We start from the raw sequence: 144,179 nt of genomic DNA, 5'->3' as shown, positions 1-144,179 counted from the left end.
GTCTCTTTTCAAGATGGTGAATTAAACCGTACGTGCGTGCATAAAGTGCTCGGAGTTTTATTTCAAAATCAATCAACAATGTGAACCAGTAATCTTTTATCTACCAAAATCAATCAAGACTACTCAAGTAAAAATTAAATCTATATCAATTTACAAAAAAAACACAATTCTTTATGGCATATTATTAAACTATTTAAAGTGACTTTAAGTTCAAAAGTATGTTTGAATGAATTTGTAAGATTTTTTAAATTAATGTTTTGTTGTACATTTTTATACCCAATACTAATAATAATAATTATTTTTATTGAAAAAAAATATAAAACAAATAAATCAATTCTAAATGAAACAAATTTCTTTTCCTAAATCTTTATAATATATTGCATTTTTATACAAAAAAATAATACTTTCGATGTATGGAATTCCTAAGTTATAGCAATCAATTGATATTAATTGATGCGTTCATGATGTACGCATTTGGTTGTTAGAGATCTCTGTCCATTAAAATATTAACTGTTTCAATGTTGTTGTTTTTAGCAGTTTAGAAATTGCGATTACAGAATAAAATATTACTTAGTTTATAGGTATAGCGAGACGAGCCGTGATAGCCCAGTGGATACGACCTATGCCTTCGATTCGGAGGGCGTAGGTTCGAATCCGGTCCGAGGCATTCACGTCCAACTTTTCAGGTATGTGCATTTTAAAAAAAACAGACAGACATTAAAATGTGCCCGACTGAGATTATAAGGGTTCCGTTTTTGTACTACGTACGTTCGGAATCCTAAAAATATCACGTGTCTCAAACTGTAAAAGAAACATCGTGAGGAAACCTGCATACCTGAGAATTTTGTTGACTCTCTACGTGTGTGAAGTCCAGTGTGGTGGCCTAGCCGCTCTCAGTTCTAAAAGGAGACACGCGCTCAACAGTGAGCCGAATAATACAACTCTTCAGATCTAATTTCTAATGTTTATTCTAATTTGGTAATCTAATTACTAAATCTTTGTAATTAAGTTTTCGCGTTTATGAAGTACTTGAGGTATGGTTCCATTTTGATTACTTTCTGCAATCCTTGGCTTCTCATTTGTCCTTGGTTTCTTTTTCGATACTGTAACAGAATAAAAATTTTTTTTATTTTATCTTAACTGTTGCTCTGTAAATGGGTAGAGTGGCGGATTATGGTTTAACTTTCCATATTGTATTATGGTTTACCTTTCCATATTCTAAAATAAAACTCATGCTTAGTTGTAAGCCGATGTGGCGTTGAGTGGGTCGGTGGAAGTTTTAACGTTACTTAAACTAGTCGGGCATACTCCGACCGTGAGTTTTAGCCGTGTTTCATAATCCATTGAAATGTTTATTGTCTCTGTTGATTATTTTTTTTGAAAATTTCATTTGGCCACTGAAACATCTAACAAAGTGATATTAAAAATGTAATACTAACCACATTCGAATAACTTTTTGAAAAGTATAGCAAACGGTGCATCTACAAATGCAGTTAGAAAGAAAGCCACGAACATTGATAACCATAGGAATCCAAATGCGTCAAACATCTGAAAGAAAAAACACGTTGTGATACTATTTACCTACTAGTACCTACTTATTGTAATCTAAGTAACGTCAACAATAAACAAACTCACAGCAGATCCAACTGTAAAGAACACTGGCTGCAATGAAGTAGAATAAACAGTCATCATTAAAGTCATGTGTATCAAATACAATGCATAGGAAATGCGAGCTGGAATTTTCCAAATGTTCAGTGACAGAAACCAATTTATAGGACCTGTAAAGTAATATTATATTCGAATATATTGAAGAAGCTACATAATAGATATGAAATATTTAAAAACACACATAAAACAAAACAAAATACCAATTTAGAATACAAAAAAGAAAACAAAGCTTGTAGTAGTAAAACAGTATCCCAAACTGTTAAATGCGTACCTCCGTATCCATTAACGCAGACAAAAATAATCCAGCCAAGTGACAAAGCCCACAGAGGACGTAAGAAAGAATGAAACAAACTCTTTAATGTTTTATTTTGAAAATCAAGTAGATCGCCTTTAAATTTGCAGTACATGATCAACATAAACAAGGAAATAATAAATAATGTGATAAATCTATGTAAAATCTAAAAAAAAACAGAAGTTGTTAGACCAGCAAAACATTTATATCATACCATACAGGAAATTTCTGAGTCATCAAGAAGTTGATAAACAATTTAGAGCATAAATTGTTCATCGACTACTGCATAAAAATATATTTAAGTTTACCGTATGTATTCGTGCTTTCCTTTTTCTCCACAAATGCAGCAAATAGCCATAAACTAATCCCACAAAAAATGGTGGAGCACGAGTCAAAATGTTAACATAGTAATAAACAAAGTAGTTCGAGGTTTCTTTCAAAGGTTCACTTGTAAATATATAAGTTGTCGAAGCGGCTAGAGATGCGCACAAAGCCACTATGAGAGCTGACCACGCTAAAGTTTTTGATCTTCCGAGAACCCAAAATAAGACTATTGGTGATAATATATGAAGTTGAACATCAATAGCTAAATACCACGTTACACCGACGCACTGAAAAACAAAACAATTTTGGTTAGTATTTATTTCACATTGACCATAATATTTTTAAATTCACGAATATATTATTGAAAGTCTCACAACTTGCTCTGGGTTGATGAAATTTTGCAAATGAAGTAAAGTAGTCCACCAGAATTGTCTGCATTTATGTGTACTGTCAACCATAAATCGATGCCATAATGGACCATCTGCTACACGATTCGCTAAAGATGCTTCGTAAAGTACTACAACTGCTAGTACTGGAAACATGCGTAGGAGGCGGTTAAGATAAAAGAATGGAAGATTTTTTACTAATTCTCCTGAAAGATAAATAAGACAATTTAGTAATTAATTTAAAATAGGAAGGATCTTATTAATTTATTGAAAATACATACATACTTCCCGTAAGCTTTTTTGCTGTTATATAAACTAGAAGTAAACCGCTTATGAAGAAAAACGTATCCACTGTTAGAGATGCTGTCGTAATCCAAATTGATTCATATGATTGTGACCACTGAAAAAAATACAAACGTTATTACGTACGTAGTTAATTCATGATATTTTAACGAACAATTTTTGCGTATCTCGATAGTTAGTATGATTGTTTGGATATAATTTTGTATTAAGAAAAGAATTTGCTTTTAAGTGCCCTAAATGGGTACCACATTAAAAACGATTTTAAACTTAGAGAAACATTTTAGCCGCTATTAGTTAAAGAAGTTCTTGTATTTTGATACCGGACATTCTGTTACATGGCATTTTTATAATAAAACGGAATACAAACCTTCACAGCATAAATTGGATTGGCTGGTATGTGACCAATGACATAGAATACATGACCAACTACCACCCACAAAATAGCTAAAGCACGAATACCATCCAAACAACTTATATTATCAGAATTTGGATTCATATCTAGAAGACGACGGCAATTTGTCAAAGCGGAAAAAGAAATTAAGATCTCATTTACTCTTTTAGGATCTGAAATGAAAATGGTGTTTTACAACTTATAAAATAATTAATAATTCAACCTAATAATTAAAATAACATTTACCTTTTTTACAAATTACATTATGATATACTTCATAAGATGTACTAAGTAATGTCAAAAGACCGAGTAATGAAAATATTATTCTGAAATACATAAATTCTTGTAAGTGGATTATAAAATAATTGAAATCAGTAATTTATCGTTAAATATAAATATCTTGGAATGCTTCTTACATAGTGAAATCACTATCAGTGATAATATAAATAAACATTCATAAATCTTAATGACAATAAACAGCATAATGGTTAATCATCAATGTTTACAGTTCAAAATAATCATTTTTATCAGTTAATAATAAAAATGATTAAAGTGAAATGAATCACTTATTTAAAAAAATAAGTGTATTACAATTTAATAATAGATTAGTTATGTTTAAATATATTTTGTAATACGTTTCAGATTTCCTCATATGATGACTTATTCTAAAAAAAAAAATTCACTTTATGATTTTGATATAATATGATTAGAATAACAACGGTTAAGGTTAAGAAAATTAAAATAGTTTTTAGACTTAACTCACATAGCTATGTAGTCTACAGGAGCCCATGGTTTGTCATTTGGAAGTCGACAGTAAACATCTTCATACTTAAAACCTATTGCAGTCAGATTAAATAAAAAACCAGATATTGTTTCTTCAGTTGTACATACTTTAGGTACACATAGTGCTAAATTAAATTGTATATTAGATAAAAGGCTGCTTTGGTTATTGCTAAAACAAAATAAATTATATATGGATTGTAGACATTCCAACTAAAATAACATCTGCTTACACACAAAATTCGGCTTCACCTTAAGTCTTGCACAGGTAGTTGGCTCATATAAAATTTAATATCTCTCATATATTACTTTATATATAGCATATGGAATAAGGGTTCAAAATATATCGCTATTGATTAATATAAGTTTTATATTAAATAATGTAATTTAAATTTTTTTCAAATGTTATAAACGATGTCGTCTATTTTGTGACGTCACGATGTTACTTTGTCACTAGAAGAGTAAACGTCAAACGAATTCAACTTTATTATTTGTTTCTCTCAGTCTTGCGATGCAGACTAGTGTTTACGGGCTTACGTGACATCCAAAAAATATAGACCATCATGGTTGATAGCGTTTTGGCTCGTATTGTCAAAAAATATTTAAAAATTTGAATTTTTTATGCATTCAGGTCTCAAAAAATATGATATTTTTTTTTCAACCTAGTAGAACGCTAATGAACAATCTGAGACCCATAAATAAAGTGTCAACAATTTATATTGGCATAGCGTCAAAGTCAAGTTTCTTTTTACACTTTTAAACGAAATACAGTATTTCTACTCTTATCTACGACACACAGGATTAATGTAAGTGTAGTCTTACAAAAAAATAAGATTCTTCGTTAAGCTTACGTTTTATTAAAACCTTATCAGTAATTCTTTTTCGAAGTATTTGCAAGAAAATAACAAAATATTAAAATTAACTTGGTATTGGTATTATTAGAATATAAAAATTCAACAAGTAATTGAAATACTTGTTGATTTTTTATATTGTCGATCTCCTCCGCTTTGTGCATTTCTTACCGTCAAAAACTATTATTGTAAACTTCTGTGTACAAATATAATATTAATATTTTACCTTGAATCTGAGAATTCATTACCAAACGCAGCTCTTGAGTTTTTGAAATTTTTACTATTTGCCGCGAGATTTTCAATTGTTTCTGCATGCAAAAATAATGTCCCTGGATCAAAATTGTATTTAAACTTTTCAAATGAAGCATCTATTTTAAAATTTTGGTTTACTGGCACTTTTATCATACAATATTTTCCTTCAATTGACATTTCTTTCACGGATTCATGTATATCAAGACATTGATAATAATTTCCTAAATCAACTAAGTTGCCTAATAATATTCCTCTGGGTACTCTCATTCCAGCATCAAGAACTACAAAATAAAAATTAACTTTAGAATTTTTTTATACTTCTGAATTTGAAAATTTAAAAAAATATTGGATTTATTTACTTTTTAACTTTTTAACCGACTTCCAAAAAGGAGGAGGTTCTACGTTCGGCTGTATATATGTTTTTTTTTCTATATTACATTGATTTATGTTTTAAAGACTCCTTATGTTTTATTAAAAGAATATATTATTATTTTAAATTAATGAATAACCTATACGTCCTTTCTTTTCTGTTGTAACTGTAATTTAACGTTCAATATATTTTTTTTGTACTGCTTTTAAAAAAATTAAGTAAATTTGTTACTTCATTAACAATGGTTTTAATTTGAAGTTAGTAAATTAAACTTTCTTACTTATTATTATAATATTTTTTTTTTTGTATAAAATATAAACTTACATCGAGACATTAGTAATGAATCATTCCGTCGAATATATCCCAATTGTTTGTTACATTCCTGATGATCCAGTACTCTTTCATACAAATCGGTATCCAATGGAAACTTGATCTTATCGTCTAAATATAACTTTGCCCACGTTTTAGAATAATTAAATATTAGGAATAGTAACAAAGTCTTCATTTTAAAAATTAATTGAACGAGTAACTTATTGAACTGTTAGTGGTCAATTAATATTTTTAGTTCTATCAAAACGTAGATAAGAATAATGGCACAATTTGTTGAGATTATCTAGTTGATCAAAATAATACTATTTTGTTGTATGGTTACTAATAGTTTGTTTAAAACTAGCGAGTTTCCGTGGGCTACAGTTCTTTATATAATTTATGCTTTGACCTACCTTTTTGGTCGATATGACTTATCAAGTGTCTAATTATTATGTGTAACCCCAATTTTAAAGAGATGTTATCAGACTTTTTGTAAAAAGATTTTTATCTGTCCTAAAACAACGAATTTCAGTGAATAATAATTAATCATTGTTATTGATAAATATATTGTTATACAATTAAATTTAAATCATATAAATATTAATGCGATGTACTTATCTAAGCTATCTGTGTCTCAAGAATTATTGTGGAATGCTCAAGTCACAGAATTTTATTTTGAGTAATCACAGACATATTACAAGAAATCACTTTTCAACTGTATCTTCGGTTACCATTAACGGATTCAGTTACTGTAGTAATCTTGGCATTACCATGGATACAAATTATCTACTTTTGAAGATCTGAAGTTAGAAAAAAAAACTTTATCTACTGATGATTGCTCTTCGTCTTTTCTTATTAAATAACCTTTACCTCGACTTGTACGAAGTCTTCTTAAATAAACTGGAGCAAATTGCAAAATTTAGGTAGGTTCGTACTAGGTAAGGTAAGGTAGTACCTCGAAGCAGAATTAAAATTTTTAGACGTAACACATATTTGGGGCCTCAGCTGTATAAACGGTTTAACTTTTTATTTGAGTGTAAGTTTTTGTATTTATTTTATTGATTTATTTAGACTTCATGTCTAATATAAATAAATAAATATTAAACATACAAGATCATTTTCTGATCGAGATGTGTAGTGTAGTTGATGATAACAAACTTTGGATTCGAACAACAATTATGAATTTGATGTCCATGTGAAACCAGAATAGATTGCTAGTGTTTTATTTGATTAAAGTATTAAAACCACAAACAACTTAAACAGATAAGACTAAACATTGATTGTTAGCACAGCAATTTTGAAACGAAATAGTTAATCAAAATCAAATAAGTGATATTACTGTATTACTACACTATTATGTTAACAATATTATATTTACAGTAAACATAAAATGTAGAAAATAAACGTACTTAGAATTTACAGAAACGAATCTATTAACTTTTCTTTTTCTTAAGTTATAATCCTAATTATTCTTACTGTATTCCATTTTTCAAAAAAAAAATACACTGACAGTTTTTTGGTCTAATTTTAGTTATAATATGTAAGATATGAAATTATGTACCTGTTATGTTATCTACAGTTTCTGTACATACTAACATTAACAAACTCTTCATCATAGAAAAAGAATAGCTTTACTATTATAACTTAAAATTTCGACGTCGATTATTATTCACGTTAATTTATTTATTGCAATAAAATAAAATAACATAGTGTGTAAATGTTATCTTGCTACGTTTATATCGTAAGGCGTTATGAAAAATTATTAAATAAAAGTCAAAATAAGACAAAATATATTATAGTTTATTTTATATTATACAAAACTCTAGCAGCTTAACCAATCAATAAGTTTTTTTTTATACACAGGGCGCAATGTTATCAATTTTTTGAACATCAATATAAATATGTATTGGTTGTTGTGACTCATATATTTAATTTTCGTAAAATTTTCAATTTCACTTAATTTTATTTAAGTTTTGATTATAATACGGGTTTAAATGAACAATAATAATTTAATAATAAAACAACGTCAATATTTTACAATACTTTATTATTAAAACAATCTATTTACATTATTCGTATAAATAATTATGTTATTGAGATTACCTTAAAATAAATCATGATGATATACGTATCTCTGAGTTACGTGTTTAGTTTATTCAGGTTTATTATAATTATTAACACTCTTATAACTTTCGAAGAACGATAGTTAGTAGAATACTACCTAATAATTATAGATTTACATAAAGAATTCTACTATTTTATTACAAAAATTTAAACTATACATATTTATTTTTGTAATTTAATAGAATTTTTAACACATTTTATTATTATTATTACAATTAAAAATTGTGAAATACTTTAAATGAAACTAGCTTGTGATTAACTTAATTCTAAAAGAATATTATAAGAACTTATAGTGCTCCTAATATTTAGTGTAACTTTAATTATTGGCTTTTCTTACACTAACAGATCAAGTAAGTATTCAAATTTTGAAATATATGATTAGATTTCAAAACTTGGAAACTTCCTTTTTATCAAATTCTCCGTCAACTTCTACCCCGTCTAAATCTTCACTTTTAACGAAAAGTTCATCACTTTCCTTCTGTAATGGTAAATTTCTTTCCACATCAAGGTTATTTTGACCTAAACCTAAATCATCTTTAACAAGTCCATTTCTTCCCATAGCTAAGTCATTGTTTTCTAAAATTCCATTTTTTTGTATATGTTCATGTTCTGGAATCGGTCCATTTCTTTGCAATGAGAAGTTATTTTTGTTGTCCAAAATATTGTCATCTTTTTTAAGAGTTGTTAATATAACATTATTTTCTAGAAGTGATCCATCTTTCTCAAGGCAATTAGGCAAGTATACTTTGTGTGATTTTGAAAGATCAGCACCTTTTTCCGGTGGTGGTCTACGTTTCTTTTGACCTGTAACATATGTTTTGTTAATTAAATTGTTTCATTACGGCTTGTTATGGAAGAGCGGAGCCTTCTGTCACAGGAGTGTACAACTCTTAAAAGAAGACTCTAGCCTTTAATTATTTATTATTCGATTGATGTTACTGAAATAAACTATTTTTTTTTTATTTTTTTTAAATGGGTCATATTATATTATTTTTTAGTTTATTTTAAATTTATGACTTATTTAATTTGAAAATCTTTTTTATTATCACGAATTATAATCATTAATAAGTCACTGTCGGAGCATAAAATTCTAAAGTTTTTTCACAATATCGACTATAACTATATGAACGGCTCACAACAGTCCTTCCAGAGAGGGTATATAAAGATTAGATCCTCCACGCAAATCATATATGGGTTGGTAGGCTTAGGATGATAATCTTAAGCTCTTATAAAATCAATATCCAGTTGGCCCAGTTATTAGCCTATGATCAACAAACAAATAACAAAGCCGTTCAGGGTTCGAGTCCTGGCTCCATTTAATAAGTTCCTAATTAAATGTTTATTTAATGAAAATATGTAATAAAAAAATTACCTCCTTCAATAAGCATTTTAATGACCGTAGAGCATGGGGCATCGATAATTACTGTAACTAAATATGAAACCCACAACGAGATTACAAAATAAGCCTTAAAGTCGAATATCTGAAAAAAAATGTAGGTAATTAATAAGGGTCGTCAGAAAATAATAATATAATGATTAACTAAAACCACATTAAGTTTTACCGTGCACAAGTAATGTTATGTACGTTAAATACCTACACATTTATAATTTATTTGCAAGAAGTGGAAGCACCTATTTCTACGCAAATAAAGTGACACGATTTCGCTAGATAAATCAATTAAAATATTATTCATGAGAATTGTTCATTTATAAAATAATAATCCTTACCCTACCGCCTTGGCTGAAGTACTTAGGCATCACTTCCATGCCCGCCCCCAAGAACATAATAGGGTAATGGTACAGATACATTGCATAGGAAAGACGAGCTGGAAGCTTCCAGATTGATAATGAAAGAAACCAATCTATAGGACCTAAAATGAACATATCGTTATTATATTAGTCGATAGAAGTTACAGGTCTAAGAACTAAAGAATCTTGAAAATTATGCAAATTATTTAATTTATCAAAACGTTTATATCGGTGGTAGAGATAATTATAAACAGACAAACTGACTTTTTAAAATTTATTGAAAATCTGACTTTTGATTGATTTTGATTGAGTTTGATGATTATTCTTAATTGAACAATTTAAATTATAGATAAATAGAAAACCACATTGTAATATCAAGATATCAAGATTTACAACATACCTCCATATCCTTTACCACAAGCAAATATAACCCAACCCAGTCCGATAGCCCACAACGTTCGCATAAAGGAATTGAAGAGATTGTCAAGAACTTGATTGTCCCAATCAAGTTTCATGACCTCATAGGAGGCGTAAAAGCAGAAAGCAATCATCGCTAGGCCAATCATCCAGGCAATTAAAACAAAAATCTGGAAACAAATATATAAATAGATAAATTGTTAAATGAATAAAAAAAATCTAAAATATATCGATAGGTACTAAGCATTCATATGGTCGTGATGATATTTGTTTTATTGGAAGCAGATAAACGCATTGTTACATGAAATTAACAGATCACAGAAAGGGAGCAATCGCCTATTATATATCTTCATATTACGATAGAAAATAATACAAACAAACTAAATGTAAATGCTCAAATAATTGTAAACGAACAATAAAGGAACAATAATTGGGCACCAGACGATAATTGATAAACTATAACCTAATTAGAATCAAGATTGTCTGATAAACACGGATAATGAGTTTGAAAATCAATTCCTACAACTAATTGTGATATGCTGTTTTGAAATAAATATAATTTATACTAAATGCTTATATTTTGAAATGTAATATAAAATATATGTTAAATAATCACCACGTCTAAATGTTCCTTAAGTTTTCGCGCCTATAAAGGTCTATTTGACTTAATAAAATGAAATTCAGCTTATATCTAGTCATGGCTATAGAAAACGATTTATTACTTCAACTTCAATTGTTTACTGCGCAACTTCTGAACAACACATATAATCATGTACAAGGATATTATCCGTTAATACCTTTCTGTTATCGTTTATAAATTAATCTCGTCTTATTTGGAAGATAATCCATGCTAATATCCATATTAAAGTGGTATTTCATTTTCTTATGATAAATAACAATTTTTTGATTGTGTGTTAATAATGGGAATACCTATTGGTCAAATTCAAAAAATATGAAAAATACTATCCAAAAAATTAATGTAACGGATATTAATACCTATTTTTACAAAATAAATATATTTAATAAGGTAAGTGTACATGTAAAAATCTTCGCGGAGTTCGTATTGAAAGACAACAACAATTTTTTCAAAGTCAAAATATCGCGAGAAAAAGTATAAAATACTTTATTTATGTGTTTTAAATATACCCAAGATACAAAGTATAAGCAAGAATTTATCGTTCCTACCTATGAAATACCTACGACAGTATAACATATAATTATACAGATCTCTCATGCTCACATATTAAGACTTTATGGTAAAATTCCTTAGAAGTGACATGGTTGAAAAAAAACTTAGAAACGTACCATATTCAGTCGAATTTGTTTTCCTTTATAGATGCTAAGGATGTAACCATAAATCATGCCCACGAAAAATGGTGAGGCTCGAGTCAAAGTATTTACGTAGAAATTGGTCATGTAATAATCCTGTTCGTCTAATCGCCTGCAAAACAAATGAAAAAAAAATCAATTATAAAAGTTCTTTGTTTTATCCAATAAAACAGTGAAACCAATGTTATTTATAAAAATCTAAGACAACAAAATAGGAGAATCGATAAATAAAATAAAAATGTAATAAAAATTAAAGGTAAAATTAGGTAACCTCAATTCCGGTAAAATTAGACAAACACATCTAGGTAATAGAATTTAAATATCTTGTATCATACAAGGACAAGTGGAAGTTTATAAAACTGACCTACGACCTAACATTAATTAATACTAGTTATTAGACAAAGTGAAGAGCTGCTTAAATATTGTTTTTTATAATCATTAATAACTATTTAACTTTTATACTAATTATTATCTCTCATTTATTTATAACTTCTTTTTTTTTAATTTTTAACAATATAATTATACTAATTATTATTACAATCAATAAAATGTAGTTATATAATAGATATATTATTAATAATATTATCATTATTGGCATCATCATCATCATCTCAGTTGGTGGATGTCACTAAGCTTTTAAGCTACCTGCATTCAGTATCGTTCTTTTAACAACATTTCGATTATTTTGTGGATTTCATAGAGGACATTCTATGGTCAATTATATTAGTTTATCATACTTACGGAATTGTCATATTAGTAGGCGGCATGTCCTTCATAAAGTTCCATATAGTTGCTCCAACTTGAACAGCTACCAACCCAGAAATAAGAGCAGACCACGAAGCTGTTCTATTTTTACCGAGGACCCAAAATAGGATCAGTGGTGATACAATATGCAGCTGTATATCAATGGCGATATACCATGAATGTGCTACACACTGAAAAACAGAAAATCACATTAGCCTGCGATGATGAAGAAATATAAATTTTCGGATTTTTTTCATTGACAGTGAAAAAAATAATTAATCCTGCTTTTGAAAGTTACTTGCATTGATAGGAAAATAAATTGTCTAACTGTATCCGTTAACAAGCATTGTTGCCGTGGGGTAACAAAGTAATTTGAAACGACCAACTGACTTATTTATTGACAAAATCTACAATAACAGCGGGCATAAGATATATAAATAACAAACATAAGTTACTATTTTCTAGCTGACAAACGTGTAAGATCTTACTTACATGCTAAAAGGCAAAAAGTATGAAAGAAAATCGTAATGATAGTCATCAATGACAAGTAACAAAAAAGCTAAAAAATTCTAAAGAAAAATCAACTCTTCGGAGGTTAGTTGAATGTATTTCAATGTATTCGTAGATTTTCGCAAAATATCGCCTAACTTCGTTTAATTTATAAAAAAAAACTTAATTTACTCCAAATTGTTAAGTAAAACAACTCACAATAGCTTCAGGATTCACATAATTCTGAACATGTAACAACGTAGTCCACCAAAATGACCGACATCTTTCTGCGTTACGCGCGACGTTGACCCAGTACGGGCCATCTGCTATGCGATGGAACACAGAAGCTTCTAGAAGAACTAGCGCAGCCAATAGTGGGAACATCCGCAAAAGCCGATTTAAGTAGAAAACATGCACTCGTTTCAAGAATGTTGCTGAAAATTAAAAGCACCACAAATAAATAAAATTTTAATCAAAGCTAAATCATAGAAATGGCATAACATTGAAATCATCAAAACATGATATATAATAATTACGTAGGTTTATATGAATAAAATGCAATACTTCAAAAATGAAAGAAAAGACGTATTAAAACCAATTCAGTTACTATAATATTTAACATAATTAATTATCATACAGAAATTGCTACAAAATATAATACAATAGTGTTTTTGAAAATGGATCGAAACATTTCGATGAAGGTTTTGCTATACAAGTTTAATTAGTATCACTTCCCAAAAAACCCGACTTTACTTTTCATATTTGAGGTACTTGCATTTATTAGTCTACTGTTACCTAATAAATACAATTTTCTATGAATAAAAACATCATAGAAAATATAGCCAAACCTAGGCGTTGTTAATATCTAGAAGACCGTTTGTTATTAGAATTTAATCTTGTTAGGTTATTCTTTTTGTGTTTACTTACTTCCAGACATTTTTCCAACAGAAGTGTAGACGAGTAGAATTCCTGCCATGAGAAAGAATGAATCCACTGAGAAGAGACCCGTTGACACCCATACTCCGTCCGCAGAAGTTACCCACTGAAAAGAAAAGACCGGTGTTATACGAATATGAAAAAAAAGAAATACTTTTTATCCATCTAAGTCAAAAGGAAGAGTAATAATTTTGGCAGTCTATGTATGTATGTACGTATTTTGTATTTTCTACCGTAGCGCCTAAACTCCTTCACTGATTTTATTGATAAAATTACATATACTCACATTAATACCATCCAAAAGATTAATATTGAAGTTGTGCATCGAAAAGGCGTGCCCCACAAGAACCCACATCATAGAGATGGTTCTGATTCCGTCCATACATTCGATAGCGTTCGGGTTTGGATTAAAAGTCATGAGGCGTTTTGTATTTGTGTATATGGAGAACATTCGGAGGTAGACGATGGCACGTTTTGGATCTGTAACAAGACAATATAATAAGTCTAACTGGTACGAAAAGATAATTTAATTTAATTAAAAGATTTTAGTAGTAACAGAGTCTTTACGACAACACTCCTTTATAGAAATATTTTCATAGTCCTTCTCGAAAACACACACTCGTTCATGATAATCAGCCGCCTATTTGATATACATTATTATCAATGTCGGATTAAAAATAAAGAAAACAAAAATGAAAATGCATGTTTACTTGTATTTTTTATGTTGTTCCAAGATTATCTAAATCTAACACTAATTGTTATGATTAGAAACATATCATGAGCTGGAGAAATACATTTAGATAAATGTAGTGCTGTTATGATCAATCAGTAACAGAACATGTAAAATAATAAACAAACACAACAGGGTGAAATATATAATTGGGGTTGTTATGCCTACCTTGTACTATTAGAACGTTGGGTGGTTGGAGAAATGATAATATAGAGAAGAATGCATGCGAAATAAGCGTTAAGATAATATTATGTGTAGTAAGAATTAATATTTGATTGAAGTGAATGGAATAAAATAGTATTGTGCCGATCCCACTTAACTAGGACAAAGACAAGGATCTCCTTGTCTAAGATTTGTGTAATGATCTCATTACACAATTCTTATACGTGTTGCACAAATAAAGAACTAGGTGAGCGACCATGACAAGTTATATAACTTATAAAATTAAAAAAAAAGTGATGCTTACCTTTCTTAAGGATAACTATGTGAGTGACGTCATACGCAGTACCCACTAACGTTAAGAAAGCAATGACAGAAAAGATCACACTGAAACAATAGACATATTATGTTAGCCTCAAAATTCGCCTCCATACTTCCTTTTATGAAGGTTGAAAGTTTTTCATTCCATGGTCATAGTGGCTTTGTGTCGTAGGTTACAATGGTCCAAAATTGGCTCATATAATTGGTTCTCGCATACCTATGGTAGAAGCATGGGCTGAAAAACTCATGAACTCATCAGCGTGAGTAATAAATAAAAAATAGTTAAAAAGGGGTGTCATATAGTAACATTACGAAATAGATTATGCTATTGTGGAATTTTCTCTAGTAATATAAATGAGAAACATTCCATCATTAATTGTTTTGTTAACTAAGGGATTAGGCGTTTTCTGTAAAAAAAATCCTAGGCATTTTGACTTATTCCGATTCTTCCCAGAGTTATTATTATATTTCAACCAGCAGACACAAAACCTTAACAAATTAAATAAACACTTAAACCTTTTCACTCTATCTATAAAACAATAAATGTAAATTCATACAGTAGTTTCGAGATTATTGTGAACAGACGAATATACAGCCGCGGCGGAATACTTCGTCTTACATTATTAGATAGATTAATTTTATAACTTTCATAAACTAATGACGTTTTTATATTATCACTATTACTTCTTGTTATCGAACCGCCATAACTTTGCATACAATGGCATAAATTATTACAATATACATTTTACGAGGTGATTGTAAAGTTTAATAATTTAATAAAACCACAAAACTTTATAACTTCTCAATTGCACACTGAAAATTTCAGTGTGCAATTTTTTTATCGCTTGTTAAATATTTCTCTAAAGCATTTTATAGATAGTATGCCTATCTAATAACCATAAAAGTTTCTATATTTTATTGAATTGGTAAATAAAATACTTACATAGCTACATAATCAACAGCGACCCATGGTTTGTCGTTGGGCAGCCGAACAAATTCTTCATCAAACCGAAATCCAATTTGACTCAAATTGAATAAGATTTGATGGCTATATTCTAATGAGGTGCAAACTTTGGGTATACACAACGCCACGTTAATAGAAGCTCTCTGATACACATCTTTAGAATCTAAACTTCTGTAAAGTAAGAAAATTTATTTGATCATAATGTTGTAATCAATACATCAATACAAATTTATATAAAATTGAATTGTGTGATTTCAAATAACTGTTTCCTCAATTGCTTATAGTTTAATTATTGTTTGTCTGTTTGTCTTGTCCAGGCTCTGGAAAGACAGAACCGATTTAAAAAAATAAACTTACCCATTATTTGTCCTTGCAACTGCAAAGCTTTGCACTTCTGATATGATTGTGTTATCAAATTTTACTATTTTCATGTTACTGAAATCATACTTTTTTAAAAGAATTTCTTCTTCTTCGTCGTCAAAAACTGCCTGGAATGTTTGATTCAGGGGTATTTGGAGAAAAGAATATTTTCCTTCTATGTTCATTTCTTTTCCTCCTTCATCCTCCCTAGTCTCTATTATTCGCAGACATTGGTGATAATCCCCGAGATCTGTGGCACTTAACAAATTCAGTCCTCTTGGTACTCTCATTCCTGAATCCAGGACTGCAAAAAAGTAATTTATTTATTTTCATGAGTTTTTTTTTTCAAAACTATCATTTGGTACTTTTTTCTAAAATGTAGAAAATTAACTTAAATATCAATTAAATTATAGTATGTTATTCTAATAAAATGTACGCTTACTATATCACGAACAACTGTTATTAATTATTATTTAGAAATTATGACAAAGTAAACATCTTTTCAAGAATAAATGTCTGTTTCTTACGATGTAGATATCAAGAGTTTTTGGGAGGATGCTTTAACTATAAATTAGCCAAAAAGAAACCCTAGAACTCTACAGTATGTCCCTAATCTCATATTAGGCAGGAATTGGAATGATTAAGGGTAAGATATAAGTAGCCAAAACACTTGTGTAAAGTGAAAGCTCAAGATCAAATCAATAATATCAAAAGTGATGTAAATTTTAATATAGGAACACATTAAAATTTACATCACCTTTGATATTGTTTTAATGTATTTGTTATGTTCAATTAAATAACACTTACAACTGCAAGACTAACAATGTTTAGATAACAATCATGATTGATTTTACACATGTCATGCTAAATATAGAGAAACAGTTTATTGATTAGTGAAATAAAATTGTATTACATAAATAATATTAAAATACTAAGATTTACATCACTGACAAAATATTAGACCATGAATATTATGCTCCAAATAAATATACTAAACTACATAAAACTAAATTTTGCGTGTCATCGTGTAATTAAAAACCACCACAGTAAATTAATTATGACAAAAGGGCTAACGCGCAAAGTATCAGCCGTGTTTTACAGCGTAAAAAAAAGCCAGTATTTTTGCCACCATTCCACGTGGACTTCATTTGTATAGTTATTTGGTTTTAAATAAATAAATATAAATGGGTACCTATAGTATCATTACAAAATAGACAATTCCATTCTATCATTAATTGTTTTGTTATAGAAACTTAAACTAACTCACATTCACTCATCCTAATAAACGTTACCTTAACCTACTCTTTATTACTCAATAAAAAAATACAATACCAATAATTATGTTTAATATTTAACTCACATCTTGCAAACAACATTGTGTCATTTTCCTTTAGAAAGTTTATCTGCCTCGTACATTCTTCAGAATCTAATACTCTTTCATATAGATCTTTATCAAAAGTACGACTATTTTCTAAATCAATAACTAGATGACAATTTGATAAAACTAAAACACTAAGCAAAACTAAAATTGAAATATTTAACACCATTTTTATCACAGCACTTATTTCTTTATTTTTTTTTTTGTCAAAATTATTTCATATTCCTTGTTGCCTCATTCGAGATCTTTGGCGTAATGATATTTTTTATTGGCACTAGGATGTCTTTGATTATTTATTGTTGTAATTAACAATTTTATCTTATCATCAAAATTATCGACTAAATTTATTACTCATGTAAATTCAGATAAATTTGCGATTTTGCCACTGATAGTAAATAAATTCCTTTGAACTGTGGTACTTTCCGGGTTTATATCGAAGCTTAGTCTAGCGCAATAGTTTTTAAGTAGATTAATTTGTACTAGTATAGCATGACATGACTTTAATGGCATAAGTAACTTAATAGAACTTATAAAATATAGTATACTTAACCGGGAAAAAATATCATCAACCATTCCGTAAACAACTCCATCGTAAACTACAAGTACATTGGTTCTTATGATCGTTTTGTCTACTCTTGATTACAGCGCTTGGTTTCCACGATACGATACGATTGACACCCTTCCCCGGACCTCAAAGTTAAATCTTGTAAGTATTCCATCCTTTTCATCGATGTTTAAAATATTTACTTGTGTTTCTTCATATGTTTGGAACTTCAAAGAGAGAAATAACGATAAATGAACATGAAGTCATCACTACATAGTATAATGCTTATATCTTTAAAACTACGCAACAGATTTTGATGCGGTTTTTTTAAATAGATAGAGTGATTGAAAAGGAAGGTGTACAAGTATAACTAGCGACCCGTCCCGGCTTCGCACGGGTACCACACAAATATTATAAAGGCGAAAGTTTATGTGTAAGTAAGTGTGTATGTTTGTTCCTCCTTTTCGCTGAAACTGAAATCCACGCGGACGAACATGCGGGCATCCGCTAGTAAATTATAAAGAAAAATTAAATTGCGGCTTGAGACCATTTTGTTTGGAAGTCCATGAAAGACGCTTATGTCCAACAGTGGATGTTCATCGGCTGTTAATGTTGATGAAACTAAGAAGATGCTACCGAAGAAGATTCTAGAAGAAATTACGTAAATAAAAAGAAATTTTAGAACACTCAAACGATTTTGTAAACAACGATGATAAGTAATAATTCACGAAGGCCTATTATCTGTTTTCTAGAAAATATTTTCCTTTGTAGCTAATTAAGACTATAAAAGGGACTGAATTTGATAAATTATGAATAATAAACTATGTTAGTTTTAGTCTCCAATAAAGAGTAATATCTAGCCTAACATGCGACTCACGACATTATCATGTAAAGACAAGTAGACTAATAGCGCTGAATTGGATAATATATTGCTTCTTTTTTCGTTCAGTTTGTATGAAAGAAAGGGCAATACATCTGGTTCAGCCGCAATTAGCCGATTTGTCTGGAAAATATATACGATTTTGTAAAAGCTGAAGAGTTTGTTTGTTTGGTTGAACGCGCTAATCTCAAGAAATACCGATCTGATTTGAAAAATTATTTCAATGTTTAATTAATTATTTTAAATGAATTTTAATATTAATTTGTTGAAAATTAATCAACACAGAGATTTAGTTGCCTCAACAAAGGCTTCAATTGAAAGTTCTAATTAAAAAAAAACAAAAGATATGATGGATTTTCAGTCACGTTCGTTTCTTGAATGCACGTGTATTACATAATCTAAGTACTAAGTACTAAATACAAAAGGATTTGCAAAAATTTCAATTCGTTAATCAAAAGCATTAAAATGTATGAGTCAACATTCAACTGATTAACGTAATCAGTTTCTAAGAATTAATTACAAGCAGTACTAAAAGGAAATCCAAAGTAGTGCAATTTTGTGCTAGATAAGAATATTAATAAACATTTACTCATTTTGATAATTTGAACAATTAAATCATATTGGTGCCCAATTCATAAAGCACTAGTAGCTATGCCTCGCGGTTTTACCTGCGTAAACTTCGTTCCAGTTGTTTAATTTAGGGCCTCAATAGCTTATTGGTTAGAGCGGTCGGACTCATCACCGAGGGGTGGTACTTCGATCCCCGCCCCGTTAGTCTATTGTCGTACCCACTCCTAACACAGCATTTCCCGATTAGTTGGAGGGGAATGAGAATATTAGTCATATTTAAAAGATATGTCAAATATTCGTTAAAAAATAGATAATTAGAATATGTACCAGACTATTTTATCAATCTCTGAGCCTTTAGCCCATTAGTCTGTAAAGCCGTAATTAAGTGAAAAAATCTCCATGAAATACTCACAAAATATCCATATTAATAAACATGGATTAAAATGTAAACATCAATTTACGTAAAAGTAAAGTAATCTTTAATTAGTAGTCCACTTTACCTTGACGTTAATTGATGTTTAAATTGTAATCCATGTTTATTAATATGAGTGTAGAGTTTCTTTTTTAGTTAAGTATGATGGACATCGGACAAACCAATCTGAAGATATCAATATTTCTCCACTAAAATCATAATTAATTTCATATTTAATTACATAGTCATCTGCAAATTTCAACAGATTTTTTAAAATTTAAAATGCAATCTGTAATTATGATTATATGAATGATAATGTCCGGGTATATTCAACAAATTTGGAGCACGTAAATAAGATTAAATGCTCTGATTTAAGTTTGATTTCTTTTTGGGGAAACCCACCAAATTATTCAATCACACTGAATCATTAATTTGTGTTCAGCCATTTTTATAATAGTAGGTAGTTCTTGAAACAAACACTGCTACTAATACTAGGAAGGCAATGGTTGTTCCTAGAATTAGGAACAACCATTGCCTTCCTATTTCTATGTTTAAATATATGGCTTACAAGCGGATGCCCGCGACTTCGTCAAACCAAACCAAACAACCAACAACCAAACCCAACGCAGAAAAACCAAAGTCACCGACGTAGCTCAACAAGTCGCGATGCTGAAGTGGCAATGGGCGGGGCATATAGTCCACAGAGCCGATGGAAATTGGGTGCAAGGTGCTGGAATGGCGACCCCGTACTACAAAGCGCAGTGTTGGTCGACCCCCCACCAGGTGAACTGAGGACATCAAGCTAGTCGCAGGGATTCGCTGGATGCAGGCGGCACAGGATCGTGATGTTTGGAAGTCCTTATAATATGATGGCCTATGTGCTGCAGTGGACGTCCATCATGATGAATGATGATTGATCCTACTTAACATTATAAACGCGAAAGTTTGCATGGATGTTTGGATGTATGTTTGTTTGGATGTTTGTTACTCTTTAACGCCGCTACTACTGAAGCGATTTGGCTAAAATATGGAATGGAAATAGATTTTATTCTGGATTAACACGGATATCGGGATGAAAAGTAGCATGTTTGTTACTCTTTAACGCCGCTACTACTGAAGCGATTTGGCTGAAATTTGGAATGGAAATAGATTTTATTCTGGATTAACACGGATTTCGGGATAAAAAGTAGCATATTATATGCTACTTTTTATCCCGAAAATTTCTTGGTTTCCCGAGATTTGCGAAAACTGATGATTTTGATGATATGAATGTTTGTTACTCTTACACGCCTCGACTACGGAATCGAATTAGCTGAAATTTGGTTTTAAGATATATTATAGCCTGGATTAACACAGGACTTTTTGTCCCGGAAAAATCCGTGGTTCCCGAGGGATTAGTCAAAAATTAAATTCCACACGGACGAAGTCGCGGGCGCCCGCTAGTTGACAATATTGCCAAGTTCTACTATAAATAAGAGAAAAAGTTTAAATATATTCTTCCAGACATTTATTTTTTATAACCATTGATATGAAGTAATAGTAGGTACTAAAATTTTATAATTTTCGAATTGAACGTTCCAAAGCTAATAATAATATTTATTCAAAATAGTATCGGTCGCTACTTTTGGTAAAGAATTATGCTTATCGTATTGTTCCACTGTACTACGATTAGATAATGTGTATTCGTATTGTTTATCTGTGACAATTACAGAGCACATTGTTATTAATGAGAAAACATGCATACATACATAATATCATCACGGCTTTATCCCTACCCCTATGGGAGGACGTATGGCAGAGACATCCTCCACTTATTACAATCCTTGGATATCTCCCTTGCTTCTTCAACTCTGATCAATACTTTCAAACAAGGTCTCCGGTTTTCTCATGACTTGATTTTTATTGATATTATTGTCTTGGATCTGTTCCAGGAACGCTCGTCTTGACCTTACGCTTCCAAAAATTTCCTACAACCATAATATATGAATAGGAAATATATTACAAAAATACACTAATTCTCATCTAGTATCATCTATCTCATAAAGTCTAGAGATGCCATCATTCATTATGTTTTACTAGTTCCGCGCCTTAATAAATTCATTATTATCATCGTCATTATCATCATCATCATCATCATCATCATCATCATCATCATCATCATCATCATCATCATCATCATCATCATCATCATCATCATCATCATCATCATCATCATCATCGTCATCGTCATCATCATCAACATCACTAATAAACGATGGACGGTGACTGCTGGACATATGCCGGTTGATGACCTCGGTTTACCTAGTGGGGGGTCGACCAATACTGCGCTTTCGCTGGTGTGGGGTCGCCCTTCCAGCGCCTTGGGACCCCAACGGCCATCGGCTCTTCGAATTTGTCTATTGCCACTTTAGCTTCGCAGCTCGCTGAGATATTACTAAGTAATGCACCAGAGTTTCCCCAAAGAGGTCACCGTGTGTAACCATTCTCAGCTTGTATCCTGTATTCTCTCTCTGATTATTCTATAATATCTCTGATTATTCTATAATATCTCTGATTATTTTTTCAATACTACATTTTAACTAGACACTATAACACTGCAACAAAGGAATAAAGAAGGAGAGCACAGGGCGATATCATATCGATATTAATACTATCACCGAAACGATGAGTAATCACACACAAAAATATTGCACCTAGGTCAAAAAACCGTCATAATTTATTGAGAATTAAGGCCTATCAATGTAGGGTAGGAATTTACCAATAAATGCCGAAAAAAACTGCATGATTAAGGTAATTACCAGTAATGCCCTTTTCATCATATTCAAGATTATAATTGCATGTATCCAAATATTATTTGGGCTAATTGTATTATTGACGGATTAATTATTCCTAGGTATATATAAATAATAATCAGTACAATAACAAATGACGTTTGGTACCTCGCCCGCCTGCAATTAGATATTTTTGAATATCTCCACTTCAAACGTCTGAACAGTGAACATGTAGACATACTCATACTACGTCATAACTATGTAATTTACTAATAGATGCCACTTACAAATAATATAGCTTTCTGGTTGGTAAATGAAATTTACAAATTCGGTTAAACAAAATGAAAAAAAAAATAAAATAAAAAAGAACTATATATTATATACATAAGTATATAATGTAAATAAACACAAAATTGTGCATGTATGCGCTCAGTGGAGCCGTTAAATTCGGATCAAGTTAGCCCACTTCTGTCTTAGATTGCAACGTCAATTACCATCAGGTGAGATTGTAGTCAAGCTAACTTGTAGAGAAAAAAAAATGGCAACCATGGTCATCTAAATTTTTACATTACTAACTCGACTTCACCACTTAAGCCTACACAGAAATTGCAGTAAAGTCTTTAAAGATCAATTAATACCGCCATAACTCGGAGGCAGCAAATCGGTAGGTCGTGGTAATTACCGGTAAGTATAATGTCTCATTGTTAATTGTTAGGGCATATCGCGGGCGGATCTCTTTTAGTCTCTCCGCCTTATCTGCTCGGAGGCTGTGGGCTCCGGCGATATAAGGGCTGGCTATTCATTGTCTTATGTCAAACATATAAGTTGGCCAGTGAATGTAAGACACTGACTGGGCAAATATACGTAGTGAATAGCGGAAGCAAAATCGTAACATATTTCCAAATCAAGACACGCTTTCGCGTGTCCAGCCGAATTCGAGTTAATCAAACCCGTGATTCAGTAGCAGTAGCCTTTTCAGGAAATATGTTTTTAATAATATTCTCAGCTATCCTATCGATTATATAATGCCCCCCAACAAAAATTTTCAAAATATCTTCAATGTACAGAATTCGTATTATAAGTAGAGATTCTAGATGGCGCCAGTAGTACTCTATGCCACGCTAACGTTGGTTATTACAAATGGTATAAGTAAAATCTCAAATTGCGAATAAATGTACTGTAGTTTTATTATAGGTTTAGATATAGACTAGCAGACGACCTGCGGTTGCATCATCGTAGTTTCTTTTCCTATGGGAATACGGAGATAAAATATGGCTTATATTATTCACTGATAATGTGGCTTTCCATTGGCGAAAATAAATTTATAATCAGTGTAGCGCAGCGGTTTAGATATGAATGCGTATTTAAATAAACTCAATATTGCATTTGTGACAATATATAATAGTATGGATTAAAGAGTATTATATATAATTATTATCATCATACAGTCAACAACGTGACCAAGTGCGTTTAAAACCCAGAAACGAAGAAGAAGAATTGTCATCAGCTATACATAAACCAGATAAATTCTTTTTTTACGCTTACCTTACCTTATCAGCCGATAGACGTCCACTGCTGGATATAGGCCTCTTGCATGGAAATCCAAGCACAACGATCTCAAGCCGTCAGCATCCAGCGGCTCTCTGCAATCCTCTTGATATCCTCGGTTCACCTAGTGGGGGGTCGACCAACACTGCGCTTTCCGGTGCTGGGTCGCCATTCCAGCACCTTGGGACCCCAACGTCCTCTCTCGGCTCTTCGAACTATATACCCTGCCCATTGCCACTTCAGTATCGCGACTTGCTGAGCTATGTCAGTGACTTTCATTTTCTTCTTTCTTTTTTTTTGTTGTTAAATTTCTTCTTAGTGTTCTGTTTTTATAAATGTTACTATCGTTACACAGAGAAGTTATGACGTATTTCCATCATCATTATAATTAACAACTCGTATCCGGTTCACTGTTGAGCACGAGTCTCCTTTCTGACGGGTTAGGCTAATACCCACCACTCTGGCCTAGACTTCCCACATGCAGAGATTTAAGAAAATTCTTGTGTTTGTTGTTTGTTCATGACGTGTAAATAATTTTTGAGTACTTATTATTTAAAAAAAAATAAAAAATTCAAATAGGAACAAAGAAAATGAAAAATTTATGGCGTTTAATCGAAAAAGATCATTAGGATTTGTTTCAAAAACGATACAGACAGGTCGATGTACAAGTAAATACGGGCAGATTAATTATAATTTTTGGCGCTGATGAACTTTTACGTGTATATCTCTCTCTATCTATATCTTGTTAGACAGAGATAGAAACGAAGTTCGAGGCTCATAGTACGGATATATAAAACGTTACAGAATAGCGATACTGACCTTTGTCCACATTTTGTTAAAGACGCACTTTACGCCGAAATTTTATCCTTATCATTTTTATTTATGGTACCACATTAGTTTATTGTTAACATTTTTTTACTTTGTCATCCTTACAAACAAAATATTAAAGTATTAATGTTGTTTCTATGCGGCATTTCTTCATAAACGGTTAAGTAGAAAGGTTTTCACGCCTAAATGCTTTATCCCCTTAAACTAATAACCTATAGACTCGCAACACCTACACTTTTTACCCGACTGCATCAGAAGGAGGGTAATGTTTTACGAGCGTATGTGGTGCTGCAAAGATTTTTAAGGACGTTTTTAGGATTCCGCAGTCAACAGGTAAAATATAATCTCGAAAAAAAAAATCCCCATAGGATGATTTTTTTTTCTCGTCTACGGTGTAGGTGTTCGATATATACCTAGATCTTCAAAAAAAATATGGGTTTCCCATTCATTTTAAAATTTTTAGTGTTTTTGTGGTTGTTAGTAAGAAAGCTTTGATTTTTAGTCGGCATTTGTAACGTTCAACTACGAAACCCTTCACTTGGGCAGTTTTTTCATTCTACTTTAATTATTCTTCATAAAAAATATTTGCATTATACTTCTAATTCATTAAACAGAATAAAAAAATTCGAATGCAATAAATTTTACTTAATACCTAAAATCAATGAACAATAATAACTGTTTCAAGACAAGTAGGTATATCAATAGATATTTACTTCGAATATTTATGTCTATAATCCTTACAAATGTGATTGTGAGTTTCTTTGTTTGTTCAAATTTCACGCCTAATTGCTTTATCCCCTTAACTAATAACCTATAGACTCGACTTGCAACACCTAACACTTTTTACCCGACTGCGTCAGAAGGAGGGTAATGTTTTTCGAGCTGCAGGCTTTCTTACGGGCAAAGAATGAAATACCAATTTTTTGTCACTGCATGCGGCAACATAAAGAATTTAGTCAGAACTTTATACAGATATTGTGATATATATATGTGACTATGTGAGTGTAAGAGTTAATCTAATTTCACTCGCCGACACGCACACAAGTGTACGCTTCGTAGCGATGCGTCAAGGGCTCCCATTTTGGGGCACATAAAACGGCTTACGAATCTAGCGACTACACACTATCTATGTGTTATAGATCTATGTTTATCTCGGTAAACCGAGGGTGATCACTGCTAGAATACTTTTTTTATATATTTAGCTTACTTTTAATATTTTTGGGTTTCAATAAATATTATAAGTTTCTACAAAATTATCTACGTCAGATAAAACATCGTGTGGTAGCAATATAGATTGAATTATTTTATTTTTATTTTTTACATTCCACAATATAATTTATTATACATATAAAAATTATATAACGCAATTCGAGATAAAACAATCGTGTAATTTATGGGCGGCTTTATCACTTTAGTTGCTTACAATTAGCACTCGATAATGTTACATAGAGAAATTTTCTGAACATCGTCAATTTAAAAGGCAAGTGATTAGGTAGTTACTTATAAAGATAGTAAACGGAATGTTAGCATAGTGGGCATATTTTGGTACCTAGTATTGAAATGTAAAAACTAATGCGATTATATTTTTGTATGAAAGCTTAACAAAATGTCATTCGCTTTTCAAAATCCCTGTTCATCCTATATTAGTAACTAGCGAACACCCGCGACTTCGTCCGCGTGGAATTCAGTTGTTCACAACTGATTGATTGATTAAAAGTTGATTTTTCCGGGATGAAAAGTAGCCTATGTGATTATCCAGAGTGAAATCGATTTCCATTTTAAATTTCAGCTAAATCGCTTCAGTAGCCGCAGCGTAAAGGAGGAACAAACATACACACGCACAAACTTTCGCCTTTATAATATTAGAGTGATTTATCTGAACTTTTAATAATATACACGACTGTTGAAACTGATTGATCGATTTAGAATTGTCTACAAATTTTACCTACAATTTTCTATTGACAAAATAATTTCTTACGATAATAATTAGATAACGGAACCACTCGTACTAATTGTTAACTCGGCAGGCTAATTCACTAACTTTGACGTGTGTTAGTTGATATAATATACGAAATTGAGATTCTATGTAAGTAATTAACTATTTCTATGCCTACTGACAATCCTTCGTGTATATCATACAATAGGTAGATTATATTTCTAAGTTGATTTGATGTTTATTTTAATTGGTTGTTAATGAAGACCCAATTAGTGAATAGGTTTTTTTTAATCATTCAGAGGGACCGTAATGACGAAAGCAAACAACAACGTATTAACATTATGAATTATTTATAATTTCCCCAAAACGCTGTTCAATGATTCACCCTCAAAAATTCACTATCAATCCAATACATACCGAAACCCAAAACGATTACTCTAACCACCAGTTTCCACTTTCAAGTATCAATTTGTGCCGTATTCAAAACGAACGTTTAAGTTTTATTCCTAATATGTTTCCATTTCTAATACCGAATTCCGTTTCCAACAGTAGTCATCATTGTTTCGCAAAACGTCGATTGCCATTTCGTTTCCTTGGGCTATTTATAAATTGGCCTAACCCACGCTAGAGCGATTTAGGATGCACGATAATATGCAGATACTGTTACCTCCATATTTGCTTTTATTTTGTTTAATGACTAGCGGATGCCCGAGACTTCGTTCGCGTGGATTTCAGTTTTTGACAAACCCCTCGGAAACTTTCGCGGAGTTTTTTTAGAAATTTTAAAGGAGAACAATTCTGTCATACATGATTTTTGCTAAACTTTAACTCAACGCACGCAGAGTAAGCTCTCAATAGAAAAAAAAATATTCTTTATTGGTGCTCCGCTCCTATTAGTCTTAACGTTTATGTAGGTATAATATATAGCCTTCCTCGATAAAATTTTAATACCTAACCTTCCTCGAAAATAAATATTTCAGTGTTAGATAGCCAATTTAACAAAGAGGGCTATATGCTATATATCCCCGTATTCCTATGGTAACGGGAACCACGCGGGTAAACCCACTATATTACCGTCACTAGCGTAATAATTTGTATACCTAATGTACAATTGAAATTATAGGACGAAGTCAAAACATGATAATGATTAATGTAGTGACCCTCGGTGTACTAATTCAAATCATTAAGGTCATTACGATCGCTATCAGATTACAATGATAATGACTGATACAGATACAAATACTGACGGCTTAACGTCCTCAGCGAGGTGTGGAGGTGTGACACGAACTCAGGGCTAATCTAAATAAATACTTCGCCTGACCTGCTAGAACCAATCTTGGGACCTGAAATTTAAATAAATTATCGAATATTTCGTGTTATGTGTCCCTACATTGGAGCGGCGTCGTGAGTCTAAGCTCCATACTTCCTCTCCTGTAAGGAAGGAGGAGCCGTGATAGTCCAGTAAATATAACCTCTGCCTTCGTTTCGGAGGGCGTAGCTTCAAATCCGTTCCGTAACGTTCAAACTTTTCAGATATGTGCATTTTAACCCCTCTCATTCTAAGATGAGACTCGTGTTCTATAGTGAGTCGATTATAATTATGGGTTGTAAATTGAGAAGTGGACCTTTAATAAATTATGATGATAGTAATGATGAAAGATGTGAACATGAAATTGTTCAGCTTTCTTTTGTTCGATACGTAATGTAGGTACTATGCGCCTATAAGAATCTAAGTGCAATTACTTCTATGGGCACAAAATGAAGTTTTAAAAACACAAACTTATAATAATAGATTGATAATATTTTTTTTCATTTTTTTTTTTTTAAATAATATTTGGTATATTTTTTAAATATAACCAATATTCCCATTCCCTCCAACTAGTCGGGAAAGACTGTATTAAGAGTGGCAACGGCAATTGACAATACTATAAAAGCCCTAGAAAACGTGTTAGTCGACCCCCCACAGGTGGACTGACGACATCAAGCGAGTCGCAAGCGGCTGAAGATCGTGATGTTTGGAAGTCCCTACAAAATGTCTATGTCCTGCTGCAGTGGCGCTGCAGTGGCCGTCCATCGGCTGATAATATGATGAATATAAAAGTCAAATTTCCTTCTTTGATTTCCAGGTTCGTTTTCTCCAACCTATCGAAAAGCACTATAAAATATTAACCTTTTAGTATCTCCAACGAAGATTTGATGCTCCGTAACTGGGGACTATGGGAACATGTTTCTTACATAAGTACATACCGAAATAAAAAGATACGCTTTACGGTTATGGACTCGTGATGGAGACTCGAGATATGGCTTAATATGTTCTTCGAGGATCCTTTTCTTGGAAGATAGAAAAGTCTATATTTCATGTCCTGGACTACCAAGACTCGGACAAAAGATCCCGTGATGTGAAGCCGTATATTACCTCTGAACCAATGAGATTCTAGTAGGTTTATGTATAATTGTATAGGTAGGTGTGTTGGTCAGACCAAATACGCGCGAGTCTTGACACCAAGGCACACGAGGCTCTGCAAGTCGCGAAAAGCTGAAACACATAGCGCGACATCGTCAAAATGCAAGCTAGTGTTAAGGGTCACAACCCTTAGTAATGAGGAATACGAAAGGGGGAAGGAAAATAGGTATACTGGTAAGTGCTATGGATAATAAATCTGAACCTGTAAAATCTAAAACATTATTCGGATACCTTTGATTATACATTAATTAATTGGATCCACTTAATTTGTTTCCACCTGCTACTGTACATAGTAGCATGCAGTCGAAGGAGATAATTTCGATGACTTTTTTATTCATTATTATCAAAGTCGTGGCGTGTCGGAATGCACCGTGTCGCCGCGGGGCCGGAAGACGACCGAATTAAATGGGAGCCGCACGCGAAACGACTGTAATCACGGGAGCTGTGCTGATACTACCTATACCCGATTGTTCTTCGTATATCGATGTCCAGAGAAAAAATGTGCCTCCGGTGTTCACGCTTGTATGGCACTTAACTGCCTTATTGGTTCAGTCATTAACTTTCATAGCTACAAATTTAAGCAGTATGGTTTTCTATTGTCAAGAAACATCGCTGAGTTTTTAAACGAAGGGTAGACTTACCATTGAAATTACAGGCGCATATACATTAACTTAATATGCGTCAAGTCATTCGACGGCCTCCAGGCGGACAGAGACGGTGGTCCTTGGTTCGATCTTCAGCTGGGCCGATTGAGGTTTTCTTACTCGTAGTTCGTCCAGGTCTGGCTTGTGGTATGATTCAGTCATGGTTATCTACCACTCTAAAGACTATTGTTCTTCGTATATCGATGTTCAGAGAATAAAATGTGCCTCCGGCTTGTGCCTCCGTTTTTAACTGCCTTATTGGTCCAGTCTTTAGCTAAGTACGGTAACAGATTTTAACAGAAGCTTTGCTTGAACAATTACACCATGATTATTTCTGTCAAGCAGTTTTATTGTGGGTTGGTCGGAAGGGGTGATCTGTGATTTTTTTATATTCTTTACATGTTAGCCTTTGACTACAATCTCACCTGATGGTAAGTGATAATGCAAATTAAGATGGAAGCGGGCTAACTTGTTAGGAGTAGTATGAAATCCACACCCCTATTCCAGGCTCATGAAGTTTAACACATATGGTTCAGGTAGAAGAAGGCAGGACAGAGTGTGATTAAATCCAGAGTAAGAGGTCTGAGTTAAACAAACAGGTCAAACTAGGGTTTCTCTCTCTCTCTGTTTTCTGCAGCCTGGATTTATTGGAAAAATGCCTCGTAGAACAAGAGCCTGACTACTAACTTACAGCCATACTTTAGTGATATTGCGGAATGGTCATCATTTAACCATGGTCACATCAGCCAATGGACTTCGACTGCGGGATATACTCGCAAGTCGTAGAGACTTTCAAGCACAACGGCCCTCAGTCGCCTGGATCCGACGATTCACTGCTACTCGCTTGATGTCAGTCGTAAGCACTGCGTTATCCAGTGTGAGGTTACCATTCCAACAACCTAGGTACCCCAAAATCTATCTACTCTTCGAAATGTATGCCCCATATCATTATAAAATGCCAGTTATCGATATATTTTCACTACACATCTCAATAAGTTCGCTGCAGATTAGACGGTGAACTTGATCGTGTGCGGTTGGCTTTATGCTAGGCATACGTGTAGGTAGATAAAATATTAAGAAATTATGATGATATATACTATATTGTTGATGTTATCACATACATTTCTAATTGTGATTAAATGTTAGCGCTATCTGACATGGTTACAAAATTGTTTGAAAATTTTACATTGTTATGAAAATGACAAATCATCAACAGTCATCGAATGTGATGTTATAGACATTATATTATTATCCGAGATTATCTAATTTGAAGAATTCTTATTTATTGTATTTGTTTATAGATGCTAACAAAATATTAAATTGAAACTTAAAGATAATTTAAACAAAAAATTCAAATTTCATTTATTTCAATTAGGCTTAATTTACAAGCACTTTTGAAACGTCAAATCATGATTTAATGGTGTACCTATAGTAAAATTAAAGTTACGAGAGTTCCAAATGCGCTTTTGTCCGAGAAGAGCCCACAACAAACTCAGCCAAAGTATATCGCAAGGTTTGAAAAATAAAGTGACAAACACTGATGAAAGTTTGCTCAATCAATTATTTAATTTTCTTGTATTGAAAGTCATAATGAATAAACATAATTATTTTCTTAATCTTGATAATCGTTATTCAGATTGATTCGACAGATTTTCCTAATTTACGCATGTTTGGGAAATTCAATTTGAACGGATCAAGCTTCGAGCTATACTCTGAGTATCTATGCGTGACCAAATAAGTTATGAGGAGTCACTATGCACAGTGATGGGGCACATTAGTTCGAAGAACCGATAGTCGTTGCGTTGACGAAGTTTTGTAATGGTGACCCGAACCGAAAAGCGCAGTTTTGGGTTGGGATTTATAAGTTCTTACAAGAGGTCTATGTCCAGCAGTGGACATCCATTGGCTGACAATGATATGACGATGATGGATATTTACAGAAAAATAACAAGAAAACACTAATTAGGTGTTCATTATAATTCAGTCATAACAATGACAAGCAATATCATATGAAATGTATAATTTTTACACACTATTATTAGCTAATGCCACCTAATAATCTTTTAAAGCTATCTAATATTATAATCGACATTGACATCTTGTTTCGTAATTAACCCTAATATATTTCTGTCCTTTAACCACGTAACGGTCTCTGAGACCATGGGTAGGTATGTATATTAATTTCGTCTACAATGGTAAAAGATAATTTGAAAAAAAAATTGGGGTTCCTTCCCTACATGCAAAGTGAGGATGCATATTTTAACGTGTATCGCATGGTGTGATGTATGGTTATCGGTATTTTTGTACATTACATAAGGAATTAAAGTGCTAGCCTAATCTACGAAATCCTACACTGCCCGTGTAAACCCTAACCCAACACACACTTTGCCGGTTTTAATTTCTTTGAATAATTTAAATTAATTTCTTTTAATAATATTGTATCTTTTCTCATATAGAATTGTAACTATTAGGTTGTACAGTATGCAAACAGGTAGGAAGGTAGGTATGATTATGAATGTGATATAATAATTTCCCCTACGGATGTTAATCCTTACAAAAAGTACAGTCAGCATCGCCATTATCTTATACCTACAACTTAAGATCAATTTTACTCTATTCCCGTCGTTCTCAATTCGTATAAATTACTTATATTTAAGAAAACTACAAGTCACTCAAGCGATGGAGTTTTACTGTGTAATCGAATTAGAAATGGCATCTTTAGTAGAATAACACCTAAATATAAATCTCAGCAATGACAAAGTTCAATTAGTCACAAGCCTAGCTTTATCCGGAGTATTGAAAAGTTTTATCCAGAGTAAAGAGCTACTAGAACTATGCTGATCTAACCCTGACCGTTTGATGACCTTCCGTGGGTGGTTTCAAATTGCAGTTGGTCGGTCAGATGGAAAACCCAATTCCTAATTAATTATAATAAAAGATATTTAATGCTTTTCTTGTCGCCTCAAACTGGATTAAAAATTAATTATTAATACTTTAAATATACCAAACTTAACGATAAGATTTGTACATTCTGATCAAAGTCTAATGCCGTGATCCATCTGTATTTATGACCTCAACTACAGCCGCGGTAATTCGAATTTTAATAAAATTCAAATCTTATCACACTAATATTCTAAAAGTTTGTGGTTTGTGTGTACGTGTTTGTTACTCCTCCCGCCACAACTATTAAACGATATAAGCTGAAATTTAGAATTAAGAAAGATTGTACCTTGGATTTACACTTAATCCTACAAAACTTATGGTTGCCGCGGGATTTGTGGAAAATAAATCTTTTTAAAACCCTGTGATAACTTTTTATTCTTAGAAAATATATTTAAGGTTTTAACCCGTTTTTTATAATATTTAAGTACGACTGTATTGATAAATATACAACTATTTTAAAAATTCCTACTGGGTAGCTTTATTTAAGGCCAACTGTACACGTCACAGGATGAAATCCTTAAACCGCTTAACGTCTATCCAACATGGGATCATTACTATATTGGAAACTAATGCCTCATGATGTCATTTAGGAATATCTCATTCGGAAATGTTTGTTTATTTGACCGTATCTCTAAGCTGGTTAGAGATTAGGAGATTTATTGGTGAGGCATTGACGACTTGAAGATGCGGTTCAAAAATGCAATTGACATAGACGATATAGTCAAATACCAAATATTTTTATTTGGTATTTGACTAGATCGTAAAGTTTACTGCCTTGTTGGTTCAGGTATTGGTTCACGAAGTCCTGGGGTTCGAGTCCTGGTTCAGGCTATAAATATTTAGACATATTGAGATACTTGAGCTTTTCGTTCTCCGAATTCTCCGAGTTTTCAGAATTTTTCAGTAAAAATTAAAAGTAAAAAGTGAAAATCAGGCCAGAATTAGGAACGTCCCGGTCAATATCATTAATATCATATTATCGCGGCACGATCCAAACTGGACTGGACTGGACTGGTTTGGATCGTGCTGCGAACCAAGAACCAGCTCATGACTAAGGGCCCTGTATGGGTTCGAATCTAGTCGGGCATACTCCGACCTAATACCACGTGAGTTTTAGCCGTGTTTTATAATTAATTAATATTTGTTATTGTAGTTATTATTTTCGATTGCTCGGGAAAACGAATTGGGAAATTGTTATGTTACTCCGGGCATAATTCATGTAAATAAAAAAATGATGATGCTCATTAAACGTACATTTTATGTTGCGAAAGTACGCGGCTCCTTTTGTGTGAAATTCTGTTTTAAAAAACCTACAGGATCAATTAATTTATTGCATATAAAAAGTAGTCTATCTTCTACAAGGTTCAATTATTACTATAATTTCATCTAAATCGGTTTAGTGGTTTTGTCGTGAAAAGGTAACAAACAGACATACCTACTTATTTTCGCATTTTTAGGATTAGTTTGAATGCGGACCTTTAAAGATTAGTCAAGTAATAGTAATTGCTTTATCCATTCTTATCTTTTAAGTACCAGTTACCTCATAATTACGAGTATAGTGTAGTGCTATCTGACATGAGTCTAAGTCATACGTACTGATTAGTCTGTACGTGATTGCTTAGTAAAGTAAAAATAGATATTAGTAATCATGATAAACATGTGGACGCCCACGACTTGTTCTACCGAAAAAAAAATCGTGTACACACACACACACACACACACACACACACACACACACACACACACACATTTTACTTTTAAACACTAATAACTAAGTAGGTACCTACCAAAGAAATTAATTGTTTTTATAAAACATTCAACCACTTTAAAACTTCAAAGGGATAAAATTTAAAAAATATTAGGTAGGACCTACTTATCGTGAAAGTCTGCTGTCTTCAACTTATAATTTTGAAAATTAATTTTCAAAGTTTTAAGTTGAATAAAAAGCTCAAAAAGAACTTGATTTTTTTGTGTTCACCATCCATAGCAAAAAGTTGATTATTTTATAGAATATTTAATAAAAAACACCGAAACTAGTAACACGGTTTGGATGGAAAACAATAAAAATCATGATTTCTTACGGTTATAACTATATAAAACTCGCCACGAATATCAGATACAGTATCTACACCTACAGGTACCTAGAAATAGTAATAGATCAGTATGTGCCAGGGACCATTTTCTGCATTATGCTTAGGTAGACTAATAACCTGTAGACCTGCAACACATACATAACAATTTTTCACTCCAAACGTACCTAAGCCACTTCTGTGACTATGTGAGCGTAAAAGCTAAGCGTATTTAAATTGCCGAAACCCAACACAAACGTACTTATCGTAGCGTAGCGATGCGCCAAAGGCTCCCATTTCGGGGCATATAAAACGGCTTACAATTCGTCAATTCGTGCGACTACACACTATCTATGTACCTATTATAAATTTATGGGATTATGACATTTTTTTTTTTTTTTTTTTTTTTTATTCTTTACAAGTTAGCCCTTGACTACAATCTCACCTGATGGTAAGTGATGATGCAGTCTAAGATGGAAGCGGGCTAACTTGTTAGGAGGAGGATGAAAATCCACACCCCTTTCAGTTTCTACACGGCATCGTACCGGAACGCTAAATCGCTTGGCGGTACGTCTTTGTCGGTAGGGTGGTAACTAGCCACGGCCAAAGCCTCCCACCAGCCAGACCTGGACAAATTAAGAAAATCTCAATCTGCCTAGCCGGGGATCGAACCCAGGACCTCCGTCTTGTAAATCCACCGCGCATACCACTGCGCCACGGAGGCCGTCATCGCAGGGTAATGGTATTGTCCTGGGTGTACCTATTGGAGATATTGTGATTATATATAAATTATGGGATTATGACATCGCAGGGTAATGGTATTATCCTGGGTGTACCTATTGGAGATATTATGATGTGTAGGTATGTTATAATGTTGAAATAAACGTATTTTTATTTCTTTCTGTGTTGAAAATATTTTATCCTAGGCCCAAGGACCATAAACAAAACTAACCATTTCAGAGTCATAACTACCTACTTAAGTCTTGATAAAAATAAGTAGGTATATTGATGATAGATACCAATAAACAAACACACAGAAGATATACCGATTTCGATGTATTTTATTTGTAGTTTAGTAGGAAGAACAAAGTAAATAATAATGTCAAATCTATTCGAACAGATAGTGATCTATGTTTTGATAAAATCGATTTAATTCGATTATTTGTAGATATCTGTTGTGACTCAAATCAGTTGTATCCAATCTATCTACAGCATAATCTAGATATGAAAATACCTACCTATTGTCTTCCCTGAGTTATTTTATTTTATAGTGGACGCATGCAATTTGCGTAGAATTTTATTTTAATAAATCTCGTGGAATCCATGTATTTTTCCGGGATAAAGTCAGCCTTTATTTTGTTCCAAGGTCTAGGTAATATATCCTAAAACACTTACATGAAAATTGATTCAGTAGTTTAACTAAGAAAAAAAGACTGACAAGCAGCCAGACGTGTGCATTTATAATATATTATGTATTAGTGTGATTTTATTATCGAAATTGTTCTGATATTTCCACGAAAACAACAAATGTTTGTGTCGTAGTAGGTATTATCCGTTTTTCGTGACTCACTTAACAGATAGATAATATTATTTTGATTTATGCATTTTAGTCCCAAGTCAGCCTTCCAGATTTCGGTAGGTACGTTCGATAACAAAAATCTATTTGTTACCTACTTACATGCCACCTGAAAATTGTTCGACAAGGTTACCACTTGATTTTAAATATTTAGCTTTTTTTATAAGTTAGCCCTTGACTACAATTTCACCTGATGGTAAGTGATGATGCAATCTATGATGAAGCGGGCTAACTTGTTAGAGGATGAATATCCACACTCCTTTTTGGTTTCTACACGACATCGTACCCACCGGAACGCTAAATCGCTTGGTAGTACGTCTTTGAAGGTAGGGTGGTAACTGGTAACCGAATAAGAAAATCTCAATCGGCCCAGCCGGGGATCGAACCCAAGAACTCCGTTTTGTAAATCCACCTCAAATACCACAGCGCTACGGAGGCCGTCATCTTTCTGTGTCTATTTTGCAAAACTCGATTGTAAGTTTTTTATTTCAAAAACAATGAAAAAAAAATTTTTGTAAAATTATTAAAAACGTGTGGGGAGCTTTGTACCATTTTCTCATTAATATATTAATTATATATTATAATTATGTGGTAATACTTACATGTATATATTTTATAATTATAGAATCTTGAATAATGAAGCACAAATAAGTAAAAAGCAAGAATAATTTCACTGTATTATCGTCACTATAATTTGAATTTGATTTACACTTTGGTCTAAGAAACACGTGGTTGGCTATGCTAACACCAAAAATTAAAGAAATAGAAATAATTGAATTTCACGGTATATTGTCAGTTTACCATAGCAGTGCCATCTATTGATTACCTACTTATTCAATCCAGTCGAAAAGTATCGACATCTGTTAGAATCTATTGGAGTTAACAGATAATTGTGACTGTCAATTAATTATAGACAAATAATTTGCAATATAATAAAATTGCTACTGTAATTAAAGATCTAAGCTATCCTATCTCTCAAGTTGGACCAGACTGCTCACGGTGTGGCAGTTTAATTTAAAATCGGTGAAGTAGTTTAGGAGTCCATCGCGATGTTTGTCATCGTGACAGTTGATTTATATATATTAAGATGTAGTTCTACCCTGTAAGTAGAGTTTTAATTTTTTTTTTTCTGTCTGAGTAGGTGCCGATAGCTCCCTGCGGAACCACTACGGCGTCACCGGGGGTATAGTTTTAAGTGACAGCTCGTTTAAAGAAGTAGGATGCTTGTTTCTGTAACCAAGCAGAAGTGCTGTGCATGAAAAATTTACATAGTAGTGCAAAAAATAACGTCAAAAAACTGTTTTAGGTTTACTTTATACATCTTTGCCTGCTTCGTCACTTGCCATCAAGTAAGTTGACACTTACCATCGAAATATAAACAAAAATACACTTCAAAAAGTTCGTCCGTAAAGTAAACAATAACCCGTAATTCGACCAATCGTATCGGAAACAGCACTTGCACGGTAAGGCACCGCGCGGGGGAGGAGAGGCGGGGCGAGCGGGGCCACGCCCAGGCCACGCCCCTTAAGCTCCGGCCACGTGATTTATGGTAAGATTTTTTTAAACAATACATAATAATATAAATCTGTCCCAGCACCCGCACTTTCTTATTGTGAGAGCGATGCGTTGGGTGATGCAATCTTTTCTCAAACGCACGATCGGTAGTGACGCTGGTTAAGATTGTTCAGTATCTACTTTTTGGGGTTCCGTATGACGCCGACTTTGGGTCTTTAAAGACTCTACGTCAACTCTGATTTCTCGAATAAAAAGTGTAGTTAGGTAGGTATTATTCCTCCTCAGGATGCAATTTAGCCAAAGGAAGTTATAACTATAGATAATTTAAATATCACATGCTTCAAACGATGAAGCAAAAATATCGTGATAAATCTACACACCTAAGAATTTTTGTGTGTGAAATATGAAAATCCGTATTGGGCCAGCGCGGTAGCCTATTAACCTAACCCTCATTCTGATTCCCTTTGCGTTGTTAATATTGATGGAGGATGACAAATAGGTAGTCCTACCTTTGTCATCAATTGAAATTAATGTGCTTTTCCAAAGCTAACACACGCAAACTCCATAATTGGTTATCGCACTTATTAGGATTAGGAGAAGGAGAATGAATTGACGAATGAGCTTTCATAAAGGAGGTCAAACTATCGCAGTCTTTAAAACCTCAGTCCATAAAACCTTACCCATATTGATAGATCTAAAAGTGTTTACAACACAGCAAGATTGGAATTTTAAAAAAATGTGAGCCGTCACGGGATGTCTGGTATACCTATGTGAAACATCGACATTATTTTGTAAAAGTGATATGCAGAAAAGAACAGATTGTGACAGGAACAAAATAAGCCATAATGATACGGAGTGGACTTTAGCATGAACAAGTTTAAAGAGTTACAACCTTTGTTAAATTTCCAGAGGATTTGAACGAAGAACACGGTCAATCTTGTTCATTAGGTAGGTACTTTAGTTCAATTACGTCATCCGTAATAGTGGTTTGTCGCAGTGACTAAAATATACCCACTGTCAGTATTTGTGCAACGTCTTTTTTTCAAACTGTGAGTGAGTGGCTGGCTGCACGTTCTTTTATTCATGGCTCCGAATAGACTAACCCTACCTAATAATTTAATTTAACAACAAGATGTTTTGTCTTACGATTATGATCTATCAAGATGTTTTTTTTTCTGCAGTCAAATAAATAAAATATATAAATATATATCTATAATATATAATATATATCTTTAGATTTTTCCTCTCTAGCAAAGGAACCCTAAGTATTATTGTATGAGCTTAACTTAATGACACTTTTACAGGCGACCTAACACAGTTATCTGTCAATTTTCAATAGAAAGGATCGAGTGAACAGCTAACTACAAAACACTTAGCTTTAATAAGATCGTAATCTAAATAGGTAACTTAGTTGTAATGGAGGCAACACATCAGTTAATATACAATCTGTAATCAAATTATTATTTCGAGACCGTATTCTTTAGAATTTATTGATACTTCAACACAATCTCGGTTTACTTAGTTGCTAAATTGGAATTTTAATATCTACTGTAGCAACTGCTCGAACATCGGTCGATGTACTTTGATTAGACATCCGATAATATATCTAAATATTAGATACACGTGATACATTATTTTTTTTCTCTCATTTGTTTATTTGTCCTTTTGTTAATTTTTAACAATGTTAATAAAATATAATACACAACACTATTCAAAATTTATAAAAAATATTCAACCTTCCCGCTGCGGGACATTGGAGTGCCAACGCAACCGGCGGGCTCCAGAGCGAGGAACCTCCTCAAAATAAGTACGCGCCGTTTTAAGAAACACTGCCTTCCATATCCGATCTTGATCCAGCAGCTAAGCGAAAGCTTCTTAAGGTGTTGATCGAAGCTTTTTGCTGTATCACCATTGATTGAAACGACTATCGGGACCATAATAGTTTACTCAACATTCCACATGGCGGTGATTCTCGTGATCCTACTTTTCATTTTCAGCTTAACATTAGGTATATATATTTTTTTTAAATCTTTACAAGTTAGCCCTTGTCTACAATCTCACTTGATGGTAAATAATGATCTAGGATGCAAGCGGGCTGACTTCATAGGAGTAGCATGAACGTCCACACACCGGTTTTTACACGACATCGTACCGGAACCTCGGCGGCGTCTTTGTTGTGAGAGTGGTAACTAGCCACGGCCAGACTTGGACCGATAAAGACCCTTAATTAACCCAGCCGGGAATCGAACCTAGGACGTCCGTCTTGTAAATCCACGGCGCATACTGCGCCACGGAGGCCATCTAACCAGATTGTCGTCATTTGGAATAGTAATATCACAGAATAATATTAACAATTATCAACAAGCATCATTATCAATAAGGAATTCATCAATATTGTGTAGTAACATCGACTAAGCAATTTCGAGAAAAAAGTGAACCGAAAAACTCGAAACTCGTTTGAAACTCAGCTGCATTCGGGAAACATCGCGACATCTTTTCGCGCCTGAAAACAAAAGTCTTCGAACAGTGCGTGTTGCCAGTGATGACTTATGGTTCCGAGACTTGGTCGCTAACTATGGGCCTCATAAGAAGGCTCAAAGTCACACAGCGGGCGATGGAACGTGCTATGTTAGGAGTATCTCTGCATGATTGAATCAGAAATGAGGAGATCCGCAGAAAAACCAAAGTCACCGACATAACTCAACGAATTGCGAAGCTGAGGTGGCAACAGGGCACATAGTTCGAAGAGCCGATGGAGTCCCAAAGTGCTGGAATGGCGACCTCGCACTAGAAAGCGCAGTGTTGTTCGACCCCAATCAGGTGCCCCTATCATGATACTGACCCCCCTTGATGCAGGTGGCTCAGTATCATGATGTTTGGAAGTCCCTACAAAAGGCCTATGTCCTGCAGTGGACGTCCATCGGCTGTTAAGATGATGAGGATGATGACTAAGCAAATGTTTTTTAAAACATTGCCTAAACTTATGTATTGGCAGGTCCATAATGAAAGCCACAAACGGTCAATTATTCTCACGATTTTGTAGCACCCACGACTATAATTGATCGTGTGTTGGTCACTGCGTACATAACGGCTCGACTTGATGCAAAAAATATATTTTTATTTTTTTTCTTTCCCACAAGTGTACAGCACTTGACCGTCTGTGAGACGTAACTGTCTTGCGGGTTTTGACCTTGATGTTGATAATAATGAAGGGAACCAACTTAACATGCTCCCGAGGTACCGGCGATTGACACCAACTTCCGTACCACTAACTAACTCAGTTCACATTGAACCGCCATGCTAAATTGCACATAATAAAATCTATTATTTTAATCCATACATGTATTGCTAATTAAAAACTTTATTCATAAAGGAAATATGCATTAAAATTAAAATCAATATAACCGATGTCCTGTGCCGAGATGATCGTTACATCTGACGTCACATCCAATCATACGAATAGAAACCTTGGCTTATTAGCAATAGAGTTCATTATCACTTGTTAGGATAGAATTATACGTGCTACAGAAAATGTCGATGACCCACACACACCTGGCATTAACCGCAATCTCACAAGTTCTATATTAATGTTCGTATGTCCCTATAATGTACGTAACATACATGTATGGCCTGGTGGTTAGAACATGATAAACTAAACTGTCGACTCGCGGGTTCGATTCCATGTTCTCAGAAAATAATATATGCCTAATATCGTAAATGTAAATGTCACTTTGTTTGTAACGTTTGGACGCCCTAATTAATCCTATCTATTCTGAGAAACCGTGATAGCCCAGTGGCATATGACCTCTGCCTCCGATTCCGGAGGGTGTGAGTTCAAATTCGGTCCAGGGCATGTACCTCTAAACCAACTTTTCAGTTGTATGTGCATTTTAAGAAATTAAATATCACGTGTCCCAAACAGTGAAGGAAACTTGCATAATCGTACCAGAGAATTTTCTTAATTCTCCGCGCGTGTGATGTCTGTCAATCCGCATTGGGCCAGCGTGGTGGACTATTGGCCTAACCCCTCTCATTCTGAGAGGAGTTAAGCCAATTTAGTCCACAATTTGGGTTGATAACGACTTTATTCTACTATCATGATATTTTGTATACACCCTATCATAAACATATTGTGTAAAAGAATTTATAAATAAAATTCTCTTAGAATTATTATAAAAAAAGCTTCAAGACAATTCCAGTAATAAAATATAATAAATTAGCTTTTTCTTACGACTTTATTCACGTAAATGTGATCACACCAATATTATAAAGGCGAAAGTTTGTGTGTGTGTATGTTTATTTCTTCTTTGAGCTGCGACTAATTTGGCCAAAATTTGGAATAGAAATAGATTTTACTCTGGATTAACATTAACACATACTTTTCATCGCGGAAAAATTCATGGTTCCCGCGGGATTTGTGAAGTTTTTCACAATTCCGCGCGGACGAAGTCGCGGACGTCCGCTAATTTTTCACGTGGAACCTATACTATTACATAATTCTTGATATAAGAAATGTGAAAATCTCCTAAGAGTTGATGAACGTTGGGGTCCCAAGTTGTTGGAATAGCGACCCCGCACTGAAAAGCGCAGCCTAGGTGAACCTATCACAGTACCTACTTATCAAACATGCTCGTAAATAATCCTAATTGAAATAAATGAATTTTAATTTCACTTTGACAATCAATCTGGTTGAGGACTGACTCAGGACTCAGGTCTGGAAAGATTGAGGGTTCTTTAATTTGCAATAGACATCCGTTAGCTAATCCAATAAAGATGATCCAATTATTTATTTATACATAAAAAGAAGCAGAATACAAAAGACGGCCTTATCACTTATCTCTACCCAGCAACTTTAGGCTTAGGAACTTATATTAGGACATTACTACACTACTACAATTCTTTTACCAGCAGAAAGCTACATTATCAGGGAGTAACATAGCCTATATTTTATTCCCGTATTCCCACGGGAACGAAAATTACGCGGGTGAAACCACGGGGTTCTGCTGCCAGTATTTTATATAATTTTCCTGCTTTTTGTTTACCCTATGGAGCCCTGCGCAAGCCACTGTTTACATGCGTCACGATATTTAGGTATGATACGCTGCAAAATATCTACTTAACTCGTATTTTGTCACATATCATACATTAATACATCATATATTTTTTTCACTGACAAAAAATAATAATCAATATAAACATAATAACTTGACTGCGATTAGATGATGTTAAGTGAACTTGAAGTGTTTGGAAGAGAGACGTACGGTTACAAGTTTATTTTACCCATGCCTCTGAGGGTTTCACGCACATCGTTGCGGAACGCTAATCGCTTGATGGTGCGTCTTTGATAACTAGCCGATGCCTACCACCAACCAAAAAAATTATAAAATCCTAAGCTGCAACGAGTTGGAAATCCTGAACTTCTCTGATGAGAACCATAAGTACCTACCTACTACAAAATTGAACTGTTGACAAATTTATTAATATGCTAGCAACTCACTATCCAATAAGTCTACGTGATCTAGCATATATACTATATAAAAAAGTTTTATTGTGAAATTCCAATTTAATTAATATTATGTTTTTATTTAATATGATGTTTTAAACTACACATTATAAAAATAGCTTTGTCATAATCAGATTTAATGTTTTATAAGCTCCAGAAAAATTATTTGCTACTAAATATTGTTTGCTTACTTTAATTTTCTTACAATAAATTTAATTATTTTTAATATATTTTGTTTTTTTTTGGTCCAGTATTTGTACAAACAACCCAAAAAGCTCAACCACGTGTCCATTATAAAAACAACAAAACCTGCCATTCAAATATAAAAAAGTCAAGACTCCCAATTAAAACGTCACGTCTACAAAGCCTAGCAGATGTTAAAATAAAAAAAATAAAAAAACAGGTAGCATTATGCCGACGTTTTAAAATCAGGTGTACGGTGCGAGGCTCTGCGGCGCTCTGACGGGCGGCGCGCGCGAACGCAGGTGCCGCCTTAGGAGGGGAGCACCTTACTACTTCTTACAACCTTAACAACACACCTTTACACACCCTTAACATCAGTATCTTAAGGTTGAGATTCTTACAGCGGAGGTGCATGAAAAGTTTGTAGGGCCTTACTCCTCTCCTTTTTATCGAACAAAAAATGAACTGTAAACGCGATCACGGCCGTGCCTAAGGTCAATGTTAGCGCTTCCTTCAGTGCTCGTTGAGAGAAGAACGCGCGCGCATCCTACATAAGACACCCTTTACGGTATTGCCCTATCGGACAATATTAGGACGGGATCAACAAACCTTGCCTTAAAAAACAAATCACGCGATTTTGGACTCGATTTTTTATCGATGTCTCCACCATCAATCATTCGGATCGGATAATCGATTTTAACCCTCGTTAATCGTGATGGAACTGGACATATTTTGCATTTTATTTAATGAACTGTGAACTGTGAGCTTTTATTGAACTTAGTGATAACTGAAGGAACTGTTATGTGTTAATAAGATGGAGACTCTAGTTCTGATTCCTCAGGAGTTGAGCCTGGCTTTGACCCCAGGGGGTGCTAGGGGTAGGGAGGCTTCGGTGAGCGTGTGGACATCCGTGGAGGTGCAGAGGGGTGCGCTGCTCTACCCCTTTCAAGGGACGATAAGGATCGACAAGCTCCATGTCTATTCATATGTGCCTGACCATGATGTAAGTACATATTCATTTATGATGATTAGAGATATTTATAATGTATCAGCAGGTTAGTGCTTTTGTTATTGTAGAACCTACTACCACTATATATTTTATCAATAAGTCACAACTATAAATAAATAAATTTTCGTCAATTCTATGAAAATTAGATCTTTATGCATATTAATAAAGATCTTAATGAAAATTTTAATTGGAAAATAATGTTTTTTTACAACCTTTAATTTTCATTTCATAAGTTTATCAATACTAATATTATAAAACTGAAGAGTTTGTTTGTTTGTTTTGTTGAACGCGCTAATCTCAGGAACTGATTTGAAAAATTCTTTCAGTGTTAGATAGCCCATTTATCGAGTAAGGCTATAGGTTATATTTTTTATCACCGTATTTCTACGGGAACGGGAACCACGCGGGTAAAACCGCGTGGCGTCAGCTAGTGTTATTATAAAGAGGTAGGTACCCCAATCTGGTAAATGTAGTTAAACTTTAAACCCGTGAAACCGCCAATGATTCGCAGTCAAAGCTTTTCATCTATTCTGTGAGGTAAATTCATGTTAAATCGTAAATAAATTTGTTATTATTTTTTATATTAGGTATTATAAATGATGGTGTAATAAGTAAATTTACAAACTTATAATTAAAGATATGAAGCTTGCAAAAGTACATTCGTCTGAGAAAAGCCCACAATAAACACAGCCAGGAACTTTTTAGTTATCACCGTTACATAATATTATTTCTTGCGACACTAATATATCTGACAATAGCAATACTCTTCCGATCGTTCTCATCTTATCTGTAATTCTCTACATTGGAATCGATTAGAAAGAAAATCGAGAAAATATGATTGAGTGATTTTAAAATAACTGTGTTTTTTGAGTGCAGTTATGTATTTACACAAATACTAAAACATAAACAAGTTTTTATAAAATTTGTGTCTGTTTGTCCGGGCTAATCTATGGAACGGCTGCACTTATTTTATTGGACTTTTTACTAGAAAATGATGGAGATGAGCAATATACACTTTATATCCTGATCCTAATTAAACATGATTCCCGGTTCACGGCGTCCGCTAATTTCTAAATTATTTTTAAAAAAATCGATCAAATCAAAATCATCAAAAATCTGTCCAAAATTGCATTGAAGATGTCCATGATTGCATTGAGAATTGCATTGATGATCTGACTGTGTGAAGCTTGAAATATCTTAACGAAATCATTTCTTATTAAAATGTATCTACAGGAATCTATAAAAATAAGAGTTTATTTTGTTAAATTTCATTACTATAACCGTATTACTAGATTTGCTTAACTTAATTTTTATTTTATGACTCCACGAAATTTAATTAAAATCTGTAAAAATTAAGAGGACAAATATCTTTATTTCCTCTTTTGTGAAAAGAAAATAACAATAGATATAACACAGTTAGTTATTTATCTATTAAAATGTCGACTTTTTCACAGGCAGCTTGATTTTTTCCGACATTTCCAACAATTTAATCTAAAAGCCAGTGGTGTTTTAAATTTGATAAGTTCATTATGAATATCAATCAAAAATCGTCATTTAAATCATAGACAGTTTTTTAATTTTGTCCAGCATAATATAAGCTCGCCTTAATTTGTGTTCTATGATCTATGTTCGAATCTAGATTACAAAAATTAAGGAAATCTATGAGTCATTCAAACAACTATGTAGTAGTTCTAAATTAACATTTGCCGATCTATAAAATCGTGTTATTGCAGTTTAATGCAAATTATAAAACGATGAGGTGTCCATTTCCTCTGCCCTTTAGTTAAACAGAGATCACTTAATTGATGGAAAAAAATATCGATTTCCTGGTGATTTGGGATATTTACTTACCTATATCTACATAATAAAAATAAAGATAAACTGCGTAGTATACTGAGAATGGCTTACTTTGTTGTGGACTTTTCTCAGATTTGGATGAGTCAGAATGCCTCCTAGCTTTAATTTTACCTTAACAAGTCTACACTATTTCGAAATAACATAGAAAAACAGTTTATAACACTTAAATGCAACATTTAATGTACTTAAATAAAAAAGTATTAATTTTATGAAAAACGTAATTTTCCACACATCCGCTAAATTGTACTAAAGATTATAAAGCTGAACTTTTAGTTTATCTTCAATGCAAGAGTGAATAGACTAAACAAATGCATTCCATTGAAGGCTGCAATTTTGTTTACCATACCAAATAGACAAATGTAATATTAGTATGAAGAAACAAATAGATTAATTATAATAAACTCGAAATACCCTATTTTGCACAATATAATATTTTTAACTGACTTCAAAAAGGAGGAGATTCTCAAATTGATATTTTTTTTATTTAAGTACACCGATTACCCGAAGACACCTGAACCGATTTGGAAGACCCTTTTTTATTTAATAGGGTATACTTTCCATGTGGTCCCATAGTCATCATGTCAGGGTCTGATGATGAAATCCAGGAGCAATCGAGGGGAACTTTGACCTAAAAATTCTATGGCCAGTGTGCTTGTATTCTAATGAAGTTAAATTTAAAACAAAATAAAAAGAAGATCTTTTTTTACTGGAGGACTAAAGTCATTTTATTACATACTAGTAGTTTCCGTTCCCGTAGGTATACGGGGATAAAATATAGACTACAGCATCCGAGGATAGTGTAGCTTTCCCACAGTAATAACAATTTTTCAAATCGGTTCAGCAGTTTCGGAGCCCATACTATGCGAACAAACAAACAATTCATGCCTCTTTATATTGTTAGTATATATCAACTTGATATACTACATAAGCGTTGGTAATCCTAAACCAATAAAATCTGCTTTTCACATTATTCTAATAATTAAAATGTAACACTATTTTAAATGTTATCTTTTGACTCTATGAGAATTTGAATGAATCATACGTCCATCTATAATTATATATATATACCAACTTATTATATTACATAAATCTCAAATGTCACTAGTCTAATTTATAAGTTGAAAAGCTGTGATATTTTAAAATTCGGATTTATTAATGCCATTTTTTAATTAATTTATTCACTAATAAGGCTTTAATTTGTAAAGAAAATAAGATGATATCATTATAATGAATAATTAAATTCTGGGATACTGACATTTAAATTGCGTTAACAATAATAATATATTTATGAATTTTGTAGTAATGAATGAAGTGCCAAAATTAGAATACAAATTATTATTTAAAGTGTTTTTTCTTATAAATATTTAAATCTAGCCAACGCCCCGCTATCATTCTGAGAGGAGACTCGAGCTCAGCAGTGAGCCGAATATGGGATGATAACGACAACGCCCCGCGATTTTATCCTCGTAAATCCCATCTATCATTCTCGCCTATATTACCCACATATTACGAGGCATTTTATCGGTAAAAGAATTTTCAAAATCGGTTCAGTAGATCCAGAGATTACCTAAACCTCACACACTCACTAACTTTTTTTAATATTAGTAAAGATAACTTTTAAATGGGATTTTGAATAAAATACAGTTTGTATCCGTTTGAAATAGTAAAACCAACTGAGTTACACACATTACACAAATAAAAGTTGAAAATATTACACAAATTCTAAATTTGATTAGTTTTATTTTATACAACTAATCAAATTTAGAATTTGTGTATTTTTTGAAAGTACTATATGAATTAAATTACAATACTATTTAATTTTAATTAAAATGTAGCACTAACTATTTAGTTTTAATTAATTCAATAATGTTAACAGTGTTAATTGAGTGAGTTGACTTTGATTTATATCCGATATGAATTATGACTATAACTTCGTTATGAAGCTTGTAATTCATTTATATCGAGCATCTAATTAAAGATAGAAATTGCAAGTTGTGGACTGATCCCATTGATTGTTAAATTATTGCTGTTTGTGTTATAGTCATTTATCATTTTGTTAACGTTTGCTTTATTAGACGGCTGTATTGCATGTAGAGAAACATTGGACGCACGTCGGTTCTATGTTCAACGGTGGATAGCCATTGGTTGGACTTTGGTCTACTGATTTGAAAAGACAAAAGACAAATTCCAAATCCTGGGTCGGGATTTTTGGGACTGAGTAGTTGCTCAGTAGAGTACCTAGCTGGTGTAAAAAATAGTCCCTAGTATGAGATGGATATGACATCGCACGATCTCGTGTTGGCTTGTGCCGACGCTAGGTGGCACGACATGTTTCCGTAAGGAGTAGGGAGTTAGAGAGGAGTAGCGATAGGTAGGCGGGAACGACTTTTTGTTGTTGTGTAATTTTTTATGGGTTAGGTACTTGGAATAGGCGGGGAGAGTGAAATGAGTGGAAAAGGGGAGTGTTAGTTAAGTTTCAAAGGCGCCTTTAACCCTACACACAACGATCACAAGTTCGTGACTCCACTCACAAGGATATCACTCACTCACTCTCTGCCATTCTAGGGTCTTATTTTGGTTACCATTTGATTAGTTAATTAAGTTGTCCTGACAAATATTGTGAATAACTTTTGTTTGTTTGGTTTTCTTATTTTTGTAATCCACTTCTGAGTCTGCTAAAACTGGTGTCATTTTTACTATCTTAAGAGACGTTTTTGGCCTGCAGTTAAATTGAAGATTGTGAGGGCACTGCCGTGCCCCCAGACTGATTTTGGTAAATTGCAGCATATTAATATTTACTGATATTTTAAGAATTTACTCGTAATCTGATATCGTACCTGATAGTCATATGTCGAAACGATGATCAAACCGAAATGTTTTCATTGTAAAGGCACTAAAAACTCGACAAACACATAAAATAACCTACATAATTTGTCCAGAAATAACAAATCAGATCTCTGTTTGGTCTTGTCTCATTCGATTGCACCAAATCAAAACAAAAATACGAATAAGTTATCATTAGATAACCGCAACGAGTCCAGTTAGCGGCCGATCACGTAGCGTCTCGGTTGCTGAGATGACGGTTTTTACGTGAAATAACCACGCAAAAACCATATAATTCTACAGGATTGTGTAGTTTCTAAGCATAAAAGTTGATGGTTAAATGGCATAGCCACATAGTTTCTACAATATAGAGGCATATATAACCCTTTCTTTAATTTTTAATTCATGTTTATTCGTTTTCAAAACACGATTTTATGATAATATTTTATTTTATTTTAATTAAGTGCTACCGTTAGTACATGCTTAGAACACTGTATTTATTAAATTTATGAGTGTAACTTACGAAAAAAATAGACTAACAAAATATGTAAATACTTTTTCAATAGTCTGTGCTATAGTTTATTTCTTTTTGTGATGTGCAAATAAAGAGTATGAATAAAATGAAAGTAAAATAAAAAAAAATATCGTTGACCCCACAGAGAGGGGGGAGGGCGACCAACAGTCCCAGGGTGGTGTCGGATTTATCGTTCACAAGTCCCTCGTGAACAATGTTGTAAAAGTCGAGAGTGTGTCGAGCAGGGTAGCGTTCCTGGTCCTCCGAATTACCAAACGGTATTCGTTGAAGGTTATACAGGTTTACGCACCGACCTCGACACATCCCGACGAGGAGGTAGAGGTATTGTATGAGGATATTTCTAAAGCCATACATGCCTCAAACTCTCATTACAATGTTGTGATGGGGGATTTTAACGCAAAGCTGGGCAAACGTAGCGGTTCAGAGTTGAAAGTGGGACGATTTGGGTATGGGCAACGGAACGATAGGGGCCAAATGTTGGCTGACTTCATGGAGAAGGAGGGCCTCTTTATGATGAACTCCTTCTTCAAGAAGCCACCACACAGGAAATGGACCTGGATGAGCCCCGATGGTTCCACGAAAAATGAGATTGACTTCATCTTGTCTACCAAACGGCAAATATTCAACGATGTTTCTGTGATCCATAGGGTGAAAACCGGTAGCGATCACCGAATGGTTAGAGGCACGTTGAATATCAACGTTCAGCTGGAACGGTATCGACTGGTGAAGTCTACGCTCCGACCTACTCGTGCCCATATCCAAAACCCCGAGTCCTTTCAACTAGAACTGCAGAACCGCTTTGATTGCCTAGCAAATTGCGAAACTGTGGACGATCTGAACAACAGGTTCGTGGAAACTGTCCATTCCGTTGGGTCTAAGTTCTATAAGACCCACCGTACGAAAAGAACCAAAAAGTTCTCAGACCATACACTTAAACTCATGGAAGAGAGGCAAGAAATGAGATTGCAGTCTTCAGCAGATGCGTCAAAATACCGACAAATCAGTAGACAGATCTCTAAGTCGCAAACCAGCGACTTGCGAAACTTCAATACCGAGCGTATTAAAAATGCGATTGAAAACAATCGCGGCTCGAAAGTTTTCGCCAGAGATCTGTCTATTGGACAGAGGCAGCTGACGCGTTTGAAGACCGAGCACGGTAATCTGATTTCTTCCAAGCCCGAGTTATTAAGTGAGGTCGAGAAGTTCTATGGACAGCTATACACGACTACCCAGCAGCCTGTTGACAACTTGGCTAAAGACCCCAGAGCCAAGTTGACCCGACACTATACCGAAGATATCCCGGACGTCAGCCTATACGAGATTAGTGTGGCTCTCAAACACCTGAAGAACAATAAGGCGCCAGGTGAGGACGGAATCACAGCAGAACTCCTGAAAGCGGGTGGAAAACCGATACTTAAAGTCCTTCAGCGATTGTTCAATTCCGTCATTCACGAGGGCACGACGCCTGAGGCGTGGCATAGGAGCGTGGTGGTTCTGTTCTTCAAAAAAGGTGACAACACCTTGCTGAAGAATTACAGACCCATCTCGCTGCTGAGCCATGTTTACAAATTGTTCTCGAGAGTCATTACGAATCGTCTCGCTAATAGGTTTGACGACTTCCAGCCTCCCGAACAAGCCGGTTTCCGAAAAGGCTTTAGTACCATAGACCACATCCATACGCTGCGGCAGGTTATACAGAAGACTCACGAGTATAACCAGCCACTTTGCTTAGCGTTTGTGGACTATGAGAAAGCCTTCGATTCGGTGGAAACCTGGGCTGTGCTAAGGTCATTGCAGAGATGCCGAATTGATTACAGGTATATCCAAGCGTTGAAGTGCTTGTACGAAAACGCCACTATGTCAGTCCGTATTCAGGATCAGACTACGAGGCCAATCCAGTTGCAGCGAGGAGTGCGTCAGGGAGATGTGATCTCTCCGAAGCTATTTACCGCCGCATTGGAAGACGTCTTTAAGCTTCTGGACTGGAACGGACTTGGCATCAACATCAATGGCGAGTACATCACTCAACTGCGGTTCGCGGATGATGTAGTCATCATGGCACAGACTCTGGATGACCTTAGTACCATGCTCAATGACCTCAGCAGCGTTTCTCAACAGGTGGGCCTGAAAATGAACATGGGCAAAACAAAAATAATGTGTAATGCTCATGTATCGCTCCACCCAGTTATAGTTGAGAACGCTGCACTCGAAATTGTAGACGAATACATATACCTAGGACATATGATCCAGTTAGGTAGGTCCAATTTCGAGAAAGAGGTGAACCGTCGAATCCAACTCGGCTGGGCTGCATTCGGGAAACTTCGCGACATCTTTTCGTCCGAAATTCCTCAGTGCCTGAAGACAAAAGTCTTCGAACAGTGCGTGTTGCCAGTGATGACCTATGGTTCCGAGACTTGGTCGCTAACTATGGGCCTCATAAGAAGGCTCAGAGTCACACAGCGGGCGATGGAACGAGCTATGTTAGGAGTATCTCTGCGTGATCGAATCAGAAATGAGGAGATCCGCAGAAGAACCAAAGTCACTGACATAGCTCAACGAGTTGCGAAGCTGAAGTGGCAATGGGCGGGGCACATAGTGCGAAGAGCCGATGGACGTTGGGGTCCCAAAGTGCTGGAATGGCGACCCCGCACTAGTAAGCGCAGTGTTGGCCGACCCCCCACCAGGTGGACTGACGACATCAAGCGAGTCGCAGGGATTCGCTGGATGCAGTTGGCTCAGTATCGTGATGTTTGGAAGTCCCTACAAAAGGCCTATGTCCTGCAGTGGACGTCCATCGGCTGATATGATGATGATGATGATGATGATGACCCCACACCAGATGGACTGACGACATCAAGCGCAATCAAGCATCATGCAAGTCGCAGGGATTCGCTGGATGCAAGCGGCTTAGTGATCTTTGGAAGTCCCTACAAAAGGCCTAAAGTATGTCCTGCAGTAGGGCAGAGGACGTCTTTCAGCTGATGTGATGATGATGAAAAAAAAATAAGAGCTGTCATGAATAAGTAGTTTGATTAAGTAGATTAAAATTGCATTTGATCGATCTTTTAATTGTTTCATAAGCCCCTAGACGTTACTCTTCACCTTTCAACAAATTTGGTTATTCATAGAACCAGTAATTGCTATGAATCAGAACGATTGATATTATCTATAATGAAACATGTTTCTAGTGTGATGCAAATTAAATTACCTAAAAATATAATCCTACTACTATTATAAATATACTAGTATATGCCTGTAACTTCGTTAGCGTGAAATGCATCAAGCTCATAAATCCCGCAAGAACCAAATCATGTTCATGGATAAAAAGTAGTCTTTATGCTCAATAACCTACCATTGAAAGTCTCGTTTAAATCGGTTCAGACGTTCCAGAGATTAGCCCCTACAAACAAAAATTAAAAAAAAATATATAAATACGGTCGAATTGAGAAACCCTCCTTTTTTGAATTCGGTAAAAAAGTTGGGTTTAGTTTCGTGTATGTAACTATAAGCACTTCAGGAAACATAGTTATCTTGAACTTACAGACAGGCACTTCATTTTTATTCATTTACCTATTGATATAGATGTATTGATAATTGAACAAATAAAATAAGTAATTGAAAAAATAAAGTGTGATTGGATTAACTCATGTTCATCACTTTTTTGCGGAGCACAGCAAATTAAGTATTCATTGCTCCTGAACTTTTGCAATTTAACACCTACACTTATTCAAAACTTTTTTTTCAAACTTTACGATCAACATGTTATGCTTGAATACAGCCAAAGCCGCGGGCTACAACGGGTCGTACATTATACACGTAACAACATCGTTCGATTCTGACAAGAGTATCATCGAGGCGATCCATCAATACATCCGAGACGGTGTTTAAATGCTACATAACTACTTGAATAGCTCTTCGGCCATTCGAATATTAAAAAAAAAAAATTACACCTCCGGCAAAAGAACCGGAAGCGTACGTGAGTATGTACTCTGCATTAGTTCAGGTGTTAGTATGCACAAATATAAACTTTCACCAAATTGGACTGGTTTGACTATGAGTACTATGTTCGCCAAATCCAATTTTTTTTTCTTACCATACTAAAAATATGTTTTATAGGACAACTAGCTGACGCCGCGCGGTTTTACCCGCGTGGTTCCCGTTCCCGTAGGAATACGGAGATAATATATAGCCTATAGCCTTCCTCGATAAATGGGCTATCTAACACTGAAAGAACTTTTCAAATCGGACCAGTAGTTCCTGAGATAAGCGCGTTCAATCCAACAAACAAACAATCAAACTCTTCAGCTTTATAATATTAGTATAGATTGACAATTTGTGAACTCTTGAAACATGCTTACTTTCGAAGCTAACGCACGGTCCGCACTCGGGTGAGGCAAAGATACTGAGTTTTTCCTTATGCTAAGAAAATTTCAGTAAAATTCTCAATTCCGAGTTGGAAAGTCGGTGGTGTTGCCGCCTCCCTCCCTCCTCTCCGTGCCTCGGAGTACACGTTAAGCAGCTGGATCCGACCTTTATCAGTAACATCTGATAGTGGTAGTTAATGGTGGGTCTAAGCTCCATATCCCCTCTCCTATAAGAATGGAGGCATGGCCATGTGGTGGGCCGTTAAAATACAGTTAAAATTGTCTATCTGTCTGCCTCTCTGTTTTTCCGGGCTGATTTCTGAAATGGCTGAACCATAGATACAGAGAAGGTTTCAAGCAAAATACTGAGGTAGATACTTTTTATCACGGAAAAAATCATTATAGGATTTGTGAAAAAATGAAATTCACACGGATTAAGTCGCGGGCGTCCGCTAGTATTATTGTATAGGTAAATAAGCTCTTAGTAATACAAAATGAAAAAAATACGTTCGATTATTTTGACAATAGATTTATTTCATCGTGACTCAGTCCTCAGATAGGATGTAAACATCCGTATTGCGTATGTCCTAAAAGCTTTAAAGTTTTTGTACCATGTCTTTGAAGGTGGATTAAAAATACCTATAGGTATCCCAATATTATGATCTTGATTGAGATCATTGTTAACAATAAGATTATTCATGAAGGAAAAACTATAACTAATAATCTTTCATAAGAGTTTTAGTTGATTTTATTATCATGGCCTATTTCATCATACAAACTTTTCTTTAATAGTAAGAATTTGCAGCTTAGACCCAAAATGCTGCTCTGTTTTTGGTCAGCGTGCTTACAATGATATTGCAAAGATTGCTATTAAATGCAAGCAACAGTGAGGAACTCTAAAAACTTCCCAACTTCGGGTTGCTATACTGAAATTATAAACTTCATTTGAATTTAAAATTAAAAAAATACTTTGTTATTTAAACGTCCACCTATAGGATATATAAAAATAATTAATATTTGGAAATTCCCAAGACGTAAGAACGGTGAGCGTACACCGGAAAGTGTTGTGATAGGAGATGACCCCTTATGACCATTTGACGTCAACAAGCAAGTTGCAGGTGTCTCTCAAACATGGTGTTAAGAAGTCCCGACAAAGGCCTTCATGATGATTGTTTTATGTTATGATGATGATGATGATAATGATGATGATGATGATGATGATGATGATGATGATGATGATGATGATGATGATGATGATGATGATGATGATGATGATGATGATGATGATGATGATGGTGGTAACGATGATGATAAGTATGACTTTGTGCAAGCTTAAAAAAAGCATGTAATAAAAGTCACTGATATTTCAAATTACGAAACAAGAACACAAGACTAGAGAATAACACGCAACGGGATATTTGTGTTTGTAATATTGTTTAGTAATTAATTTCACTTCGTTAGCCTTTCATTGAGAGAACGTTTACAACGGTACAAGTATTAAGAGACAGCGAGAATTAATACTTTTATTGTACAAACAAAAAAAAATCAGGGTTACTAGTCAAATCATTTACATATTTTTATTTTGAAAAGACCTTTTTAATATTGTTCTTTATGTTTTAATTTTATTAATAATATTATGAACAATATTTAATTGAATAATTCACCACAAACGATGACCGGTAGAATAGTTAAAGCATGAAAGTATATAAAACAAAAGAAATACGTTTGCATTTATTATTTTCTTAAGCAATACGTGTTTAAGAAAACAATATATTTTAAACTTAGTTAAAACCATTACATTTAAAATAAGTAAATCTAAATTTTCGAATGCACGGCAGCAAGGATGATAGAAATAATTATATTTTTATACTTGCTGACCCCGACAATGGTTATTTTATGACCTCATACCTACCAATATGTAAAAATTACTCTTATATACAAAAAAAAAACATTGAAATCGGTCGAGCCGTTTAGGAGGAGTTTGTTAACAAACGCCGTAACACGAAAACTTCATTATTATTCTTATTATTCTACAGATTATATTGATTTATAGTTTGCCAATGTCTTATAACTTGTACCACACGAACTAGTAGCTTTTTGTAGCTTTCGAAGCACGCGCCTCCGTTCGTTACTACCACGTCTTTGTTCCGCACAAGAACCTAATTAGGATTGTCTGAAATATTTTGACAACGGCCATTTATAATAATATTACACCTTTATCAAACGCCTTCAAAGGCTTTTGCTTCTAAGTCAATCCATTTGATATATTGTTATGACTCATTCTGCGGTCCCGCTTTGTTATATAAATACGGAAAAGAATTATAGTATTATCGGCAAAGAATATCTTTGCCGTATTCGAATAAAATATAATATTGTATTATAGTTCTTGGTCTTTTTAAGAAATGACAAAGACAAACATAAATAGGACTGAGAGTCAGGATCTTTGAAACCTTCTACCTTTCAAAGCTGACAATTCAAACTCCATAATTATTGGCTACAGTTCCTATCCATAGTAGAAACAGGCTGACCCAGCATATTTTAAATGTGAGAGTTTACCTCGTCACCCTCAAAAATTACAGACAATATTATTGGTGAATTTGGGTGCGATACAAGCCCATATGTAATTGGTCTGAGGAAAGTGGTCATTGAAGAATTTAACAATATTAGCTTAGTTCGCCAACCATGCATTGGAGCAGCGTGCTGGGTCTGATTCCCATTGCCTCTTATGAGAGGTAGGTCTGAGTTCTACCCACACCTATAACAGGTAGGTCTGAGTTCTACCCTCTCCTTTAAGTTAAAGGTCTGGTGCTGTAGTGGGATATAATAGGCTGATAATGGTGATGATGATTATTACTAGAAATACATTTCTCCACACCTCTAGTAGATTATCGCTAAGTTTTCGTCTTTCACACGTTTTCTTCACTTTGTCTTGTGAACAAAAGCGCGTAATTTCCTAAAACATTTTGATTATTTAATCTGCAGACGATGGGCATTGTTGATGACACAATGCATTCTCATAATCTTCGTGATATGGTATAATTTGATGTAATGTACACTAGCTAAGATTAATGGCCAATCTAAGATCGTTGACTTAGCTTTCCATTAAATAAATACACTTGTGCATTCCATCCGACCGATATGAATACGACAAAGCGCGTATCGAGGTAGCATAGAAAAATCGATTGTGCACTGCCTATATCCAATTATATCCAAGCCTTTAATTACATTTTGTAATTGTCTGTCTTTGAGTAGCGAAAAATAACCGCAAACCAAAGAATCCAGGTATAAATTAATAGTAATAAAAACATTTACGTCTCCAAAACACTTAGGTACTGTTATTAAATATGTAAGTATTAAATATTATTACCAACCAAAGTAAGTAAGTAAAGCCAAATATCTTTTATTATTATTGTTTAATTGAGAAAAAAAAATGTGATTGTATAAATGTTAATCTTGTTACATAATCATGTAATAACACAACTTGCATTTGAAGAATATTGGATATCTATTTCGATTATAAATATTTAAAAACAAAAAATTAAAGAGCTTTTTGTAAAAAAAAGAGTTGTAAAGCTTCCGATGAATAACGGGAGCTAATTAGGCATTTTATTGCACATAAATACACGGTATCGAAACGATAATCATTTTTGCCGCGGTTTGAATTATAATATAGAATCTAGATCGATGATAGATTATGCTATTAATAGTGATTGAAGCTTTGGTATTTTATGGGATTATATAATAACAAATATAACTTAGACTCATATTTCAGACGATATTATACGTTTGATATTTTTCTAGACAATTAGACGCCCGCAACTTCGTCCGCGTTGAAATCTTTTAAGTGTAAGAATAGACTTTAATAATAAGTTTCGCCTCTTCCAACTATTTATTTATGCCTTTCTAATATCTTTTTTTTTCTAATATCTTTATCAATATTTGCATGTCTACTTTTGAAGTCATTTTTATTATTATTCGAAATATAAAATGAAAACCGAAATAATAATATCGGTTTAAGTTGTTGTTTCTGTTTATTTTTGCAATAAATTTACAATTTAGATGCAAAGGTATAAAAATATGTAAGGAAATTAATAATAATCCAATAGAATATATTTTTTAAATGCATTAGAATTTTACTACACTTAAACATTATTCTTAATTAAAAGATACACGACTATAGAGTATATTTTTTATTAAGTTCGTGATTCATCAATTAGGAGCATGTCAGTAATTATTGTACAGTATGGCTGCTTTTAATTATAAACCAACATGAATTTGTAATGAGAATAGCTTGTATTAGAAACTAGTTTTCTTTTTGCCCAAAACAGATACCAAAGCTTTTTAGTACCGCTCAATTTGTGCTGCGTATGTAGATTGACTTCTACTATTAAAACGATGTCTGTATTTTCGTTTGAAGTCGTATTTGTAATTTAGCAGTATTGCAAGTATTAGAAACAGTAAATTATAGTAACAGTAATAGGTATAACTTACTACTGTTGGTCCTTAAACTGAAAGTAAACCATAACAAAATATTCTGCTTTTAAAAAAATACTTACCATGTAAAATATTTTAAAAATCAATTTCTGCTGTCAGTAAACAGTGTTTATTTTTTTTATTTTGGAGTCATTAACACACATTCCACATTCAGCATGTACAGAACACTTTGCATGAAATGCTAAAATCATGTTGCACAATGCTTTTCCCTGTGCCCTTCAATGCCCTAGTAGTAGCGTCTTCATAAATAGCGGCAAGCATATTCTGCAAACTAGAATACAACAGTATATAGTGCTTGATAACAGGAAAAGGTATTTAGGATACTTCCCTAGACGAGCCCTGTTCCAAAGAGCTCTACTACTAACAAAAAGTATAATAAAAGCATACACTGAAACACAGCTTTCATATAATATGCAAACGAACACATTCCTCGTAATAGTATGAAAGTGACCTCAAGTCAAGCTTCAAGTGCAAAGGCCTTGCAAACAATACGAGGGGTAAAGAATATTATCACTCAAGAGAACCCCATTGTTTGAACACAAAAGTGAAAGCCGATTCATTCGTTATGAGATAATTGGTTTCACCATTGCGTCACATGAGTTTTTCCACGGTCGCTGTTGAACTTGTATGGAAAAATCGCTTTTTATTGCCATATTGTCTTGTGGTATGTCGGAAGCGGTATTGTCTCATCATTGGCACGTTTACCCTGTCTTGCGCAAAACAATATTTTCGATATTGACTCAGAAGTGGATATTTTGAGGAAGTCAAAGTGTTGTACTTCCTCATCTATTATTTTAAGATTTAATTAAAAAGTTTCCTCGAGGAAAATTTGTAATATTCTTGCTACGTTATCTAAAATATTCTTATTTATAAGTAATGTTTTTAGCAAGTTTTGATAGACTTATTTTGTAGATAGTTATTAAAATCGTGTAGTTATACCGAATTTAAAAGTAGCACATGGGAAAATACTAACCAAACTATCGCAGTTAGATATAATTGTCTCTTTTCGCTTCTTTAATATGACATGCAGTACTCTGAGGTAGTGTTTGTCGTTCATCATAATTATTATTGAAATGAAATAAGTGAAGAAACCTTATTAATTATTGTTTTATTTTTTATCTTCTCTGGGGATACAGTAATTGCAAAATATTTTGAAACCTTTTCGTTAGCTATAATATTTCTCCCTCCCAAATGGGCAACCAGATAAAAAGATTCACTGATCGACTGTCGTCAAAATAATTTCATGTGTGAAATTATTGAACAGGAGCGAGTTATGTCATGTTTACCCGAGTACTAACACTAGTTAAAATAGAGAGAAATCCCCTTTCCAATTGTGCATCCAATAACTCTTCACCCAATCTAAGTAGCAGGCGTTTCTCTGGCACTAAATATTAATGTAACCTAACAAAATATTCAAGCATGGCAATAAACAAGTTCTAATGAAATATTGTTCAGCGCCTCGAGCTTTATAAAGCAGTTCCACAATTATCGGATCCCTTCGTAAATTGTGTTAATGTGTGAACGTTACAAGCTATTTGTAGAGGTACATTTTGGTTAATATTTTATATGTTTTAACGTTTTTGTATTTTCAAGATATTTTATTTTAATAAATATTTAACTTTGTTTTATAGTCCTTCAACAACTTTATTTGGAATTATAATAGTTATGACACTCAGTTAAATCTCTGATTTTATTTCTTTATAGCTTACTCGTATATCTAGCTCGATTTTATAATTCATAAAAGGTTCGTCAGGCATGACAGAGATCAATCGTCAAATAATCAAAAGTAGGTATGATATAGATTATGTCATAATGCATCTAGCTTTTGTTTCGTTTAACGTTCATCAGTGTTAGCCAATTAATGTTATCTTAACTTAACTTACAATCGATGGCGTTAGTTTTCAAACATCTAAGTAAACATCTAGTAAGTAGAACATAAATATGTAATGTAGATGTTTCCTAATCGTCCTAACTTTATGACTCATGATATGACATGATACTCAAAATTTTGCAGAAAACTCTAAAAACTTACAATCTCCTTAGTGTTGTACCGTTTTTTGTTTCTGATTTATCAAGTGTTTAGGATCGATACTGGAACCTCAGCGGCGTCAACGGGGGGAGGTATACCTGTCTTATTTGGCAAATTTAACAGATTTTTGGTGGTCTGTTAATGATTATTTCAGATTATTATTACTCTCAATTATTTATTTCTCCTTTTTTTAAATTTTATCAATGTTATACATACAAAATATGCAAAACGCTATTAAAAACTTATAAAAAAAATTTAACCCTCCCTCTGCGGGACATTTGAGTGCCCAAGCAACCGGTGCTCAGGGCTCCAGAGTGACGAACCTCCTCACAATACGCGCCGTCTCAAGAATCACTGCCTTCTGTATCCGACTCTTGATCCAACAGTTAAGCGAAAGCTTCTTAAGGTGTTGGTCGAAGCTTTTCGCTATAAGACCATTGACTGAAACAACTATCGGAACAATAATAGTTGTTACACATCTCTCAATAATATTGAAGCCAAAATAAAAATAAGGCTAATCGAAACGGTAAACGACATAAGGTCTGCGTTTTTATATGACCCTACACAAGGCACATGCAAAGTTCCACACGAGATTTTATCTTACACAAAGTAACCATAAAATCTAAAGAAATGCATGTCTTTATAGTTTGCCGACGTATTAATTGTCTATTTTTGTTACTTTATGAACAATAGGTGATTACGCCTTTATAGAAAGCTAGTGGCTCGGAGGGAGGTCATTGTGTTTGGCCCTCGAGTTATCGATGAAATGATATCGATATCAATTAAATATCGATTCAGCGACTAACAAGGGGCCATCTGTTTTCGATTAATTAAAGTTGAATCAAAAGATTCGGTTAACTGTTGTGGATGTCATGCGTTTCAAAATTGATTATGTATCGATGCCTACTTTGGAATATAGTATATGTTCTTCACATCAATTGGTATAATGATTTGAAAGATTCTGTTTTTTCAAAAATGTAATAATTATTATTTATTTAGTATATCTTTAAGGTTTTATTAAATTATCCTGCGATTTATATAGGTTGGTTAACAAATTTAAAATTGTTGAACTACAAAAAAAAGCTTGGTTAGAATCATATGAACTGTGCAAATAAATATAGCTGTACCATGAAAATAATCTTAAATATTAACACTTCTACATTTAGAATAACAATAATTTATTCATGTTTACATTATAGGATACAGCCAAGCTATTCGTAACGAGATCTGCAATAAACAAACAAACAATATAAATCATGCGCTGATTAAAATCGGCTAGCGTGCACTAAATATTCATGCCTTTCCCGCATAATGCTATCCAAATGAATAGTAAAAACTTGCACCGCTCCTGGGTGTGTTTGGCATAACGTCGTTCTGAAAGCTGGGCCCATAAACATGGGATGATGTGTTATTGTATTATGCTAATATTTGACTGGTTTATGGTTTTCTTGTAAGGACCTTATAGGACTCTATGGTGTACTTAGGTGGAATATTTTACCCATGTATAATACACGTCCGTCTAGGTTGACCTCTTTAGGTTTGTGATGCAAATTTTCAAGTCTCAATAGCTGCACTCTGAGGATTCAGAGAGTAAATTGAAATCGAAGTCATAGGTTCCATTTCTACTCTTTCATTATCAAAAATATGTTCTTGTCATGTTAATTACCTCTTTGATTTTTAATTTCTATTGCTCTAGCAGTAAATAGGGGGCAAACGAAAATGTAGCTCACTTTATGGTAAGTGATTATTGACAGCCTTTAAGGTATTCATAAGCTCTTTAGAAACCCTATATAAAACTGAAAGGGGATACTTATATTTAATACAAGTAGCTTTACTTATACGAACTAAGGTCTTGTTTTATCAAATGATTTCCATATAAATATGAACGTTTCTCGGTTGCCGATAACAAATGTCATAAACAAGTTTATCAGTGCGATATGCAGATACAGAAATTAAAATGCTTTTTTAGGAATGGATGTTTTGCAAAATGGAACTTAGGTATGTATTATTGTTCGAACGAAATAACTTTGTCGTATCTTCTACGAAAATATTTTTACCGACTTCTAAAAAAGGAAGAGGTTTTCAAGAGAATTTCTACCTCTCGATTTACGAACACACCCAAAAACAGTTCTCGTGACAATGTTATTATGTACTATAGATAATCTGAATGCATATAGACACCCGGTTTCTGACATGGAATTTAATGTATAACAAGCTAATTCACTATCTTTGGCGCATGCGAGTTGACAATGAAATTGAGATTCTTTGTAATCATCTTTTTAACTTATAAATGGAACCGATTTCAAAAACGTATTTCAGTTATTTTTGACACAAAATTACTGAACCGATTTTCATGAAAATGGAATGGGATTAATCTGGAATTAAAACAAAGAGAAAAAATTAATATTGATTTATAGATGACAAAGTTATGACCTATCAAACATTAAAAAAAAATATTCGCGCGAATTGATAACATTCTCAATTTTTTGAACTCGATTAAAAATGTCATCCGGTGCTCACTGGTGGATATTACATTATTATATACTATGTAAATGACATTTTGACAATTGATTGTTTATTTTAATAGGTTGATAATAAAGTCCAAAATAGTGAACAGGCCAGCAGATGTAAAGATTTATTTAAGTACATAAAGACAGATGCATCAGGCCACAGGGCCTGGACTAGTTTGTTACATGGAATTATGTTCGCGGTGCTATCGCGGCAGGCGTAGCAATAAAATATAATTATTTACACGGAACCAATTGGCTGAAAGGCTGTGATTTGTAACGCCGGCTCCAGATACAGTGAGCAAAGTGTAAGTGTAACAAGGTGACGGATGCTAAGGGTTTCATATCTCAGAGTACTGGGACTTGCAATTTTAGATGACAGAACAAGGACATCACTAGATATATGAGATTTTACGTATCGGCTATAACATCGCATACGTCATGTACTATTAGGAACTGTAGCTCTAGGTTTTTGTTTCTTTTATTTTTTTATTCTCTACAAGTTAGCCTTTGAGTACAAACTCACCTAATGATAAGTGATGATGCAATCTAAAATGAAAGCGGGCTAACTTGTTATGAGTAGGATGAAATCCACACTCCTTTCGGTTTCTACACGACATCGTACTGGAACGCTAAATCGCTTGGCGGTACGTCTTTGTCGGTAGGATGGTAACTAGCCACGGCCGAAGCCTCCCACCAGCCAGACCTGGACCAAAAGAAAACCCTAAGACCTCCGTCTTGTAAATCTACCGCGCACACCACTGCGCCACGGAGGCCGTCAAGGTATTCTGTAACGACATTTTTATAACTCGACAATGTGAGTTTCGATTACGCCTCTACCTCTCTTTATCTAAAATATTGTGTTAGTAAGAGAGATAATCGAGTCCCCACTCGTTATGAAAGGAGACTCGAGCTCAGCAGTGAGCTGAATGTGGGTTAATAATGATGATGATGAAGAGAGATAAACTAATGAATCCGAGGTTCGCACTGAATTATAAAATCATCGTTACAGAATAGCAGTCAAGCTCTTATACTATACACAAGCGGATGCTCAAGACTTTGTCCGCCCTTTGACTTCTTTAATCCGGCCGTGTAATTAAATCCTCTCTTAGTGGACATGTACTAGGTATAAAGTACCTCCCTGCCAAATTTCATCTTAGTATACGGTTTTCGATATTTCGAAATGAAGTGACCTTTCGCTTTTAATATACTATTTAAATGACTGCTATTAATCAGAGGCATACCAATAGATTTCCGCATCGTCATCATACTATCATCAGGATTTGAAGCTTAGTCTGATTACAGACACAAGCAGACTTAGCCGGCCCCTAGACGATCAACTTTATTGCGCAATATTAGAAATTGTGCAATAGTATTGAGCGTAATAAGTTTAAAAAAGAAAAAAATGCAAAATTTTGTTGTACCATAATATATTTCCATTGCATTAATTGTTAGAAAATAAACAAATTGACATTAAAAAATATTAGATAATATAGTATTATAAAGCTGCAGAGTTTGTATGTTTGTTTGATAGAACGCGCTAATCTCAAGAACTACTGGTCCGATTTCAAAAATTATTTCAGTGTTTGATAGCCTATTTACCGAGGAAGGCTATAGGTTATATATTATCCCTGTATTCCTACGGGAACGGGAACCACGTGGGTAAAATCGCGCGGCGTCAGCTAGTATTAGATAAGAAAAAATATCTTGAACTGTATTTCGTTCTAGCGATTGTAGATATCAAAAACTCAACCTTCTATTGCCGTAGTAGTTAAAAAAGTTACATTCAAAAAAAGACACCTTTTCAATTTAGTTGTTTTTTTATATATTAAAAAAGTATAACAAAAAACTCGTCAATCCAATGGATCATTAGCGAAATTGCATTAAAGCCATAAAAACAACTATCAGACCGGTGCAAATTGGTATTAAACCGTTGAAAAAAATATATACCTGCTCTCATACTCTCCTGGTCGAGATAAAAGTATCAATGTGAATGAATTGACATGTGCTTTTTGTTTTTTTTCTTTTGGGGAAAAAATATCGTTAATGCGGTATAATTTGAGCAAGTGAATGGACCTTTTTTCTTCTTTTTTGTTGATTTGTGGATTTGTTTTAATGGATTAGGTTGTAAGGCGATTATTTTTAATCAATTATGTATAAGCTGTTTTAGAAAAATAGGACATTTTTAATTTCTAATTACGAAAATTTTACAATTTAGGCAGTTGAATCTCTGTATTAAATTATTAGTTGTAGATTTCTTTTAAGCCAAATTATTTTGCACACACATTTAAAAAGTCGCGTCAGTAGGTAGGTAGGTACTCAACCCAAAAATGGATTTAAATATTAAATAGTAAAAGCTTTTAAAGAACACTGTGCTCCGGGAAGCTATGAATTTCATTTTATTTATTTTATTGATATAATTTTCTTCGTATAAGAGCAAAAATATCGGTAGGCACAATTTCATTAACTGCCATTTAATATTTATAATGTAACCGGTCATAATATTATATTGCTTTCCACTATTTTAATACCATATCGATATCATGGGAATAGAAAAGCTATAGGAAGCGAACCGTGTCGCTCGCGTTACGCTCACGAGGATATTATGTGACAAAATATCTACTTTGTATCTTAACGTAGTCTAGTTTTGTGGGAAAAAAGTTTGGGAAAAAAAAAGTATTATTTAATAGTTTGTAAGCAGACGCGACCTTTTAATATAGACTTGGTTTATTTTGACGGCCTCGGTGGCGCAGTGGTGTCCGCGGTGGATTTGGGGTCGATCCCCGGTTTGAGGTCTTCTTAATTGGTCCAGGTCTGGCTGGTAAGAGGCTAGGGCCGTGGCAACTAGTTACTACCCTACCGACATAGAAAATCTTAGATTGCATCATCACTTACCATCAGGAGGGAACGTAGTCTAGGGCTTACTTGTAAAGAATAAAAAAGGGCTAGCGGACGCCCGCGACTTCATTCACGTGAAATTCAGTTTTTCACAAATCCCACGGGAACCATGGATTTTTCCGGTATGAAAAGTCGCCTATGTGGTAATCCTGAGTAAAATCGATTTCGATCCATTCCAAATTAAAGCCAAATCGCTACTCTAGCCGCAAAGGAGGAACAAACATACACACTTATACACACAAACTTTAGCCATTATATTAATTGGATGATGTGACTAGAGGACCGTGGCAAAAAATAGGTAATTTGAACCACCAGGCCTGATTAGAGTATACAAGGGTTTAAAATAATGCTAAAACTGAGTGCAGGTGTTAATTAAAAACCACAGCTGGTAAAACCATCCATTTTAGTCATATAGTTTTGTACGGCATTCTTACTTTATACGAAAACACGTATAAAATAAGGTCTCCTGGTGGCCCGTCGCAAAAACTTGATGGGTCATTTGACCTATAAATTTTTGCGATGGCCCTGTAAACTCTATTAAGCTTTCAATTTCCACGGCTGCTATCTATATATATCTGCTAATTCCCTTGAATTTGTATGTCTTTCTATTTTTATGTTTTCTGTACTTTATTACCTTACCCTTACCTTGTTTATTATGCCAAACGATTTAGCATTCCGGTACAATGCCATACAGAAGCCGAAAGGGGTGTGTATTTTCATCCTCCTCGTAACAAGTTAGTCCGCTTCCATCTTAGATTGCATCATCACTTACCATCAGGTGAGACTGTAGTCAAGGGCTTACTTGTAAAGAATAAAAAAAACATAAGAAACTTTCGCTTGAGTGATGGATCAAGGGTCGGAAAGCACCTCCTACCTACACCTACAGAAAGCAGTAATGATCCTTGAGAAGACGTTTAGGGTGAGGAGGTTCCGTTCCTCACTTTGGTTACAGGTTGTTTGGATACTGAAAAGCCTAGCAAAGGGAAAGTATTGTCATATTTTTAAAAAGATAAATAAATGAATGTCAGAAAAAAAATTGAAGATTGATCATATTTTTCTCAGCGGATATGCAGCAACTTAGCAACTTTGTATGATTTACTAATTCAAAACAGTAAATCACACAAATTGACTTATATGTTGGCATTTTAACACACCGTTTCTCACAGTCATTTCGATCGTTAACCTAATTGGTAGTGTTGATATCGTACAATACTGTTCAGAAGCGAAAACCTGATTTTTAGTTGTTCACGAGTCATTCATATAAGCGTTGGGCACACCAGTGTTTTTTTGATTCAAGACCTTGACAGCGATCTCACGTGACGTTTAGTGACTACGCAGACTATGATGATGATATACTCACATCACTATAGCCCCAAATTAAACGTAAAGCCTGTGTTACGAGTACTGAGAAAGTTGATTATATCAATAAATTGGGAAGATGACGGTTTTTTTAAATTGTATATAAATTAGGGGTATGCTAAAGCAATTTTGTAAAAGTAACAGGATATCTGCGATCATTACTTTCGGAGCTACAGGGATTTAAAGGGTCAGATTTGTAACGCGCCCGCGGATCCCTGAAAAATGCCCCATACAAAATGGTATGATTTAATGATGTCGTAGGTTCTTAATGATCGTTAGGTTTGTATGGGCGGTCAAACAAAATTACTATTTGTGTGTTTATTGAAAATTCATTTACTGAAAGGAACATTGTCACATGTAGTGTAAGGAAGCTAAAACTATATAAATTACATGTAATTACAATAAAAATTTTGAAATTTTATAATCTTATTTATTTTGCAAATATCCAGTCAATATTTGTTTTTTATGTATAAATTACTTAACATTGACATTATTTACCCAAATTAATCATAAGAATCAATATATTAAAACCTAGTCATCAACGTATTTTGAATTAAAAAAAAACTATAAATACTCATGAATTGTATTAGTATGTACTCACACCCAGACACTGGAAAACACCCATGCTCATCACACAAAGATTTTCCAGTTGTGGGAATTGAACCCACGGTCGTGGATGCAGAAAGCAGGGTCACTACCCACTGCGCCATGCTGTCGTCAAAATTCTCAGCCCGAAGTTGATGGTGTAATAGTATACCCCTGTGACATACCGTTTGTACGTGAGGTCATGATAAACGTCAGTCCATGTCAATATCATCTGACAGTGACTTAAAGAGTCAAATATTGTCACCAATCCGTATTAAAGCTGCGTGGTGGGTCTTAACTCCCTCCCCTATAAGGAGGCAAGCGTAGTGGACCGTTAAAATATGCCGATAATGATGAAGCTTGGATATGTTTTTTTTTTTTTCATCAGTGTACCCCACGCTTGAATTATGCTAATCCGAGAAAGGCCAGGATGTCCGCTCTGTGTTGACATTATGAAATCCATGTTAAATGTTATGAGAATAAAACTAACCATAAGATAATCTCTCACGATTCGGATATGCTTTTTTATAGAAAACGGAAATGTTAACGGTATTTTGCATATACTGGAATTATTATGTTATAAAAATGTTTGACTAATATTTTTTGCGCACTAAAATAATATAACCGATCAATAAAATACGATATTTCCGTCTCGAGATTTATTTTTTGCCATTGGTCATTAAATATTTTTGTATAGAGCGTCAATATCATTAGGTTATTAGTAACATATGGGGTTTCAATTCCTAGTTCAGGCTGTGAAATATTGAGTTATGTTTGAGAATTACTTCAAAGATAACTCAATACGTCAAAGCCTGTACCAGGAATTGAAACCCCATAAGATCTGAAGCTGAGAAGACGTGAAAGCGTAAACATTTATAAAATTGTCTACATAAGATATTTAGGTATTGCACAATAATCGTAATCTCACGATCAAGTTCCATCATTACCCCTAATATCGTTAGCAACCAATTCATTTCGCATTCAACGCAATAAGTAAATAAACAAAAGCGATTATTCATAAAAAATGATAATTAGATTTATAGTGATGCTATTGTAAATTGACGTAAATTTATTCAAATGTAGTCACCTAATTGTGAAATGGGTGTTTATAATGTAACGATTTCATATTCGACGTGAGCCTATACATCATCTCTATCTATCCCGAATGGATAATTTATGCGATTCTTTCAAATTGTTCCGAGACTAATGCCTTCTGACACCAGATTGCGCTATTAACCTTTCGTTTTAAACGCGTAATGAATGTCGAATGACCTGAGAGATTCGATGTTTGTTTGATGGATAGTTGGTAATGCTTATAAAATTTGTCGTGACTGCAGGTTGATGGGTAATGGGAAAACGCTATGTTGATTTGTTGTTGTATATTAAAAGCATAGTTCAAATGGTAACACCCGAGTATGGGAGGTCAAACGCATTAGCCACCTAGCGGGACTGGGGCCATGTAAACTTTATTAATCAAACTCGATTTTATAGTTCCGAGTGATCGTAGTGGGTGAGCATGGGAACTAGTTTTGGTGTTGATGAATTTTGTGGTGATTTTTATGTCACTAATTAGGCTGACGTACCTATGGTGTGAGAAAATGAGATAGACGAGATAATTTGTAGTATACTCGAAGACGTGCTAGTTTAAGGTTTACGCCTCGTTGAAGCAACAGGTTTCTAACTTACCACTTAATACTTCTTTTGATTAGCACGAGTCTCCTCTCAAAATGAGAGGGGTTAGGCCAGTAGTCCACCACGCTGGCCCAATGCTGATTGGCAGACTTCACTAACGCAGAGAATTAAGAAAAGTCTCTGGTATGCAGGTTTCCTCACGATGTTTTCTTTCACCGTTTGAGATACGTGATATTTAATTTCTTAAAATGCACACAACTGAAAAGTTGGAGGTGTATGCCCCGGATTGGATTCGAACAAACACCCTCCGAAATCGGAGGCAGAGGTCATATCCACTGGGCTATCACGCCTCTCATGTATAAATATTAAACAGTATTTTTTGTACTCCTTAATAATTTTATTTTATTAATATTTCTCATGTCAGTTTTCAGAAAAAAAATATTTTCTCTTTGTAAAACAGCATGTACAAAAAGACTTTCGTATTAATTAATATCATTCACTTCCTAAACACGACGAAAACTAGTTTGTTTGACGTATTTAGATGATAGTTTGATAAATGTGAGACTTTTGTGTAGTACCGTAACTTGGAATTGCAGATAAATCTTCATTCTGTTCTATAGTATTTTTATCCAATGAAGCCGTTCTTTTAACCGGTTAATAGTTTTAAATGAACCAAATTGTGAGACAATTTATGTAAAGCGCCATCTAGAAAAACTTATAATTTTTTTTTAACAAAATCCATGAAAAACATGATCGAGGGTGGAAAGAAGATATCCGGGCAAGGAGGATCATATCATCAATGCCCCTATTCCCACCTAATCCATACGGAAATCACATGGAGAAGACCCATTGGTGCAGACAGACTTTTTTTTAATTTTTTTTAGGTACCTATGACAAAAAATCTATATTGTATGTTCTTTTTTAATTTCATTATTTATTATTTAAAAAAAAAAAATTTGTAATTAATAAATAATTAAATTTGATTAATATTCGCGTTCCCCTTTATTGTCCAGCGAACGGTTATCGAACCCACGATCTCTCGGTGTTACTTACTGTGGCTTCAAGGCCATTGACTTTGTGAAAATAATTAATAAACCCTGATTCTTTCTCTGCCAAATATATGACTATCGTGGGATAAAAATCAGAATCAACCAAAAGGTAAGTAAATTATGTTACTGTGAAACTCCTTTGTCTAATGCCTCAATTATGCAAAGTTTATTTGCTGCCAATCCGCTAAAAGTCATTAGAGATCAACCGAAACGCTCTCGCGAATTAATTAGGATCCAGCTGATTTAATGGACCGTTCGGAATTGATTTTTATGAGACATGAAAAGGCGGCAAAATAAACACGATCCCAGAGACAAGAGTTTTTAAGTTGTAGCGAATTAATTTAAATTTATACATTAATCAATTGCGGCGTATTAGAAGCACGGAGCCGTGTTTGAGTTCTATTAATCATTAGTTTTGCTAATTGAAAAGTTTACTTAAAGACATTTATATTCATGATGGTTTGTAACAGTAAGCTTTCATCTAATACGAGTAATTTATATACAGTAAGACCAAGTATATAATACATTATGTATAATAACTATTTTTAAGTAAAAATTAATTGCTTGTGACACACCAAAACCTCTGTACTTAAATTTTTTATTTAAATAACAAAAACTCTATAAATACTATAAATTTTTAAAATAATATGAACATGCATGCATGTACCTAAGTATATTCGATACATCGTAATGTAGAACTGTCAACAAAATTATTAATTTTTTAATATTTTTATTATTATTTCTGTTCTTGCTCATGTTGTTTTATAAATGTAATGAAAAGACGAGTGTGTATATAAACTAATATGATATATTTTTCTTCTTCTAGTACCTAACCTACCTTCAGGCTCTTTCGTTGGACATACTCGTAATATATAAATTAGATAAAAAAAAACATTACTAATATTTTTATTAAGCAATATACTATTTGCAACTTACAAGAAATACCCCTAAAAAGGTATTGACCGATTTTGGAATACAATTCTTTACAGTTAACTGGATAAGTAACTACTAAGTGTACGCATAAAGTGCATACAAAAAAATACCTCAGAAACCCGAGTAACTTCTTACATTGCTAAAAATGCAAGACTGTGAAGACCGTCCAAAATGTTCGCATGGACACCTTTATATGGAAAAAGACCCTATTTTCACACGCAGACACTCTGGGCTAAAAGCTATAAAAGGCGATACATTTCAATACACCACCATTTTCAACATACATCAGGTTAAATTGGTTTATGTTTGTTTAACAGTTATTACAAGCGAACTTTTTTGTGCATAAACTACTTTGTACTATGTGGTGTTTGTTCATTATAGTTTTAGAGTTTATGATTGAGCATGAATTCGTATACTATTGTAGCATTTAAATAAGCCTTGATAGTCCAGTGGATATGACCTCTGCCTTTGTATTTGGAAGGCGTAGGTTGAATTCGGTCCTTGGCATGCACCTTCAGATTTTCGGTCATGTTCATAAATAAAAAATCAAATATCATGTCTCTCAAACGGTGAAGAAAAAATATCGTAAGGAAACCGGCATATCTGACAATTTTCTTAATTATTTTCGTGTGTGAAGTCTGCCAAATCGCATTAGACCAGCGTGGTGGACTATTAGCCTAACCCCACTCTTTCTAAGAGGAGACTAGTGCTCAACAGTGAGCCGAAGATGGGTTGTCAATGATTATGATGACCTACCTAAGCGAAAAGCTTTCCTGTCTTCCACAACGCGTTTCAGGTAGTATTGTAAAATCTAAATAAGCTGCTAAATTGCTGCTAATAATAATATAATCACAATAAGCTATACTATAATTTGACATCAAAATAAAGTAGGTATATTATAATTAATGCTGGTTACGGACTCCTCTTTCTCTCATAGGAGGGGGAAGAGAGAGAGAAGTTTGTAACCAGCATTAATTGGGCCATAGATAATGATGGGTAATTATTTCATTTTATTAATAGTTTCCGAGCGAAATGTATAGAAGTTGCACCGTTTAATTGGTATATAAATCACCGATATTGAAGTATTACGCGCTGCAGCGTTATGGGATGCAATTTATACATAATTGCTTCCAGTTGACGCAACTTTATGGTAAAATGCTTTACAAGGTATATTCCTTGCTGCGGTAAAGGTAGGTATGGGATACAATATTAGTTATTGCAATGCATTATTACACACTAGTAGACGCCCGCGACTGTCTGCATAAAAGGAATTTATCTATTAAATATAGATATTTTCCATCACAGTCTTTTTTAGATACGTAAGATTTTAAGTATCTAAAAAAAATGCTGCCCAAAAATGTCACTATGCATGATTTTGTTATAAAGGCAGAGTTTTCGTTGAAAGCATCCAGGCGGATCTAATATAAAGAGGAATGATTTAATTGTCTGTATGTTTGTTTGCATTAGCTAAAGATTCCTCCGCATCGAAGTTAAGTTTGTGCTTGTTTAGAATATCAATAAGCTTTCAATGTCCTTGAAGCTTATTGATATTGACAGAGAGATGATTCGGGAATGGACTAAAACTGAAAATGAAGAGTAAAAAAAAATTTATGTGGTCCATCCTAATCACTACGGATATGAAAATATATTACAGTCTATTATCAAACATACAGAATATATAATACTTATTTTTTCTAATATATTTGCAGTAGGCTCTTAGCGCCATGGGTTGGGCTAGCGCAAAAGCTCTGACAGAGTCCGAAGAGCGAAGTATTAAATAGTCTACAGTTAATTAAAACAAATAAATGGAACTTAAATACGTTTACATTTGATTCAATTAAACTTTAATCCTGGTACCAACTAGCAAGTGAATCGCATTACCGGTAGTAGGTTCGATTACCGGCCGTTATTTACGGGCGGGCGCGTCACGAACGGACGCAAGAGTTACTACTTCTTTGCTGCTATTTTATTGCTCCAGTTTACTTTTCTATTTCCTTTTTAGATTTTTTAAGCTATTCAAATTTATTTTGCGCCTTTTCCACTTTGTATTTTACGAATAAAAGAAATAATAAAGATAGAATATTGTACACAAAGTTGTTAGACAGTTATTTCATAAATTATTTGTGACTTTGACCTCTTCTTAAATGTAATAGGTATTTGACAGACAACCCCTATTGCTTAGTGGTTTATGGCACCATAAGCCATTAGAGCAACTGACTATAAACCATTAGAGTAACTGACCATTGAGATATTAGACCAAGACACAGAGCGATCTGACACACAGATGAAACCTATTATCCTAGTAGTATATTATTCCTATTATGAACTGTACTCATACGTTTAGTATCCCTGGACATGTTTTACTAACGTTTAGCTCATTCCTTAGACGCACTGCAAAGATCTGGAATGCCCAGCCTGGTTGCGCTTTCCCCACCACTTACCTACAATGTCTGCCTAGACCTATCTATATTGAAGGTCATGAGTGAATGAATAGCCAAGCGTTTGCATACTTACACCAGGCAAGGATCATTAGCCAAGGGTTAGCCTACATCACAAAATAATATATCTATAAAAAAACGCCTACAACTTACATCTATTTAAAAAAAAACAAATAAACAATAAACCGCAGACTGCAGATGTCCCTAAACAAGTTACGTAAACCCGTTGCCTCCAAGTGACCTAGACCATGATCTAGAATCAAATCCTTCCCACAATCCAGTAACATCATCCGCAAGTGCCACCGCAAACACAAATGGTCGCTCATATTTCACAATACTACTTGACATTCAATCGTTTTATTTCATATATCTACGACAGAATATATCTAGTAGCAGAAGCGACAGATGCTGTCCTGTTCAAACATTGGCTTAAGCCGGATTTACATTTGTCTGACGTGTCGTGTTGCGACGAATCAAAACAGAATCGGTTTCATACATTTTGTATGCGACGCGATCAGAAGCCATCACGACATGTCACAACTCATAAGTGTAAATGTTGCCATACAAAATGTATGATACCGATTCTGTTCTGATATGTAACGTCACGTCACGTCAGACAAATGTAAATCCGCCTTTAAAATTAAGTTCTTTTTATAAAAAGATTATTTAGTTTACTACGTTACTTTCCGGACGTTCATTGTGACAAGTATTACTGTTATTCAATCAAAAAACTGACAAATCTACTCTACAACATCACCCAGATCCGACAGAAATTCTCTGCTCATGTTTCATCCTGAAATCGGAGCATTCTCAAGTGATGTTGACTATAAAGTTCAATCAATCAATGATTAAATGTATTTATTTGCAGATACATGCATTATATATACAGGTGGTCGGTAGATGTATTCAGATATATACTAGTAGATACTAGCGGATGATTAAGACTTCGGCCGCGCCTTCGGCCTTAGTTCTCTTTACTGCGGTCCTGTCGCAATATTCGTTCTAACAATAAACTATTTCCCTGCCAAATTTCATCTTTCTGCGTCAAGCGGAGATTTCGTAATGAGTGACCTTGCGATTTACACAGGGTGTCCTAAATATTACGACATACTTTACAAGGTGATAAAGGTGGAGCTTTACAAGGTGGAACTATTTCGCCTCTGAATTGTATAGGGCCAACTTCATACTAGTATGCTCCAGTTGCAGAGTTAAAAAACATTGTTTTGAAGATTATATTAAGTTATTATATAGGGCGGTGGAAAATACTCAGAATGTGTAACTTTACATAACGATTATTGCGTAGGTACTGTAAAATGTACACGACGATAACGATTACGTTCCCCCACAAAGTGCGAGATTCATAAGCAATACGATTTCCATAGATATTGGTCGAGATACAGTTAAAAAACCGCCCATGTTACACTTTGTTTTAATGGACCGAACCTGTCCAAGAACTGGTCGCCGTTTGCGAGTTCTGCAATCCCATATACGCAGTGATTGAATAGTATGCACTTACTCGTACTATATTTTGACGACTTCTCTCATCACGCAGATGTTAGAAAGAAAATGCAATTCATAATTTTGTGTTCCAATCAGTACTACACTTTTACTATATTTAATCAGTCAGTGCTTCCTGGCACCCATGATTTGTGTATCTTTAAAAGAATGTGACTTGTTACAATCTTTTCCTCTTAATTGCCGTCCATCATGCATGATTGTAAGCAAGTGCAAGCCAATCTAAATCTCTATCTATTAAAAGTAATAAAGAAATAATTTGGTAGGAAAGTAGTTAGACAATTAGTAATCATCCGCTCAGAATGAATTCTGCGAAAGGGCCAGATTAAGGAGGTCTAAGGGCGGACGAAATTGCGAACGTCCGCTAGTAAAATATAAAAAAATAATTATGTTATATACACCGCTACTTGCGCTTGACTACAATAATTATGCTCCATGTAAAAAAAATATGTGGTCTAAGATGAAGCGCGCTTACCTAGAAGATGACTAGTCACTCTTGCCTTGAAGGTGCACAAATCGTACGAGTCAGGAAACACTGCCAGGAGAGCACACTGCCAGGTTTCACACCTTAGCAGTTCTTATTAGAAACGTTGATGCAAAACGGTTGACTGGACAAAAAAGAATGCAATTTTTCACGGCGTCTCGCTGTTCTGAGGTAGAATGGGAATGGAGGAACTAGATTGTAAAGTTCCTGGGCACACTCTCCAAAGTATATCCAGTAAAAGACTGACAAAAAGGTGTCATTGCGTCGGTGTTGTAAGCTTTGCAGTTTCGACCATGCCAACGGTTCGTCGGTGTCTGATATGGGAGTACATCTCTTATCCCATGTATTGTAACCTTATTACAAGAAATGATCTTAACCCATTTTCATTTCAAGAAAATTTTAGACTAAGAACAAGAATCCAGACTATGCGTATATAGGCATCAATGACTACTGTTCAATTTGAATAAAAATAATTCGAATTTAAATAAATTTGAATTGCCATCCGAAAGGTGTACCAAACGTAAACCTTCACCAACTTTCATAATCAGCTTATTATACTAATTCGATGCCAACTTTCTTTATTATCAAAAGCAATGTGACCAACCTCAATATAAAAGGGAAGTCGTATTTCCTAATGGTTGGCAATAATGTGCTTAGTTAATGATTCATTAGATCACTACCATCACGGTCCAACACTTAATGTCACCAAATTGTCGGTCTTTCTATGTTCTCACGTCGTAGAATTTATTAGGCGGGTTTTGCATTGGCGGACTGGTAGGCTTCCTGTTTCGGACTCTGCTTTCGGATTAATTATGGACTTTTATTATATGCGTACGCTGATCTGAGATTAACTACTATCTACTTTTTTTTTTGGAAAGTTGGCCCAATTGGCTGTTACATTTTCAAGGGGACTAATGCGTATGGTCTGTTTTGTATCTTCCATTTTTAAATGCTATTATGCCTAGATGTAATATTTTATTTTCTTAAATATTCGTTACTTAATCTTATGATTAAGTTTCGAAGTCTACATTTAAGTTTCGATGATTCGTAACTTAATCAGTAGTATATCTTATGATTAAGTTACGAATCATCGAAACTTAAATATAAACTTAAGATATACATATAAATGTAGGTATATTGATGATTTATACTTTGCGTAAGTCCAATATTATGAACAATTATTTTTTCTTTTATCAGTGAAAATCCAACAAATTCAAGGAATGTAATGTGTGTGTTTTTTAATATGTGAAACAATGTTACGCGTTAATGTACGCATGTGAAACCTCGGAGCTCTCTTATTTATATAAATCAACAGTGATATAGGAATGTGTGAATCTATGCTATACAGGACTCCTAGATGGAAATTTTGTAGTTGGATAAGCCAACTAATAGATCATTTATTGGGACTTTTTATAGGGATGTTGAAATTTTTATGTGATAAAAACATTTTTATGTGATAAAAAGCCGCGGGGAAATAAACTAGTTTACTTTGATGAATCCTTTCATCTTAATGATACACATTAAGCGCGTTTTATGATTTAATCACTAAAATTTTAAGTAGCAAATAATTAACTTTTTAAATCGGGGAGATGCTATCAAAATATTTACAGCCACCAATCATTTTGGGGACCAATTTCAGAGTCTTATCTGTCACATTCATTATTCCTAGTGTTTATTGCAGTTGGGTGCATAATTTATTTGGTATATTCGAAGACACAAGTTAATTCTTTTATTCAGTATTCCTCGTCTAGAAGGTAATTACAGTTTTTGATATAAGATAGTAAGAGTTTTATATCTTCCACGAAACCCCGGCGAATCCAATCAAGAGCGTCACCCAAATCTGACAGACAATCCTCTACGACTACATTCGTTTTATTTCAAACCCAGAGCCTCAGGAGATGTTCAATTGCGAAGAAATGCGATTAGTATGAAATAACATAAAAAACCACTTTGAGTTGAATAATGATTTTAAGAATTTTAAATAAAATGCTGGTAGAAATTACAATTGTTAAACTTTACCAAAATACTAAAGCAATCAAAATCAAATTGTATAACGATTTACAGTAAATATTTGAGATGAGAATTAAAACCAAAGCTTAAACAAATAGTGCAAAAAGTTAAAAGCTTCTCATAATAATACTTGTTTATTTATGTTCTGACTCAGTTTCTACAAACAGTGTCTAGAATAACTAATGATCATATTTATTATACAAAATAATATAATTAAAGAAACTCATTATCAATTAATTCTAAACCCGCGTTTAAGACACCTAATTTACATAATATACACTTATACCGCTTTTGAAGTTAATTCAATTAATGCATAGCGACCAAATCGAAATTCGTATAATTTTTCGATTTTTCTCGACGACAGTACTGCTCCTATCGATGTTATTTGTTGTCTGCCATTAATGTACAGTCGGGAGCATTTCTAATTCGAATCGGTAGCCTAATCGGTTGTTAATTTGTTAGATCTGAGACTGAAAGCACCGCTTTCGGAAATTTATGGCTTCATTTTCGTGAACTTGTTTTATTTTTATATCTTTCTTTTACTTTATCTCCTTTTTTATTAAAGTAAAAAAGTTTTGGAGTACTTACGCGGGTTTCGTACAAAGACATTGAAACATTACTTTGCCTTAAGATTCTTTATTCAAAAATAAATATACAAATTGAACAAAAAAAAATAACCTTGTTAAATTATTAAAATTCAAATTATAAATATTTTATACAAAATTGTTTTTTTCTCAAAACTTCTTTTGACTAAATCTGTGATGGCATAAAAATTAATGAATCCTATAATTTTCCTATGAACCTACCTACTCCTATGATTTTCAAAATAACTTTATATTTTGAGAACTTATAAACACAACAATTTCATCTTCATCACGTGGATTTTTTTGGTTCTTAAAACGAAGAATTGGAGCTTTTCTTCTATACTAATCTATACTAATATTATAAAGAGGTAAAGTTTGTAAGTTTGTCACATTTTTTAAATAGGGTAATCTTCGGAACTACTGGTTCGATTTCAAAAATTCTTTCACCAGTAGAATGCTACATTATCGAGGAGTGCTATCTATATATATTTTATATTAGTATGATATATATTTGCCGAGTTAACACAGTTTTTGTCATACAGGTCGGACCGAAAATCCTCTTAAGCAGACTTATTCGCATGCGCTGCCTTAACCATTGTGTAAAATTGAAATTAATGTATGGAGGCTTTATGTATCTTTAAAAGTTCTACAAAAAAGTTCGCGTCACCATATATCTATCTTCTATATATTAGCAGATATAGTACTTTTTGTGTTTTAATAATTATTAATTTTATATACTTAGGTTTGCGTCATTATTTATGCTACCTAAATTAAATCCTTATCAAAATAAATTATTTAATAATCACAAGGATATTATGGAGATATAATTTGCCCTGTATAGTATGTTAATTAGTTAAATAGTTTCGGAGATAATACAAAATTTCTAAAAGACGCAGAAATTCCGCGCTTTCAATTACGTAGTTCCCGTTCCTGTGTGAATATGGGAATCAAACATAGCCTATGACACTCGCAAATAAGGGTTGAAAGTTAACATTGATTTTTACGCGGACGAAGTCGCGGGCGTCCGCTAGTATAATATAAAATTACAACGGTACATGTTCTGAAATGGATCCACTTTTAGAAAACGGTACCCTAAAATCCAGTGTTTGTATTTCGCCGACATTCTTTTACGGTAGAGATAAAGTTGTCCGAAAGGTTTTATTATTAGGCATTGCTATTTATTGCTCGCGCTTCCTTTAGAGGTCCTTTGATTTAGTTTTAATTAGGAGTAACTAAACCCAGAATGGACCTCTTAAACGAGATGACAAGCTTAATTGGTATATTTTGATGTTGATTTATGACGAAAGAGTCAATAAAAATTAAGTAACTTACCACTTTAACGAGATTTTTCCGTTGCAGCCTTATAGTTATACGTAGTTTAGGTAAAGGTGTATTTTATTTAATTAAGTTAGTTAAATTATTTCCAAAATTTACGAAATGAATACACGAGGAAAAATTAATAAGGCTTAGACCTACAGCGATGATCTCATATAATATACCAAGGTACCTTGTGTTCATTACTTGACGGGGTCGTAATTTTGTACAGACTGAAACAGTGCATTCAATAAAATGTGAACTACCCATTTGCAATGGCAGAATGCGGTTTCGTATAATAAAGATTATTATGGGCAATAAAGGGTGATTATTTCATGCTTTTAATTCCCCGAATGTAAATGCGATCATTCTACTAATTTTCAAAATTAAATTAAACCTCGCATGTTTAATTAATGAAACGAATATAAATAATATAAACAAATTATAGTCTTCTAAATTCTGTGAAGCATCGAATAATAATTATTAATGCAATAATGCGGGTATCTACTATCTATATCACCTATATGTACCAGTAAATACAAATAAACAAAGACTAATAATAGTCAAAATTTAGCTAGGTAAAATATAAACAAATGTTTACACATACTATGTGAACGTAATAATATCTATTTAGGACAAATTTAGATCTCAGAATTAACCAAATAGTAACAAGAAATAATAAACAAAACTACAAATTAAGTTGTTTATTATCTCCAATCTAGATTATATTATCTAAATATGTATTAAGAAGGAAGTAAAGTTCTATCTTAGATTACAATCACGGTGTAAAAACCTCATCTTCTAATAATTTTCTCACACCTGATCCGATCAAATTATTTCCACGACATGTGATTTCAAAAATTAAAATAAAGTCACTTGCTTCGAGGTAATGAACATTATGTAGACAAGTCTTAGATTTGCTTATTAATAAGGCTCAGCACAGACCAACGATTGCCAAATTGACTTAAACACAATAATTATCTGTTATAATTCAACCTCACCGCTTTATGATCTAGTTATTAATTTATTTATTATAGTTATTAATTTAAAAAGCTTACGAATTTTTAATAAATATTACATCTATAACTTTTTCTGTAATCTGCTTAACCTGATCCTATTTTCCCAATTACTCTTTTATACTCGTATCTATTGCGTTAATGTATAAATGTTCGCATTTGGGATGTTTGTTTTTAAAATAACAAGCTATATTATATACGACATGACTAGACTCTTTCCTCTATAGCTAAGTAAAAAGTGTTCACTAAAGGTTTTTAACCAATTACGTAATAAAAGATCGGGCAGGTTTAAAACAGATTTTTTTAGATTTTTTTTTTGTCGATTGAAACGAGCAACATGCGTGTTTGAGCTTTTAGTAACAATAATTTTATATTGCAATAATAATTTCAATACTTTACAAGTTGATGACGTTTATATTTCGTTATACATCGCAAAAATGAAACTACGACTGGTACCGACAAAGTCACCTGTCGTTCGTCTACATTGCACCTAAGCCCGACAAAGAATCTGTATCGTGTAACGGTAAAATCCGGAATGCTAATACCTTGTACTAAGCAATACTCATTTATCTCAACTAAAACATAGGTAACTGGTGCGTGCTTTAATCCGATAGATAATCTTTATGTACTCTCTTAATTATAACCGAGTCGATACGAATTGAAATTGATTGCTGGCGATTAATTTCTCGGTTCGAAAAAAATCGTTTGCTACAGGGTACGCTTTTGTGACCGTAATTTTGTAGGTGACTGTACGATTGATTGACGACGGGCTCGCATAGATATAGGGAATATTCATTTTAAATGTTCCGTATCTCTATAATACTTTATTGTTTCATACAAACTTTAGAACCTGAGTGCTAGGGATCGCTTACTATACTCTGCTATGGGGTTTTAAAAAAAAAACTCATTCATATTATGTAACACATCTGATAGTGACTCTATTTTTAATTAGGTACAATTTTAGCGATTGTGCGCTTTGAAGAAGCATAAATGCACACTATGCACCTAAATTTCGCCTCGCAGCGAAGTAAACGCTAATAAATATAAATCTACACATTTATAAGTATTTTTATCGCTTACTTAATGACTGAAGAAGTAGTGCAAGTGGAGTCGAGAGGAAAAGTATGTTTTACAAAAAATATTGTTTAAAACGACGTTTCGTCATAACTAAACGGACGGGCACTCTAAAGTGCATATAAAAATATTAATTGTATTCTATGTATCGAGCCGACTGAATGAACTTATCAGTGGTCGTAATATTGATTAATTTGACATTCAGTCGCTCGGTGTAACGGTAATGAAAGTTTATGAACTAATTACTTTTCAAATTTCCGTAACATCACTCAAAGCAGCAATGTATATACCGACTAAGGGCTAATTACAAACGATGTGTTTGGTTTTTTGTTTTTTTTTTTTTGTAGAATTTGTCCACCCATTAATAGCCACAATACAGCTAGTTATACATAGATCAATGAGGGCTTAGACCGATTCATCACTGCTATTAGATTTCTAGTATTTTTAGGTAAAGAAAGTTTTAACTTTTACAATTTATTTTTTTGATTGATGTAATTTTAATTTGATGAAATTTCAAAGTCAAGGGGCAGCGTTAAATCTTCGATTACGAGTATCTTTTTTATTGACAGACGACTCTAAAACATGTAGCGTTTATAAATAATGTAGTTTTACAAGTTTAAACATTTATTATTTATATAACCACTCATAAATAACGTTACTGTCATAGATGACTGCCACTTAGAAATAAATTAATAACTTTAGGATAGTGTTTCTTTGTTTTTATGATTGAGGTTGTTTGAATTATATCAATTCTAGTAAAACAACTACAATATTATGAGCAAGAGTATAAAGCATAATATATAATTGAGTTTGCGTTATTATTATTAAGATTTTAACGCCTAAACTGACAGTAATAAAATAATGATAAATTATTATGCTTGCAGCTGCTATAGTAGTAGAATACAATAGGTATAATATACATTAAATGTAGAATTTAATTTAAGATGGCATCATTATTCAGATTTCCACGCCTAACGTAGCAAATTAAGTTATAATAAAATAATTTATAACCATAGAATACAAACCAGCGTCTAATCTAATAAGCATTGCATTACAAAGTTGTTTTTAACGACAGGTACGCAAAAAACGTCCAAGGCGCCACAAGAACGTCAAGTTTGTAGATGCCCTTACGCACTTGCGTCGTGTAGCATAATTGATCAGACGTGGTGGATAAATTAAGCCTTTTTATATCTTGTCGCAACGAGCCCAGAACGTGTTTTTGTGTTTACTCGCCGTGCAATAAAATTCTTAATTGAATTCCATGGAGTCCATGTGATTTGTTTTTTCCAAATCGATTGGATGTTGGAATAGAACTAATTGGAGTGATGATGGGTTGTATAGGTAATTTTTATGGTGCTCCAATTTTTGATCGTTTATGTAAGCTGCTTTCTTTTTTAATTTATGGCGGGAAGAAGAAATTTGTTAGGGTCAGTGTGCATCAACGGAAGCGAAATAAAATGTTTAGGAGTATCCCGTGCCTGTTTACTTAACTTATCAGTGCTATGCCTAAATATGCTAAGAATCCTGAGAAATCTAAGAAAGAAAGAGAAATGAGAAAGAAGAAGAGAGAATCTATACTAATATTATAAAGCTGAAGAGTTTGATTGAACGCGCTAATCTCAGGAACTACTGGTTCGATTTGAAAAATTATTTCAGTGTTAGATAGCCCATTTATCGAGAAAGGCATAAGCTATATCTTATCCCCATATTCTTACGGGAACGGGAACCACGCGGGTAAAACCGCGCCGCGTCAGCTAGTATAGTATAACGGGAACGTTTGCACTGCTTTAAATATCGTAATAACCTAAAATTTGACGTAGGCCTCCGATTAATTTCTTTGTATGTGTATTCCATTCAAAGTCACGTTTGGACTGATCTTATACAGCTCACAAATCCCATCAGTCCTAACACTCTAAGGCACTAATCTCACAGTAGACGCTATATATGGGTTAAAAGGACAGGTTTGTTAATCTCAGTTTAATTTTTAAATCTGTTAATAATGTAAACCTTGCTTAGGTTTAAAAATACCTCCAGCATTGTTCGAAAAACCTTCCGTTGTCCTATCAGTTTCGCCTTTAACGCCGGGCGAAACAAATAATATTGTAGACATTTTATTATTTGCGCACTTTTGGGTTGTGTTCCACGTCGGTTCCTATTTTAATGGCCATTGTATTCCACAGTAAGTGTTGAGGTGGAACAATTTAAAGTGCATCTATATGTTTCGACTGTAACAGAATATTGTAAAAAAGGTTCGGTGGATGTTCTTTTGATGATTTGTTTACTTAATACTTACGTACATTCTTTGTATTTTGAATACATTTACCCACACAGCTTTAGCGTGTTTTATGTTCTGTGCAATACAGCAGGAGTTACTTACTACTAAGAGTCCTTACAAAGCAGGAGTAGTTAAAAAAAATCTAAATTAATTTATTTCAAGTAGGCTCAGTTTACAAGCAGCAGCATTAATACGTCAGTTGACTATTTGTAAAGATTCTACCACCGGTTCGGCAGGTTCTGCTGAGAAGAAACCGGCAAGAAACTCAACAGTTGCTCTTTAAAAAAAATCATACAATATTATAATTTACAATTGATGACATTACAATATCTTACAGTTTTACTTCCTGTGTGAAGGTATAGCTGATCCAATGGCCTCCAAACATCTTTATCATCAAGTTCACGATGTAAATGCTACTTGGTATTTTCTACGAAAACCTGACAAATATCTGTGGTGATGATAACGAAATCTGGCAAAATACTTTCAACTTTTCTATAAAAAGAGAGGGAGATAGAGAGATAACTCTTCATTTAATCTCCCATTTATATACCTATTTATACTTTTTTAAATTTAAATTTAAATCTCAATATTTCATAGCACGACTCGAGACACAAACTTAGGAACACAATATGATCCATAGAACAGTAAACCCTTGACCATCGACGTAATATTAAGTCAATAACTGACGATCAAGTAAGCTCACATCTTGGCTTATAGGATGGTCCGTAGCATTATATTTTTACTACTAGACGAGATAATTATTTTTGTTTGACTAATTGTATAGTATTGTATTCTGTTCTTCCCTCATAAGGGTCTGACAGAATACCAGCGTTGTGGGTACTGATGTACTCACAACAAATTTTAGCTGAGTCTGGTCCATTTTTTTGGCACAATATTTTTTCTATTTTATTTTTTTACATGTGTACATACATATGTACATGTGTTTTAAGTTATTAATTTTAAGTTATAATGTAGTATGTGTTGTGCTGACAAATAAATGATTTCTATTCTGTTCTATATACTCGTAGATATAAAATAATATGTATGTTTTATACCTATCCAAGTAAAAATACAAAAAAAATGTGACTTTAACTGAGTTTTATATCTGTAACAAATTACACGCAACTACGAGTATAGTTAATCAGATTATTACTCATACAAAAACAGCACCTATTATTTGAGATGAAAGTTAAAGAATTAACGTATTAAACGATCGCCTGGAGCCATGCAAACGCATCAATGGAGTTACGAGAACAAAATAAAGGCGGTTTTAGAATCGTGACTGGAGATCTTTTTTGTCTACTGTTAAGTTTGTTTGAAATGTAATACGCTTTTTACTCTTGTGTAAAAGATATCAATGTTCGAATACGTATAGTGGATTGTAAATGTATAATTTATGGAAGTCACCTATTATGATTATTCTGCTAAGAATTTAAATAAAGTATTTTTAATGATATTTTTTTCGCTTTTTTAAAAAAGCATACAGGTAAAGGTAATTTGAAACGAACTTATCCTAATAACTATACAAATCATGACCAAGTGTAATAATACTGGCTGCATTTCCGCGTTGGCTGATCATTTGCGCTAAACATGGGGCTGGCCTGACTGCGGTGAAATAGTTCGTAGATATTTTTTGACAATGCGACTTTATGGCTCAAGGGTCTCCACGGCAAAAGGAACAAATATTAACAACACATGAATAATATTTAATGACATAAATGTTATTCATGTGCATAATTAATTTTATTTTATGGATTTATTAGTAGGCAACGAATTGCAGATGGATATAATCAATTTTTGGAGAAGTTCTTCTGACATGAATACAGTTATCATCAATGGAGCTAAGAAAGGTAAGTAATTAATCGATAAATAATGATTATTATTCTAAGATATACAACTATAATTGAAGGATTGGACGAACATCCAGAAGATATTAAGATACGATCTATGAAGATTTATAGTTGTTTTGGTAATTGCCAATCACCACAAAGTAGCGCATTCAAGTTTTGTGACCAGAGAAATCACAGAACTGATAAATGGCACATAATAGGAAAATTAATTTACTGGTTGTTACAAAATCATTCAACTTTGCTGGTCATTATAACCTATTTATAAGCTACTAGCGGACCCGGTCAAACTTCGTTTTGACTTTAGTGCACTTCTTCCATACCATTACCTACCCCACACCTACTCTACGTCTACCCTACCCCTACCCTACCCCGAGTCGTTTGTATGGGAGTATAATTTTTTTATTAGTCTTTTTAAATTTTTCTCGAACTTCAACGAACATTTTAAAAAAGTATTGGCCATATTGGTCAGGTTCAGACGTTGTTGAGTTATGCGCTTACCAACGCATTTTGCGATTCATTTTTATATTATAGATAAAGTTCATAAATGAACGACATACGTAAATGTTATAATCAATAGCATGTAGATTTTAGATAATGACGTAGGGGAAATTCAATTTCAACACTTTCAGGATGTTCAAAGTCCACCGGATAGTAGATTGATAAAGATAGTATACATATTGGTAGGTATAATCTACATTACCGTATTAGTGGATATTAATAGCATTCGGCACAAATTGCCCTTATCTTTTGATCAAAATTTATTACAAAGTGTAGATACGCCCTAATTTTAATACAGATCCGTGATGTATCGGCTACCGAGGCAGCCTCGGCCCACCAATTATGAAATAATTACAAGCCTTATGGCTTTGTGAACGTTGCACATAAAGTCTCTGGTCAAGATTTAAGCGATTTTTAAGCTAAGACATTACAACGATAACGTTCGTCCAATCAATCTCGATCTAGCATTTTACAGATGCAATCAGGCGCAGTTTCATTTTTCTTATCTAAATCAGATACGCTACCGGTTTTCAAAAGAATCTGTTGTTATCTGATTTCTGTTGTTATCATTGATACTTATTTGTTATTCAAATTGTAGATGAGTCCACTATTTTCATAAATTAAATGTCACCATCATGGTGATATTTAATTAAATTTTTGTATTAGGTACAATAGAATAATAAAATTATAATACAATGAGAGTATTACCACTAAATAATAGTTTATACGTACGCTTCATCATAAAGAATATATGACACAGGTGAGGTCATTATTTTCTGCATATGTTTTATCTCTCAGAAACTCTATCTATACTCTATTATAAACCACACGAAATAAAAGATAAAAGTTGTTTTTTTAGTTCACTACTCGACTAACTTCAAAAAATTAGAAATAAACCAATTAACATATTTTTTTTTAATATGCCCGGTGGATATAACCTCTGCCTCCGATTCCGGAGGGCGAGTTCGAATTCGGTCCGGGACATGCACCTCCAACTTTTCAGTTGTGTGCATTTTAAGAAATTAAATATCACGTGTCTCAAACGGCGCAGGAAAACATCGTGAGGAAACCTGCACACCAGAGAATTTTCTTAATTCTTTGCGTGTGTGAAGTCTGCCAATCCGCATTGGGTCAGCGTGGTGGACTATTGGCCTAACCCCTCTCATTCTGAGAGGAGACTCGAGCTCAGCAGTAAGCCGAATATGGGTTGATAATGATGATGATATTTTTTTTTCAGTATTCCTTAGTATTCCGTAAAAACGTGGGCTTTTAGATGCATGCTGGCTATCAGTTGGACTCACAAAGTGACGAATGCCGAAGTTCTGCGACGCGTCAATCAGAAGCGTGAACTTTTGCAGACCGTCAAGACGAGAAAAGTCGCGTATCTAGGGCACGTGCTACGACACGAGAGATACGAGCTTCTACAGCTCATCTTGATGGGAAAGGTTGCTGGTAGAAGAGTCGTTGGTCGCAGAAAGAAGTCTTGGCTGAGAAACATCAGAGAGTGGACCGGAATCGCGAGCGCCGCACAATTATTTCGCCTCGCGAAGGATAGAGACGAGTTCAACAATCTGACTGCCAACCTTCGCTCGTCGGAGAGGCACCTTAAGAAGAAGATTCCTACGGAACTGCGCGGGTGTAACCGCGATGCTGGTTTTAAATAAAGGAACAAAATATTAAAGCCACTTCTATGACCACTCAAGTCTGAAGTGCCTACCAAAATGCAACTGGGCGAGCCGAACCCCGCCCTGTTATTTAGCACAATTATTACGTCGCTAAAGAATCTGGACGCGAAAAAAGCGATAGAATCCGGCGGACCCTTGATTAAAATTGTGACGCGAAAATTGCACATTCTGTTTAGGAGCGTTGGATTCTTTTTAATGTTTCTTTGGACGCATTGTTTGAAAGGTGCTGCACTAATTGCGATCTTTTGAGAATTTATTTTAGTCGAGTTCTTTAAGACAATATGCTTATTTCCTAGATTTTAATTCGTAATAGGGATGATGACAGTTTTTTAAATTGTATATAAATTAAGAGTATGCTAATAGTAAAGCAATTTTGTAAAAGGAACAGGGTATCTGCGATCATTACTTTCGGAGCTACAAGGATTTGAAGTGTCAGATTTGCGGCGCTGCCGCGGATCCCTGAATAACGCCCTATACAAAATGGCACGAACTAATGACGTCGTAGGTAATGTAATGATCTTTAGATTTGTATGTGCAAAATTATTAATATCTTTGTTATTTGTGCGTTTATGTTTATAGTTCATTTATTAAAAAATGTCACATTTAATGTAAGGAAGCTAAAACTGCATGAATTTTCATCTAATTACGATAAAAGATTTTTAATAGATTTTGAAATTTTATATTCTCATTTATTTTGCAAATATCCGGACAATCTTTGCTTTTTATGTATAAATTAGTTAACATTGACCCTATTTACCCAAATGTATCATAAAAATCAATTTATTCAAACCATGTCATCATCCCCATTCCTGGTAGTCAGGGATCCCTAGAACATTTTGTACACCTGATTACTAACAAGCTATTTTTCACGAGTAGCTTCATCTCAATGAGTGGATCAACTTTTTTATTTACGAGAACTCTTGATTCTGGTAGCCAACTGAGTTACCAGGAAATGACAATTTCAGAGCGTTGGTGCGAGATAATGAACCACGCAATTTACAGGACATTGTGGCTGTTAAGTTGTATAACTATTAATTAATCAACAGTAAAAAACATCTGGTTAGTAACAACTTTTGTTACTCTACCCTCCTTCCAACTTGTATCAATAAGGAGGTTATTAAAAGTTGTTACTAACCAGCTGTTTTTTTTACTGTTGCTTAATAAGGATTTACAGGTGTTAACCACACCTTTTTTCGAGATTAGAACTTACAATTTCTCGAAAATGGAGCATTGCTATTTATTCATTGGTACTGTTCTGATCAGGGACCAGATCTATATCACATATAAACATCTATCTCTTACCAAACAACAACGACCTGATGTCTAATTTGTATTATTTAATTGATATATTATAAGTCATGGCTCCCAAATGTATTGAACACAGAAGCAGTAACTCTCCATAACAACTTTCAGTCCCCTAATACTTATATTATGTGAAGCCTGGCAAACAGAAAAAAGCTTTTCGCAAATCACATCTGACATCCATTATCACGTTACGGTTTCCTAAAAATATTTTAAGCTTTACACCAAAATAATAGACTACCGGACGCTACTTTTCTCGGCCCATTAAGTCTCAGTAAGTCTAATACGTACTAATAACACTTTACTCACGACTCGATCAAGACCGGAACGGTATTCGGGGACAAACAATAAATGATCCAATTTAACGCTTCCATGTAACGATGAAGGGGATACAATGAAATGCGGGAAGTTACTTTCATCCAACGCTTACAAATATAAAGGTACAACAAAATCAAACCGTTTAACGCAGTCTTGTATGTTTTAGTTAGGCCAGCTGCATACAATGTTTTACAAATCTGAATAAAACGAATTATAACGAATCATTTTTTTTTTTATTCTTCACAAGTTAGCCTTTGACTACAATCTCACCTGATGGTAAGTGATGATGTAGTCTAAGATGGAAGCGGGCTAACTTGTTAGGAGAAGGATGAAAATCCACACCCCTTTCGGTTTCTACACGGCATCGTACCGGAACGCTAAATCGCTTGGCGGTACGTCTTTGCCGGTAGGGTGGTAACTAGCCACGGCCGAAGCCTCCCACCAGCCAGACCTGGACAAATTAAGAAAATCTCAATCTGCCCAGCCGGGGATCGAACCCAAGACCTCCGTCTTGTAAATCCACCGCGCATACCACTGTGCCACGGACGCCGTCAAAAATCTTCATTCAATAAATTTCTTTTACAACAACGAAGGCTTTTGTTAGTAACAGTCTATTAAATTAAGTCTGGTAGTAGGTGCCAATAATAGAGAAAATTAAGGCGAACTAGATGCAATGTCTAGATATTCTTTTTGAACCGACTTCAGAAAAAGGAGGAGGTTATCAATTCGTCTTTTTTATATTGAGATATCAATCGACATGCAATTTAGTGTAAAGTAAAGCTAGTGCAACTGTATTTTAATATTATGCAGAATTCATCAAACTATTTAAATTCAGTAACAATCTAGATGAGGCATCATTTTCTAATTTGCGTTTCAAATATTAACTTGCTTGAAGAATACATGGCGTTTAATGTAGTATAAATTAATTAGATCAATTTATGTAACCTTTTATATCAAACTATCATTCCCATAAACCGCCGGTCTACTATCTATCGGTCTATGCCGGTCGTGTAAACTATTGACACACTGTATTCCTAAATCTACTAATACTTTTATACTTCCTAAACAGTTTGTAGTGTGATAATCATCAAGCCAAATAAAACTACTTAAGAAGTCGTTTATGGAAAACTTGATGTCACGAGGTTAAGCATTTTGTTATTACATGCGACATCATGCTGTGGGACCATTTATGTGTCATCGTCTGTTATTATAAATTGTATCCAGCTATTGGGTTTAATTTTATTCCAACTGGTTTTGGGATCCCGACATTGTTAAGAAAAGTTGTATAAATGTGTATTTATTTTACCTTAATATAATATTATTAATTATATTAATACTATTTCATTGTAGTTGCTACAATTTTTTTCTAATACTTTGATCTGATTATAGACGTGAAACAGTTGATTTAGTCTCGCGGATTGATTGCAAGATTCTTTTGATTTATTTGTCGTAAAAGGGATATGAAATTTGAAAAGAGCTGAGGACCCTGAATTATGTTTGTAAAACCTGTAGCTCAAGATCCTCACTATTCCTGCTTAGGACAAAACTGCTATTTTAACAATCATAAAGAAAACAGAATTCATAGAAATTAAGACTTCATCAACCAATAGCTAAAGATGAAAACAAAAGAAAAAATATTGTTTACCAATGACAACTTCAATTTATTCAAGGGTAGCCCTTTTGGTGCCCAAGACAGGTGGAATGGTAAACAGGTATTAATTAAATCAGACAATGACATGGTCTGACACTCACCCTCCTCGTGGACCACCAGACCGTGACGGTAGTTCGTGACGAACAATACCGATCCTGCAAAGTTTACCTTAAATGGTTTTTTACCAATCTTATATAGGCTTATCCTAAAGCCCTTATTTCTTTTAAGTGCTGGAATGATAACTCTTCGGGCCTTAACAGCTGAAGTGAAAGATCATTCTCTGAATTTTAAGTTATTGGCAAGCGATGCGACCAATATAAAATGTGTGGTAGATTTTGCCTTGAGATTTGTTTAACTTTTTATAATATTAAAATTAAAATATTTAAGTATGTATACATAATCATTGTCTCCATCAAATACTGTAATCTATATTAAAGTAGATTAAATCATGCAATTAAATGGTCTGTTGCTCACCCTAAGACCACGTGGTATATTAGACCGTGACGTAAACAAAAGTCCAATATTACACCTGTCCTTAAACCCATAGCGTTATGCAACTCAACAAATTTATGCTACAATTTAAGACATTCTGTTCCTTGGTGAGCTGCTTATATTTTCAATATTTATTGTCAATCATTTTATGCTAATTTGAATCAATTAAATTCACAAATCATTATCATCATCATCATCATTATCAGCAGATGACCAACCACTGCTGGACGTAGGTACGCCTCTTTGAACTTTCAAACATGATGTTTGTCTCGAGCCGTCAGCATCTAGTGCTCCCTCTCCCTGCAACCTACTTGATATGTTTGATATTGGTTTGATATTGACCCGCTTTGTGCGGGGTCGATCAACACTGCGCTTTCCGTCGTCGCCAAACCAGCACCTTGGGAATTTAATAAAATACATACAAAAATAATTGATGGAAATCCATTACTCGATTCACAGCTTGATCCAAAATTAGATGTGAACTTAGAGATGAGTGAAAAAACCTTAACAGTTAATTGAATACCAACCATAAGAATTAATAGACAGAAACAAACAATGTTACGTATACGCGTCAATGTAGCGCGTGCCCTACACAAAGTCCAAGAAGATTGCCAGTCGTGAAGGCCGCGGGTAAACAATAATAACAGCGCATTACTGCAACTGGATACAACGTTTGTAAGCTGGGCTAAGTAGAAAAGAACAGACGCACTTGCAATAACAAATGAAGAAAATTTGGAATATTATAGTCACGTTTTGAAAAACAAATTAAATAAATAATTATAAAAGGATTTGATGGTATGCGTGACAATATCTTAGCAAATGTTTATCTAGGTATACATACATGATCTTTGTCTATTCCAGTATTTTTATCATTAGGCAAGTAGTGGAAATTAAAACACTTAACAATAAACTAAAGTAATTAAGATTGTCATATTATCTCCTTAAGATAAGATCTTTTTGATATGTTTTCGAGTTTTGTAGTATAAGTGTACGGCATGAGATGAGTGACGAGGATTCCAAACGCAAGGAGTAACTATTGTAAGAATCACCTACTCATCCACTCGCACTCAAACACGCTATCAAGTGATTCTCTCGTCTTTCGCAGATTTTGCAAATACGCTCTCGCGCAAGACTTGGACTATGGCTGTAGGGTGTCCAAAGAAGATAAAGATAAAGATAAATATACTTTATTTGCACACCACAAAGACAAAAACAAGTGAAATAAAAAACAAATTAGGAAGAGATCAGCATACAAAAGGCGGCCTTATCGCTAAGTAGCGATTTCTTCCAGGCAACCTTCGGTTTAGGAAAACTTAAGGACATCAGCAGAAAGAAGTGGCATAGGCAAGTCAAAATAGCCTCCCATTAGAATCCTACTGTGATTGTGAACCAATTGACAGTCAGTGGTACGACTGGACACAAATTATAGAGCACAAGTTAAGGCATAACCTATGCAACGCAACTGACAACTAGGACAGCTAACTGCATCGAAGTGATGATTTACGATTTTGAGATATTTCAAAATATGTATAAATAGTTAGGCTTCACAAAAACGCGGATAAACAGTCAGGAATGCAGCCAGAATTTTGCCACCACTCCACGTGGGCATAATTTATATTTATATATGTTAGCTTACGCTTCCTATTTTTCTCAATAAAAAAATAGACTGCAAAAACAAATGAAATATAAACTCAAACTCGGTCTCGTATATCATCTTATTGTAGGCATACCTTTTCTTCCTTTACGGTTACCTTTCAACTCCAAAATCAGACATAGGATCTTGGTTATGTATCAAGGGTCTGATTTAGGACTCTACCACAAAATTTAATTGTCTTTAAAGGAATGCATGTAAATGAAGTGGTTCTAATTTTGTAATTGACAAACTTGTTCTAACACAGCTACAAAGACAGCTTGGATTTTATAAAAGCTGAGAGTTTATACGGCTCCTGCTAACTGTGGTGTTTGAATCGTGACTTTGGAGATCGCAGGTAATTAAGTGACAGACCCTCGATCGCCTAAGTATAAAATATTACTTATGATTGATGATATTTATCTATACTAATATTGTAAAGAGGTAAAGTTTGTGGTGCTGTAGGGGGTAATCTCTGGATCTACTGAACCGATTTTGAAAATTCTTTTACCACTAGAAAGCCTCGTTATTTGTGAGTGTTATAAGCTATATTTCAACCCCATGAACGGGAACTACGAATGTGAAACCGCGGGGCTTCGGCTAGTATAAAATATTTAGATGTCGAACTTTTTGCTTGTATAAAATGGCAATTTTTGGAGATCACAGACATAGAACATAAATAAAAGCTGGTAATAAGATTAATTGCAAGAGACATGTGAATACTAAACGATTACACGCTCTGCCAACCACCCCCACGGTACGGCACGTGGTATACCGAGGCGTGAAGCAACTTGCCGTTCGGTCACGGTCGGTATTGCACGCAATTGCCGTGTCAACATGATAATAACACCTGTTTAGTGTGCTCTTTTATTAAGTTATCACTATAACATCGGACATCTGGTGTTGCCATTTTTTCATATTGCGTTATGCTTACAATGCAAATGAGGTAACATGGTAATTTACAGTGTTCGCGTATTAAATGTAATTTTTTTTTTACACTAATGTTATGACAAAACAATTAGGTGGATAGTATAATAGTCGTAAGACAACCTAACTAATATTGTAAATGCGTGTGTGAGTTTGTTTTTTTATAGGTTTGGTACACTGTCAAGCCTAAACCACTTAACTGATTTTAAAAATTGTTACACCAAATTAATGCTACAATATCAAGTATGTATACCTACTACATTTTATCCCCACAAATTTACGGAAACGGGAACTAGTATATGATATTCCACTTACCTTATTCAAACAGCAGCTTAGAACATAAATTCATAAATTAGCCATAATACTCCTTCGTACGAATTCATAAAGAAAAACTACCATTGATATATAACAACTTGGGAGCTTATATAGGCAAAAACTTCTTACTTTGTACGTTTTCTAGACGAAATTATCATTATTGTCATTCATATTTTAACTTAAATTATATAGAAAAAGATGACTGTGACAAATTTAATGCTAGATGTAAATAACGTAATAATAATATCTCTCTTAATAAAAAAAAAGTTCTGTACTTAAGTCAACCACAATACAGCAACAGGTGGGGATTCATTTGCATTTACATAATATTTTAACCGTTTAAGGCTTTATTGATAGTTTTACATAAGAAACACTAGACCATGAAAGTTGATAGCGTATTCTAACAAGACTCCCCACTCGGCTTACATTCCTGTTCATAATAGCTCGTGCGCGATGCAATTTGGTGGAAGTGAGCCAAATAATCGCCCCGAGCCACGCAATCATGCTGCCTGAGTTTCCATTGTCGGGCAAATACAGGGTGTGTCGAAATAATCTGTTACACGTCAAAAATGACGTGTGCTCTTATTCCATCAAATGTACAAACATGGTATGTACGACGTTTTATTATATTTTGTTAGCCTATATTTAGTTGGGATTTTTAATCCTGTGATTTATCTTATATGTAACCATCATCAGTTTACTGCGACAAAGCCCGCGAGAACCTTTTAAGTTCCTATATCTTTTACTGCTATCACAATTAAATTGGTTCGTTAATTCTACTCGTAGTTGTAGTCCGTGGCCCGAATAAACAAACAAAAAACATATTACTAAAAAGTTCGTGTTTTAGTATCGTTTAAATAACTATAAGCAAATAAAATAAGGGTTCCGTTATTGTACTATGTACGTTTGTGACCCTAAAAACAGATTCATGAATTGATTACTTTATAGATGATATAGTTTATAGTGATGAAGGATATTTCACAAAATAATATTAAAGTTTAAAGCCTAGTTTAACTGTACGTCAAGTTGAATGTTACAAAGTATAGCAACTCGTGCGCAATGCAATTTGGCGGAAGTGAGACAAATAATGGCCTCAGGCCACGCAATGTTAGTAGCTTGATTCTTTTGTAGCAGACAGACAAGTGATTATTTGTGTTTTAGATACAAGTGTGTATTGAGGTGTGATTAATGAATCATATTTAGATAGACAGTAACTATGGATGAGCTAGTTAGTTCCACTGAAATAAGTTTAGCAAAAATGACACAAAATAAAAGTTTCTATTCAAGGATTAAAAATGTTATGAACATAATTTAGCTTGCTAAAGCAGAAAAGTATGAATAAGAATCCAACAATATTAAATAATTTAATTATTTATCCATTAATTTGCATCTAATCGAATCAGATTTGTTTTCTATTCTATCTATCTCTCTCTTTATTTTACACACTTTCCATACAATCTAGTATTCGTTCTATATACAAGTTAATATAGAAAACAATAAAATCTTAACGGAAAATCAAAATGGTTAATATGGTTTAGAATTAAATTAAATTTGGAAAGTATAAAAATTAAATAACAATGGAAACACGGTATCGCTAAATTTAACATAAGTAACACACAGGCAGTAATGCAGGCCCGAGGCAGGCGACCATTTTGGCTTCTGTTTAAAAACGATCATGAACGTATTACTTATGTATGTATAGTTGTGTTGGGTACATAATTTCCCCCCAACGCTACGGTACAGGTATATTAAGTTAAGAAGTAAAATTTCAGACATCATGACCAACGCTAATTTGGATACAATTGCGAATAATTTCTCTGATATCTCCATTTAATTTTATTACAAACATACATCAAAACATACAAATAAAATCTAAGACGTGTCTATCTGTGATTTAAAGATATTATATAGACAGTTAAGTATTCACAACACAAACAAGCATTTTAAAATTTTTGTTTGTTCGTACTAATCTATTAGAACTGGCTGAACCGATTTTAATTTTAATAAAACTTTCACTGAGCGATAGAGGAGGTCGTTGAGGTCATTGAGACATAAAGGCTTATTCTTTTCCTTAAAAAAATCATGGTTTCTGCAGGATTTGTGGAAAACTGATTTTAACGTTGACGAAGTCCCGTACGCCCGTATTATACTTACTCGTATAAGCTAGCACTTAACAACTTGGGGTAGGGGTGGGGTAGAGTAGGGATAAGTATAGGGTAGGGTAGGAGTAGGGATAGGGAATTGCACATGAGTCAAAGCGAAGCTTGACCGGGTCCGCTAGTACGTATCTGATAATATGTGGTGTTTCTTATTTATTTATTTATTTTATTAGGTAATTAGATATAAAAAACAAAAAAAATATACTTATCTAAAAAATTACAAAAAAATTACATTAATAAAGATTACAATACAATTACAATTAAAATATTATGTTATTACTATTATTACATGTCATTATAAGTCAATTATTAATTAAAGGTCAATTATTATTACTGGGTGTCAAATAATATTAAGTATTGGCTTTTAATACATTCGTTACTACTTCTTCGTTCTTACTCTATGGCCTTTATGTTATTTGCTTCTTTGGACGTTTCCATTCTTTGACTATTTCTTATAATATTAGAATACCTAGTACTTTCTTGTGCTAATCAACAGCAATAGTTACGGTTAAACCTTATGCCATTACGCTAACTGGCAGTTGACCGGTTTTCGGAGAACACACGCAAATGAACGCCTCTGGCTTCTGGACGTATGGACGCATTTATATGATATCGTACAGTGTGAATAATTATTTAGTGTATATTTACTCGTACTTACTAAAAGTAGTCCAAAGGATTAGCATATTGAAGTGACAGTGGGTGGGCCATATCTGTCGTTGACCATATTGCCGCTGGGGCAGACGTGTTCTGGAGTGGAGACCACGTACCAGCAAGCGCAGGGTAGGACGTCCTCCAGCTAGATGGTCTGACGATATCAAGAAGGTAGTGGGAAGTGGCTGGATGAGGAAGGCGGAGGATCGTCTTTGGTGGCTCGCTCTCGGAAAGACCTATGTCCAGCAGTGGACGAAAACAGGCTGGTGATGATATTAAAAGTGTATTAAGTAATTTTACCATATTATTTTAATTAAATACGGGACATTATGAAAAGGGAATCTTATTTGTCAAATAGCTATCTATTCTTACATCATATCTAGTAGTATTTACACAGTTCAAATTTTCGTGTGAAACCGCCCAAGGCATATTTTATGAAATTATGAGTTTTATTTAACTTTAATTCTATCACAAAACCATTTTGGATACCTGTCATATACATAATACATTATTTCATTCTTTTTGAAGATAATCACGAAGAAGCAGACAGACGAAAGACAGTACGGACACAAATTTTAAGTATGGCTTGCAATATACAATTTTCGCTACCTCACATTTTAGGCAGGCAAGGCAGACAATTTGTGAAATTAATTATACCGGTTTTAAATTAATTGATTCAAAATCGATTCGTTTTTATGTAAACGGCTCCATTTAATCGTGATAGCCAGAGGTCAGTGGTGTTGATCGTTCGAACGTTACTAAGAAAGTAGACGCATGTTACACATAACTTCTCGTAAAACATTAGCGCTAATGATGATATGAATAATGGTTTATAATGAGATTGATTGCTTTATACGATTGGTCTGTTTTTGCTGCGAGCAATACGTTTAAGGTCTTCTACGTTTCGTAACACAAACTTTCTTTGAATTATCTTGGCGCACGTTTACACCAAGTCTTTTTTTTTTTATATACAAGATAGCCCTTGACTACAATCTCACCTGATGGTAAGTGATGATGCAATCTAAAATGGAAGCGGGCTAACTTGTTAGGAGGAGGATGAAAATCCACACCCCTTTCAGTTTCTACACGGCATCGTACCGGAACGCTAAATCGCTTGGCGGTACGTTTTTGCCAGTAGGGTGGTAACTAGCCACGGCGAAAGCCTCCCACCAGCCAGACCTAGACCAATTAAGAAAATCTCAATTGGCCCAGCCGGGGATCGAACCCAGGACCTCCGTCTTGTAAATCCACCGCGAATACCACTGCGCCACGGAAGCCGTAAACTAATGTCATCTGTAACTAAGCTTACATTTAAACGTAATATACAAACTTTATTTTCCTTTACAATATAAATGTAGCAAATTTAGGATAGATCCCTATACTCTCGACGCAGCGACCTATTCTATACTTACTATAGTAAGATAACTCTCGCAACTATACTATGCTTTATTATGTTGATGTGTTCTAAAAATATTTTATAGAATAATAAGAAGTAACCTTTCCAATAAAAAAAGTAAAAAGTTACGCGTGTTCATACATAAAAAGATATACACTTCGACTTAATATGATAACCTTCTGTCCGTTTTGTTTGTTGGAAATGAATGAAACTGCTGGACCGATTTGAAAAATTCTTTCATCATTAGAATCCTACATTACCCCTGATGAACAGAAGCTATTCTTAATCCCCGTATTCCCATAGGAGAATGGGAACTATGCGTGTGAAGTCGGGAGCGTCTGTCAGTGAAGTACGAAATAGTACGAGTAGCTATAAAGGCTTAATATTTAGCTCCATATTGCAAATCAGTTACACGCAATTTACATATATAATGCATATTGCACTTAAAGTACCAACCTCTAGTCTTAACTAGAACACTGAACCACTATCTCTAATTAAACTGCGGTATCTTCAAAAGAAACTGTTCACCAAAGTGTATTGGATTTGATAAGGCTATATTAAATGGTTGAAAAACTATTAATACATAGATAAAGTTAATGCAGCCTACTATCAAAATGCAGTTACGTATGAACTTAATGCTTCGGTTACTAGTTTTAGTATAAAGCATATTTAAACGTATGAGTTAGTAAAGTAATATACATAATATAATATTGTGCATATTATTATATTTTTCAAAGTGCTTACTTATAAGATAAAACAAAAATCGGTTGTCTGTAAGCTCGACTTACTGACGATAGTTAAACGTGACAACGTCATAAGAGTTTTACTAAAATACTGTTTAATAATCTTCATAGACCAGAATATACTTTACTAGCGGACGCCCGCGACTTCGTCTGCGTAAAATTCGATGTCAATTTTACTACTACCCCCTAACCTAACCTAACCTACCCTACCCCTACCATACCCCTACCCTATCACTACCCCAACCCTACCACTGCCCCGACCCTACCCCTACCCTACCCTACCCCTACCTTACCTATACCCTACCCCAATCCTACCCGTACCCTCCCCGTACCCTATCCCTTTCCTACCCCTATCCCACCCGTACCCCTATCTCACGCCTATCCTACCCCTACCCAGCCACTTCCCTATCCTACCCGTACCTCTACCCTACCACTACCCTACCTCTACCCCGACCCTACCACTACCCTAAACCCGGCCCTAAACCTACCCTACCCCTACACTACCCCTACGCTTCCCTACCCGTACCCTAACCTACCCTGTAACTTCTCTATCTTACTCCTACCCTTAGCAAAATCGGTCCAGTCCTTCGAGAGTGGTGGTATGACTAAGAGAAATAGAGACTTCTATGCTAATAATATAAAGAGGTAAAGTTCGTGTGGTTGTAGGAGGTAATCTCTGGATCTACTGGACCGATTTGGAAAATTGTTTTACCAATAGAAAGCTACGTTATTTGCGAGTGTCAAAGGCTATGTTTGATCCCCATATTCACACGGGAACGGGAACTACGTAAATGAAAGCGCCGGGCGTCATATAGTGGAATTTCTGCGTCTTTTAGAAATTTTGTATTATCTCCGAAACTATTTAAGTAATTAACATACTGTAAAGGGCAAATCTTATCTCCATAATACCCTTGTGATTATTAAATAATTTATTTTAATAAGGATTAAAGTTTAGTTGTATAAATAATGACGTAAACCTAAGTATATAAAATTAATAATTTTTAAAACACAAAAGGCCTTTTTTCTTCTATATATCAGCTAATATATAGAAGATAGATATATGGTGTCGCGGACTTTTTTGTAGAACTTTTAAAGATACATAAAGTCTCCATATATTAATTTCAATTTTACACAATAGTTAAGGCAGCGCATGCGAATAAGTCTGTATAAGAGGATTTTCAGTCCGACCTATATGACAAAAACTGTGATAACTCGGCTAATATATATGATACCAATATAAAATATAACCTATAGCACTCCCCGATAATGTAGCATTCTACTGGTGAAAGAATTTTTAAAATCAGACCAGTAGTTCCGAATATTACCCCATTTAAAAAATGTGACAAACTTACAAACTTACAAACTTTACCTCTTTATAATATTAGTATAGATATAGACTACGTATGTATATCTTTTACAAAATTAAGTTAACACAAAACACTATAATTACACTTACTAAGTTTTAATTAATTTATATACACAACAATCGAAATAATACCATAAAACGAAATAATAACTAATTACACGAAATACGTATGACGAAAGTCGAAAGTCGAAACGAAACGAATAAATAAAATTACAAATTAAATTCAAAATTCAAAATTCAAAATTCATTTATTTCAAGTAGGCTCAGTTTACAAGCACTTTTGACACGTCAGTTGACTATTTGTAAAGATTCTACCACCGGTTCGGAAGGCAGGTTCTGCTGAGAAGATACCGGCAAGAAACTCAACAGTTGCTCTTTTGAAAAAGTCATACAGTATTACAATTTACATTTGATAACAATTAAATTACAATTTCTTATAGTTTTATTTCCTGTGTGAAGGTGGAAGCTGATCCAATGGCCTCCAAGCACCTTTGTCGTTAAGTTAATTATTTATTTGAATTTAAAGTTTAAAAACCTGATTACCTGAACCTGGTCCTGAACCTAAACAAAGAAAGTACGACGTATCTAAACTATAAATTAAAACATGTCTCTAACTAATCTCTATTTCTAAATCTAAAAAGCAAATACGTAAATAGACAGAGTCAGACAAACAGTACCTACACCTAGCTAACTTTACCTACGTGGTACGTGCCTAGAAGTAGAACATAATCATTAACAATTAACATCGACTTGCCAAAATTTAAGTAAATTTTTCACCTCCAACACCATTGTATGAACAATCAATTTCGATCATCATGTAGTCGGCATAAATCTCCCTAGCGCCGTACAAAAATATGGTGTTTTTGCTCAACGCCATCTATTGGTAAATGGATAAAACGCCTACATAGAGTTTAGTAACCAAAAATGCTGATCCCTATAAAATACGTAGAAACCTATAGAGGAAGGTTCAACTTAATTTGGCGGTTGGCGCTTAAACATAAGCGGCATTCCGCCTTTTAGAAATTTTGTATTATCTCCGAAACTATTTAACTAATTAACATACTATAAAGGGCAAATCTTATCTCCATAACATCCTTGTGATTATTAAATAATTTATTTTGATAAGGATTTAAGTTAAGTAGCATAAATAATGACGCAAACCTAAGTATATAAAATTAATAATTTTTAAAACACAAAAGGTACTATATCTGCTAATGTATAGAAGATAGGTATATGGTGTCGCGGACTTTTTTGTAGAACTTTTAAAGATACATAAAGTCTCCATACATTAATTTCAATTTTACACAATGGTTAAGGCAGCGCATGCGAATAAGTCTGCCTAAGAGGATTTTCGGTCCGACCTGTATGACAAAAACTGTGATAACTCGGCTAATATATATGATACCAATATAAAATATAGCCTATAGCACTCCCCGATAATGTAGCATTCTACTGGTGAAAGAATTTTTAAAATCGGACCAGTAGTTCCGAAGATTACCCCATTTAAAAAATGTGACAAACTTACAAACTTACAAACTTTACCTCTTTATAATATTAGTATAGATATAGATTTCTTATAAAAAAAGTTGGCAACTCTAGAGCGAGGGAACGACGCATGACATCATCTTTTTTCGAGTGCGCAGCCGGCTCCATCGAATTATAAGACTTTGTTACGTCAAAAAATAGCCTTGTCATAGATTTTTGGTTGAGTTCTTAGGTATTTTTTTTTTAATTATTTATTTACGTACACTTACAATAATCATATAGAGACATACACAAATAATATATAAGTAGGTCACATTGACTTATACGTACATCTATGACAAGTGCACACAACATTCACTAAAAAAACATGTAAACAGTCAAATACCAAACAAGGAACAAAAAATAGGTGCGGTGTGTTTTTTAAAGACATTATAAGAATTGAAAAATATGTCAATGGCAGGTATAGAACGAGACAGTTCGTTATATTTTGCGCATATACAATTAACGGGGGCTTGGTTTCCTAGATGTGTTCTAGCGAAAGGGATATGAAATGTTTTACGCTTCTTGCAATGACGAAGATATCTATTCGGGACCGAAAAACAGACCCGGTCATGTAGGTTGCTGTACTTCACCTCATAATGTACTATGCTATGTAAAACACATTTAAACGAAAGCAAAGTATAATTAACGCAACGGTTAGCAGTGACAGAGAATGCACCATCATCTTGTGGTAGAAGGATTTTTTACTTTGGGTGTACTTAGGTTTGAAGGATCCTTTATAATGCATTAATACTTGCCATCCCCTGTCCAACGTGTTCTTAATGCCCACACTAAACAATTTACGATCATCATCATCATCATTATCAACCGGTATTCAGCTCACTGCTGAGCTCGAGTCTCCTCTCAGAATGAGAAGGGTTACGATAGTCCACCACGCTGGCCCAATGCGGCTTGGCAAACTTCACATACGCAGAGAATTAAGCAAATTCTCTGGTATGCAGATTTCCTCACGATGTTTTTCCTTCACCGTTTGAGACACATACATATTTAATTTCTTAAAATGCACACAACTGAAAAGTTGGAGGTGCATACCCCGGACCGGATTCGAACCCACACCCTCCGGAATTAGAGGCAGAGGTCATATCCACTGGGCTATCACTGCTCATTTATGATCAATTGGCTCTTATTCGCACGGAAGTTTACCAAAGAAAGAACGCAGAGACTTTTCGGCTGAAAGTGACGGTGTTCTGGGTGTAAACAAATTACAAATAACCATATTCTAATCATCAGTTAAAATTATCTCTTGTTCCAGGTACGTCATCGGTTTGGTCTATTCGACGAAGTCTGCACTTCGGGTGGAATCCAAGTCCGACATTGCAATTGGGTGCGATTTCTTCGTGTGTCAGAGAATTATGGGCCGCAAGTAAGTATTTTTCACTATATAATTGAATCCAATACTTCGCTTCCACACAATACATTGAATAAAAAAAAAAAAATTTCTTAAAACTTATGTAGGTAACCTTATACTTTGTAACCAACGCTGTGCACATTTAAATTGCAAAAAAAAAATCGATTGTAAACCTAAAGTAACTTTCATGAATGATATTGTTTTATTGTATAGTTTTAGGCATTGTTTGGAAAGGTAAACTATTAGGTCTGCTAGTTTTATACCTTACCTTACCTTATCAGCCGATAGGCGTCCACTGCTGGACATAGGCCTCTTGCATGCACAACGATCTCGAGCCGCCAGCATCCAGCGGCTCCCTGAAATCCGCTTGATATCCTCGGTTCACCTAGTGAGGGGTCGACCAACACTGCGCTTTCCGGTGCGGGGTCGCCATTCCAGCACCTTGGGACCCCAACGTCCATCGGCTCTTCGAACTATGTGGCCTGCCCATTGATTGATTGGTACATGAGCATTCGTCATGATCTTCGTCTTGCTAGTTTTATGTATTAAACTAAATTTGGTTTGTTCCAGGTGAACCTAGTCTGTACAAAAGTGAAGGGCGAACCTGTCTATGAAGCAGTAAAGCCTGTGTCAGCTCACACTGAACTCGTTGTGTACTACCTACCTGAAAGACCTGAAGAACTGTTCTTTGTAAGAATGAGGAATAACTTGTACAGACAGACGATGGATTCTATATTAGAGGGTAAGCAATTATAGTCATCATCATCATCATTATTAACCCATATTCTGCTAAGCATAAGTCTCCTCTTACAATGAGAGGAGTTAGGCCTTAGTCCACAACGCTGACCCAATGCGTATTGACAGACTTTACACACGTAGACAATTAAGAAAATTCTCAGGTATGCAGGTTTCCTCATGATGTTTTTCCTTCACTGTTTGAGATAAGTGATATTTAATTCCTTAAATAGCACCTAACTGAAAAGTTGGAGGTGCATGCCCCGGATCAGATTCTAACCAACGCATTCCGGAATCAGAAGCAGAGATTATATCCACTGGCCTTTCACGGCTCTTAGTAATTATACTAGCTGGTATGTTTCTATGGTTGGGAGAATCGAAACTTAGACTCACTCTCGAAGTTAGCAGGCTAGAGATGATAAATTGTAGTTATCACTATCAGGGGTGATTCAGCTATTTTATACTCGTCGATGTAATATTCGCCTATTACAAGTTTTATTAAAATTTGAATTTTATTTCTATGGGATGGCAAAAATAAAATGTCACTAACAACGAAGTTGCCATGGAAATGAGCGATGTCACATCGCTGTAACTTTGCAGAATGCAGGGGTTAGTTTTTTGATAGGGAATTATATAATCTCTGAGGCATGGCTTTGTCACAGTTCGTAAATTCATAGGATCAGGAGGAGGTCATCGGACCCGAGACATGAATTTTATACTTTATGTTTGTTATTCAGATGACTGCACCAAGATTACAAAATAAAAATACTACTGTTTGTTAGAAATGTATCTATTATGAGTATCACGATTAATTTGCTAACCCTTTTTCGTCCAAGTAAAGAGCACCAATTTGAATAAAATTACCAAATTTCGAGTTTGGGCGGTAAAACAAGAGAAAAGAGACACAGTAGTTACACATTTTTTCTAAATTTTTGTCGTTTTTATTCCCTGTTAATCACAAATGAGTTAAGTTCAGAGTAAAAATACAGGCTTCGTTTCATTAAGCCCGGAGCTTTCAGAAAATAAATTTCCCAAAAGTTAGCTAGTTGGTTCTTTGGAAAATCCACAAGTCGCATTAAAATATGGAAATGCAAATACGTTCGCAACATTACGAAAAGTGAAACATTTGAACGCAACTGTATTTAGCAGGTGCACATAACCACCTAATGTCGGTGAAAGTGGCACAACACTCGAATTCACAACTGCACGATAATCGCTGGCCATAGACGCATGAAATCAGATCAAATTGATCGTACTACTGAGTTATTCAAATTAACGTACAAAAAATATTTGTTACAAGACAGATTATTTAGCTTTGCGTCCGTAACAAACCAGTTTATTAGTCATAATGTATTGCAGCGGAAATCCGATTAAAAAATACAACGCAGTATTTTTAAATATTCTTGGATCAAGCCTTTTGTTTTTAACACACTTATTTACGTATTAGCTTCACTTGTAATTGCTATGTATGTAAAAAAATTTTGGAATCTTAATTTGTCTCTTAAGTTAGCTTTGATACGATCTCACCTTTTTTGTTGCTTTAATAGAGTACAAAAGAGTGTACGGGTCACTTGGTGTTAAGTGATTACCATCGCCTATGGTTATTATCAGCACAAATAACCCAGGTTTTATTCATTGCCGGCTATATTAACAGCTACAACCAAAATCAGCTATGTCATGTTATCGCCGCGTTCTAACGACTTGCGGTACGGACGGCTTCAGTGTGTTCGTAGCGTCCGACCCGTCCACATCTCTTGTTGTGTAATTCTATATGGGTTACTTGGGATAGGCGAAGAGAGTGACTTGAGTGGAAAAGGGAAGTGTTAGATATCTGTCCTGTCCAAAGGCGCCTTTAACCTTACACACATCGTTCACAAGTGCGTGACTTCACTCAAGGTCATTCTCCGCCATTCTAGAGTCTTATTTTGGTTACCGTACCTTTGTTCGACATTAGTTTCCTTATTTTTGTAATCACCGTCCGAGTCCGCTAAAAGTCAAATCATAGAGAACATACAAAAAAATATAAAATTTAAAAATGTATTTATTTGTAAAATCTTACAAAAACCGGTATTCTGATAAAATTGGTGAAGCACTTATGTAGGTACCCACAAAGTTATCATACGCGCCAACTTTAAATATCGTTTTAGAATTCCGTTAATAAATATAACATACCTACCCCATCGCAGTAGGTATAGCTATTGGCACATACCTGTCACCTCCATAAACTGCGGCGGCACATCAAAGGATTCCCCGGTTCGGTAGTCGAGAGCGTCTTTTTACGTCGATAAAGACCGCGTGACATCTGTAAATGACTCTCGTTAGTGGTATAACGATGTTTAGTACCTGATTCGATATGCTTAAATAGTTTCAACAGATTTTATGTTGTGTATGTGTTAATTATTTTGTAATTTAAGTGTTGAAAAGTGATTTTGAATTTAATTAATTCGAAAAATTATAACATCGATATTTTAAGATCGAAAGTTTTCCAGATTTTTTCTCAATTAAGCCTATAACGAATATACGTTTTACGTTACGTTATGTAGTGCCAGATTAAGTTGACGCGGGGCCTGTAGCAAATGTAAACAGGGGGCCCTTTTAGGTCCGATAAAAAAAATATACCTGCCAATTTGTTATCTTTCGCATGTCCGTCTGTCATAGTAAATTTTCTCTGAATTCTTTTTTGTAATTATAAAATAAATAGTCTCCAAGTATTCCAGAAAAGTTTGAAAATTTATTATTCGTATTATTTTGTTCTTTTTTATTTTGGGCGCGGGGCCTTCTTTGGGCGCGGGGTCTGTTAGCAAATGCCACCTACCGCCTTATCTATGGCTAATCCGACACTGACGTTATGCAGTTTGACTTAAGAATAAATAACTGTTAATCATTAATTAAAGCTTTTAAACGGCGTTTTTTTTTATTTAATTTGTAGTTACATTTTTCGGATAAAAATCCCCATCCCCATTTCAAACTTAGTGGGAACAAATAAAATAATATATGCTCAGATGCACAATTTATTATCCGACTCGCGTCATAATAAACAGAGCGGATAATTGTGCCTCTGAGTATATAATATTTTGTGTGCTACATTCAATAGTTTTGCGTTTAGCTACTGCAACTGCTTAGAAAAATGGTTTGCAACTTTTTCAAAAAAATACATTTTGTACACTCACAAACAAAATGGTTAACAAAGAATTCAATTTTGCATTTTCCCAATACCAATTACATATAAATTGAAAACAATCAATTACAACATGTCCAGTTGTATTAATTATAATTTCACGCCGCAATAAACTCGCCCTAACCGCAGTTAAGTTATATACAGATAACGAACGCGGCGCGTTTGTCCCGCTAAAGAGATCCGATCGCATACGCATCGATATAATCCCGATCCCGACGCAGCTGTCGGCGGAAACGGGCTATATGTGTATAAAAATATCGATAATGTAAAGGTGCATCCACATATCTACCTCGTAGATCCAGTCATTAGCCTATATTTTAGTTACAGATCATACAGGGATCAAATCCTGGGTCGGGTCGAATTTTTAGTTAATATTCTCAGTTTGGAGTTGGGAAGTTGGTTTGGGGTTACCAATCATGCAGAATATTTATTTCTACGAATGTTGAACTATCCTTTTGATCTAGTACCAAAATGCCCGGCCTATTAATGTATTTTATCTACCGACGTATGCAAAGCATTCATTGATTTATTAATATTTATCTATTTAATTTATGACTGTTTTGTAGAGTGTGATCTTTATTAGGATATTTTTAGGATACCGTACTTCAAAAGGAAAAACGGAACCTTATTAGATCACTTTGTTGTCCGTCTGTGTATCTGACTCTCAAGATTTATTATTTCAAAAATACGTGGAGGTATTCAGTTGAAATCTTTATACCGTATACTCAGTTTTGGCGAGAGAATAGCATATGATAATAATAATTTGTTAGGTCATTTCAATAAAATAAAAAAACCGGCCAAGTGCATTCAGCAAATTCGGTTCAGTAGCCGAGGCGTGAAAGAGTAACAAACATTCATATCATCGAAATAATCAGTTTTCGCAAATATCGGGAAACCATGGATTTTTTCGGGATGAAAAGTAGCCTATATGTTAATCCAGTGTAAAATCTATTTCCATTCCAAAATTCAGTCTAATTCAGAAGTAGCGGCGTTAAAGAGTGACAAACATCCAAACATCTATACAAACTTTCGCATTTATAATATTAGTAGGAAGTAAGCTGAGGTCTTAACTAAAACAGGTTTCCTATAACGCAATGTCTAGACTAAGCTATAACGTCTTTACGGTCGTCAATAAATATGTTCATTAAATTTCGTGCTCTGATTGAATCATGATTTTTAATGGTATAAATTTGGTACGGCATAAAAATATACACACTGAGTCATATGGCTTAGCGCCGACCTTTTAAAGTAGCGTGCTTTAGTTTTTTTACGGTCAGTCCATCAAACTTTTAAAGGTGCTTCAGCTCAACAAAACACCAAGTACAGTGCAACTTAAGATTACATTACGAGTTTTAGAAAGAGGCCTATTTCACAAGCGATAAAACATTTAAAATTTTCACATTATGCAATTTTTTTAAATCTCACTATAGCCCTTCAAAACGATTTTTTTACAGGCTTAACTTCAATCTTACATCAGGTAAGATTGAAGTTAATGCAGTCAAGATAGAGTGCAAACTTAGTAAAACTTTTTTCAACTCTCATTGAAAATTAACTCATAACTTTTTTATTTAAATCCCAGGCCCTCTTATTCTAATGCAAAATAATTATGTCTTAATGCTGTACCTAGACACTACACACTTTCTCTCTCATATAGGATTCGGTGTACCCTGCTGCTTAATATCACATTTTCTTGAAATTTGAGTAGAAAAAAAAGAAGTGGTGAAGGAAAAACATAGTAAGGAAACCTGCATACCAGAGAATTTTCTTAATTCTCTGCCTGTGTAAAGTCTGCCGATCCGCATTGTGCCAGCGTGGTGGACTATTGGCCTAACCTCTCTCAATCTGAGAGGAGACACGAGCTCAGCAGTGAGCCGAATATGGGTTGATAATGACGATGATGATCTAGTTCTATAAACAAACAACAGCACTAAATAACTTACGTCTTTTACAGATTCGCCGTTAGACCTATCCACATCCCTTCTATCTAGAGTCCTATTACCAATATCCCCTCCATCAGGCACAGAAGACGAACACAAATCTATTTCTGGTGATTCCTTAACATCATCATCAGTGGCATCATCGACTGAATTATTAGAAATGACACCAAAAATCCAAAGAAGACCCGCGAAGTCTGAACGCGCTTTACTACCTTGCGAAGTTTGTGGCAAGGCTTTTGACAGGCCGTCGTTATTAAAAAGGCACATGAGAACACATACAGGTAAAAAATATGATATAACACTATTCTAATAGAGCATGGAAAATTTGTATAAAGTTCTTATAAGAGTCTTTGTATTATTTATTACTAAACTATTTGTAGTTGTTAATGTCATTGCAATAAAATAGTAATACAACAATTGTTATGTCATCACCATTCTAAATACCTACGATATTGAATTATGATCTTCAGACAGTATTTTTTTAATATTTAATTATAAATACCTCATAATAGAGAATGAGCTGATAAATAATAATAAGTAGATGTTTTTGTTTTTGTTAGATTTCACAAACACTTTTGTAAACTCTTTGGTTTGCCCTCACTCGCACAAGAGTTTTTTTTAAGCCAAGCATTTTTTCGAGCTGAGTTGCATTTTCAATTTTTGGCGTTGGAAAAGACCTTCATTTAACTTCATACTATATTTGAACGTTTTTTTAATGCCCGTTAAAAAACGCTCGTGTGAATCGGAGCTTAATGAATGATATCAATGTTTACTACATTAAGCCGAATTATAAACTGTTTTTTCATTTAATTTTTATTCAAGAGCAAGTTAGCCCTTGACTGTGATATCACCAGAACGCATCGATAAGCTGTACATCTTTGCCAGTAGGGTGGTAATCTAGCTACGGTTGATACCACCTAAGAAAATTTAAAAGTCCAATCACGGCACTTACTGCGCCAGAGGTTGTCGTTAAGTAAAAACTATCAATAATGAGAACATATTTTTCAGGAGAAAAACCACACGTCTGCATGGTCTGTAATAAAGGGTTCAGTACATCGAGCAGTTTGAACACGCACAGGCGAATACATTCGGGGGAGAAACCTCATCAATGCCAGCATTGTGGGAAACGGTTTACGGCCAGCTCCAATCTGTATTACCATAGGATGACACATATAAAAGTAAGTAATTTTTATTTAAATTATTGACAATATTATGTAACCTGTTTGTCTAATTAGTCTAGTCAATGAAAAATTAACATGCGAATATTCGTTAGTGGAAGGAATAAAATAAGCGTTTCGATGCGAAATAAAATTCTGAGAAAGGCGTCTTTTTTATTTTTTGGAAGTTTATAACTATTATAACCTAAAAATAAAATCCTAAAATAAAACTCTTTGAAGATAACTAAAAAACTATCTGTGATATTGTAAATTAAAAAAACACCCTTCTAGAAGAGAATAAACAATATATCTTTCAGAAGTCTGGATTAATTATTAAAATATTCATTGACTAGACTAAATGTTAGGCTAGTACTCGTAGTAGCTAAGTTATATCTCTATCTACAAAATATAATGCCAGTTTGAAATTAATTTGGAGTGATAATTGAATTTCCCTAGGTCAGAACGTGCTTAGAAGTTCTCTTTATTCACTTAGTTTTAAAATATACATTGATATAGGAAGCGCTTCTCTTTAGATTTAGAAATGTTCTTTATTGCCTGTATAATGTATTTAATTTTTGTATCAAACCTAATTATCTAGTTAACAATCTATAGCTTCAATGGTATTGCTTTCTACGGAATAATATTCCACAATTATCTCCGCATAAATATCATTAAATAGGTATCTTTACAGGATAATGTATTCGCATTTTCTCAATCACGGAAACTGACACAAAACAATTGATTTACGAAACTCAATAAAAACTTGCTATCCTTGTGGAAACAATGGCTAGTGTTATTACAGTTTTTCTATTGATAATTCACATGTTTCTCGCAAGTATATCCTTCTGCGTTATTGCTGTTAATTGTAGTTCTTTTTATGCCCTGAAAATAATGCACTTTGTGCCACAATAGGCATCATATTTTCTTGTATAACAAGACTTAACTACTTGACACAATTAACTATTACGATTTATATACTTTTTGTTATATTATGTAAATAATTCCATGTTTTATTGAATTAACAATGATAAAAATTTCTGTTTACTGCAAAACTCTAAGTTGTATCCGCTTCTGATGGCTCCTGTCTTTATTTAATTTTCTGCGTTCCTAGCTCATAAATACTAGCAACAACCTGAATGTTTATTCCATTTGATGTTCCATTTCATCGTACTTGAATTGTTGGGTCAATTGTCATTTCTTTATTTTGGGCTCATTGAAAATCAACTGGCGGTTGATTTTGCTTTCCGGAATTGCTCTAGCAAAGGAAAGCCTTAAAATAATTAGTTGTAAGTAATAATGTCTTCTTCAGAATTTTGTATGACATCTTAAACATCTTCACCAAAAATATGTGGTATAAAAGTTACTTACCTATTTATTACTAAAACAACTAAGTACTTAGTTGTTTTAGTAATAAATAGGTAAGTACAGACTGTTAAAAAAAAATTGTTAATTTACGTAAGTCTCCTACAATAATTGTATTCCATTATTTTTTATTTTATTAAGACAAAGTAAATTAACATTTATTTTATCAGTAGGTACATTTTTAACAATTTACTGTCTACGGATTTAACAATGTCATTAACATGTCCTGTAAGACATTAAATAATTTTAAAATTAAAATTTAAAATTAAAATAAACCATTGTGTCTAAATAAAACTTAATGAGACAAAAATTAAATATAATTTTTTGCCCGTTTAATTATTACGTTCCCATAATATTGTGTTCTCTAAATCTGAACAGGTTAAATGTGCAATTAATTTTCTCATAAGTGATGTTAATTGTATACAAAGTGTACGGGTCGGTAAAGCTTGATGCATATTACATGGTGATGTTACCGTGCTCAGTTCCCATAACGCCCCCTAAGTTTTTACTTTATTTAACTATGACCTCATGTGTCCACGACTTAAGAAAATCACACAACATAGTACACTGAACGATGGGTAGGGTTGCCACATTTGAACAATTTTACCACTGTTTTTGAATTTAGTTTTGCAGCTTACTTCTACCTAATTTATGTTTTTATAAGAGTTATTATTCTATGAAGGTGTTTTACATACAACAATGAAATAAAACAATCACTTTCTTTACACAGAGTTATTTATTAACAATATATTTTTTTTTAAATATGCTTAACTACTACTCCTAGTACGAACTTCTCGTTTAATTTGCGAAAGACAAAGAACAATATTAATATCCCAAAATATTTTGATGGTATTTTTAACCTATACACAGTAGATAAATTTATAATCATTATTTAACTCAAAAACTAGCCATCAGGTATTCTAACGAATAACGAATTCATCGATTTTTCTCATATTTTTTTTAAAAACTCTTTTGTAATAAAAATTTTAAAGGACATTTAGTATATAAAAAATTAGCGTCTTTTGAGTTAAAGACTTACAAAATTGGTTTATTTTAAAGGCAGATGTGACGTAGTATTAAAAAAGTTTTGTGCCAGCCCTTGTTTCTTAAGGTGCACCTGCGGTCACAGGTAGTTGCGAAGGCGGAGGCCAATAAATTGCCGGGTCAGGTCAACGTGGGAACTGTAGTGGGCAGGCACTGTGACGCATCGGGAGCTCGGTGGATTTATGCGGGCTATTGGGGAACAATTGCTTCTATTATGGCTCAGACTAAATACATAAGGACTAGTATCGCACCCAAATTCACGAACAAAATTTTCTGCTATTTTCTAAGGAAAACGAGCTTAGATTTCATACATATCATATACTAAACTAGCAGTTTTTGTTCGTTTTTTACACCATTCAAGTACACAAAAAGGTATTTATACGGAGGTTTTTAAACGACGGACACGATTGTAAACTATGAAACATCGATTCTATAGAGACAGTGTTTATAATCGCATAAGATCGTTGATCATATACTTTGACAGAAAAACAATGTCTTGCGAGGCAGGTCTATATCTAATTAGTCTGAGTATTATGGTTATACGGTAAACTATTCTCTTCATCATACTAGTCAATACAGTGATGACATTTTATTATTGAAATATAACTTCATCGTGGACTTCTAGTCAACGATAATTTGGGAAGAAGCAGTGCGTCAGCTACAGAAAAAAAAAGTTTTTTTTCAAGTTCGCCCTTGACTACAATCTCACCTGATTGTAATTGATAATGCAATCAAAGATGTAAGCGGACTAACGGTTAGGAGAAGGATGAAAATCCACACCCCCTCTCGATTTCTACATGACTTCGGACTGGAATGCTAAATCGCTTGGCGGTACGTCTTTGCCGGTAGGGTAGTAACTAGCCACAGCCGAAGTATCCCATCAAATAAAAACTTAAAGGAACTATTTACCAAAATTCTGTATATTGTAAGAATACTGCGGTATCTTTCCTTTCTTTAAAGAATATTTGAAATCTCTGTTAAATGCGACTTAATTTGCTCTTATACCCCGAATAAGAGTGAGTATAAAAGTATCCCGAATGGCAACGTTTGACTCTAGTATATTTCAGATTTGTGTGGTCTAAGTCTTGAACTCTGAAGCTTTTCAATTTGTTATTTCAATATAGCTCGCTGAATCCACTAACCTAACTATTCGTACTAACGAGTATCATGATTTATCCACAATCTGCTAACTTAATCAGCTAAGTCATATAACAGCGATAATCATAATAAATTTTAATCAAATTAATTCATTGTTTGCACCGTAATAAGTAATATTTTGCAAAAAAATATCATCACGGTGATACTCAGTCGCGTAAAAAGCTTCAAATAATGGAGTCGTACAAAAGTCCAAAATAAATGTTCCCACGAACTCAAGGAACCGTGTCGTACAAGACGATATTGAAGACGTCGCGACCAGCCGACCAGAACTTCACACGCTCGTATGTGAACCACGCTATATGAGATGACCGAACCCTGCCAGTATATTCCACCATTCGTCACCCATTATGGTCAAATTGATAAATAAAACTTTTAGTTTTGCTACATGAGTTTTAATATATCATAAATTAGGTGTTTCCCCACGTTTTTTATTAATTAAAGTAATAAATCTTATTAATAAGACATATTTCTAAAGTATATTAATTGATAATAATTGGATAGTTTTCAGTATCGCATTTTACAAGGGCGTCACAAGAAGGGTTGGAGGGAGGAGCAAAGGGGGAAGGAATATATTAATTGTACAGTTAGAGGCAAGAGTATGTACACGTAGCTTATTACGCGATTTTTTTTTAGAAAACAAATCAACTGAATTGCCATTATTACATATTTTTTTTTATATTTGGAGGCGCAGTTGATCCTCCCTGCCTTCTCTTTACGATGCTCTTGTCACTCTTCAAGTTTTATTTTTATGCCAATTTGCCATTCTCCAAGAATATATCACTCCTATCGAATCGTATCGATATCGAAAAGCAAAAGACTTCGGAAAGAAAGTAAATTTAGCTTTTAGTTAATTCCATATTAGCATAAAGTTATCGAAATACCTACAATTGATTCACACCTTTCCTAATTTATAACTATGCATTTTAAAATGTATAAAGGTGATTCAAAAAATCAATAAATAGATTTCCTTGTTAAAAGTATTGTGATTTTATTATGGTTTTATACAAAGCTCTAGTTGAAGCGGTTCTTAGAATAGTTCACAAGTCCACAATGACCACACAAACTTCACTTTAACAATGGTTCCCAATGTACCGTCTCTCCATTGTCCATTGTCCATCATTCCCTTCCCAATGCATTATTACTGGACGTCAATACCTAACTAGCCCGGTACTGTCCTGTAAGATCCCGTGCTGACAGCTGAAAGATCCCTGTGTTGGGAATGCTCGAGAATGCCTGATTTATCAGCCAGGAGAGATAATGGACCCGGCTGGTATTGAACTGGATGGAAATATCTTGATGTGTTTTCAAAACCAGTTAGTTCCATGTATAAACGAATAGATTGGTATACAAATATTATTACCTATTCAAGAATACCTTACCTTTACGGGCGGAATAATTTTCTTCTGATTTTTAAATTCCTTGTATCTTTACATAATACCAGGTGTTGTATTTAAATATGATTTATATTGATATAAAGTCGAAATGTAGAGAGCCTGGAAAATAAATTTTATAATTAATTTATTTATTTGCCAAATTATTCATATAATATGTAGATACCTGATATATTTATAACTAGCCTAACTCGATTAATGACCCAAACTTTTTATTTCAATTTACGACATTTTCATGTTTTTTCTCAGCTCAATTTAACCGAAAGCTATCTACAAATACAGTTTGCTTTCAGTATATTCATATGCCAAAATATTTTTCGCCAGACATGTCTATCTTTGTTCCCATGACTTGACACTTTTCCTCGTTAGAGACTCGTTATTTGTTTATTGTTCGTTGGTCTGTCACTGCTTACACGAATGCTGCCAAACAGTGATTCAGTCTAAATTATAAACGCAAGCAACGCGCTACTTTTGTCACATATTTGCAACATCATATATCTATATATAATATAGATATATTATGCTCAAAAGATATATTTATGCTTTTAATAGCATAAAAATAAAATTTGTTTTTTTTTGTATATACCTTCTGTAAGGGATTTTATATTATAGCACATACTGGTATTTACCAATAGTAGCGTTGCGATTATTTATGCATAAGGTTTCTTCTAGATTAGATAAAAAATGCCTATAAAAATCATAGAGAACAGTCGAAGAAAATAAATGTATTTTCATTTGTATTGTATTGTATATAATTCCTTACTCGTAAGTCTACTTATAATCATTGTTTTCGTAAATCAAATTATTTGGCTGATGGGAGGCTTCGGCCGTGGCTAGTTACCCTACCGACAAAGATGTACCGTCAAGCGATTTAGCGTTCCGATAGGTAGCATCCTCCTCCTAACAAGTTAGCCCGTTTCCATCTTAGATTGCATCATTAGACTACAATCTCACCTAATGGTAAATGCCATTAGGTGAGATGTTTTTAACGGGCTGCCAAAAAGGAGTTTAAGGCCAATAGGCCAAATGCACACAACTACCAGGTGAAAAAGAATAACCAGCGGGCTATATTGTTTTTATATCACCGGTAAGTGTACCGGTGTCTCTTGCACCTGCCTTGTGAGTGTGGACCCTTATGTGATTACCTATATAGCATAATTAATCGCTAATTAGCACGAAATTTGGTAGACATATCTAGATGAGCTTGTGTTTTCTTCCTTCTAAGTATTTTTTCAATACTAATATTAAGAGGTAAAGTTTGTGGTGTTGTATATCTGGAGCTTCTGAAAAAATTTCGAAAATTTTTTACCACTAGAAAGTGCCATATATTTTATCTCAGTACTCTCACGGGAACGGGAACAATGCGGGTGAAACCGCTGGGATAGATGGTAATGTTCACGGCGCAAAGTTGGAAGTTGGTGCTGTTATAACCCCGTAAGAATACCTACCTTCGTAAAGCAGTCGGTCCCGGTCTTTAGTTACATCTGATAATGGTCGATAATGAGTTACAATAACACCCTAAGCCCAGCAACCCGCATTGAAGGAGTTTGGTGGGTCTAAGTCCCCGCAAGATGGGTTGATAACGTAACTAAAACTTATATAGTGCAAGGAAAAGCTTCTCATTTGGACTAATATTTAACTTAAAGCAAACATATTTATAGCATTACGTTAGACTAATCACTTCTTTTACAATACTAATTCGGTTCGTATCGTTCGAACAGCTCCATTCATCAGTCAATAAATTAACTCACAATTTGAAACACATTTTCCGCTCAATCTCCTCAAAGAGTCGGCACCCAATTATCGTTGTGTAAACATTTTACGACTCAAAACTCACCAAATTGAAACAACATTAAAACGTAACGGTTGATTATTTACGAGATCGGTAAATAAACATTAAAGAAAACGACAAAATCAAGTATACTGATCTACAACAGGAAGTCAATCAACAAATTTATTGATCTAGTAAACTTTCACGGGCTGTTCAGTAGTATTGTAACTTGTTCTATAATGTTTATATTAGATACTGGCGTAGGTAGCTTCGTTTCGATATATATCTAGATTATATTTATTCTTCTAGAGATTTATAATACCGTGAATGCTTTGAAACGCTTGATACCTTACCTTATCAGCCGCCGATAGACGTCCACAGCTGGACATAGGCCTCTTGCATGGACCTCCAAGCACAACGATCTCGAGCCGCCAGCATCCAGCGGTTCCCTGCAACCCGCTTGATATCCTCGGTCCACCTAGTGGGGGATCGACCAACACTGCGCTTTCCGGTGCGGGGTCGCCTTGGGACCCCAACGTCCATCGGCTCTTCACTGCCACTTCAGCTTCGCGACTCGCTGAGCTATGTCAGTGACTTTGATTCGTCTGCGGATCTCCTCATTCTGATTCGATCACGTAGAAACTCCAAGCATAGCTCGCTCCAACGCTTGATACTTAGTTAATATTTTTTGAGCAGTTATTATTATTTTACTACTATATTGTACTAAGAAAAATTTTGTACTGAAATGATATACTGTCATGTCATGATCCGTTTTTATTAATTAGTAACTACTGTCTCTCTTTATCATTTCAATTAAGAAGTACAATTAATATTTTGGTAACAACAAAGTGAAGAGTGATTAAGCATCTTCTAGGCAAGCGCGTTCCCCCTAATGCTGTATCATCGATTACCATCAGATGTAATTACAGCTATGCGCTACCTTATTCAAAATAATTAAATCAAAAACAATGTAATTACATCAAAAGCCACACTTCATAAAAATTTAAACCTTTCATTGCCAAAACGCTCTTGCAGACTCGTACATGAATAAAACAAAATCTAATAAATAAAATATTTCACCCGAAAAGAATTTGCACAACATATTTCTTGTAAATTGAATTTTTATATTGTAAACACGTGTAAGAAAATATTATAGGGTGTATGTAATTTCTTGAATAAATGCAGTATATTTTAAATATGGAGCCTCACTTTCAGAGCTCGGTGCTGTATACATTAGAAAATCCGAAAGATACGACTTGAATGTTGCCTCGAATGGTTTGGTTCCCATTCTGTTTCTTCATTTTTTTATCAACCTCCGGAGACAGATGACAGATTTCTTTCGGAGATTCACATGAACTTTACTGCATATGAAAAACATGACATGTCAATGAATTAAACATTGTTTTCGCGGCAAAAAATTAAAACAAAATGTTAGATATTCCTGGAAATACATAGCGAATCATGCGAATCTGAAACGTGGCTTTAAATCCAGCCTCTCATACATTATAGATTGCATCGTGGACGATGAAACGCGACTTCGTAGCCCTTTGATACGTTTATGGGTGAAATATCACAAGACATTGACTATTGTGATTGAAATATTATTGATAAATCTCAATACCTTCACAGTTCAGGGACCTAACTCAAACATATAAGGTTCTACATTCTATCTACAGCTTTTAGACTGTGTTCGTACACAGCATACCTACTCTTATGAGTGGGATATCACCTTGTTCCCTTAGTCATCATCGTCATTTTCATATATTCAGCTCACTGTTGAGCACGAGTCTAACCTCAGAATGAGAGTAGAGTATGTACTTACATAAAAAATAAAATGTTTAATCATTTATATAGATAAGTCAATTCATTACCAAAGCCTTAATAGCTCAAAGGTAAAAGGGCTGGACTCATCACCGAGAAGTGGTGGTTCGATCCCCGCCCGCTGAAGTTCTGTCGTACTCACTACTAACACTAAGTACGCGAATTGATTCCTATATAGTGGGGAGTTAGAGAGGGGTACTGATCGGTTGGCGGGAACGACTTGCGATAAAATATGGTATTTTTTTTAACAGCACTACTTCTTAGGCTAGGAGAAAGCGCACCGTCTCACGCAGCGGTACCACGTACTCGTACGTACAGTAGCTCAGCGTCCCGTAACACAGTAACGCGCTCCCCAAAGGCATTTCAACAATAACGCGGTTTTTAGTATGTAGTCATCTAATTAGTAATTTTTTTCTTATATTGTCACTTCCTAAACTCATACGAGTATTTTCAAGTGGTGATTGTAGCTCAGAGTATAAATAAAATATTCAGTTAAAAATATTAAAAGGGGTAGGTATATAATACAGCATTCGACGGATAGTATAATAAAAACATGTGTTAGATACTCATGACTAGTTTTATTGTTTCCATCAACGTATTGCATATCAAATTGCCGACATCGCGTGCCATCTACACCTGTAAAGAATAATACTTGATTTACAAATAATGACCGATCGTAATTTATATTAATCAGCCATGCTGCAGCGTTATTTTTTGCTACAAAATAGTGCGGTCTTATTCATACAATAAATGTAACGTTTTAAAGTATTTCAGTAGAGTAAATACTCTCATTTGGTCTTTGATCCTCTTCCACGTCCAGAACTGCGCTACACTGCCGTCTTATTTCGGTTGCAAAGTAGCATCATTACGTGTGTGTTTTAAAAACATTGCCAGTCAATTAATTTTATTTAAACTCTATGTTGAGCTAATATAGAGTCACTTTGTTAATGAATTATTTAGAACAATTTTTAATTATCACATAGATTGTTAACCGAGGGTGAAAAGAATCAATTGCCGAGGTATTTATACGCACGAGCGTACCGAGGGCGGCTATAGTCCGAGTAGGAATTGATTCTTTATATTTCGTATTTTTTTCATGATTTAAGAACAAATCAACAACATCAACAAAGAAAATCTCACCCCCTTCTATTTTTAATTTAGTGTCAAAAGTACCCTATGGTTTGCTCCAAGGTCTCATTTACCAATAAGTATACTAAAATTAATTTTGATCGGCTCAATCGTTTAGCTTGAATATATAACAGACAGCCAGACTTACTTTCACATTTATAATATTATAGTAGGTATAGATACTCATTATAACCTACAATTATATCAAATAATATATCCTGATATTCTATACGGATTTATGTTGATGTCGATGTTGCTTATAGTGAAGGAAAACTAATTTAAGCTCCAAAGGTTACATTTATTCTTATTGCATATTTTTTGTAAAACTAGATTTTTAAGACATTAAAAATTTAAATAAAGGAATTATAATTATAATTATTTTGAGCGTGTGATGTTCCCTCCATAAACATTATGTGGGTAATCTTCATATATCAACTAATAGTAAGTCAAAAGCGCACAAAGGAATTAAAATAATTAATAAATTTAATATGTAAGTGATACTCGTGCTACCAATAAATCTTAACCACCCTCACATTTCAATAGTCGTGGGCAGAGTTATTAACACTATCAGTAAAACCTTCATTTAAAATGCAATTTGCCATACTTAAATTGATAAAGCCAGCAACGGATCAATAATTCTGAACCGAATAAGACTGTATTAAGAGATCATGGTATAAAAAAAACATCTAATGTAAGTAACAGATGATCTTCTTGACATTATCAGTAGCGGCATGATGAAATGAATATTAAAATATTTTATTTACACTAAGCCTCCAGCAGATGCAGATGAAAGCTACGCATCGCTGAGCTATTTTCGAATCAAAATACATACTCGTCGCTAAGAACTTATACGACTGAACTTCTGAATTGCATTATATTATGGCTTTATGTGGAATTTGATTTTACCTTTAAAAATTTGCGTCATAGTTCTGTATTCAGAATTCAGAAATTGAATCTCAGATAAAGTATACAGAGTTCTAATAATAAAATGACTATTTAAACTAAGTGTCAATGTTAAATAGTCTAACGTTATAGCGATAAAGGTAAACATATCTTCATGCTGTATGTAGAAGCTCTACTTTATATTTAAGAACGTTATGATATACGTTGGTGTGTTTAAAATTAAATATGGCTCTTATCATCTCGATTTCAAAGCTTCTTTTGCAGTGAAAAGTCCAATCATTAAACTGCCATCTAAGGTGTCACGTTTGTAAAGTGATTTATTGTCGTTTTAATCGAATTTCTCTCTTAATTCTAAATAAAACAGTCGACATTTGCATACGTTAGTTATGATTTACTTATTGATTTCTTCAACTTTTTATATTTCAGAACATTGAAATTTAGCTAAACTTTAAATTATAATTATATTAGTTACATAATTTTTATTGTTGCGTTTATTTACTATCATTAATGTTTTGATTATTATCAAACAGTTGCAGTTATTAATTTTCCAAAATTACTTATTGGAATACAAAAACATCGATTTATAACAAAAGTAAGGTTTTGAAATATCCAATTAAGTAACTTAATGAAAAGAGTTTAAGAGTCTCCAGTAATGCCTGTTTGCTCCAATTAAAGGCATTCCAAATGGAGTGCATTGATTGAATCGATATAATACACGATCGATCACACTTTATCGTCCTTTTGCCCTCGCTTGGATTAAATTGTTCGATCGTAACTAATGAAACCGAGTTATTTGAAGAGAATTCACACTAATGAAAAACTATAAACAATGTTTAATATATCAAAAACGAGATATTGGTATCCAAAAATGGAACCTTAGATAATAAATTAGTTGATTAAGAAAACCTTATATAGACCAGAGATAAATTGGTCTTTAAATAATACAATTTTACGATCTCAGACGAACAAAGGGTAATTCAAAAAAAATACCTCAGAGTTGTGATTTGAGATATCACAACTCGGTAATTGAAGACTATATTTCTTTTTGTATGTAAGATAATATTAGGAAAAAGAGCTACTACTAGCTAGTAAACTTCAAACAAACGAATTTGAATATGAATTAAATAGACAATTAAATGAATATTTCGATGTTTAACTAGAAACAGGTCTCGTATATTATCTATCGCCATGTAAGTATGTTATCAATAACAACACGGTATTACTTCATTCTAGTCACTATACATTACATTTTTAAACATCAGACCATAAACCTCGAAATTTACTCCAGACACATTCGTTTCATTCCCATCGACTACCATAGACTATGTAATGTACCTTTTACACCGTAAAAATGTTATTTCAATATACACAAATAAATAAATAAGCAGCATTAACAAAAGGACTCAGATAAAAACGTAGTATTTTAAGTTTGTATTGATTAAACGATATCAATAAAATGTTAAAGGAATAAATAATATAAATCAACCGTGTTAATGAACTTGCTAATATAGCACGCATAGCGTTTATTATCTTTTTTGCTCTTATCCCAGTGTAGTGTAGAATTTAAATGAATCTTATCAGGTCCACATGTACCGCAATCGCGGGTTGATTGGAAGAGGTGCGACAATTTTATATTCCTCCATTTTTTTATCAAGCTTTAAACGGTTCCTCTCCTTAAGTGCACTACATCGGTGTCGATATCTAATGTAAGAAATGATGTTACTGTTTGAATTTTTTAAAGCACTTGTTATTATTGGTTTTAAATTATACAAAAATGGTTTACACACTCTTTTTACTTGCTCAAAGTCAAGGTATTTAGAAATATTTACAGGTTAAGAATCTTTACATTCCGATAGTGAACATTGTGATGATAATGATATTGATGATAATCTATACTAATATTATAAAGGTGAAGAGTTGAAAAATTCTTTCAGTGTTATATAGCCTATTTATGGAAGAAGGCTATATATTATCCCCGTATTCCAATGGGAATGGAAACCACGCGGATGAAAGCCCGCGGCGTCAGCAAGTTGTAAATAAATGTTAGATAGAGAACCAAATTTACATCATCTTTAAAAACCTGATCTTGATAAATTGTCCATCAGTCCGAATAAGTGACTATATAAAAGTTTAGATTTCAATGAGTACTTTGCTATCGATTTTAAATAAAAGCATATATATGCACTGATAAAGCTTTATTTAGTTACATGTTGTTTTTAACTTTTTAATACACAAGGTTTTTTACTGATAGACAGTGTACATGGTCCTTATTATAGCTATAATCAAAAGATACAGGGCGCAATCAATATGAGCCCGGACTTGGTCGACAGAATTGATTCATCGATCGCTATAATTGGGCTACGGTAATTAATTAGCTACAGATAAGAGCCATATGATTTAATAAGAACGCCTTTGATGTTTCGCTCTGACTATCTCTGTATACTTCTGTATTTTGGTGACAACATTTTTCATCGTTATCTTTAAATGAAGTACGGTATAAGTTTCTATTAACAAGCTTAAAATAAATTACCTTAGGTAAAATAAAATAGACAATATTGCTGTTTGCTGTTTTATGACTCGTATATTGAACATGCAGATTAACGATATAATTTGAGACAGAATAAAGAAACACACAGCCAAACATAGAACCTCCTCTTTTTTGGAAGTGGGTTAAAAAAACATAACATATTAGATTATTTAGTATTTAAATCAATTATTTCATTAACAGACGTTTGCGTTTCAAATACAAAAATACATCTACTTACTTGAATGCAACAAGCAGTAGCAAAGATCTACAAATAAAATTGCATTATTACAAGTTACGTTTTAAAAAAGGTACAATCTCAAACTCAATCCTCTGACTGACTTATACCCAACGAAATTTTATTCAAATATTTGCTTATACTGGAATGATTTGGCGCTATATTGGTAACTAGTCATGGCTGAAGTTTTCTACTAAGCAATACTTTGTTTTTTAAAATTCCTTGGCACCTTGTATTAACCGTATTGCCGTTTCCTTCTGCGACATTATGATTTCCACCCATCTCTTTCCAAGAACTTTAATCATCTACCTTGAATTATACTGTCAAGTCTTGTTCACTAGACTAATATCATCATCATCATCATTGTCAGCCGATGAACGTCCACTCCAAACCAAACGGTTTTAAGCCATCAGCATCCAGTCGCTCCCTGCAATCCGCTTCATGTCTTTGATCCACCTAGTGGGGGGTCGACCAACACTGCGCTTTCCTGTGCGCCATTCCAGCACCTTGGGACCCCAACGTCCATCAGCTCTTCGAACTATGTGGCCTGCCCATTGTCACTTCAGCTTCGCGATTCGCTGAGCTATGTCAGTGACTTTGGTTCGTCTACGGATCTCCTCATTTCTGATTCGATCATGCAAAGAAACCCCAAGCATAGCTCGCTCCATCGTCCACTCAGTGACTTTGAGCTTTCTAATAAGGCCCATAGTTAGCAACCAAGTCTCGGATCCGTAGGTCATCACTTTCTTTTTCAGGCACTGCCTGAAATTCCTCAGACTAAGCTAAAATGACCCGAATTGGGAACACTCAAACATATTTTAATAAAGCTTAAAACCCATTAAAATCGAAAAGGAAATCGATATAACATCGTACGAAGCGATAGCTAAATCGTTCTTTCGATCACGACGCACGGTATCTCGTCCGAACAGTGACGTATGGGCAACTGATACGCCTGCGCTGCGTTATGGAAATCGAATGCAAATGCGATGCGCCCCGCTTAATTTAACTAAATAAATTGATGCACGTATCATGCGTGCAGGACCTATTAGGTTTCGGTATTGCTCGTTAGGGTTCATTATTTCAACAGTTTAATATAATGCCTTAAAAATTAAAGGCTTTAGAGGGAATTGTTTAGTTTATCTATTAAAATGACAGAGTCTTCACTCTTAATTAAGTTGTAAAAATATTTATTATTCATAATACAATCGCGACTATGTCTAATGACTATTTTTTAATATTATCGTCTAAAGGTACTATTCTCTCATCATAATTGATTTATAAAGTGCCCAGTAGCGAAATATATGTGGATGCAATAACCGTAATAGTTAATGAATTATAAATTAAGTTGAGAACATAATTATTAACTTTAAATACACTCCACATGATAAAAGATTTTCAATGTTTTTGTATCAGCTAATCCAAATACAATTGTATTTGGATTTAAACATTAATAAAGCACCTTAATTATAAAGATACACAAATCACATACCTACTTTCTTTTCAATAATTATTATCTTTCTATTACTTTGATTTTGATTTTAGCCTACAAAGCTGACGTGTTTTTTAATTAATATAAGATTACATTTACTGAATATTTGACTCCCATTGGTGATTTTTTATCGCCAACGCAAAGGTATCTGTTCATTATCCTCTACGTGGCCAGAGGACCAGTTTTTGCTCACGCCGTGATTTATCCAGCGGAAATTGTAAGACAACTAATGGCTCTTTGTTTATTGATTTATATAACGCAATATTCGGTAGCCGGAGAGGTCGAAGTATCGCCTCATTTTTTTTGGGATCCCCTGATTGAGCCACTGCAGTTTCGCTAACCCGACGCTAATAAAACATGCATCTGATATACGGTTGCCATCTGTTGTGTTATTCTAGGATAATGTCCGGGCCTTACTCTCACTTAAAAAAGCAAATACATTTTTATTTTGACGAGATTTTAATTGTGAAAGAATATGAAAAAAAATGACAATAATAATTAGTCTTGCTTATATAAGTTAAGTGTGTTGATGCTAAATGCATTTTGTATATATTTAAGTTGCTTCTTTCTTTTTCAAATTTTATTTACCAGTATGTGTGACTATTTTGAAATTTCAATAGATTTCACACAAGATACAGGTGTTTTTTTGTTAAATTTCACGCCATCTATATACAACAACATACAACAGTATGTTATTATCAACTAATTACCTCGCATTTGGGCGTGCCATTACGATGTCGCAGTACTCAATTAAAATATTTTGGATTGACATTTCCTTTAAACTTCCCTAAAAATATTGTTTAAATTTATTTTATTATTGTTATTCAAAATAGTATTATTATACACTTATTTCATCTTCCTGTTGTTTTCAAAAATGTTTTTACTATTTGTAACCGTGGTCTAAAAATATGTTTTTTTAACATTTGTTAAAAAAATATTCTGTTAAAATTTTTAGTATCTAATAGTTTAATTTAAACTTAGAAGAATTGTTTGTCAATTTCTCAAGGTCGTTTTATAATATTTGGCTTTTTTTACTTTAATCTAATTCTAATTTTATTTAATTAGAATAAGTTTTTATAATTTCCTTAATTTCTTAAAATACACAGTTACCCTACTTAGGTCATCAATAAAAGTTCTTTTGGAAATGCCTTTTGATTTGGTGGTGTAATTATAGTTTTTTATTGGGTGTGCGGTGGGCGGGCTAGCGAAAATTGATGGGAGGGATTTTAGAGTTAGAGTTGGTTAGGCATCGGATACGACTTGATTATGAATCTCATTAGTTGTGGTCACAGGAAGTAAGAAGCCGTTATACAAAAATTGTTTAATAATTAACAGTAGATTCGATCGATGATTTATGTGAGCTTTTAATGCGTAAGATAAGAGCTGGGGTTCTGATGGCGGCGGATATTATAATATCGGGGTTCCCGAATGCTTCGTATGGAACCGTATTGTTCTGTAACTTATGTATGATCATGATATTTTATTTAAATCACTTATTTTATTTTTATTTTTTAACCCGACGTTCGACGTTCTTCCAAACCTGTAGTTTGAAAATTGTTGTTAATTGTTATAGGTACTGTGTTTTCCACAGTTTTTAGGTTTTTGCTTTCTAATAATTTGCAAAGTAAATTGGTCGAGTGGCTCTCAAATTTTCGTCTTATCGACTCGTTCATATTTATTTATATATGGAAAGAAAATAATGTACCGATAGGATTTTTCTGTCAGAAACCGATGGATTAATTCAATTACGGCTTGTAACTTTTGCTTTATGTGACCAATATTTCTCAATTATGTCATTATTGCTTCGAAGACATAACTACAATCACAAATGTCAGTAACCACAGCATAGTGATGGTTTAATTCAATTATGTTTGTATCAAATATATTTACGTTAGTCTTTCACGGCTCATCAACGACCACATTTTCTACCCACGTGACATTAATGTTCCAAGACAGTGGCTTAGAATGTTGAACGAATCCATGTGATGGTTTGGTTTGTGGTATGCTAATTGATAATGGCACTACCATTTCGGTTGTATTCTCGTGTGTAGAGCTTTTCTTTAACATTTGGTCTTCAGTGTTGTTCTTCTTCTTGCGGTTTAAATACCAGTACTTAGGGCTAGATGTCTTTTGTAGTGGAAGTATAGTGATAAAAAGTGACTCGTTTACTGTATCGGTCTTTGTTTTTGTCTCTGACTGTCGCGCCGTTCAGCTGTTCTGGTATAATTTATTAACACACATAAAAAAAATTTATATGAATACAAAACTTTGCATTTCTGATATAAGTAAGATTACATTACTAAGTTTTTGATTGGAAATTGTTATATGACCCCAGTTTTAATATTAAACGACTTAATGTATTATAAAAAATCTTTTAGATACAAGTATGAATGAGTATGATTTTTTTACTACACAGCTTCTCTTAATTATGAATTACTAAAAGATGAATAAACATATCTGTACCACGTACCATGTTCGAAAGATAATTTTCTAGACAAAGGTGTTCATATATTATGCAAGTTCTTACGAACCAAGTGAAGCTTTGAAACAAGGCACCGCAGCTTTCATTATAAATTCATTTGCACGCTCTTCGCAGCGATGTGCACCGTCATGACTTTGATTATATTGGAGATGATTATTATTAGCCGTTTTATTGTCTTCCAACATTGATTTCGTTTTCTTTTTATGGTCATTACCTTCGGGAATGAGTCTCGTGGTGTTTACTGAGTTTATTTTCATATTGAACATTTTTTTAGCATGGTTTAAATTTGTTTAAAAAAAAACATAGCTAGTCTTTGGTTTCGTATTTTATTCCTTTTAATTAAGCAGTTACATCTCATTTTATGTGTACTGATTTTATTAAGATTGACTTTGCATAATGAACATTAAGGAAATGACTGAGCAAAATTTGTTTCTTTAGCATTCCAAACTTTAAGTTTTTTTGTATTTCTTCTTTATGTTGGCTCAGATTAATTACATAGAGTTTTTGCGGCACCGATAGATCTCCAATTGATATTTACATAATATTTTTTATTGATTGATAAACATTACATCTAACATCATCATTAAACATTTGCTTTCTTTTCTAGGAAAAACCGCACAAATGCAGCCTCTGTTCCAAATCTTTCCCAACGCCGGGCGACTTGAAGTCTCACATGTACGTCCACAGTGGATCTTGGCCTTACAAATGTCACATCTGTTCTAGAGGCTTCTCAAAACACACAAATCTCAAGAATCATCTATTTTTGCATACAGGTATTGACGATTTTTATATTTTTAATGAAAATAATTTTTATCAATGCTTTTATCACTAACTGATAGTGGTCATAAACGAATTAATAATTATCCCCGCATTGGAACTGCGTTGTGGGTCTTAGCTCCATTTCCTCTCTCCTATAAAAAGTGAGGCCTGGCCTTAGAATAGAAAGCTTCATCATCAGAGAGTAACATACGCTACATTTTATTCCCGTTTTTGCAAGGAAATGAGAACTACGCATGTGACGTATAAAATAATCGTAATTTTTTAAATTATAATTTTTTAATAATTATATTTTTTAATTAAACATTTGTTTCTTTTTTTACAGCAAAACATCAACGCAACAGTGCCAGAGATGCAACTTGAATTGCAATATAAACATCAGGTTATATACAACAAGATACGTTATACAAACGTAATATTTAAAGACTTAGTAGTATAAAAAGTGTGATATTAGACTTATATAGTTTTAAGTGTTAAATTATTCAGATATATTTAAGTTAACATTATAGTTTTGTATTTTAATAAGGACCACGTACACTAGACCCAACAAAATTATAATTATAATATATTTGTGACCAATTTTGTAATGCGTAATCAAGTTAAAACAGAATTCAGTAACCATCATATTAATTAAAAAGTTTCAAGCCTGTACTCAACATTTATTTCAATTTTGCCTATTATTGATTTTCAATTTTAATACATCTATTCATTTTTAAACTATCATGGTGAATAATTTTCTTACGACCTTGGTAGATATACATTTACGATTGTTTTGTTAAAAGTGATAGTTTTCTCGCTGAATTCATGTGAATAAATTTTGAATAAGTTTCCTGTTCAATCATTGCCTTCTAAATCATAAGTCGATACGTTTGAATATAACATGAACAGCTAGACAAAGTTTGTTTTCAAAAATAATCTATTAGATTTGTTTGAGAAATGTCTATTGATTAATAGTGGATATTTTATTTAACATAAATCAGATTTTAATCTGAATGCTTGTATAAAACAAAACGATTAACTGCTAATCTAAACTTAACACTGTGGGTTACTAAATTGGTCTTAGGAATACTGATTAATTGATTTAAAAAAAATAAAAAAAAATATTTGGAAATGTAAAACAAATCCTAGAAAATTGAATTTTTTCTGGCTATTTATTTTATTTTTAATAATGAGTTTCTTGAGGCTTTATCACTAAAGAAACAGACACTGCACTGCTCAATGCAGAATAAAATATAGATAGTTATCAAGAAAACATCCTCCTACCTACATCTGCACTACTCATAGTACGTAAGAACAAAAGAACATAATAGACAAAAAATATCTCTGGTAGGCAGGAGGTTAACGGCCCACGCAAGGTATTTTATAGAAATACATATAAACCTACAAATAAATAATCTATTCTTATATATTATATTAAAAAGAGGTAAAATTTATGGTATTGTAGGGGGAATCTCTAGAGATTGATCTGAACCGATTTAAAAAATTCTTTTACTACTAAAAAGCCACGTTTTGTTTGAAGTGTCATAAGTCATTTTGTATGCCCGTATTCTCACGGAAACGAGGACTACGCAGGTGGAACCGCAGGGCGTTAACTAGTAACTTATAAAAACCTAAACCTACATTAAATAAATAACATAAAATAATATAAATAAAATTGTAATTGTTTTTATCGTTATCATTATATAATATGTATTTTATGATTATATTAATCCGTAATGTGGTACATTGTTTTATAGTATATTTATGGTGTATTGTATTCATTTATTGTAATGCAATTTGCTGCCTCACAAGACATTTAGATCATTTATGTTTAGGTTTTATGTATTTGCTTGGAAGAAATCGCCATTTGCCTGTAAAATTACTGAGTTCTTTTGTTATTTTTCATTATACGCAGTAAACTAATTATAAACAAAAATAAATAGAAACCAGTAGTATCATGGGGATACGTCGATGCTGTTTATGTCTGCGGCTACGAACTTTTGTCTTAACTATCGCACATTTTAGCGACAGTTTATAAATCCGGACGGTGTAAAGTCTCTTTTATTGCTACAAATGTCTATGTTTTTGTGTCATGATTTCTTTTTGTTTAAAGCTCCTAAGATTCTTAATTTACATAATGTTCATTACTTTGTAAATAAATTCCCGCCTTCATAGTTTTATATGTTGTAAATATTAACTAACATTTATATATAATTATATATGAGCTCCTACATACACGTATGTAGAAATATCTATATTAGAAATATACCTACACTACGTATGTATATTGTGATGTATTTTTCCGTCCAAAATTAATTCAAAAGCGAATTATTAAGTTATGAAATAATTAAATATTTATATACTTAATTATAAGTGCCTTTTTGATTATCCGAATAAATCTTTATACAATAATTATAATACAGGTTTTATTTTCCCACATAAATGTGATGATATGACGCATGTCTGATTTATAATGATGTTTATAATTTAACTGATCTGTTGAGTAAGCTTATCTGGCTATAAACCGCAATGTCCAGGGTTCGATTCCCAGATGGAATTAATATGAAAGGTTTTTTTCGAAAGTCCGCCAGCAGAAAAAATAATTAATTCTTCTTTTTTTGGAGATAAGAAGATAGGGATTGATCACACATTAGTACAAAAATGTTTCCCGTTTAGACTGTTAGTGTGAGGATGGCTCACCGATTAATCAGTTCATATTTAAAAAATATTATTTTAATAATGAATGAGTATATAGTAGGTTAACAAATTACATTTAGCAAATTACACAGGTCCAATTTTGATATTAATTTATGCAAAAGCTGTTTGGACCTATTAGCGCATGTCTGACTTCAAATCAAAGTGTTGGATGCGAGTCTTGGGTCGAGCTTTAAAATACTGAACCTTTCGCTATTTCTAGAAATTTTTCGCCCTCAGTTGGGAATTTGTTACAGTTGACCTGTGCCTCAGAGAGGCTAATTCAGTAACATTGACTTTATTAGTTTAAATATACGAAATTTTGATTCTATGTAACAAAAATGTCATTCGGTGTCTACTGATAACCTATCGTGTCCTACGGATACCTATCGGATATTCTACAGGTAGATAATATTCTCAGTTCATTTAATTATTTTTTTAAAAGGTTATTAATAAAGACCAAATTAGTGAATAGACGAGCAGGTGGCAGTCACTATCATTAACTACTCATAAATCGTTAAATGGCCAAACATTATTAGCTTAACCTGCCAACCTGCATTGGGGTAGCGTAGTGTGTCCATGTCCCCTCTCCTATAAGTAGGGAGGTCGGCCCTGTAGTAGATCGTTAAAAAAGGATAATAATGATATAGATAATCATCATCATCATCATATCAGCCGATGGACGTCCACAACAGGACATAGGCCTTTTGTAGGGACTCCCAAACATCATGATACTGAGCCGCATGCATCCAGCGAATCCCTGCGACTCGCTTGATGTCGTCATTCCACCTGGTGGGGGGTCGGGGTCCGCTTTCTAGTGCGGAGTCGGAGTTCAGCATCGCAACTCGTTGAGCTTTGTCGGACTTTGGTTCTTGTGCGGATCTCCTCATTTCTGATTCGATCACGCAGAGATCTTCTAACATAGCTCGTTCCATCACCCGCTGTGTGACTCTGAGCCTTCTTATGAGGCCCATAGTTAGCGACCAAGTCTCGGAACCATAGGTTTATATATCATATTATTTTTAATAGTGTTTTGTATTTTATTTTTATATTAACATTGTTAAAAATTAAAAAAAGGACAACTTAATAAATGAGACAGAAAAGATAATTATGTCGGCGCCGTCGAAGACAAAGAGATAGATGACGCAACAGCTACTGGACTTGACACCGCCTCAGCACAGGATAGCTATGTCAGTCAGCATCCCAATCGCAGGTCATCTCACCGGATTGACATCATGGTCTGACACAGGTAAGTATGCCTCAGCCCCGAAAGATAAAACATAGCCGGGGGAGCAAGATCCCCCACCCGGAATAAATGAATAAAAATTCCTGGAAGTTAAAGCGGATCTAAGTAAAATTTGGCATAGGGATTTATAATGAGGAATATAGGCTTATTTTTGTCCAAATGTCATAATTATTTAATAGACTAGCTGACGCGCGCGGTTTCACTCGCGTGGTTCCCGTTCCCATAGGAATACGGGGATAATATATAGCCTATAGCCTTCCTCGATAAATGGGTTATCTGACACTGAAAGAACAACAAACAAACTCTTCAGCTTTTTAATATTATATTTAATAGATGAAATGGAACCTATGCGGGTGAATCTCCTGGTCTTATTCAGTTGCATATGAAACCACCCGTTTTATACCAGTCCGCCACAATTCTCAATTACCTTACATTTTTAAAGAGCTCCTAATTAAACATTTATCACCCGACCGAAGTCAATAGACAACTATATTTATAGCGACTGTGGGCGCTTACACGCGAGCCCGACATTTGCATAATACAACTTCAGTTGGCAGTATTAAGACTTAATTGTTCGCGAGAGGTATTGGTACACGTACACTTTATCCCCGCAGCTTATTCGCCGTGTATTTATTTACATTTCACGCTTTTACTCTAAAGTGTTCATTAGGCGTGAGTTATAGGAAGCTCATTCAATTGGGTGTATCGAAATTCGCCTAATGGCTCCTTTACGATGATTTTGCAAGGATATAAATTGTTCACAGTTTATTGATAGATAAGTTTTTTGACCGCCTCCGTGGCGCAGTGGTATGCGTGGGGGATTTACAAAATGGAGGTTCTGGGTTCGATCCCCGGCTGGGCAGATTGAGATTTTCTTAATTTGTCCAGGTCTGGCTGGTGGGAGGCTTCGGCCGTGGCTAGTAACCACCCTACCGACGTGCCGCCAAGCGATTTAGCGTTCCGGTATGTCGTGTAGAAACCGAAAGGGGTGTGGATTGTCATCCTTCTCCTAACAAGTTCGCCCGCTTCCGTCTTAGATTGCATCATCACTTACCATCAGGTGAGATTGTAGTCAAGGGCTAACTTGTACAGAATAAAAAAAAAATATAATCTAGAATATTATGTATATTAGCCATGCGATACTCGTAATTTTTAATAGACGTTACACATCACGTAGTATAGCTTTGATATCCGGTACATTTTGCAATAATAATAATCATTTCATAGTATCTAGGTAGGGTATCTAGTATATTTGTATCCAGTACAAAACGGATTGCGAAGACATTTAATACATCACCCCTGTAACTATAAAACGACGGGAGTTAATTTGAAAAACCACGCGAGAATGTCGACGGGCGGTCTATCTCTGTACCTACTGTCTCTGAGAGACTGCGAACGGAAGTCACTAAAAATTAGTAGTCAACTTTATAACAAGGTGTATTTGCATTATCTATTACTAATTAATATTTTAATCTATGAGATTTAGGGCAGGTTTCGCTACCTTTCCATGAGTAGTATTAACGAATTTTATCTTTCTCATCTCTCTACTAAGTTTGTATGAATGTATGTTTGGATGTTTGTTACTCTTTAATGCCGCTACTGAAGCGATTTGGCTAAAATTTAGAATGGAAATAGATTTTACTCTGGATAAACACATAGGCTACTTTTTTATCCCAAAAAATCCATGGTTTCCCGAGATTTGCGAGCGTTACGAGTAGAATGAAAATCCACACCCTTTTCGGTTTCTACACGACATAGTACCAAAACGCTAAATCGCTTGGCGGTAGGTACATCTTTGCCGGCAGGGTGGTAACTTGCCACGACCGAAACCTCCCACCAGCCAGACCTGAACCAATTAAGAAAACCACAATCGGCCCAGTCGGGGATGGATCCAGGACCTCCGTCTTGTAAATTCACCGCGCACACCACTGCTGAGGTCGTCAAAAAATGGATTTATTTTGTTACCATTATCGATACGGTGGTCAATATCAGACCACCCGGTTCTCATAATAGTTCTTATAAGCATTCATAATGTGCGGGACTGAAGCCGAACGTTTCGGCGGCTTTCAACAAAATTGTCCGCTTTGCTATACATGATGCTCCGAAATAACTCATATATTGTATGTAAATACTCAGTCTAATTGTTTTTAAAGAAATTTACTGTGAGAAACGAAGGACCGACACGTGGGCGATCCGCTTTCTCATTATAACGAGCGGAACCCTAAAAATTAAACTCAATCATAACAATTTTTGTTTTGACTATGGAATAGGACAAGTCACATTTACTTTTGTCTATAAAAATGAAAAATACACCATTTATTCCTCACAAGCAAATTTATGTACAACTTAAATTGTACATCGACCTAAAACATGTTGTTAATGAATATATAAACGACAAAATAGCTTGGAAATGAAATGTATTACATGAGTGACTTTGTTAAATGGTGATAAATTAAAAAAGAAAAAACCTGCGCGACTTTTTTGTGTGCTTTTCTCGGACCAAGGCGCATTTGGAATCGTAGATTTAATTTTAGTTTTTGACTAATTATTATCACCATTACCTTATAATATTAATACCTGACGTTTCCAAAGTGACAACCTATAGAACCTGCGGACAACAGCTATTACAATAAGAAAACCAAATTAATTGTAACACCCTGTATGATGAGAAATAGCCGTGCAGCACTTTGTGAATTGCATTAATCATTATAACGTGATCGATACAATATTATTTATTAATGTTAGTAATTTATAAGTGAAAGCCTTCTAAAACAATCACGTCTGAATAACATAGTACAAAGAGTTGGTTATCTTGTTTGAGTGGGAAGTTTAAATAAACAATACTGTTGTATTTGACTATCTAGTTTAGTAACTGACCACTTAGACCAAGTGGTAGATCGTCAAGTTTATGAGGATGGCTATTTATGTACCTAATTATGTAGCACTTTTTGTATTTTGTACAATAAAATAAATAAATAAAAAAAAAATAGGTGACCCTACCAAAGTTATAAGTTACAAGGCACGACAAAGGTAGGCGGTATATCTATAAATCATCATCATCATTATATCAGCCGACGGACGTCCACAGATTCACATAGACCTTTCGTTGGGACATCCAAACACCACGATCCTGAGCCACCTGCATCCAGTGAATCCCTGCGACTCGCTTGATGTCCTTAATCCACCTGGTGAGGGCTCGACCAACACTGCGCTCTCTAAAGCGGGGTCATCTTTTTGGGTCCCCCATGGGCTCTTCGAACTATAAGCCCTGACCAGTGCCCATTGCCACTTCAGCTACGCGAGTCGATGAGCTTTGTCGGTGGCTTTTGTACTTTTATGGTTTTCCTCTTTCTAAATCACGCAGGGACACTCTGAGCATAGCTCGTTGCATAGCCTGCTATGTGATTCTGAGACTTTCTATGAGGGCCATAGTTAGCGACAAAGTCTCGGAACTAGGTAGGTCATCACTGGCAACACGCACTCTTTGAAGACTTGTGTCTTCAAGGACTGAGGAACTTTGGACGAAAAGTTACATTTAAATCAGCTACTATATTCAAAGAGAACAATTAGATGGTGTGTATTTCTTATAATTATTTTATTCATTATAAATTTAAATTTAATATACCTATTATTAATTCTTAGTTTGAATATAACTATTAATAACTTAAGAGGTACTTTTTAAATAATGTAAAATAAAGCATACGAAGTCCGAAGAAAGTCAAAAATCCTAAACTCTATTAAGCAACCAGCGCTAGGCTTGCGCCTCACTGTTCTAATTACGCGTAAGATGAAGATACCTACCAATGTATGATAAATTACTTTTTTTAAATATTTAATATACTGCGTTTAAAACGAACGCGCCATACTTACGAGTATGATACGTACACCTTATCATGCGCTCCCATTTAACTTTTTGCATCTATCGCGCCATCAGAGTATTGCATTTACAAGCCGAAACCTAATCACAAAAAGCTCCATTAAACCAACAATTTAGAGCACCTCACAATACCATAGATCGCGCTTCGTGAACTTGTGTACAGTCGACCTCCGAAATATCTGTTAAAACTATCGCCGGTCGCCGATTGGTCGAAATTCAACATGTAAATTAAAATCCATAAAAATGATAATTATGAGGAATTAAGTCAGTCTGTCTGTCTGTTTCACGGCTAAACTACTAAACCGATTTGGATGAAAATTGGTATAAAGATAAATGGGTCTGAGTGGAGTAGAACAAACGCTTATTATAAAGATAAATGGATCATTGGAATACAACATACGCTACTTTTTATACCTAAAACATGTATGGTGTCCGCGGAACGTGTAGAATTTTACGCGAACGGAGTTGTGAGCGTTGGCTAGTGAAACATAAATCTTAAATGAACGTTATTGTTAATTTTGACATTGAAAAAGAAAAGGGTCCTTAAATAATATGTTACAAAGAATCATGCACACGTATAGGTACTCCTTTGTATATGTACCTACTAGCGAACTTTAGGTATCATAATGTTACTTAAAAATCAAATTGTAAACATAACACAAATTTTGTCAAAGAATAAAGTAGTTTCTTTACACATCTTTAGTTTTAATTACTCGTAATTTATTGTCTTGCATGAAGGTGACTGTACTGACTACTACACATACCAAAATATATCAAACACTATCGCTAAATTTATCAACTACTTTGAAGGTCAACTTATATTGGTGTATTCGGTCCACCCAGACCACTATCAGTAATCGTAGCCATACGTCAATAAACGAAACCAGGACACGACATGAAAAAAAACTGAAACCAGGCCTAGAGGTTAGTCTTATCAGCCACAATTGGGAAGGTCCCAGGTTAAGGTTGAGTAGGTAGTCCAAAAAAAAACTTTTTCTGATTCTATCTTGGAAATGGTGTTAGAAAGTTAGTGGTGTCGCCGTTTCACGTTTAAAACTTTTCTATGAGAGTACACTTCTATAACCTTGTTCGAGAGTCCTTGTAATCAAAAAACATATTTCTGTCCATTACACGAATATATAGGTAACTGAAATACCAAAATAAACAAAGTTAATCTTCATAACGTAAGGTCAATTTTAAAGGTTAAGTTCAATTTTACATTCATTTCGACCTTATGATATATTAGGATCCCAAGATGTTGGACAGATGAAACGGAAACCGCATTATTGATCAAGCATACCCTACTAAATTTAATTGGTCGAAGGTAGGTCGCAGGATGCAGTCGATTCAAAACAGTAGTGAAATGGTGTTTTAAAGTAAGAACTGCTTCAAAGCACCACTGATTTGAATCGATAGATTAAAAGGACAAGAAGCATTGTCCAACAATAATATAATCGAATGGGATAATGCTGAAAAAATACGTTTGTACTTTGGAACCATCGTTACTTTGATTTCAAGTTTTCCACTTTAGTTATCACCATAACAACACAATCGGACGTTACAAAATTGCTTGTAAACTAAGCCTTCTTGAAATAAATTAAATTGGAATTTGAATAGTAAACATTATCAAAACTTCTCGCAATAAAATTGAATCCAATCAGTTCAGGATTTGTGGTGACCCTAACCATCAGCCACATAAAAAATCCAATAAAGCCAGCACAAAATAGAGGAGTTGTTTGGATCAATATGGAGTGTTGTTCAAAACAAACTGCTTTGTCATAGAGCGTAATCGAGGCTGCCGGTGGCGCCTTTGTGAGAGCCGTCATCGGCTTTTTGTGGCGATATCTGATGGATGCTGCTCCCATTTCGCCGACAAAAAACCAGCACGTCCATACCTCAGCACAATCGTTCATTTGCCTCATTGGGTATTTGGATCAATGTATTGGGTTTCAAATGTTAAATGTCACATTTTTATAAAAAAAAAACAATGCCTTTTAAATGGCTTTAATATATTCTTCATTTGTATTTTTTGAAATATCTTTGGAAACATTTTTCTGAGGTACCTATAAGATAGATTGAGCTTCCGTACCGTCCGTGGTGAGCCGTGATAGCCCAGTGGATATGACCTCTGCTTCCGACTCCGGAGGGTGTGGGTTCGATCTGGGGCATGCACCTCCAACTTTTCAGTTGTGTACATTTTAAGAAAATAAATATTACGTGTCCCAAACGGTGAAGGAAAACATCGTGAGGAAACCTGCATACTAGAGAATTTTCCAAATTCTCTGCGTGTATGAAGTCTGCCAATCCGCATTGGGCCAGCGTGGTGGACTAAGGCCTAACCCCTCTCATTCTGAGAGGAGACTCGAGTTCAGCAGTGAGCCGAATATGGGTTGATAACGACGATTGGGTTTCAAATGTTAAATGTGACATTTTTATAAAAAAAAACAACGGCTTCTAAATGACTTTAATATATTCTTCATTTGTATTTTTCGGAATATCTTTGGAAATATTTTTGTGAGGTATAAGATAGTTTGAGCTTCTGTAATTTTTCAATGATGTGTTATTATCACTATTTACTAAATACTAATAACATAGGTCTTACTTTAATTTTACAGTCAAATAAAGGATGTTTGCTTTCATGCTCTGAAACTTAAAAAAAATCTTTCACTGTTGAATAGCTAGACTATCTCCGCGTGCTATAAGCTATACTTTATCCCCGTATTCTTACGGGAACGGGAACCTCGCGGGTGAAATCACGCGGCATCTGCTAGTGCCAAATAAAAAGACAAAACTTGTGAATAAGCTATGAAACACTAATCATTATCAAAAATGGTGAAACTGGTCCTGAATACGTTAAATTCAATGTGAAACGGGGTCTATTGTTAAATCTAACAAGCGTATTTGACACCGCCAATTTCACACTTCTTAATCGAGACGAAACTTACGATCGCTGCTTGAATTAATCGATAATTATGCATAAATCATCGATGTGCGAGCGGTATCGGGTGCGAAGAGCTTATTTATCGCCGGCATAATACCTGGATAGCGTGTTTGGGGGACATAACTCGCCGCAATCCCAGCTTATGATAGTAGGATGAAGTGGATTCTGTTTGTAACTTATTCGATATCGGATTCGCGTTGGGAACTCGAGCACGTTACTCGAGATAAAAATTAAAAATAAATGCGATTAAGTTTTATGATTGAGATATACCGATGTTTAAGAGCGCGCAGCACGTCGGTACGATATGGATGAAATTCAAAGCGCAAACGAGATGCCCAATTATGACTTTCACGTGAGTGAAAAGCACGGAGCTATTGACGCGCGACGCAAATTTTATGAACTGAGCGCCAAAACCATTTTTACCTAATTGCAAGTAAATTAAACAAAATGGCCATGTTCAAGATATATACCTAATTTTCTATACAAAACAAAAATTCAAGAAAATAAGTTTGCTTTTCCTGAGATTGAAAGCAAAAGGTGAGCAAAACATGTATTTTTCAAAACAATAAACTATCGATAAAAGTTTTACAAATTGTGTATTTTGTATAGTCATAACGAAGCTAACACTTTGAAATATCAATTGCCCAAATATCAGGCTCCTAACTTTTCCAGAATCTGAGATCCAGAACCATTTGTAACCACCAAATTACACATTGCACACTCTTAAATTGAGCAACGTGATTATGTCCGAACGGACGAGTGGTGTAGTGGGTAGTGACATTTCTTTATAATTCTAAAGCCGTGGGTTCGAACTAGAAAAAATATTTGTTTGATGAGCATGGTTGCTTCCATTAACTGGAGAGTTTATATTATCTATAATATAAATATTATTATATTACATTATATAATAGTTATCACTTGTCTTAGTAGGAGGTTGGTAATAACTACGCTTTTGTGGCTAGATATCAACGTGTATGTAAGAGGCCTTTGTCGAAGGACACGCTGTATAAAAAGTAATAATAACTGATCTTTAATAATAATCATTTTATTTCAATTAATAAATTACTAAAATAAATTAAATTAAGGTTTGAAAATCACCAAAGTATACAGCAATAGAAGATTTATTTTTATTATATTTACTAATATAAAAAAATAAAACAAAATATAAAATAAATATAAAAATATTATATTTATTAGTAAAAATAAAACAAAATATGTCAATATGTGATTCTAAAAATAACCAACTAACAAACTAATAAATCAATAGCCAATTAGAAGCATCAATAGGTCAACGGTAAGAGCGGTCGGACTCATCACCGAGGGATGGTGGTTCGATCTCCACCCCGTTGGTCTATTGTCGTACCCACTCCCAATACAGCCTTTCCCGACTAGTTAGAGGTGAATGGGAATATTGGTCATATTTAAAATATATGACAAATATATTTTTTTTAAAGTTCCCTAGAACTAGTATCAAAACTAAACTAAACCAAAGAGTCCCGGAACCGTGTACACAAACGTATCTGGTCCAGTACAACCACAAACAAATATCCGAGGTGTAATTTTATCTCGTACCGGCAAAAACCACGATGATTGCCAATCGCCACACCGTGCCATTATACGCTCTGATTTCATATTTAGGGATGTGAAACACGGCAATCATCATCATCATCAGCAATCAGCATATTTGAATGACCAATACAAAATTAAAAAATATTTATTAGTAAATCAATGATGTAGGATGTGTAACTGTAAGCCCTGAGTACTACTAAATTGGTGATGAATGGTAATAGGTAATAATGGTATAGGCACTTAAAACTATTTTTATTTAAATAGAAAGACAGGAATTTTATAATTCTCTTACGTATTTTAACTCCACGATGATATTTTGGCAGACATTATAATTAACAAAGTAATAAATATTAATAAATTTAAAAGTAGTATAATATCCAATATCGAAATAATAAAACAGTTTAACTCACATGATTACCAGGGCGATTGAAAAGTTTTGTGCCTAAATACCTCTGAGTATCACTAATGGATATCGCTGCACTTCACTAATTGCGGGTATCCTAAATAATATAAATACCAAGTTTCATGTCAGTAGCATCATTACATCTTTTGTTATACCGCCAGGCTAGTTTCGAATCCTTGGGGCCCTTTTAGCCATGAACTTATTTATGCCATGCGGCTTTAACGAAACTTCATCATCAAAAATATAATAAATAAATATAAAACACTACGATTATCGTTAAGAACATCACTACGAGTGAAATGTTAGGGCACGTGGCGCTGCGGAAAATTTTCACCATAAAATTTACAACATATTTAATGCATCACTTTTCTCCGTATTACCGGTAAATAGAACCCAGTTTCCCATAACAGGATTACAAATACTTGCTAGTGGTAGTAAGTAGTATCACGTCCGAATATTATTTGTTTGCTGTTCTGATTATAACCCCTTCAAGAATATTTGCCTCGGCATTTATAGCGATTTGGCGAATGGTAAGTATCAATCACTTTTTTGCCGTATTATCGAGTTGTTACTACAGCGCAGGTGAATCGAGATAGAGATCAAAGTATGAACAACCATATTATTTTACTTTTATATACGACGTACAATTTGTTGGTATGTGATATAGGTATCACATACCAACAAATTGAATGTCGTACTACTTGAGTCTTTTTCGAACACTTCCGAGGGAACTTCTGAAGGGTCTAATAAAATGTCCTGAGTGTAATACTTGTCACGTGTCTCAAACGGTGTAGGAAAACATCGTTATCAACCCATATTCGGCTCAGTGCTGAGCCGAATATGGGTTGATAACGAACGATGTAAAGGACTTAAAAATATTTAATTTTTAAGTCCTTTACATCGTTCGTTCGTAATGGTTGCCGGTAAATAGTATTACACATCACTATTCATCATCATTATCAACCCATATTCAGCTCACTGCTGTGTCGAGCCTCCTCTCAAAACGAGAAGAGTTAGTTACCACGCTGGCACAATGCAGATTGGCAGACTTCACACACGCAGAGAATCCAGAAATTTATCTGATGTGCTGGTTTCATACGATGTTTTCCTTCACCATTTGAGACACGTGATATTTAATTTCTTAAAATGCACACAACTGAAAAGTTTAAGGTGCATGCCCCGGACCGGATTCGAACTCACCACACTCCGGAATCGGAGGCAGAGGTCATATCCACTGGGCTATCACGTATCTTCCTTACCTACTATCCTTCACAACTACTGAATTGATTTGACTGAAATTTAGAAAGAAAAAAGATTGTACACTGTATTAACTTATAGGCTGATTATTATTTATTTATTTAGTTGCAAAAAATAATGTTTCCAGCGAGATTTCCGAAAAACTGAACGGACGATCGAAGTTCCGTGCATCCTCCGACTTTTATATTTGAGATGCTCAGTCATTACCAAAGCGTCAAATTTCTTATCCCAATCACTACTAAAATGATGAATGAATTCCAAAAAGACACACCTAGATAGTCTAGAGTCTAGACTAACCCAAATACACTAAGGTTTTAAAAACTACGATATTATTAATGCAATATAGATTGGAGATTTTATCTCTGAGAGTATTGCAGTGTAATTTCCTGATCTAGTTGTCAAAGATTTCCTCCCGATAGCGAGAGCGTATACTAATTATCTCGAGT

General features: G+C 34.0%; 3 protein-coding genes across 3 annotated transcripts; 1 reads left to right on the top strand and 2 right to left on the bottom strand.

Annotated features, from left to right (window-relative positions):
* Positions 1 to 847: 847 nt before the first annotated feature.
* On the bottom strand, positions 848 to 6,122 carry LOC112050181 (nose resistant to fluoxetine protein 6-like). Its single transcript, XM_052883586.1, has 12 exons — positions 5,942 to 6,122; positions 5,284 to 5,528; positions 4,128 to 4,357; positions 3,611 to 3,690; positions 3,341 to 3,537; positions 2,956 to 3,070; positions 2,659 to 2,876; positions 2,269 to 2,571; positions 1,940 to 2,126; positions 1,636 to 1,778; positions 1,440 to 1,548; positions 848 to 1,103 (listed from the first exon to the last, which is right to left on the bottom strand). Exons 1-12 carry the CDS (start codon positions 6,120 to 6,122, stop codon positions 991 to 993), a joined length of 2,121 nt encoding a protein of 706 aa, XP_052739546.1. The 3' UTR covers positions 848 to 990.
* Positions 6,123 to 8,047: 1,925 nt separating this feature from the next.
* LOC112050180 (uncharacterized) lies at positions 8,048 to 17,795 on the bottom strand. The gene is made up of 13 exons (XM_024088373.2): positions 17,609 to 17,795; positions 16,246 to 16,552; positions 15,868 to 16,059; positions 14,911 to 14,990; positions 14,001 to 14,194; positions 13,706 to 13,820; positions 12,998 to 13,212; positions 12,287 to 12,480; positions 11,522 to 11,657; positions 10,200 to 10,386; positions 9,779 to 9,921; positions 9,423 to 9,531; positions 8,048 to 8,854 (listed from the first exon to the last, which is right to left on the bottom strand). Exons 1-13 carry the CDS (start codon positions 17,793 to 17,795, stop codon positions 8,436 to 8,438), a joined length of 2,478 nt encoding a protein of 825 aa, XP_023944141.1. The 3' UTR covers positions 8,048 to 8,435.
* A 26,725-nt stretch (positions 17,796 to 44,520) lies between these two features.
* On the top strand, positions 44,521 to 132,164 carry LOC112050186 (zinc finger protein 177-like). The gene is made up of 7 exons (XM_024088379.2): positions 44,521 to 45,015; positions 104,577 to 104,687; positions 105,243 to 105,414; positions 110,537 to 110,803; positions 111,531 to 111,700; positions 129,598 to 129,763; positions 130,093 to 132,164. The coding sequence occupies exons 1-7, from the start codon at positions 44,827 to 44,829 to the stop codon at positions 130,128 to 130,130; spliced, it is 1,113 nt and encodes a 370-aa protein (XP_023944147.1). The 5' UTR covers positions 44,521 to 44,826; the 3' UTR covers positions 130,131 to 132,164.
* The last annotated feature ends 12,015 nt before the right edge of the window (positions 132,165 to 144,179 follow it).

The sequence above is a fragment of the Bicyclus anynana genome, chromosome 9 (genome assembly GCF_947172395.1).
Source record: "Bicyclus anynana chromosome 9, ilBicAnyn1.1, whole genome shotgun sequence".
Taxonomy (NCBI): domain Eukaryota; kingdom Metazoa; phylum Arthropoda; class Insecta; order Lepidoptera; family Nymphalidae; genus Bicyclus; species Bicyclus anynana.
This window is presented reverse-complemented; position numbering and strand designations above follow the sequence as displayed.

Bases quoted from the DNA above. Each gene is read 5' to 3' on its own strand.
- LOC112050186 (XM_024088379.2), top strand. From the start codon at position 44,827: ATGGAGACTCTAGTTCTGATTCCTCAGGAGTTGAGCCTGGCTTTGACC. The intron at 105,415-110,536 runs GTAAGCAATTAT...CGTCTTTTACAG, and splicing joins GATGGATTCTATATTAGAGG to ATTCGCCGTTAGACCTATCC. The intron at 129,764-130,092 runs GTATTGACGATT...CTTTTTTTACAG, and splicing joins TCATCTATTTTTGCATACAG to CAAAACATCAACGCAACAGT.
- LOC112050181 (XM_052883586.1), bottom strand. From the start codon at position 6,122: ATGAAGACTTTGTTACTATTCCTAATATTTAATTATTCTAAAACGTGG. The intron at 5,529-5,941 runs GTAAGTTTATAT...TTTATTTTGTAG, and splicing joins TTCATTACTAATGTCTCGAT to TTCTTGATGCTGGAATGAGA. The intron at 4,358-5,283 runs GCAAATAGTAAA...ATGTTATTTTAG, and splicing joins AAACAATTGAAAATCTCGCG to TTGGAATGTCTACAATCCAT.
- LOC112050180 (XM_024088373.2), bottom strand. From the start codon at position 17,795: ATGGTGTTAAATATTTCAATTTTAGTTTTGCTTAGTGTTTTAGTTTTA. The intron at 16,060-16,245 runs GTAAGTTTATTT...CTTACTTTACAG, and splicing joins GTTGCAAGGACAAATAATGG to AAGTTTAGATTCTAAAGATG. The intron at 14,195-14,910 runs GTAAGCATCACT...GTCTTGTTACAG, and splicing joins CATAGTTATCCTTAAGAAAG to ATCCAAAACGTGCCATCGTC.